At 41.6% G+C, this 144,179-nt stretch overlaps 1 protein-coding gene across 3 annotated transcripts; it reads right to left on the bottom strand.

Moving 5' to 3' along the window:
- Nucleotides 1–68,257: 68,257 nt before the first annotated feature.
- Nucleotides 68,258–138,116, bottom strand: LOC118776529 (mediator of RNA polymerase II transcription subunit 13-like). Of its 3 annotated transcripts, none has more exons than XM_036526890.1 (31): nt 137,431–138,116; nt 119,992–120,229; nt 97,795–97,879; nt 97,336–97,419; nt 89,345–89,490; nt 88,555–88,749; nt 87,507–87,671; nt 86,977–87,133; nt 86,772–86,876; nt 85,421–86,065; nt 84,939–85,152; nt 84,372–84,456; nt 84,148–84,272; nt 83,719–83,818; nt 83,413–83,633; nt 81,874–82,079; nt 80,829–81,766; nt 80,092–80,271; nt 79,292–79,515; nt 78,943–79,138; nt 78,366–78,651; nt 77,473–77,710; nt 76,551–76,739; nt 75,402–75,625; nt 74,786–74,928; nt 74,123–74,281; nt 73,040–73,204; nt 72,020–72,183; nt 71,281–71,442; nt 70,303–70,415; nt 68,258–69,988 (listed from the first exon to the last, which is right to left on the bottom strand). In XM_036526890.1, exons 1-31 carry the CDS (start codon nt 137,500–137,502, stop codon nt 69,856–69,858), a joined length of 6,357 nt encoding a protein of 2,118 aa, XP_036382783.1. In that variant the 5' UTR covers nt 137,503–138,116; the 3' UTR covers nt 68,258–69,855. The 3 variants fall into 3 exon arrangements, with proteins under 3 accessions (XP_036382783.1, XP_036382785.1, XP_036382784.1); XM_036526892.1 differs by having other exon boundaries at nt 81,874–82,043; XM_036526891.1 differs by having other exon boundaries at nt 83,413–83,630.
- Nucleotides 138,117–144,179: the final 6,063 nt, after the last annotated feature.

The raw sequence follows: 144,179 nt of genomic DNA, 5'->3' as shown, positions 1-144,179 counted from the left end.
GAGAAGAGTGACACCTGCTGTATGATACGTGTGAGTCCTGTAATACTGTGCCCCAGATATCTTTCTCTCTCTCCCTCGCTTTCTCTCTCTCACTGTCTTTCAATCTCACCCTTCCCTTCCAGTCCACCACACACACACACACAAATCCTCCACCATCATTTCCATTTCCATTCATTTCTCATTATATCTGATTTCCACCAGAGCTGTTAATGAGACTTTGGCAAAGACATCAATCTGATAAGAGGACTTAGCAGTGCTGCCTACCACCCACCCCACTCCCTGTGTCTCTCTATCCCTCTCTCTGTGCTTAATACCACAGAAATATATACATATAATGTGAACACATACAATAGGATTCAGTGAAAGTGGTGATTATGGACTGGGGAGTCTTGGAAAGCAGTGATCAAACCTGGAAAGGGCACAATTTTAAAGCACTTACCCCTACATCCTAGCCCTGTGAGATATAATCCGGATATATTTCCGGTGGATGATGAGGGCCAGCTAAATGGGTTTTCACAGGCCTGCCTGGTGAGGATGCACATCTTTACTTGTGTGGAGAACTTGGGCTACTACTTGGGCATCTACCAATCATTTACAACATTTCCAGAAACAATTCAGGGCTTCCACAAGATGCTGAAACTTTGAAGCACCATTGCTCAGAAAGTTCCAGATCAGGCAAACTTACTCTTCACTGAGGGTGATGGGTCAGTTTTAGAGGATTGTAAATATCCTATTAGTCTTTTTTTTCCATGAATGTCTGTCTTTGTAGGATATGAGGTATTAAATTTAATGGAGAATTACTGTGGAGCATAAACTATTGATATGCTTTATATTTAATTTTATTTTGGTTTATACTCCATACAAATAATACAAGATACAAGATAATACAAATAATAACTACAAATTATTGTTATTACCATTATTGCAGTATTAAAATACAGTAACAAGTTTACTTCAACATTCTTTTTAGCCAATCAGTTCTGTGTAAAACCACTTCTCCTTATAACAAGAACAATACAGTACAACTTATAATACAAGCACAGCCTTGAACAGTCCTATTTCAATGACAGTAAAAAATACATGAAGGCTATTGAAATATTATAAAACATTTTCACATTGTTCCATTTTTTATACGGGTTACATGTACAATTTTTCATTTCACCTTAACTTACCATAAAGCCTGCAATGCAAAAAACTCTTACTTGTTAATATTCTACAATTGCTATTGCTCCAGTGGCTCACTTGCAATAGACCTGAGTGATGAACAGCATATTGTTTTCAACGTTTGTGATAATATTTGAAATATTTTTGTGTAACAAGCTTCTAACCCAAAGGCTGCTTGTTCAGTTTCCTTATAAGGCACTGTAGCCATACCCCTGGCTAAGGTACCTAATATGAATTGCCTCAATGATGTACAGTGCTATTTACAGAAGAAGCACCCAATAACCAACTAATATTAAATATCCAGAAACAAATCATGTTGCATCATTCTCTATTGCCATGAGACAGAAACCTGAAACAACTTCAACACAATAGAAAAAGGGCAGCTCTGTAAGTGTGAATGTGACAATGTGTAAGAACAACACAGTTATTATCAAGGACTGCACCAGACAGCCAGACAGTCTATCAGCAATTATGAGTCATAATTAATCAATGTAACTGAAATTAGTAGGAAAAACTGATTCCATGAAAAATACTGTTGAAATACCAGTCAAACATAACGTAAAAAAATAATCATTTGAAAGAATACTGATAAATCCATATCAGAAAAAAGCAAAAAAAGTGGTACTTTCTTTAAGTCATTCCTTTTCTAGAATCAATTACCCTAAAATGAGACATTGCATTGACTCAACATACTTCAAAATCCCATACTAAGACCAAGCACTTCATCTTTGTGGTTTCACAAAATGAATTGAGTGAAGCAGCTCACAGGAGATACTGCTGATCTAGTTATTGATTGTGGACATGGGCAACCAATCCTAGACTCAATGAGGTATACCTATCTACCTGACAAGCTAAATTCTCTGAAAACTTCTTTTCAGGCCTTACTACTTCTGTCCCCCTTCTCCTCATCCTGCAGAGGGATGCTACTGCTATACTGAGGACCAGTCTCTTTGGATCCATGTTGTGATATTGCATGGCATATGGTGCATGTGATCCATAAAGTCACCATACTGTGCACTATACTGTGCAGTATTTCATACACAGGTTGGGAGAAAATGAGAGTGCTCCACTATTTTAGACAAGCAGGAAGAAGTCTAAATCAGTTCTGCTGGCACCACATCTATCTCTCCATGAGGGCAATCTCATCTAGCACAGTTTACAAACAGCCCCAAAAACACCTTGATGTGGTGAGGCTACATATCTGTTATTCAGGGCACTGTTATAGCATAATAACACAGAGACATGAGCAATGCTTCATTATGTTTCTGTGTTATTAACCTACAGTGCTCTCAAATTGGGGTTGAGGGTTTATGGTTATTGTGTGTAGTGTCTGTGTCTCTGAAACTGAAATCAACAATGTGGGTTGGTCCCGCTCACCAGTTTTACAGAGACCTGGCTTAGCAGGATTGGGGGGGGGGGGATTCTGTGACTGAGTAAGCAGAAGGCATAGAGCTGGATACTAAGAGCTCACCCCACTGCAAGGCTCATCTCTCGCTGCAGTCGAGACCCTGTCCCCTGTCTCACTGGCTGTTGGGATGCCGCTGTTGAGGGGCATTTCATGTGCCATTTAATCTGTGCCAGCGTGCTTCTCTGGAGCTCGGGTTGCATCGCCCAGGTAAATGTCCGCTCTTAAAGTCATTGTATCACTCTTACTCCGACTGCCGGCATGACATGGGGCGCGAGTTGGCATCCTTTAGCCGGGGGGGCATGCTGGGATCTTTGACCTTGGGCATCGTGACTGTGTAGAGCTGTCAGTTGACAGTGTCACAGAGTCTCTGCACATAGCACAGCTCTGCTTGGGCCTAAAGCATGTCATGGTACAGTGCACAGCACACATGGGCTGCACAGCAGGACAGCTCAGAGAGGAGTTCTCCAATGGGGAATGAGGTGAGGAAACTGCGACTGCTTTTGGGAGTGCAATATGCTGCCTTAGGTGCATTCCTTCATCAACAGCAGAGGGGACTGGGAAGCTGAGATGAGGGAGGAGGTTTTTTTTTCACAAATATGTCTCTCACAGTCTTTGTATGAGGTGCCTTAACCAGTTTTAAAGGGATAAGAAGTAATAGGCACTCACTACAGTCTTAGGCAATGATCTTAAATGACCTCTGTTCAGAAATAACATGATGAAACTGGAAATTGTACCACATAACCAAAAGAAAGCCAATAAATTACATTCTTAAAAAACTGTAAGGAGTCGGTTGACATGGAAGTTATCTTATAGTGAAACAAAAATTCTTGGAATTTTTCAAAAGCTGTTCTTTAAAATATGTTGTTGTGACACGCCCATATTAACCTGGGTGTCTCCCCGGGAGAGAAGGGATGTAAATCTGGCATGGCAGTTTGGTTGGGGTGAGGAAGGGAGGGGAGAGGAATTAATTCCCCTTGTTTCAATAAGTATCTGGGTTTTAGCACCCTTCCTTCCCACCCAGCCAGCCCCGAAGACAAGATTAATCGTAATCTATAGCGTCAAAGACACAGAATCCCTTCTCCAATATTGGATCTTGACACAGAATGAAAGCAACTTACTGTCACTATCCAGGTCAGTGTCAGCAGTGAGCCAGAGATTTAAGACTTAGAGGAGAGAAATCCATCGCTCGCTTTATGGCTGTCTTACACTAATGGTGTTTGATTGGGCTAGCACGTGATCCCCCCGCAAGCATCTGGATGTCCATCAAGAATCTTCATCAATCCTGACAGATACACTGAAGAAAATTAGAGGTAAATAATGAGACAAATTAGAAATACCATGTAAAGCAAGAACCATGAACAGATGCCTTTCCCCTGTCCAACTCCAAATAAATGGTATTCCTAAAATAAATTTTAATGTATTTGTAATTGATAGACCATACGTTTAAAATTATTAAATGATACATGACCGAAAGTGTTTTTTCAGCACTGGAGGAGGGACTCATAGTATTCTGTTCATAGGTATGAAATTGATACAAAGAATGTTGCAGTATGGTGGAAGTTCAGTGGGAAAATTGGCTTTGCTGTTTTTACCACTGAAATTTTGATCCTCTGTATCAAACCCTTGATAGCTGATTGTTCTTCACTTGCATCTTTAATTCTGTGTCTTCTATCCAACTATTGGTCTGCTCTGCATTTGTGTCTCATATAACTTGCATGATGCTTTTGTCTCTGTTTCTCCAATGACCTTAAATAAGGGTATCGTGAAGCATTGTGATGGAGAATGGAGAAAGGACGATAGGGGAATTACAAATGACAAATGCTACAGGAGAAACCTTGAACCCTGATGGTTCACCAAGCACACATTTTGTCCAGATGAATGAAGTTTACAAGTGCACTTATCTGTGCCAGCTACGTCCATGCTATATAAATACATTTCTATTCAGATGGAGAGGTGTAATCTAGCGATGTGTGTTGGTGGATTTGTAACCAGAGTGGGGCTAAGACATGGTCGGGGGGGATGGAGGAAGGGGGGTTATATGAACACAAACACCCCTTTCCTGTGGCCTTCCTGACCTCATCCTCCACCCACTCTTGCTCCCCTCCTGAGGGAACAGGTGCAGCTTGGGGCAACACAGATCAGTGTCAATGGAGGATTAAAAAAAGTGTGTGTTGACGGATTGTTAACGGAGCAATGAGGCTGCAAGATATCTCTGTGATTATAAATATGGATTAGGAGCAGGAATAAGATACAGACAGTGAAAAATCTGTTCAATAATCCCCTGGCGTTCCGTGCCGCAAATGTTCATGCTGTCAAACAGAACTGAGCGCAAAAACCAGGGGTATGAAGAAAAGAGAAGAGATACGAAAGCAAGAGCGCGGTTCCTTGTCGCCGACCAGATGTAGATTTAGGATCGATTGCATTAGCAGCTTTTTGGAGATAACAACACTGAGGCCTGCCACAGCGGACAGCTATGGAGGACTGTGGTGGTGAATGGATTTAAGTGAATCCGGTAGCCCTGCTGAGCGGTGGTTTGCATTACAGCCGTGTAGTGAAAGTCCATGGCCCGGCAATGCTAGTAAACTCTCTGCTGTAAGCAATACCCTGGGATTACATTTCCACGGCAGAGAGGATACGGATTAGAAAATGGGCCTCACTGGAACGAAAAGCTTGAGATCCTTATCAAAGTTTAAACCCCCTCAGTTTTCCCTCTCTCACCCTGTCTTTCTGTACATTTGAAAAGCCTGTCTCTCCTGGGAACCGACCATAAGTACTCCACCAAGCAAACTGCATTAGTGTAATTCCTCCCCAGGAAATTAGCAAAAGCCGAGCGGCGCCAATTAGCAGTCAATAGCTGGCTTCATTAATCGCGCTAGCCTTCACACTTGATTAGATTAAGCAGGGGTGGGCGGTGGTATGTGTGTGTGTGTGTGTGTGTGTGTGTGTGTGTGTGGTAAACTGGGGCTGGGGGTGGTGCTGATTCGCTGGTGCTTTCTTCTTGCAACTGTCGGCAATTCAGTCAGAGCTCACTAATATGTTGATATTAACCTCCTCAGTTGGGGATGTTTTCAGACTGTGAGGCAGATAAGAGGGTAGTGGGAAGATCAGGACAGGGTGGAGACACCTCTGCTGACAGCCAGCTCTGTCCCCAGTCCATGCAGTCTCTCTGTTCTGTATACATGCAGAGGTGGGAAAAATAATTATGGAGGCCTATGTGTGCCTGTGGACCTTGGTTGCCCAGCCATTTCCACAGTATCTTGATAATCTTGTTGAGTGAGACATTTTTCAGGAGAATGTCATGCTCATCCTGATTCCAAAATCTAGCTTGGCAGCATTTTAGAATCACATGTATTAGAATTATAATCATTTCTTGCATATTAACAAGGAACCATTTTTAAAATGAGCTTCCCACAAGTGTTTATTTTGTCATTGTGAGTTTATGTAGCAAAAAGTAAGCACTGTAGGCAAGATGAGCAGATACACTGGCGGTCAATGATAAGAGCCTGAGGACCGTGTCCACATGTCTCTCATGACATGCTGGAAAGCTTCTGTTCACCAAAGGTCCAAGTTTAAGGCTTTGAAAATCTGGTTTGAGCAGCCAAAATGGCACTGAGGTGGACTGCAGTGCTTTGAGTTGGCGCCCAAGTTGGCACCCTATCACAGGGCCAACGGCAAACTGACAAATGGAATGCAGCAGTCGCATGCAATGTCACACAGCACAAATCCTTAACTCTGGGTGTGATCAGGTCACCCCTGTTCCACACAGGCTGAGACTGCGCCAGTCAAGCAGGGACTGTGTCTGACACCAGGATATTTGGGAGACTTGATATCCGATGACAGCATCAGGCAGGTGTCAGCCACCAAGTAGTTTCAACCTTGCTATACAAGGGGAATCTGCTTTGAGGTTTTCTCTTCAGAGTGAACTTCTACATTTCACAGTACACCAACAGAGGATTGCACATGTTCAGCTAGCCAAATCCCTTCTGAAAGTCCTCAACAGAAGGGCAGAAGGGGGGTAAGGGCTGAAGAAAAGAAAAGAACAGGGGAATGAAACACAGGCAGGTGGAGGGTATTCTGAAGGGATATGCCTCTTTTGGCCTCCTAAACCCTACAATTACAACCACACCAATGAACCCCAAACTGTTTTTGGATGAGAAACCAGCGGAACACTGTTGATCATTGTCATAAATCTGTCCTACTGTTCACTTTCTCTCTCTGGCTTTCTTTCTGATATAATTCATAGTGCAGATAGATTTGTGATTTAGAGCATATGCCTTTCCATGCGCCAAAAATGCAGCCACTTGAAATCCTGTTTGCAGGTCCGCTGCAGCAAAAAATAGTGTTGGATGCACGCTGTTGTGGGTAACCGCAACAAGGTCACCCAGGCGCTGCCTGCCAGACAGACGCTGACTGTCCACTCAGCCAAAACAAATACCCCCTCAACAACAGCTTTCTTTGCACAATCCGACGAGCGCCGTGAGAGTGCCACGGCTGGCGTTACCGAGTGAAAAACTCTGCGGAAAATCTGTTAAAGAACACGGTGCAGCGTCTTTTTCAAGAACACACGGCCACCAGGGCCCGCAGCGCTCGCCCCAGACGGCACCAGCAGCCTTTATTGGAAGCCAGTGGCCCTGAAAGAACAGGTTCCCCCAGGGAGGCGTCTGGTGGCTGGCAGCTAAGCAGCTGTGACAGCTACATGGTTTAGCGGTGGCATTTCCCTTCCCCGGCGCACTGCGGATGTGACCGACTCTAGTGGGACAGAGGCCTAGGGTCGATCCGCCTGGTATTTCCGAGACGGCAGTGCACAGCGCACGCTGGTGGGCAAAGTTTGTCGGGTAGGATACATTTCAAAACCACCGGGCTTCTGTGGAGGGGTGCAGGAGCGTGCGTGATCTGTGTATGGAGATGCTGCTGAGCTGTACCTTAAAAGCAGTATAGCATCATATGGTACATGTTATATCCACTTCAAACACACAATAGTAAAAAGGGACTGTTTCATTAAAGCCGTTGTATGTATCTACAGTAAATACACAGCACAGAAAAGCGTCTGCTCAGCACGGTTTCTACATTCATCTGATTTTCTTTTCCCTGAATTTTATTTAAACAAAAGCAATACAACGATTCTTAGGAATGAAAAAGCAGCGGTAGTAAGTTACGGATGCCGCTGTATTTCTGACAAAGTGCACACAAAACCCACATGTATGCACACATACAGCTCTGTCTTTGTCTTCCCGGGACTGCCAGGATGAATTTGTTTGCTACAACAATACACTGCATCAGACACTCACCCCTGCTCCCCTCTGCCACCCTCGTCAATCAATACTTCCATTGCGTTGCTTGTACAAAATTACATTCTGCTTGGTGGTGACTTTGGCACGCTCTGAGATGAATTAAGCACTATGACCAGACAAGTCACACAGGCTTCATTAGAAAGTAATCAAGTCACACTCTGACAGCACTGGCCAAATAATCCAAGCTGACCTGCAAATTTTTAGAATGGGTCACCTCAACCTAATAAGCATCCAGATAAAAATAATATACAAATTTTTTTTCTGTGTCACTACAGACTTTATTTTAGTCAATGTTAGAAAGCTTAGTTAATGTTTTTCCCAACTCCTACATTTCCCAATTCCTACATTCCTACATTTAAACTTTGCAGTTGCAGCTTGTTGCAGTTGTTTAGGATTAGCAATGACCCTAGTGCCAATGTATGTATTTTGCCGAAATTCAAAGAGTTTGGCTCTCATGAACTACGAATATCTGAGTGTACTTTAGTACATATTGGCAAGTCAGAAAGAGTTAAGTAAAATAAGTGCAGAAACTTTTGCAGAAACTGAAAACATCTAAAATCTGCACACTAAGCTACTTGGAAACCTGTTTCGTGAATTTTACCATGCATCCTCTGTGTGTGCTCAAGAATTTTCAGTAAGATACAAATTAATATTTCACTGACACAAAACAGGAAGAAATAATGATGTACAAAATGAATATTGATTGATTGACTGTACGTACCAAATAGCAACTAGATCCCATTATATTTCCACTCCTGTACATGATATTACATTATTGTATTTAGCAGATGCTCTCATCCGGAGTGATTTACATTGTTTACATTTTTTACATTGGTTACATGTTATCCATTTATACAGCTTGAAATTTACTCAGGCAATTCTGGGTTAAGTGCCTTGCTCAAGGGTACAGCAGCAGTGCCTCTGCAGGGAATCAAACCAGGAACCTTTCAATTACAAGCCCTGCTCTTTACCACTATCCTACATTGCTGCCCCATGCCTCTTGCAGTAGCCAATCTGTTTCATCAATTCTAAATGAATGTCTAAATAGAGGTGAGCATGTCCATACATAAATATGGTAAACAGTGAGTAATGTTTAATAACAATTCCACTCAAAACAATATCCCTGCAAATATGTTCACTGATTATGTCAGTAGGGATAATGCATGTCTATGTCATGAGTATGTCATTCATGTAATTATAATAGAACAGAGAGCATCTTTATACATTAGAACATGTTTAAGGCAGTTGCATAAAAGGATCATCCTGGAAATATACATTGGATCAACATCTAAATTATAATAGCTAGAACATTAGCCACGCATTTGTTATCACAGACTTACAATTTATGAAAATAAAAATAATGAAGTATTCATTATTCATTCATGTAACTGAGTTCTAAGCAGCGATAAAAATCCAACCCTGTTGTTACCATTCATTTGAACAATATAAAGTTGACTTGATTAATGAAATAATAATTCTAGTATGCATATTTCTTACAATCATCCTTCATTGATAGGGAGGACTATGAAGGAATATGTCCTTTCTGTATTTACCTTGCAGATTAAGATACACAGCATCATCAACATGTACACATACATTTTAATAAATTCATGTTGGCATACATTATCTCAGGCATAACTACAGGTGAAATTGAACTTTGGTTCCAGTGTTAATGTCGTCTTGCTATTAAAGATATTAACAGATTCTGATTTTGTTAACAAAAGAAAATGCCTGAATGGCATAACACTATAAAGCATTCAGTATGGATTCAGTGTGAATGTAAATTTTCTTAACTTACTTATAAAAAATACTTATAAAACTTATAATTAAATAAAAAAGTAGTCCAACTCAGGACCTCAGTTTACCTCGAGTTAAAAAGTATGGCTTCTGCGTGTTGCTTGGAGCATTTGAACTCCGTCACTACTCCTAGTATATTGTAATACTTGAAGATTAAGATTTTATTATTAATCATTTTGATCACCTCACAGCTAAAACAGCTTTTGATAATTTCATGTGCACAACATTTAGGTCAATTATGCAATGATGATTGATTATTGCAATGGACAACTGGAAGTTGCTTGAACTCACATGTATATCTGGTGACATTAGCTGTAATGGGAAAGTAGGTATTGCCCAACAGAAGAAAGTAACTGTGTACAGCTGAAAGCTGTTTCAGCATGGTGAGAGCTATCACCCAGTGTTGAACCTTACAACCCCTCCTCATTGCAACAATAACCACCATTCAGATGTGGGAGTCATGCGAATATGAGATGAGCCCAAAGTTAAGATCAGGACACGGTCAACTTTTAACCTTGTTATGCCTTTCAGAAGTTTGTCGGGGGAGAATTGAAATAAATAAGCAAGTTACAGAATAAACAAGTCATTTATTGCTTTCAAGATTTTAAGTGGCATATTTTAAATACACTATATGGACAAAAGTATTCGGACGCCTGACCATTACATTATAATGACATTGTATTCAAATACATACTTTAATGTGGAGTTGGTCCCCCTTTTGCAGCTATAACAGCTTCCACTCTACTTGGAAGGCTTTCCACAAGATTTTGGAGTGTTTCTGTGGGAATTTGTGCTCATTCATTCTGTAGCGCATTTATGAGGTCAGGCACATAACGAGGCACAGGACGAGAAGGCCTGGCTTGCAATCTCCGTTCCAGTTCATCCCAAAGGTGCTCGATGGCATTGAGGTCAGGGCTCTGTGCGGGCCAGTCAAGTTCTTCCACACTGAACTCATCAAACCATGTCTTTATAGTCCTTGCTTTGTGCACTGGGGCACAGTCATGTTGGAATAGAAAAGGGCCTTCCCCAAACTGTTGCCACAAAGTTGGAAGCATAGCATTGTCCAAAATGTCTTGGTATGCTGAAGCATTAAGATTGCCCTTCACTGCAGATAAGGGGCCTGGCCCAAACCCTGAGAAACAGGTGTGGCCAAATACCTTTGTCCATATAGTGAACATTTTTAAAAATTATAATAAAAAAAAAAAAAAACTGACAATTGATCCTAAAATGAGCACTGGCAAAATGAGAATCTGTGGTTTCTGAATGCTTGAAAGAACAAATGACCAAACAAATGAGAGAATAACCGATTTACTACAGATCAAAACAGAATAGCAGAGAAGGCCTATCTCCTTGCAGATAAGGCTTGTCTTCAATGTTATGAAGATACGTTGTTGTTGCTCATTGTGTCTTGATTCTGTTTCATTGAAAATGTCCATTTGCTGGGAGGCCAGAAATCTCTTCCTTTTGGACATCTCTTTTGACAAGCTATACCCTGTAAATGCAAAAGAAAATAAGTAGATGATGGTTGGATATCATCCATTTAAGCACCATTGTGTATGCTGTTTTCTAAAGCTAATTCTACTCATCTGTCACCAGTAGTCAGACAGCTGTCTCTGAGCCTTTCCCAAGTATACATCCGGGCACATATTAGCTGCCCGATGATTTGAAGAATTACATGGGTCACTGGTTGGTTGATCTCAATTGAAGACGTTTTCAAAAAAGACACACAGACCAACAGTGTCTCTTTATTTCCAAGAAATAATTGGTAACAGCGGTGTGCATCTAGTTTGGATAGTGTCAACTCTGTCTTGTCAGGGCTAGGCTAAGTAACACTCTTTGAGCTGGTTGTGTTCACATTAAACTGTTGTGCTTTAACTGTGTGTTGCACTTCAGGGAATCAAGTAGTTCTGTATAGTGATCACGTGACTGTTTGTTAGCATTTTTGCATTAGTTTCAAGGGTTCATTTAAATGCTTATTAGTTGGTAGATTTGGCCTCAGCTGGCTGCTCAGACACTCGTCAGCTCGGCAGGTTATTTCCTGGGTGTGTCTTCGCTGAAGCAGAAGTGGTAGCCTCATCTCTCACACTGAGTCATGTGAAGACAAGGTAGTCTATCTGCAGGAGTCCATCAAAACAGGCCACCAGTAGAAGCCTTGTCACAAAATCACATGCATCTTCACCATCCCTGTTTGTTCATCTATCCATCACTTTCATTGTCTTTCCTGGCGATACAGACATCCTGCTAATCTCATCTACCCATGACAACCCCCAACCATGTAATTCACTATTGCAGGTGTCCTTTGAAACTGTCAATCAGCCATTAGAAAGGCAGATTTCATCTTGGCCCATGGCTTCTTCCTCTGTCTACGATTTGTGGCTGTCATGGAAACATGGATTACCCGTCAACAACACCACCTGCTCTTTCCTCTGTATACATCTTCACGCATACACCCTATCCTTCTGGATGGGGTGGTGGTATAGGTTTACTCATCTCTTCTGACTGGAACATTCCTGTTTTCTCTTCTCCCACCTCGCTATTTTCTCTTTTGAGTTTTGTGTTGTTTCCATCATCATCCTCCACCGCCTACCAAGTCCTTTGGGATGCTCCTTTGCTGACAATGAGATCCAGCTTCTTCCTCTGGGAGACTTACAACCTGAGAACTCCTCGACTTCTTCCCCCTCCCTGTTCCAGTCATGCTACCTTTACCTTCAGCCATCAACTGCCACTCACAAAGCAGGAAACCAGCTTGAACTTATTTCTCTCAGAAACTGCACCACCTCTAGTCAAATGATTACCCCACTTCATCTTTCTGATCACTATTTCCTGTCCTTTACAATTCTCCTTTCTGCAAAACCCCTGCACCCTGAGCCCTCCCGCTCAGTCACCCATTGCCATAACTTTAACAATCTATCTCTAACTGCTTTCTCATCTGTGGTTACCTTATCACCCCACATATAGAATCTTTCACAGTTATGTCACTTGACTCTGCTATATCCTCCCTCCTGTCCTCCCTCTCATCTGCTCTAGATACTGCCCTCTTGTTTCACACCTGTTTTTCCATCTCCTGCCAGTCACTGGTTGATGGAAACACTCCATGCTAATACAGTCAAACTATGAGCTGAAAAATAGAAGTTGAAAAAAATCTCACAATCCAGGTGATCTCTCTGCCTACCAGACTCTACTCTCTGCTGTCTCTTACACGCTGTCTTCAATCAACTCACAACCTAGACACTCTGCAACCAGCCCTCCATTACTTATCCTACCCTATACACATTCCTCCCGCTTACAAACATAGAGACCTCAGAACTCCCAATTTCTCATAGCCAAACAACCAAGTTCCTTAGATTGCTTCCCTCTCCTCTTCTCCAGAATATTGCACCTGACATTCTCCCATTCATTTTTGTCACTTTTGTCAACAACTCTCTTACCACTGGCTGTGTCCCCTCTGTGTCACATCTCAATTCAAGAAACCAACACTGCACTCTTCTGCTGCCCAAACATACCATCCTGTCTCCCTTCTCCCCTTCCTTTCCAAAATCCTTGAACATGTTTCCTTCAATAAAATTTCACACTTTCTCACACAGAATGACCTGCACAACTCCAATCAATCAACTCCAATTTCCTTTCACTCTGCAAGGGCAACCTCTCAATCTGCTGTCCTCTTTCTCCCAGACCTTTCTGTGGCCTTTGGCACAGTAAATCTCCACATCCTCCTGTCTTCCCTGGTGGTGATGGGCACCTTGGGCACCATTCTCAACTAGATCTCATCTTACCTCTCAGGGTGTGCCTATCAGGTTTCCTGAGGAAGGAGCCATATTAACCTCAGGACCCTCTTTACAGGGGTCCCTTGGACCTGTCCTCGGTCCCCTTCTCTTCTTGTACATAAGATCACTTGACTTTGTTACTTCCTCCCATGGCTTCTCGTATCACTGTTATGGCACTCAACTGTTCCTCTCTTTTTGGCCTCTGTGTGGTGGAACAAGCTTCCTGTTTCAGTCAGAATAGCTGAAACACTGGTCATCTTTTGTCACAGACTGAAAACCCCCTCCTCTTCAGGTTACACCTCAACCCCCCTATCCAAGCATGATCTTGTTTCTCATGTGTAATTATATATCTGCGTGGACGTATACTTATGTTTTATTTAATTGTTTATGTGGAGGTTTACCTGCATGTATGTTGCCTGTGTTAACATTACATTTTAAGCTGTATAGTCCTTAAGTTGTACATATTGCTTTGCATTGGCATGTTAATCCAGGCACGCATTTTTCATCTCATTGCTATGTTTGGCACTGATACTTGTTCATATGTCTTTAGTAGTGTCCTGTTTGAGTAACTATTCATGCCACTTTATTGGATTGCTTATTAGATTAGATTTATAGAAGCCAATCAAAATACTTTGCTCTTCATAGCATAGCAGCATCAAAATGGGTTCAAATCACTCACAATATATGATATCTCAGTCTGTTTTGAGGATCAGAAAGCTTTACTCTTTCAACATTTACAGAGCTGAAATACTGCCCCCAAACATGTCAAAGCAAACAGTAGAAATCATAGTCTCTTTCTTGTTTCTTCCAGTCCAAGCTTTCATTCTGTTTTAAACTTCCATCCTTGTAGACGTGCATTGCAGACAAATATTCAGTTGCAAGGTTGATTAGCTGTATTAACACCTACAGCAGGTGGTATCATTGCATTCTTCATCATAGAAAGCAATTATGAGTTCAACCTTGAGAGCAACTGTAGGACAGAGGACAGAGTAAAAGCTCTTTGCGGTTAACAGTGTGGAGCTCAGCCTATCTCTATCTGGCTGACTGTGGCTATGCCTCCTGGCCTTAACAGACTTCTAATAAATAGAGCCGTGGCTTACCATTCCCCATGCTAATTTGGAGATTGTTTTAGTCAACCAGTGAAATAGGCTCTCCATTGTTATGGGCTCACTGTGTGCCTATTTAGTCCAATAAAATGTGTTTCTTATAACGGGTTCTCATGAGAGCGGTTGATTGCGAAACACTCCTCTGTTATGTGTCTTCCCTTTCAACAGGGTGCAATCAAGTCCTTTGTTTAGATGCCCAGGGGGAGTTGGCGCACCATAGCTATCATAATTCAGATTGGGTTTGTCTTTCATTGGGAATGGCTCAAACTGCACATTGCTGCCATTGTTTGTTTTGCTTGAGAACATTTGCTCTTGCAATGTGCTGAAGAGATGTTCATGTCCAAAGCAATATGGTTGAGGAGGTCCAGGGAAGACACTATACTTCAGGGTAACTTAAAACAATAGGGCTGTGGTCTATACATAAGAGGGAGTAGCATAGTAGGGGCAGGAGAGCAGAATTTCCAAAATACAAGCCTCCCATGAGGATGGTTTAACTTTACATAAAATAGAGGACATCCCTGAACACCAAGATTCCTTTCCTGGATCTAAAGGAGGTTTCCAAACCCATCAAAACAATACATTAGATGAGATATGCTATATTGTCTCTGAAGGGATATTTGCTGAGGATTTTGCAGATCAACTGAAAGCTATCAATTGAACACATTGATCCGCATTGTAACTTCATAGTTTATTTTCTTGTATATCCCATAGTATTGTTTTATATTGTGTTAATGTGATTATTCAATTGTGATGCAGTCATGTTTTGTAGGACACCCTTAAAATAAAGGTAGGAATGGCTTAGGGGAATTAAGTAAAAATGAAATAAAATAGGATAGAGCTCTATTCTTGTGATTGAAAGGAATGATAAACAGTTGCTTCATTCACTGATGTACGTTCAATAAATGACAAAATTTTTATTAAATATTTTGCAAGTATTTCTATTGCACAAATATCTTTAAGAAAAAATTCTAACTATAGTAGGATCTCTGGATGCAAAAAAAAATGAGATTTATTGGCATTTATCTATCAGTTGTCTTGGATATAAGATATGACAAAAGCAATGACTAATTGCTTCAATGTTGAATGGGGAGAAGTTACAGCATAACTTGACATGCTTTCAATGGAGTCCTTCCCTTCACCTGTGCGTAAAATGAGTGAGTAACAGTGAGATTCACACCTCCACAGAATCAAATGGTCATGTATTGGGTGTACACTGAGGCACATGGTGTGGGTTATGCAATCCAACACCCAAGAGAACACGGCTAGAAGAAGAAGAATATCAGCTGGATATGCTCCAGAGATGGCAACAGTGTTTCAATTGATCAACAAGTCAGCTGGAGGTGGGGGATTTTTCAGACTCAGCTGAACTGAAAGGCATACACTGCTAGCCTCCCTCTTCGACCCCCCCCCCCCCCCCCCATCTCACTCACCCCTTCTGATGCTGCTTATCTTAGTCGTCATCCCTGTTTTAATTGTAGTTCTTTTTGGTGACTGAAAAGTTTAATGATAGCCCCAGGGCTGATGCATTTGTATCTGTCACTTGCAGACATTCCTCCAGAGTCTATGGGTCGCCTCTATTTCAGCTTTTGTGAGAGGGTTGAATTCACGGTCAGGCCCTGAACAAAGCTATCATTGTCAGAATTAGAGCCAGCGATGATTCTGTTATCAAGTTCTTTCTTCCCCCTTTCTGGGCACCCCATGTTCTGCCCCACATTTCCACTGCCACTAACTAAGCTAGTGGAAAAGAGTGTCATCTCAACACAAATATTTGCTCTCTTATATACATACTCTCATGCAAGCATGAACACACATGCATGCAGGCACACACATGTGTTAATACTTGAAAATTCAGATGAGCCTCTTCAGTAAAGCACTGCTTTACATCTTGTAACTCATCATACATCACGCTTGGGAAACCCGCCTTGCTTCAGCTGTGCTGTTTGTCCTTGACTGCATGCAGATGGGAGCAGTTCAGCTCCAGGGCTATGCTGAAAGTGTCAGTGTGGACCCTGCCTGTCCCACGCCTCTCTACCGCATGCATGATCTTAAACGTGTCTGCACGACTGCATACGGTCAACGCCCTCCACCCCGCCCAGACTCGCTGCATGCCCGGTCAAAGCCTTGGTGGAGACTCACATGGCAAACAAGAATCATATCCTCGGAGAGACATTGATGAAATGTCATGAGTCACTGGGGCATGGCTTTGCTTTGTCATATCTCACCCATTGCTGTCACTCACTTTTGCAGTTCCCTACACGCCACACTCAGTGTGAAGTGTGTTAAGAGCCGAAGAGCAGGCTGTCACCCCAACACATTGTGGCTTTCTTTTGCTGATATGAAAGGACATTTTTCTGCGTTTGGTTTTTGGAATCAGAGCTGAGCAGAAAGAAGGTAAGCAAGTGAGGCCAAACAGGGCAAGGGAGAGCAATAAAACACCCATCCCCAGCGCAATGAAGGATAAATATTGGCCATCGCGCTTTAGTGGTGGAGACAGTTTATTCAAAAGCCATCATAGGCAGACAATTTTACAAGCGCCCTCACACACAATGAATGACAACCAGCTTCCACGCACTCAAACACTGAGGAAGGCCAGGCAGAAGGTAAAGGTTGCCATTATCTGTTGATCTAAGTTGCCGGAAACCATTGCCTTCTCTTGCCCAGCAAATATCTCTTTATAGATCTAACCCGCTAAGTTAAGTGCCTTGCTAAAAGCTCATGTCCATAAAAATCCAAGTTCCGCAACAAGCCCAAGCTGCAGAGAGGTGATTATCTGGAGATGAATAAAAAAAAAAACAGATTGGCAGCTGTTGTCTGGGTCTGAGAAGAGCTTCAAAATCAAACTGTGCCCTCTAGAGTAAAGAAGGTTCAAAAGAAAATGGAATGATATTGTCACTACTGAACAATACTGTCATATTGAAAAAGCAATGCATGCTTAATTATTAACAAAAATTAGGAATATATATTGATACCATTTATAAAAACAGATCTGCAATAATTTCTATAAATGATGATGAACTGATGTGTGCATTGTGAAATATAAGTAATATAATATCATATTCAGTAATATAGAAGTAATGCTGAATTGATTACATAATATAAAACTGGAAGTGAAAACTGAATTCATACTCATATTTGAGCTTACATTGTTTTGCTGCATTACATGACAACTGTATTAAAACCCTGTTAGAAGTCTGCATAATGTTTACTCCTGAATACCAATAACATATTATCATCCTTCTCAAAAGTTCACCAGTGAGTGTTTGACTAAGCCAGATGAGGTCTTGCAGTTTATGAGATCCAGTACACGGATAGAGAGGAATTGTAGTAGTGGTGGGGTGTGCCCCCACCATATCAAAGCCCCTGTCGCCCTGGGCTAAACTTACCTTTGAGTAGAACCAGACTGTTCAAAAAAGAGGAGAAAAACAGGGGTCTATTTTCCAACGTTCATTATGTGAGTTTAGGAGTGGATGCTATGTATCAACAAATTTACATTGCTGAAATGAGTGAAGGCACCCATACACACATCTTGCGCTGTGAAGCACGGCTGGGAAAACAAGTGAAAAAAACAAGTACAGGAAAAACACTGGGCGGAGGAGAAAAACAGAAAAGGTAACCCGAACCAGTGTGAATGGAGTCATTGTTTCTGCGGCGTAATTAGGCGTGACAACCAGGGCGTGAACAGATTCCCATCATTACAGCCCTAAAAAGCCCATTAGAATCAATGCCACGCTCTGGTCAGACTCACCGTCTGCTAGGCCAGGGCGACCTGCCACTGGATACAGTTACAGCGCTTTGCTAAAACAAGGGAACTCAATAGCCACGCTAACACCCCGGGTAATGGAATTGACGCCACGTTGTAAAAGAAAAAGAGTGGGCGGAGTGGCAAGGGCAGAACAGTGTAAAGAGGTGGGCGGGGGCCTCGGCGAGGAGTGCAGCCAGGGACCCTGCGGCCGGTAAACTGCTGGAATTAATGATCGCTCCTGGAGCCTGAGTGCCTCCTCTGTCAATAAAGGGATGAGCCGCCCAATTGCCCCATTGATCTGTTGTCTCCCTGGGAGTGTGGTCGTCAGTCGCTCTGGGTGCGATTCCTCCTCCTCCTCCTCCTCCTCCTCCTTCTCCTCCTCGTCCTAATCCTACATTTCGGACTGAGTGTGTCAGGGAGGGGCAGCTGTGGGGCGCTAATGGGGATGCCTTGAATTGACTCGACTCTCTCTGTTTACCGCACGCTTGGAGCGCTGGCGCAGCAGCAGCCCGGGCGGGTGCTTAAGTGGCGGGCTTGCGGCCTGCTCAGCTCACTTGTGAACCAGACAGCCCTGCAAATGTCCCGGAGATGCTCTAGCGAGAATGCAAACGTTAAACCCCGCAGACATCAGCTCAAATGGTACAGGAATATGAACCGTACAGGATGTCATCCCCGGGCCATCTACGTGAGGCTTACAGGCAGCTGATTTGATCTCTGTACAGTAGGAACTACCCTAAAATCTAGATTTTCTTTCTTTCACCACTGCAGTGTTTTCCCCCGTGCAAATGGCCCTCCAGTTGTACAGTCAGTGTGAGTCATTGGGCTTTTTAGAGTCAGCCCTGATAATGTCAGTCCTGCTTTGGCGTGCACATAAATCACATGTTTAGGGCGGGATGCAGTGATTAGAACAATGTAACCCAAATGGAACTCAGCATGATGAGACTGAGTCCCAAATGGGCACTGCTATTACTAGTTATTTTTTGATAATGATCATTTTAATAATAATAACACATCAGTCGGAACCTGGTGCGCAATGAGATATCCTCCTTAAAAAACAGTACCAATATTAACACCTCAGATTGTTAATTTGCCCCTGTCTCCACTCTCTGAAGGCCCCAGTGCAGAACAGCCATCATGCTGAAGGTATCCTCTGAAGATGGAGGGATGGGTGGTTTGCTAATTCTAAGCTGTGGGGCACTTTGCATTAACAGGCAGCACTTTCTCCTTATCTGATGACCCAGGGCCACTGTCTTTGTTTTGCAGTGATGGTCTGTGACAGGGACGTCTGGTCTATGGAACGGGCATGTAAACCCCCCCCCCCACCACCACCCTCCACGGACCTATGCAGATAACAGGACATGCCATCAGACCCAAAGAGAGAGGGCAGAAAGGCTGGTTTGGCGCCAACGGTCGGGGACCAGGCCCCTGGATTAGCAGATAAAGGCCTGCTGAATATTTCATGGGCTTGACTGACAGCTCTTCAGGGGTCCCCGAGAGAGGCATGGCGCCCGCATTACGGCATGCAGGGACAGTGCTGAGATGCTCCCACACACGTCCCATGTGGAAGCGCTCTCCCACTGTCAATCTGCAAAGCGGGCCTCCATTTCTCCTGTTCGTGAGGCTGGGGTGAGCAACAGACTGATTCCTGGGTCCCATTCCTGCAGCCCCCAAGGTTAATGAGGTGTGGTATCACTGCATTCCAGATATATGCAGTAATGTTCTCTCATCACTGCAATAAAGTTGCCATAACGTCAATGCAGTGGCAAGAGAATGTTTTTAAAATCCAATGATTATTGTGAGTCATTGTCATTCCACTTGCTAATGTAAGTTTTTTGAGGTAATCATATATGTTATTTTCTCTTTTAAATATATTTTTTCTGTTGTAAATCTATTCATGTCTACAGATTAAAAGGATAAAATGGTCCAGTGGGAGAGGGCCCTCTGATTAATTTGTTCTTAATTACAGAGCAATAATGGAGGTAATGGAAGTATTTTTTAATCTATTTTGAGTTTAATCTAATTTTGAGGGGACCTCAGGAAAACCATTTATGTTGAACATGTAATTTGAGATTCTTGTTTGTTTACTGGGGTAGAGGGGTCACTTCTACATACGTGATTACTTTTGACATTATTTTTGTACTATCTCTTCTATCTTCTGTTCTAATCAGATTTATGGCATTTCCAAACTAGGCCAGGAGTTCAGTGCTTGTAATGTTCAACTCGTATGGACTTGTACTTGAGCTGAACTAGCATTAAGAAAAAAATACAAAAAATACAGTATACAGTAATCTCATCCAGCAATTATTATCTAATCTTGTTCTGATTCTAGAAATGCAATGGATTTTGGATATACCGATGTACCTATAAGAGAATTTGGTTATAGATTTGTTATAAACAATTCAATGTTAAATATCTGTGGATTTGAAGTTAAATAGAACTGAATTACAATGGAATTATAGAAATAAATAGAACTTAAGTGAAAAAGAAATATACAATGAAACTAGAGAAAGGACCCTGGGAAGTGCACGATCTAGCAAAACAAAGACAAATCAAAGAGTGGGATAAGCATTCTAAAACACTATGTGAAATAGTGCACCAAATGGTTTTGCCTATATATAATTTGGGGATTCATATGCATAGGGTCTCAGAGAAAGCAGTAAGGGAGCTATATTCTCAACAACAGTTCTCAGATGTCCCTAAAAGGTCTGTGTGTTCTGTGTGCATGCATACAGTACAAACAAAACACCTTCTGAAATTTCTATTTGAACTAGTTTCCCCCCTATCTCTTAAACTACATTAAAAAAAGATGTAATGGTTTGGCTGTAATAGTTTAATGTAATGGTTTAACATAATGGTTTGGTTGTAATGTTTTAACGCACTCCCTAGCTTTACCTGCTCGTTGGTACCTCGCCTGCCCAACCTTTGGAACTTTGTCATACAGTGCTTCTAATACTGTTGACTCTGTATAGTTTTTCGTTTGTGTTGTATTTTACCTCACTTGTCAGTCGCTTTGGATAAAAGCGTCTGCCAAATGAATAAATGTAAATGTAGTTTCCAGCACACAGAGGATGAGTCATTTGTGTAGCAAGCACTCATGAATTAAATTGTGTGTTGTGGTTGGGAAAGCTGACTTTTCAGCTCTAAACCTATTGCAATTTGCTGGTTCTTCCACACTAAATCCTGTCTAATTCAAGTTATCTCCCATCCCATGTTTTCAGTACAAGGGGACCAATGGTTATACAAAGGGTGGGAGGGACATCTGTCTGGAACAGGATGTCCTGCCCCAAACCAGTCGTCCTCACCTTCCAACAAAGGGTAGGCTGCGCTTCCTTCTTCCTATACAATGACATTCCTGCATTTACCTTAACCGTCACCACATAACATAACCTGGCAAAATCACCTCACCAAGATTTTTTCCTGTTTCTTGAATTGTGATGAGTGTTTGTGAATATGATATTATGTTATATATATATGTTGATATTATCTTGCTGTTAGATGATAGTTACATTGTTCAATAATTCAATAACTCACACATTGGCCAACAATTGCATTTCTTTGGTGTGGAGATGCCTTTGGCCTGTAAACCTTACTTTCCAAAAACTGTTCCCAGATACAAAGCTTGCAAAAGCCCCCGAGATGTCATTTCCTTTCCTCCTGTATCTGCTCCTAAATATTTATTAAAACTGCTCAGAAGAGGAATTGCCATTTCAGTGACTGTAATAGTAATCAGGAATCTGGCTGCAATATTCCATCTTGCCTCTCCTGGAACACATCAGCAAATAATACATTTGGAATGGATGCAGTTATGAACTCATTAGGAATGTGTCCTGTCAGACATTCACACCACCTACAGTACCAGCAGTTCAACATGGTGGAATGGTAAGCAGACACACAGGTAAAATATTTGCCATTTAGGTAGCCTGTTACCAGATCCCCATTTTACCTACCAACATTAGCTGTTAAGTGGCCACAAAATGCTGCATTGTCCAACACACACACCACTCTCATTTTTTCACTCACTTTTTCAGGCCATCCTCAAAAGACTTGTGAAAGATAGAGAAGAAAGAAGGTAGAATAGATTTCTAACACCCAAAATCAGGTGGTTTCCAAGAGCCCGCCTCCATGAAGACAAAGGTCCACAGAGTACCATCCAAAAAGGCTCTTTGGCATGGTCTCATAGGCCTGCCTCTTCTGGGCCCTGAGCAGTTCTTATAATTACCCGTGACACTTTCGTCATGGCTGTGTAAAAAGCCCAAACGCCCCAGAATGACATCTTGCTAGCTAAGAAGCTGAGCTCCCAATCAAGGGTGAATGGGGAGAAATTGCTTCCAGAGTTCCGCCGGAGAGATTCAGTCCACGTTGGCAATGTGTAGAGGTCAGAAAGAACTGTGATTGCAGGATTCACTCCGCAGTCTCCCCCTCTCCCCTCCCAGAAAGGAAGTTGAGGGTCTCGCCCAAACAAACCAAAGCACCAGAGACACGTGCAGCTTTGGAGGAGCCTCCCAACGGATGGCGGAGCGTGTGGCGGCTTCACATCAATTGCTCACATCGGGGCATTTAAAGTGGAACGGAGAGCGGGCCATATAACAGCTTGGAAGTGTTTCCAGAGAGAGAGGATCACCGGGGTTCACAGGGAAAACTGCTGGCAATCCAGCTTTCCTTTTGTTCAAAAAGCCCTCCAATGCAACCTTTAACCTTGTTGGTCACATCAGAATTGATAAACGTTTATGGAACTGTCAATCTACATTCCCCAAAGCAACATTAATGTGGTTTCCTCTCAGTCACTTATATTTCTTGGCAGGTAGTATTTAAGTTCAAAGACAAAGACGTGCCCACTGTTGCACTTTTTTTAAACTGCAGCACATTGTTGAAGTACAGCTCCATAATATACAATAATTTTAGTTATTTTACTTCAGTGAATAACTCTAACAAAGCGCCACATGTCATTTTTCTCATTTCTAATTGCAGACAGGTGAAGAATGGACTACATTTGCCTAAATCGTTAATCTAATATTACTATGTCATGTAACATTTGAAATTCTGACATCACAAGCAGACCTTTTTTTAAGAGCTGGACAGCCTGGTCCTGGATAAAAGTATAGTAACGATTAAATGCATGGACATACAGCAACATCCAAGGGCTACATTTTCTCATCTTTCTGATTTTATTTTATTAAACCGATTTGCTTTCAGTTTGTGAGGTTCTAAAATGGATAAACCTGGAACACACAAGCATGTAAAGTATGTACAGTAGCTGAAGCACAGGTACAGAATACAATATATACCAGGGATGGGCATTTTTTGGCTGTGAAGAACATAGTCTGGGGATTGGTAACACCCCATTTCTAAATGGTTAAATAAAAGGTCTGACTGGTATAGACATTCTTCTCAGAGAAAGGGGGAAATGGCAGTGCCATTGTTGGATTTTTCTGTGCATTTAAAATAGCACCTTGGCCTCTTTCTTTCCTCCTGCTGTCTGTCTCACTCTGTCTGCTGCAGGTCATGAAGCCTGAGAGTGATGTTTTGTTTGCTTTAGTTTGGGGTGAGAACAAATTTACCTCTGAAAGGTGACAGGACAGGGTGAGTTATGTGGAAGCAGGAGGCGAAACATGACACTGCAAAACATTTAAGTGATTCCCTTCCAGTCAATCTCTCAGACAAAGCCAGACTTGCCATGAACACACAGCGCTACAGGGGAAACACGAAACAGAAATGTCACTTTCAGTGGCTGCTGCTGACTTCTCACTGGCAGCTCCTTAAATCTCCCCCCAAAAAAGCTAAAAACATTGAGCAGGTCTGGTCTGTGGAGCAGGAAACGCCTGAGATGGGTCATTGTGCGTGCTGTAAACACCACTTTCATGCTGGCGTATGATAAGGTAATTCTATGCTTGTACATGTCTCTTTGCACAGATACCTCCCTGTTGCATTTGCTAAGCTCCCTGTCACTCAGGCAGAGGTCACTGATGTAACAGTCTGCTGGGGATCGTGTGACATCTTCAACCCCAATGAGCCCGCCCCACACACATACCGCCTGCCCCCATACTTCAAGGGTAGGGGTTCTAGCCCCTCTGGCCCCCTATCTCCTGCCCCATGGACTTTCCCCAGCACCAGCACTGCTGGCAGGAGTCAGGGGTGCTCTTAAGTTCAGTGCACAATGTGACTCTGGAGAGCAATAAGGCTGTTATTAAAGGGAGTGAGACAAAATGTGTGCATACATTTTTCAGTTCCACGACTGTTCCTGGGAAAACACCACAATGGAAAATGATATCCAAGCACAATGGAAGGTTGAAATGAACTGTGACCTTGTAATTAAGTGCAAAATACTAATTCTGGATTCAATGGCCTGGGAACACTTTCTTTGTTGCACTTTTAAGTTCAAAAGCCATTGCATCGTACTGTACTGCACTGGTGGCTTAGGTTACAATAGAAGCAAGATCCTGATTGCTTTTTTATGCTTCCCTCTTTTTGATCACTTGAAGGTCAGGAATGGTTCTCTAAAGGGTGCAAAACAGTGCAACCAAACCTTATCCGATGGTACAAAATGTGCAGTTGGAAAAAAACAGTGGTATTCACACTTCTCCTGATTTTTGGAAATGAGCAGGGAAATAAAATCCAAAATGTTGGTATTGTCCCCACATGGGGCTACCTGCCAGATGCTGACTACTGCCAAATATTTGGTTGTGGGTTATGGTAATAATAACTGTGAAACAACAGATAAACACATGATTCTCTTTTGCCATTTGAAAAATAACAATTTCTTTATAGACACATACAGTGCTATTCAAGAATGTGCACAACATGACATAGTTACACTCCTCCACGTACTTCAGTAATTATTAAGGGAGTCCCCCTATATATCCTGACAATACTGATTCAGGCTCAGTATGGTTCATGTGAATTGAACATACCAGCATTATGCGATGTGATTCAACAAAAGTGCAACGCAGTTTGAACTTGACTTGGAACTACCAAATAAAGGTAGTCCTAAATTTTATTACCAGAGGTGGAACATCTTTTCCAAAGTAAAATAAAAAAAATGTCATGCAAGACAGCAACCCTCTCTAAACAGTGCAAGTGATGAAGATACATTGGGTCGTTTCTGCCTTTTGTGTCTATCAGACCCAGTGTTGTACAACACATGCCATCTTCCCTAGCTTTCCTCTGGTCACCAGAGGGGAGTGGGTGTGTTGAATATGAGGGTCCATGCACGGTGGTACAACCCCATTACACTGCCTGCAGTTTGTCTCCTTCACCTCATCACCTCTCCTGTCTCAAGGGAACCATGCAGAGGCAGAGTGAGACCTAGTCTGGCATGTTTAGCAAAGTGAATTTGAGATTGAAGGAGAAGGGAGAAGCTATATAAATAAATAAATAAATAAATAAATAAATAAGTGAACAACCTCTAACTAACACGAGAGGGTTGTAACACACTTGTTTGAGAGCATCCGCTTGACACAGAGCAGGGGGCGATGGTGGATATGGAGGAACAGGCCTGGATTCTTTGAGCCCTGGGCCTTGTGTTGCTGTTACAGCCAAACCACTCCCCCAAAACACACACACACACACACACACACACACCCCAGGCATGGCCCTCATGTCAGGATGGACCAAATGGCATTCCGCTTTGATCTCCAGGCCCCCAGGATCACGCTCAGAGCCGTTTAGAAATACCGCTTCCACCCCCCCTCCCCCCTCCCCCCCTCCCCCCGTCTGTGCGCCGCTGTGCAGCGCGGTCTGCCGCAGAGCGTTTAGGGGTTTGGAGGGATCCCAATTTCCTCTTCTAATCATGACATCATTCTGGCTGAACAAGTTAAAGATGTTGCCAGACTAGCCTGTGCTTCCTCGCTGCTGCGGCTCCCAAATTAGGTGGAATTCAACGTTTCTTTCCTATTAACCCCAGCCTCACCCCCGGAGTTGATTGAGTTTTCTCATTTCCTCTCCTCTGGAATGGAACTTGTGCTAGCTTTTAACTGTACATAAAAAGAAAGAAATCACCAAAAATAGGGGATGCTACGCTCCCACATACGTGTGTCTGCTTATTTATGCGCACTGCTCTGTCTGAGTGCATCTCAGAGGCGATGTCGGAGTGCTCTGCCTGGCGGCTGTACAGTGAGAGGGAAGATGTGGACAGGCCTACCATCAGTCCAAGCTCAGAACACGAAGTAATTTTGCAAGACGGAGAATCTTTGATTGCTCACTGTTTCCTTCTCCATCATGATTAAAGACCCACCTCAGTTGGGAAAGATTAGTGGAGGCCCCTTGGCTTGTCAATAGCAGTTAGCCTCACTTTGACTGCTGCTCTCCTCATTTTCTACTCTCCTCCCTGTAAATATACCATCACTTGTGCTAGAAATATGAGAAGTAGTAGCCATGGCAGTTGATGCAATGCATTTTAGGCGATTCATGAACTGTTGGTGCCTTCGCTTCTTTGCTTCCTTGCTAATATTTTTCAGTTTCCCTACAGCGTTCACCTCTATAGTATTTCAATGTTTCCCCTCCTTGTAAGCCCACATCACTCTTTCTGTATTCATCGTCTCTGTGGTGAACTTACAGACAGTGAATCTGTCCACTGTCTCCAACTGATGAGCACTTTTGTTCTGGATAGCTTCTGTTCACAACTGAGTTATTGTACTTTTTGTCAGAGCAATTTCCACAGCGCACACTGTAAATATAAGATAAACTCAAGATTTAAATCATATGCACGCTGTCGGCAGTGGCTGAATATGTGGTCTGCCTTGGACCAACTACAAAAAAAGAAAATTGGCCCACCTTCACCCCTGAGAGCTGTGTTCTGAAAGGGTTGGATGGGTGACATGAGCCACTATTGTGATGCTTCAGTGTTCAGGGGCAGGGAATAAGCTTTCACTCTCCACAATCTGGGGGACTGAGGATGTGGGGGGGGGGGGGTGTTCCTGAATCTGCCCTCCGTGGATGGATGCTCCACTGGAGTGCATGAAGAAGTAGACCCCGAGACCAAAAAAAGGCAAATTCAAACACCACCACTTTATGCTGTTTCATCTACTGTTGCGTCCCTTGGTGTGAGACAGATTTACGCCCAGACGGGGCTGGGCTTATTTGACAGTCATGATACTCGGCACGAATGTGCATATGTTTTCCATAAAACAATCCTTTACTGGTTTTTTATACAGGGGTGCTGCTAAAAGACCTTCTCTGATATAGTCTCTGCATTTCATTCCCCAAAGCAACATTTATAATCCTGCAGGCCCATTTGAAATGCAGGCCAGTACAGACACACACCAGCCAAGTGCAGTGTGCTGTGAGGTGAATAGATGCCAAGGATGATCCCTAACCCAATCCCTTTCCTTGCTTGAAAGTCTCCTCCCCTCTCATGACAGCAGGAGAGAGGGCTTACAAATAGGCCAGGCCTCATTGTGAGAAAAGCAGTCAGTCATTAATGTATAGTGCCAGAAAGTGGGACATGTCATCCTCACAAATGTATCTCATGATGTTGCTAAAAGGTTGTGAGAATGCTTTGTGTGAATGAGAATGTGCATTGTGATTTCAGGGTGGCTCACTTTGTTATTGTACAATGTCATGTAAAATTGATCATTAAAGGCATCGGGTGAGGATTTTTACTCCAAAATTCAAAACCTCACATGTTAATAGTTGCTGCTATCCAGTTTAATCAGTTTTATTCAATAAGTCTTTTAAGTATTCCACAGACTGGACATCATCAGCTGATTGGTAGAGTGTCAGAATTATAAATTATATTCATAACAATCAAGATGTAATTATATACCCATTGATAACAATTGCAGTTGTTATCAAAATTTCATTATCAAGTCACAGTTATTGTAGATATACATTCATACTGCTTTGTGGATATGTGTGGATATGTTTCTGTATGTGTTCATGTTTGTGTGGGAGTCAGGAGTACTGTATGAGTGTGAAAGCTAGGGAAAGAGGAAGTGAAAAAAATAGTCCTGAGGAATTTAATTCTTTATAGCCTGCTGTTCACAGCCTCTATCCAGTAGACAGCTGGGCGCCCCGTACAGTTAAGATCAGAGGCCTTGATAACCTGGGCCTTGATTTATGGACAGCGTGGGCTTTTGCAAACACCTAATGAGGAAAACTAGAGTGTCAACATGTTTATTAAATACTCAAAACCATCTGTGACGCTCAGGTGGACAGCATTAATCTTAATATTTATATTTCCATTAAGGGCAAACTTAACCCCATAATGGCCCATTTCCTCAAATCAAAATTTCCCTGTCCTCATCCTTTCAATAACATCAAAAATTCAACGTCTGATTCATTATTATTAAATCAGTGAGCTATGATGAGGGGTTCTCCTACATTGAGGTCTCTTTACCTGTCTCTCTTCTTAACTAGAAAGTGTGTGGAGGGTGATTTATCCCTCAGGGATATAGGAGGTATTGCAGGTTTTCATGTGCACACCCAGTTTTGAGAGGAGTTGTTTACAATTGCTACAGCCTTATAAAATCAGGCTGCCTGTGGCAGAGGAATTCTGGTAATTGTGTGTGGAAGACAGAGGAAGCCTCACTCCCTTTGAGATTATAATACATTATTTTAATGTACTGTATATACCCCACACCTTCTGTGTGTTTCTTTCCTTAACATGTTTACTCTGTATTTGTACTCTGTTGTGTAGTGTTTGCAATATTATATAAATGCAAAGACTTTTAATACATCTGGCATTTTATTTACAGGATTTATCAGAAAGTAAACACAGAAATTGTTTAAAATGGAACATAAAGAAATTCTTTTTTATAACAAAAAAATAATAGACATTGTCTATAGACTACAGAGAGAGAGAGAGCGAGAGAGAGAGAGAGAGAATGAGAAAGTGTTTGTGTGTATGTGTATATTCCAAGATATAAGGCTTACGTCATGATGCGTGATGTGTAGGTGCTATGCTAATTGGCTAATTCCCAAAGTAACTGGCAAGGAATAGTTCACAAAAGAGCATTTACTTTAGTGTGCCAGAATACCATCTGACAATTCACAAGCCTATGTTTCAAGCTGTTTGTATAGTATTGCGTTGTAAAGTATATTGTGCATGCTTTATGCAGTTATCAGGTCAAGTCATTGTGGGCCTCAACGTCTTTACCAAAAATTGGTAATGTCGGCTTTCACATCAATGACTCTTTAGGAGAAATAACTCTAGGCCAGTAATAAAAAAAATCACTTAAAAAGGTATTAGTAGAGCTACAGCCCTGTTCGTGCCATATAATACTGGTTAGAACATTTTTTTCTAATGTACTTTATTTTATCCATCTCCCTGTACATTTTTAACCAACATGGTCAATCATAGAAAACATATGTTTTAAGGGAGCTAGTTAAGAAAATAGCTTTAGGTACTCATATCTTGTCAAGCACCAGATCACACAAATAAAGATCCCCAGGATAAAATAAAAAGAGCAGAAAAAAGAATGTCCATGTTTCCCTCCTTTTGACTTGCCTGGCATTATTTTACGACCATGAACAGCCCTGTTGTGTTGTTCCCCTGAACAAAATACTTTGCAGTTCCCATTACAGGAGGTCATGCAAAGTTTTCTCAGTAGGGGCTTGCCTACCCTGAGGCCTTTTCAGCTAGAGAAGCCAGGAACTCGCATGATCCTCACAGCCAGCCTTTGGATTCAGTTACTGGGACTTGAATGTTTAACTGCCCTGCAACCTCTGTGTATGTGTGTGTGTGTGAATGAGACAGAGAAACACATTGTGTGTGTGTGTGTGTGTGTGTGTGCGTGTGCGTGTGTGTGTGTGTGTGTGTGTGTGTGTGTGTATGTGTGTCTGTCTGTGTGCATGTGTTTGTGACAAGGCATTTGTAGAGACAATTGACAATTTTCTCAATTTTCAATTTGAAATGTTCATGTGAAAAAGGATTTTGATATTTTGCCAGGGGTCTGTTCATTCACCAGGCAAAGCACTCAAGATGATTTCTGTGGTCTTCCCACCTTAGTGCCTGGAATTCTTTGCTGGGACAGATTCTCCAAAATCCGCTAAGCTAATGTACAACAGGACTATTTTTTTCTGTTGGCCTTGTAAAACCCTGGCACACCAATTCCGCTATTTTTCCAGAGGCCATTGGAGCTCTGTAAATGTCAGTATCCTTACAGAAACAGAATGAAGTGGAATCACTGTGAGGAGTTACTAAGCATGTCTTTCAACAGGCAGGACATTTTTCCTCTCTGTTGCCAGGGCACTAAAGGCAAGATAGCAGACCATGTCATGCTTTTTTATTATTTTTTTCCCCAGCACCTAACTGTAAGTCAATAGACACAACAGGATATGCTTTGCCTTTCTGATCTGGAGGGTATTGTTCACCTGTCCATTTTTTGTGGATGTAGCCCATCGTGAGCCAAAAGCAGAGTCCTTCATAGACATGTTGGACATAAACACATACTGAATTTGTCTTAAATTATGAAAGTAAATAATGGTGGAGTCTTCATCCCATCACAGACAAGAAGTGACATCACGGTCATTATTTCTTCATTATAACAAAATGAATTTCATTCCACAATATGGCATGAAAACCTTTGCTCTATCAGATGAGAATTTATTGGCCAGAGGACACTGTTGGAGTCACAGGGCAAATCACCATCATTTATTTTGGTCTTTCCCAAACATACAGAGATTCTGCCAATGTGTAATAAAAGTTGTAGAAATGTTTTAGTTGTGCATTCCAGATGAGTTCAGCAAATATGGAATTAACAGAAAACAGACTGATACATGCAAAAGCATGCATGTTACAAGAATGACCAATAACCAATGACCTAATGAAATGGGCTCACTCCCCTCCGGAAGCAGAGAGAAGCTTAGCAGCACACAACTAGCATCCTCCCAGGGTGACAAAGCTAGCTAGGGGGTCGGTCGAAACCATTAGGCCCAAAGTCCCAAAGCACGAGCCTGGTGATCGCGGGCTGTCTTATTTCCCATCACATTCTCTCCTTATGGAGCAGCGATATTTATTTTAAATGAGCAGAGACACAATAAAGTTACAGAAAACGTTATTCGTTGTCTAATGTCGTTGTGTAAGTGTACAAACACCAAAATTACACCGTCTGTTCGAGTCTCTGGTACTGTAAAAATGCAGGTTCTCTCCTAACAGGCTGGTGTGGCCCAAGCAGGTCACTCACTTTTATACAATCGCCTTCCTCTCCCTTCCTGTGCATGGCTGGGTGCAAGCTTGGTCCGCCTGTCTCCCATTGTCCGCTAAATTTAGGTCCATTATTTGAACCCATGAAACAAGCGCAGGGCAGTGTCACTTTCACATCAAATATGTCCCACTGAAAGGAAGCCGACCCTTGCACGCAGGATCAAAGGTCTGTACCATTGTAATTCACTTCCTATTTCCCTTTTTAGCCTGAAAAATTGTTGTTTTTTCTCACCCCCCATTTGTTCATTTGTTTGTTCATGCCCTGCCATCTCCGTCACCATGCTGAATGGAACAGACAACCATGAGAAGCTAACCTTTTACCTCCAGGTGTCTGTGAGGAGATGAGTTATGGGAGGGCCAGAAACACTCAAGGGCTTCTGCACAACATCTGCACAGAATCTGACCAGTAGCATTATGTCTTTATACCGAAGACGTAAGCATGTGTATTGGATCCGCTATAAACCATATTTTTCTGTAAACACTGATAACGATGTTAAACATGCTATTAATGGTCATTGCTATCATGTAAATGTATGATTAACCACACTGGATGTCTTGCGCCTGCCAATGTGAACTGGGAACCTTGCCAATTTTGTTTACCTCAGAGCTCCACTTTCTTTTTACCCCCAAACACAACTCTCATCTTTTCACCTCCAAAACCCTACTCATATGTCATCCTTTTAATTTTTTTCCCTTTTCAATGTGACTTTCAAATCAAGAAATGTGTATTAAACTTTGAGGTGAGACCAATCCTCTGACACAGCCGATAACTATTTGCCTGAGCCATACGGGAGCCTCACTATAATTTTTTCCCCCAATTGAATCTCTTTTCCAGTTCCACGAAAAGTAAATTCTTTTGTCCTCTTAACCCCCCGTTCCCACCCACTCCTCCAGCCAAAGACCCCCCCCCCCCCCCCCCGCTCCAAAAAAGAAACCATCTTTGCCTCTCATCCCCTTAACCCTGTCCCCTTATTCCTAGGGTCTTCAGCATTCATATGAGCAAGGTGAATGTTGAGGTTTGCAGAATGCCTGACTGGACAGAAGAAGGTTACAGTCAAATTAAAAGGATTGCAGGGACCCTCAATTCATCCCATGGGTACATTTTACAACGTGTGCCACAATCAGACATTAGAAGGAGTACTGCTCCGTTGTTATACGATAAGAACATATTGGCCAGGGAGGAACTCAGTCATTGAAAAAGGAAGAACCACAGCCTCCCCGTGTGGAGCAGCACCTCTGCGAAGTCCGCTACTTGTTTCCACTTCAGGGGTCATGGTTTTCATCGTGAAACTCTTCTTGATTTTGTTCCCTCATTTCGGCATAGGACAATGGGCTCACTGCTCCACAAACCCTGAGTTTTCCTGGCGGTTTAATAAGGGTAAATTAGACCGTTATGCTTTAAATTTATTGGTCTAACAAGCAAGGAAGCTTAATAGCCGGACAAACATCATGATCTGTTTAGAGCAGCCCTTTCAAGTGGTTCATTTCTCTTTCATTTAGGCTTTTGTTCTCCAAGTGCAGCGCACAAACATGGGAACATAAAGCTGGTAATGAGCGATGTCACGAAACCCTTATGTGTGATGCAAGTTTACCGAGCAGATAAAAAAGAGCAACAACAACCTTTTTGTGAGTGTGTGTGTGTGTGTGTGTGTGTGTGCGTGCATGTGTGTTTTTTTCCTCCTTTCTTGTATGTCTGACTCAGAGGTAAACGAAACCCGGAATGCAAATGCAAGGGCGGACAGGGCCGGAAATGAAAACAGGACTGCAGCGTATCTCCGGGCTCAGATATAATAATGAAAAAAAGAAATTAAGGTGAGTGGGACACAGCCATCACTGGGTCCTAATTAAGGCCAGAGACAACACAGGGAGGCGGCATTACAGCCCCCATAGCTCCGTGTCATCTCCCTTCAGGTGGAGTCTCGGAGCTAATGCATAATGGCTCCCGTGAGCCATTCAGGCTGCTGGCACCACATAGGCCCCTGGCTGGGGGGGTCGGGGTGGAGGGTTGCATTGCTCATCATCAGGCTTCCAGGTCTACTACAGAGAGGACAGGGGTCCTCCTAGTGGGTGGACAACGGCTGTCCTTCGTGGGAATGATGACAACAGAATGACCTTCTCTGCACAAGGCAGATTCAAAGCCTGAAAAGAATAAAAAGCCACTGTCAAACAATGTCTTATACTCCACAACATTTAGACCTATTTGACACACGTTTATTTCATTCAGACTGGTGTAATATGATGTCATATCATACCGAGTTTTGAGAGAGGAACCATCCCATTCATAGGATTCAAGGTTACTTACACCTTAGCTAGAAAAAACAATAGCTGTAGCCCAGAGAAAAAAAAAACATTAAGAGATTCTCTGAGATTCTCATTCATCCTAGATTCTCATTCAGCTTGCTTCACAGAGGTGAATATTGCCATGCTTGAATTTTTTGGCATCTGAAACATCATGCATAAATTCTAAAGTCCTTACTGAAAACAGTATGGATTTAGACACAATACGGAATGAGGAGGTGGCATTCTATACAAAGTTCATTGTTGGCTCAATTAATTGACCAGGAAGCATAATCTTTCTGTGGCATGAATTCAGGACTCCCAATCACTTTAGATTAAACAGGCTTTGGAACAATACTACCTTCTTCCACTTCTCTTCTTGTAATCTTGTAAAAAGGATATTACAAATAGAGCAGTTTAATACCAGTTTGACTCTGGGTTATGTCACTACAGGTATTAAGTCACAAAGGTTAATATTAAGGTTCAACTGCATCCAAAAATACAAAGTATTGACAGTCATAATGGCTTGTAAAGTTTATTAACAATATAGCCTCTTTTTTGAAAAGAAAAAAAAAACAAAACATAATAATCACAACTTTGATTGCTGAAGTCATCTATAATTTCAAGCTCCCATAAAATTTTTACTTACTTTAAGTAAAATTCCTATCTTTATGCAAGGATAAAGTTCTCAGGTTGAGAACAATTCCTCATTTTGAATGAAGACAGCTTTGGCTAAATTTAAGAGAACAGAGAAAGATACAGTTTATTCTGTGAAGTGTTTTTCCCTGATTATTTTTTTTTTCTTTGCAAGTATATGTCATTGGATTAGGTATTTTAGGAAGCATCTTTTTGTATCAGATAGTTCTGTTCTGGGTGTATTTTCTGCTGCTTGCCCAGAGAGCAATGGCACACCAACACAATGTAGAATCGCATGGAGGAGACAGTGAAATCTGTCAACAGAGTGGGAGCCTTCAGCTAGCTGGGGTCTGTCCTTATTAAAGTAATAAACCGAAGTGCATGTGTGGTTTTAGGGTACAAAAAAGATTGACTTTATCCTTTTATAGTAAAGTTCAGAGGCCTGACATGGACTGAGGCTTAGTGTCCGTATGTGTGTTGCTGTTGCGGGATGGGGGGCTGGATCAGAGTCATCCTGCCCCCAAGCCCTGTAGTCAGAGGGGCCAGAGAGGGCATTGTGGGGAGCAGGGCAGGAGAGTTAATTGCTAGTTGGGAGCCTGATGGTGAGTGGGGGTGACAGGCTATGTGGTCGGAGCCAGTCCTCTCCTGCTACATATTCACCCCGTCCAAGTAGATAGCAGCAGATGTCAGCTCACAGAGGTATTACCCAGCACACAGGGGGTGAATTCAAGGTCTCTTTTGTGCATGGGGACTGTCCAATATCTGGGGAAGGAAATGGCAAATAGCCACAATAGATGGCTGGAGACTAGGTCAATTTGGGGGTTTCAGAGGAGTCATGTTTCAACTTGAAAAACCTTATGACACCAACGGCATGAGCTTCTTTGAACTGAATTCTGTTTCGAGAAATTACCTTTCATCTTTCACAGGATATTCACTGAATATCTTATTTCCATTATTTCTAGTGGTATATATCTAGCATGTATCTGACTGGTATCCCAATCCCAATAATGTGTAGAAACGTTCTTTCCAGTCTGCTAAAAAACATCAGTTACCACAGTAAAACAGCAACCAATGGCCAGCAGATCTTCCCAGTGTTCTGCTGCCTCAAGAGAGCGGCAGCAAGGGGTGTTGGACATGGGGAGGGCCGCAAGGACGTGACAGAGGGATGACTCAGTGCAACCCCCTTGCTAATTACATCCTTGGGTGATTAAAATATGCCAATCCAGGTCAGGCCTGGCCCAAGCAAGGTCACTGCAGCCCTCTTAAACCTGTTACTACCCAGTGCTTCATAAAAGCAACACTCCATAAATATCCCTCTCTAGGGGATACCTCAGGGAGCGCCAAGTCCACACACTGTGCTTTTTTGCCCCCGCTAACATCAGCCCTTCCAGCCCCTCAGTGGTGTCCAATGGAAAGCTTACAGTCCATGCAGGTCCAATTCATACAATACTAGAAGCCTGTAAAGGAGTGGTTTTCTATACAGCATCATGAGGTTAAAATATGTATGGGGGTCACAGTTTGCCTATTTATAATTTCTATGTATTTTTTTTTTCCTTGGTTTACCTCATTTTATGTCTAAAGTATTTATTGGATGTTTGCCTACAGTATGTTTCATGCCTGTCACACCACAGACTCTGTGTTTGATCTTTAATGAAAATTGATAACTGCAGAGGTCTACTTTCCATCATTATGAAAATATAAATATATCAGAAATGGTAAGGCCTACTATTTCAGTCTACAAATGTTGAGAGCTGACATACAAGACGATGTTGTCGCTAAACAGGATATGATGGGGAATGTATTTTAGAAACCTGTTGAGGCTATGTTGCTACATTAGTATTATTAATAAGATTTTTGTCTGAACCGCCATCTGTCTTCTGCCAAGGCCACATTCAATTGTCTACAATGAACAGTTGGATAACAATTGGTTGGATATGAGGAGAGACCAAAGTTGAGAATCCTAAACATTTTTATTATGCAATACATAAAATTAAGCTATGAAAAACTACAATTATGTTCAAGTTTAATACTGGCAAAAGACACAGAACAGAAAATTCATATTACTTCTGTATTAAACTATATACCTGTAAGGCTTTCCAGCACACTGATTTTATTCACGCTATGATATTTTAGCTACATTGGGTTACACAACATGTATTCATCACCACTGGGAAGATTGCTGAAGACTCAAACTTTATTTAAAACAGCAAAATATATTGTCCTCAGCGGAATAATGGAAATAACTAAAGCATTTGGTTACAGACATGAGCTGCTACATAAAATTCACCATTTATTTGTATGGGCATTCTCTGGTAAATAACTGCTTGAGTGGCGACATAGAAACATACTAAGCCCGTTATCCAGACCGAAGTTGACTACTAGTTGGCTTAATTTGGGTCTGGGAAACGGGCCTACTCATTTATTCTTTAAAACTTTACTAGCAGGGTCAACAACATTTTATCTAAGATGATGCCAAACTGCTGTATTCTATAGCAAACTCATCCTTAATAGGGACCATTAATGCTCTTGTGCTTCATTCATCATACCAACAATGGTGCCTTCATGCATGACAATTATTCCTATTTTATTATCATGCTCATCAAACCGTTCAGTAATCACTCTTGCCCTGTGGATTGGGGTGTCAGGGGGGAGAGATCATTCCCATCAGAACAGATATGCTTCACCATAGCATGAAGGTGATCACTCAAACTGAATTTGAATTCATTGGTGTTTAACAAACCCCTCTAAGGGGTTTGAGTGCACCTAAACTATGCCAAGCAATTGTGCCACACACCATGACAGAGGTCCCACAACATTTCACCATGAGAAACATGTACCAGGCCTGTAGGTTACTTTTGGTGTACCCCACATGCACATTCATCCCTTTGTTGAGAACTGGGTGAAGGATGACTCATGGCTTTTGTGCACTAATCAGTAAACCACCGCCTGTTACTCGCAGTCACAGACGTGCATTTTTAGGTTTATGCACTGCAACCCAACCATCCTCTCAATGGATTGTTCTTGAAAATACTAAAAAAAACCCTAAAAAACAGTATAATCAAAATCACTATTCTTGATTTGACTATTTTATTTTGTGATATTATGTATTTTGTATCTGGTTGTCTTTTTGATTTTGTTTTTTTTTTCTTTTTTTTATTGTTGTCCCTTTGAATTTAACTCCATAGCTGTGTAGCCCAATAGTCATACTCCTTTTTACTTCCATACATTTACAAACCAATATTTGTTTTGAGAAATGAAAACAATTGTACACCTGTTTTACATTTCTGAAAACCCAACAAAGTTTATTTAAGGAGGAATGCTTTGGAGTGGACTTGACATTTGTGTAATTTATGTAGAAAGACCATTATCTCTATGCCTTATGAATATTGTTAAGCCTCTTTGTACAGTATGTCCTAGTTAAAAAGTCATATAAAAAGCATTTATATAGAGTAGCTGTAGGACTGTATGTCCTTTCAAAATCTCACATACCATGTATGTAATGATTAAAAAAAGGTTACCTTAAGTATCAGTACTTAGAATTTTACATATGTATTTGTAACAAAGGCTTACCTGACATTTGATTCTATTGAGAGAGACCAACAGACATTCCATATTGCAAGTCTCATAAAATAGATACAATCGCTCTTGGTAAACAAGTGAAGAATTGTATTACATGTAATATGGTAACAAGGAAACCTGAGATGCCGTTTTAGAGCATTTTGGTTAGTGCTAAGGTCCATTTCAACTCAAATCTGACTTGTTAATTGTAAATATCATCTCATGTTACTGTAGATGTATTTCATATTGCCATAACTGCTACACAATGGCAGGGCCTTTGACGTTTGTATCATTCAAGAGGTTCAAACTACTGTATGTCCTCAGAAGAACGTTAATAGATGAGATGCTGATAGTCTTGCCAAAATGAAGCACAAGGATTGAAATCTCTATTCCAGTATGTTAACACAGACTCCATTCATTGCATGGTTTACATTTTCAAAACTCCTTTGCCCTCCTATATGTCAGTCTTGTATGCCTGAATAGGATATATCAGTCATTTTCAGTGATAAAAAATACTGAAGCAGAAGCAATCAGGGAGTGCTTTGTACAAAAATACAAAACAAGATTTTAAAAATCTAACTGTTCAGTGGAAAAGCATTTTGTACTTGGAAAATATGTTTTGTGTGTGCTGAAACCTTTTCTTTTCAAAAATGTTTTTTTCCACCCCTATTCAAAAATATTTCTAATATTGAAGTGTAAACTGAATATCATATTAACTCCAAGACAATGAAGACTGAAAACACTTTTTTTTTTTTGCAGCCTTACAAAAGATGAAATAGCCTTTCATTATTTTATCAGGTATGAAAAGAAAAAAAATAGATGCATTTTTAATCTTTTTCTGTACAGCTGTATGGAAGAAAGTATTCCTGATATCAGTGCCTGGAATAACACCACTGATTCACATCTTATACTGAGAGAGCAGACAGAAAAAAGGCTGGGAACAGGGGGTGTGCATTTTGGTAAATTTTGTTCTGCGCAAAATGATGACACACAAGTTCCACTTCACTGAAAAGAATGAACCTTAATAGACTTCTCTTGCAGGGACAGAGGAAGAGTCTGTTCCCCTCAATTTCAGAAGACGCAGTTTGACATAGAGAAACATGGGAAACTTAACAATGCTGTCATTGAAAGCATGTAAGATTTCAGCAAAATGCAAGCAAATAAACACTTTCTTTATTGTCCAATGGATGAAAAAAATGCTACTGATTTTGCTTTAGGGGTTTGAAGAAATAAGCACAGCACAAAAAATATGGGCATGATCATTTCTAATGACAAGGAACAACTGAGAGTGACTGAGATAGAAAGATATTAGGGGAAGGTGGGTGTTGGAAAGGAAGATGAGATGGACAGTAGAGAGAGAGAGAGAGGAGAACGGGGCAGAAGCGTAAATAAGAAGTGAAAATAAACAGCATTATCAGGATCTGCCATCAGGACCACTGACAATGTGACGCAGTGCGGAAGAAGCACTCTAGTAATTATCCTCTCCCCAGCTGTCTCCTGTCTCCCACACTCTCCACACAGAATAGGTTCACATATAGATTACAAAAATTACACTAAAAAGCATATTAGCCTACCCGGACATAGTCATCCATCACAAGACCACAGAAAATTTCATTTAGCAAGCAAAGAGGGACACACACATTAAGAAGCGGGCCATGCAGTGCAGTGCAGTAGTGTGTGTGTGCCTTGTCAGGGGGGAGGATGTCTATGTCTGGCAGGTATAAGGCAAGAGTGCTTACACAGCTGAAGCATCAAATATCAAGCAAGTGATAAATGTTTACCTAAAAGAGCTGAGCGGGATTTAGAGGGAAAGGAGGGAGAGAGAGCAGCAGTAAGTCAGAGTGAGGGTGGATGGGTCCCTTCATATCCCAGGCATGATAGTCAAATTCAGACTCATTCTGCAGTAAATGGTGTATATGACATACTCTCCGCTCTCCACAGTACAAATGGATACTACACATAATGAAATGTAAAAAAGACAGAGTGTCTGAATTTGTATGGACTTCATGGTTAAACCAGAGCCACTATATCCACCATGAAGAGACTTTACCAACCGTGCTCCACCACGCAGTTATTATGGTAGCCCCAACTTGACTTCAAATACAGGCATAGTATGTCACTGCACCACACCATTTGCGAGGACCTGTCTGTGCAATAATTCTGTTATTAATAATGACACATCTGTCATTACCATGAGTAATGAGGATCAGGGTGTTGGGGGGTGGGTGGTGGTGGGGGGGGCAGTTGTTAGCTAGGGGAGAGTGGAATCGGAACAGTTCATTTGTTTAGCAGATTGTATTTTTTCAGCTGCAGGAAGCTTATTATGAAAGACCTTTTTCTTCTCTCTCTCTCTTCCCCCCTTTTTTTTGCTTTTCGGTGCTTTGTGAGAACAATAGGTGTACAATTAACGTAGGTTCGGCCCAGGTTGGGCCAGGGGGGCTGCCGTGTTTGATGTGCCCCTGGAGTGGCTGCCATGCCGAGAAGTGGGTGGGTAGGTGCAGAGGCGGTTTGGGATTTTTTTTGGGGGGGGGGGGGGGGGGGGTGTAGGGGGGTAGGGCTCCATCTTTAGCGGTTTGTGTGGCATTATTAACTCTCCGCACAAAAAAGCCAGGCCATAAATAAGCTGCTGGCAGGCACAATGCAGCAAAAATAATGTTTATTTTTCCTCCAAAGTAAAGGCCCTCATTAGCTCCAGGAGGGTCATATCAGCGGGTGCCAATTCAACCACTTGCACTGTTGCCCCTCTTCCTTTGTTGATATCACCTTCCTCCTCTCAGGCATCTCATTCTGACATCATCATTACAATTTCTGAAAATTATTGTCATTACAATTGGCTGTATTGGTGGTATTAATTTTGTGTGAACACTCTGTGATCTGACTATGATCTGTATTACACCCTCCTCTGTGTTCCTGAGGTGGCCAAAGCGCAAAACTCTGAGAAGATCAGCATGATCCTGTTCGTACTTAATCAGGAGAAAAAATGGCTAGTGTCTCTCTCAGGCTAGTTTTATTCCCTTTTTCTGTTCAAAATTGCTTTTATTATGTGCAAAAGCAAAACCTGATTCATATATCAACAGCATGTAATGACAACTGAGAGATTATGATTATAGAGGGGGGAATGACAAATAGGAAGCTACATGCTGACCCGATGTCGTTCCACTGCTATTTGTTACCAAACCAAAGGGAATAAAGCAACATTTAAATCCCCAATATCTTCACAAAAGGTACTTGCGATACAGCATGCTTAGACAGGCAGAGAGAAGCCATTCAGCCAGGAGACAGTTTTTCAAATGGAAACACCACACATAGCTGCCTATTCATGTATGAAAGGGCACATGGCAAGGGGAAATCTAATTGCATGCATGCTTTCTGACAACACAATACCTTTCTGTAGTGCTTCAAGAGAGGCGGGAAGCCAACACCACTTTCTGTACGGTTTGTGAATTGCTCAAAAACAGACCCAATTTCCTTGAAAATGCACTGCCCGCCTCAGCCGCTCTGGCAGTAATATGGATTTCATTTACATTACAATGGAAGTTGAGATCATCTCATTTGTACCATGGCAGGAGACAAAGGTTGATCACTGTCAGCATCTTTTTTCGCTGTTTATATGTATGTGCCCCTGTGCTGACATCCTGCATCACAGGCACAACAATGTGTTCATGTGGCAACTGAAGCTGACAGTTTTATCATTCAATTTTTCATCACGGGAACCTCTTCATCATGCAATCGCTGTGTCCTTCAATACTTGGGCTTTCTTCTGTCATAAGTCTCTCAAGGATGCCTTGCTTGCCAACAAACATATATCCTGTTTGGTGTGTGTTATAACCTTGCTCAGGTGGTTTATCTTTATCGTTATCATTAATTAACATCAAGGTTAATCTGTATCTTGTTTTTGAGCTTGCATTTCAGCTAAATGCCTTGATCTGCTTGAGAACTAACTCAGCTTTTATATCTTTACATCTTTACATCCTAATCTTTTAGAAAACTGGGACTGCAAAGGGAGGCATGTAATGACTTCTTCTTCTACTATTTGAAAAAGAGACTCTCAATGGTCCATTGTTCTGTAATTGATTTAATTTAACTGCCTGATACTCATGTCCACCCCATCTCCCTCTGCTGTGGAAGTAGAGAGACATGGAGCTTCCTTGAAGCTGTAGGTCTTTCCCTGCTGAAACAAAAGCTAGCAGTAGAGACAGTTGGGTTTAGATTTTGCTGGGGGTGTGTGTTATAAATTTCCCTGTATCTCCATTTCCTCTTTGATCTCCAGAACTGACAAAGTGAGAGTGGGTGGGGGACCTTTTGATTCTGTAAAGCGCAGACTGGAAGATATAAATTATAACACATAAAAGATTATTTCTTTGCCAGCAAAGTGGTCAGATTTGGGGAAGGTGAAATGTTAGCACGGCGGGTAGGGCAACAGATCTCCCTCAATATGATTTGACCTTACTAATGAAAAACTCACAGATCTGCTGAGTTGCAAGAGCTGGGTTCCATGTCTTCTGGCCCAGCAGGGTCCAAAGCACAATGTCTAAACAAAGCATAATACAGCCTCAGCATAAAGTGATTGCATTTTGCTCCACTGGCAAGGGGCTTTCATGAAGGAGGGACACAAAGAATTGAAGGCCAGCTTTGGTGAGAGAGAAAAGAGAGATGACATTGAATGTTGTAAGCTGCAGTCAGGTTGGTTGAATTTCAGCCATTGTAGCTTTCTGTCTTTTGTCTCAATACTCTGATGTTCATTTTCACGCTCACTCATGAAACCATTCATACATTGGTTTTTTTAAGAAATTGTTGGTCGGCCTTTGAATTTGGAGTCTATGGTAGTCATCTCCTGCTCTGAACATTGGAAATTCCTCTGGCTGAGGAAAGTAAAGGACAGTGACAGGTTAAAAGTGTCAACTGACTCTTGGAGACAGGCTTATTGTTTCTGATAATCCAAAAGCATAGACACATCTGCATAATGCTGTCAGATGAAAATATACACATGCAAAGTACACTCCCATTCAGTATGCAGAAGGCCCAAGTTGTGAGTGAGAAAGGGAGCACTTGTTGTTTCGATGCTCCTTGTTAGCTTGACATTCTATGTTCCATTTCACAAGCCAGGGCTTTCTTAATAGCCCGGCTGGACAGCAAGGTGTTACCCTCACCCTAGTCATAAATCAGGGGCTGAAAGAGATGACGCAAAGCTCCCTGGGAAAATTGATTTGTAGCCCCAAACAAAATATGAAATGGAAAAACTATGATGTACTTTGCATAATAGAGATGTGTTATAATGAAACAACAGCTATTTGTATTATTGATGCCAGCTGTGAGGCTATGCGCCACTTATAAATCAGTGGGGAGATGCCAATACGCCCTCAGCGAGATCTCTCAGCCTGATGAAGTGGGAGAATAATCATATTAAAAAACAAGTCTTTTTGAGGTTCAAGTTCAAGCCCCTGTACTGAGTGGTAAAAGTACAATTTATAGATAGATCTCTGATTATTATGTTTGGTCTGAGGGTAGAAGTTGTGACCGATCAATGGATTTCAGCATCTCAAAAAAAAACAAACAAAAGGCAAAAGTCAGTGAAGTCACTAGTGGTCAAAAGCCTGAAACAACATGGTGATGAGTCAGAAAGTTTGTGGGGTTTGGAGGGGTAGTATTAATGGTTTTAGCACCAAGTTTCAAAATGATCCCCTACTTGCACTTTAGCTTGCAAGGACTGAAAGCACTGTATTGGTCACTTTGCAGTAAGGATTTGCCAATTTTTCTGTCACTAATTTTGCATATTTGGACAGTACATCAATATCAGGGTTCTGAGATAACCAGTACTGCATGCCTTCTATAACTGGGCAAGCAAAGGGAGGAAGATAAGAAATGTTGTTACAGAGTTAAACTGCACAATAATGTACATAGTATTCATGTGCATGAGTTAATTGCCTTTGTGCACAGTGAAGATTTGTTGTTGTGCAAAGTGAGGACACTTTGCATGACCCAAGGGGCACCAGGGGGAGGCTTACAGACATTAAGTGGAATTACAAATGCACTGCTGCTCCCCTGCCGGCCAGGAATGAATTGATCCTGTGAGTGTCTCATCCCTCCCTCTTTTCCTCTCCCCTCGCCATTGTCGCCCGGCAGGGTCCTCTTCTCCAGCTATCTTTCCACCTGTGAGTGACAGCATCTCATAGCGACAGTGCTGAGTGTCTGCTTCGCTATCACTGCCCCCGAGGCCACCAGGATCAATAACCTAGAAAGCTTTGAGAATTGCCAACAGCTGCAGCTCTGATAGGGAGAATTGTCCTTAAGTCTGTCTTGCTGCACCACCACGTGTCCTGCATCGCCTCTGGAAAGTCTCCTCAAATGCCTTTCTCTCAATGACGCTGGATAGCAATGGCTTCTGTACGCAATCACTGCAGCGCTGTAGGTGTGGTCTTAAGATACAGTATGCATATCAGAGAGATCAGTGCTGTAGCTTCTAAGGTGGAACATTGCAGGTTTACTCTGACCTGTACTTCTTCTAGGTTGTCCCAGTGCAATCATCAAACCATAAATGTGTCTTGTAATGTGGACTCTGCAAACTGCATTGCAAAAATCTGTAAAAAGCTCACTGTATAGAGCAAAACCTGCAGACAGCTTTTAAAATGTAACTTAGTATTAGCATGTAATAATAATAGGATAAATAAAGTCATAAATAGAATGGGGCCCCATTAAAGCACATTTTAACTACTGCTATCTGCAATGACAATGAGGACATGCCAAAAAAGAATAGCAGTGTTACAACAGAAAAGTACAAAATTGTCCTTGCAAAATGCTCACATTGATAATGAATGCACTCTTCAGACATGAGAATTTCAATGGCTGTTGAAATCACAAAGCATCTCTATCAGCCATTTTATGTCTTTGTTCAGTATGGATAGAGTAATGAAAGTGCTATATGTCTACTGAGCAGCTACTGAAATATTAGCAGTCAACTGCACTTCCCAGGTAATGATCATTAGCACACTGTACAGTACTAATGACAGGATTCACTACCTGCTTCTAGCTGAACTGACACCTGCAGCTGTTGCCTCTGCTAACTGTGCAAAGTGGAATTTACAATCCCACAACCCTATGTAAAAGCTGCGTGAACAAGGCCAGAGATAATCATATGTTATTGAGTTAAACACGGAGCCGGGCTCTATGCTGATGGTAGATAGCAAGAAGATCAAGTGGTTATGATGCAGCAGGAGTAAAAGTAGCTGTTACGAAGTGCATAGGAACAGTGAACCCTGAACTGTCTGGCCTGGCTTTGGGAAGACAGAGAGCACTGAGATAAGGTTATAAAGTGCTGACCTAGCCCTTTGAGGGCCTTCAACTGCTAGTCCTAGCAGAGAGTCGACAGTGTATCTGTGGAGTGCTTTGTAAAGAGAGCCTCTATTGATCCCTCTGGCTAGTTAGGAGGCTTGGGGAGGGGGGGGGGGGTGTATGTTCAGACTCCAGGCTCCAGACCACTGTAACTTGAGCAACAGCGGTGATGTTTATCATTAATAAACCTTTTGGAAAGATGACTTTACACACTATTAATTTCACCCCCTCAATCACTACAGTGCTGGCCGCTTCAGTATTCAGTGTGTGGGATCTCTCTCTCCCTCTCTCACTGTGTGTGTGTGTGTGTGCGTGTGTGTGTGTGTGTGTGTGACAGAGTGAGGGAAACAGAGAATTAGGGAGTGAAAGAGAGAGAGGATAAAGGAGGAGTGTCCTCTGAAATACTAAAACCACTGGATGTAGCGATGGAGTGTGTTTGCAATCATAGCTGGAGAGAGGGACATCTCTCGTCACTGTCTTCAGTTATAGCAATGAAAGGTCCCCTCATAGACAGTCCTTCTGTAAACAAAGTATTCATAAATTTCCTGGACAAAAATAACAAAACCAAACAGCCAGCGAAACTTTAAAGATTAAACAGCATCAAACAGATCAATATGGCAGCAATATAGGAGAATTTACGAATGAGAACCACATCGGGGTAATTTATTCCAATAACGGCTTAAAGGCTGTTCTATTCAAAAGGGGGATTTCCTGTTTTTATGTGTTTAGCTAATTCTCAAAATATAAATTCGTTACCCTCAGCTGCCTGCGACGGAGCAACACTAGGGATAAGATTATGATGAGATTCGATGTACAGTAAGCATGGTTGCTCTAATGTTTGTTCATCGTTTCCTGTCACGCCGAGCTCCGATATACTCGTACAAAGCTTCAAGATAGTGCTGGTGGACCCGAGCCACTAATTTTCTTATTTCACGGCACAATATGGTGCCTTGAACTCCGGGGACTGCTTTTTTTTGTGAGCGAGCACAGAGCATTATCGACGACAATGAGTTAAGAGATACAGAAGGACCGCAAATTTTGTATTGTAAATTAAATGTTTTCTTCAGTGTACCATGCAGAACAAAAATGATTTCACGTGAAGATTTAGCCATTCAATAATTAATTTAAGAACGGCTCAGAGAGAAGACAGGTTATTGTGGTTATTATATTTAACTTAATTGTAAATGTTAATATTTTTGTGAAATGTGTTAGATTTTATTTTAGCCATGCAAGTGAAAACTTATACAGATGTAAATAATGTCTTCTATTTGTCTTCTTGTGATCCTGTCTTATAAAAGGTCATTTTGTAGTATATCTGTTTACAGAAAATGTTAATGAAATGCTAAATCAATTTGTAGTGAGAAATACATTTCGTGCTGTATAACAATTTAAGTAGATCAAAATCTTTAAACGTAAACTAAGTGAGAACATATTATGGACATAGTACGGACAGATTCCTGACACAAGAATGTCCTAAACAAAAGGAAACTGTTTTTTTGAGCATTGCTAAATATGACAGGTACAGAAAACAATACATTTAAATTAATCCGGAAAAAGAAAGATCATTCCTCTTGAGTGCGATACTTGGAAATATTGATCAAAAGTATAAGGGAATCATTTAACAATGATACTTTTTCCTGATCTCCGAGTGGAAAACAATACTGTACAACCGAATCGACAAATTTGCTTAGATGTTTGAGCCATGATGGGGGATACGATTCAGTGCCGGTTGCTGTTAGAGTTGGAAGGCTACAGTAAGATTCCGGTTTGATTTAATACGTTCAATCTTTATGTTTTAATGTTTCTTATGTTAACTTTACTTCTATACTGTAATATATTATTATATACTGAATAATAGATCCGCAGGGTCGATTTGCAGGGTTAAGCTCTTCAAATATTCCATTAGCGATTCGCTTTCCACGTCATATGTATTCAAACAATTAAATAATCGAAAATAATTAACTAAGTCATGTATTCTAACTAAGTCATGTATTCTGTTACTTGCGCGATAGCAAACTTGCAAAGGTACATTATATAAAAGTCTTACATTTAACAGCATACATAGAAATATATTCATGTTATAACAATCATAACAACAATAGCGCACTAATAGTAATGGTGATAACAGACTGATAATAGGTAATAGATTGATTTATTGTGAATGAGGCATTTCTTATTTTATACTCCTAATCCTAAACATGCTGCAGTGCGTTAGCGCCATGCAGTGGTTTACAAGGCAACATTTTTTTTCATCGGCAGCATAAACTGGCACTAATTATCACTCAAAATATGGAAGCAGTAGTAGTAAGTAATCACATTAGAAGTGGTGAGGGCATTGGTGACAACAACAACAATAACAATTATAATATTAATACTAATAATACTAATACAATTAAAATACTAATAAAGAAGAAGAAGAAGAAGAAGAAGAAGAAGAAGGAGAGAATTACTGTCCGGATCCAATCAAACTGTTTTTTCGCATATGTCAAAAATGTCAAATATTTAGACGCCTTTTCGCGGTGGACAGTGTTTTTTTTTTTTTTTTTTTTTTGCTTTTTATACAGCCAAACGATTAATTGTGATGAATGCATTGGTGCTGTGCCCACCTTTAAAAAATACATATATACATTACATTTTCTGGGGTGGTAAGTCGGACCATTGTATTTATGTCAACATGGCTAAACCTTAAAAGAGATCAGAAGACGCTACTTAGCCAAGTGTGTAAACTGTAACATCGTTATCATTGCGTATTTGGATTTAAATAAACATAAATTAATTGGTATGTTAGATGAGAAAGACCACGTTTTAGAGAGAATGAATGGTGAAATTATCTTAAGCTTAAGCTTTTAGAAATATGCAACCTGGGATGGAAAATTGCTACAATAACTTCCGTTCACCTCGCCGATTGCTAAGAAAACTCAGAGACCCCCGACTCCTTGAGTGTGACCCTGGCCGTTTTCAATCACCCCGACCCGCGGCATAAGCAATTTGCTGGAGAAGAGAGGAAATGTTAAACGGGACCATTTGTGGGGAGAAAGTTTGACTCTCAAATGGCTTCAACAAGTTCCGAGACTTCACTTATGTTTGAAAATCTGTCTTCGTCAATTAAAGACTCCAGACGTCTAAGCAAGCAGACAGGAGGTTTAAGATTTCCTCTTAATTTCTATTTTAAAAGGGAAGGTTTAGATAATCCGCTTTACGATTGTTTCTGTTATCTTTTTATCTGTTACATGTTTAACAACTGAAGGAGATCGTTTTTTATGGAGCTGCAAGAATACTATCATCCATATAATTGATGTCAAAATGGCATCGTTTATCGTCTCTTTCCTATGTAATAAGTGAAATACTTAGCTGCGTTTATGTTTTTGTTTTTTGTTTTTTTTTTCAATTAGTTTACAATAAATCCAGCAAATATGCCCGTTATACATGTTCATTATCTTTAAGATCTAACTTTAATTTTAAAGTGAAAAAAAATCACTTCCAACAGCACAACATAAATAAGACATAAGTAAATAAGTCTTCATAATGAAAAAAGAAAACAATTTGTAATATTTAACAATAACTTCTTGAACGCAACAACTCCTAAAAACATTCAAAATAATAATGTGCGATACGATTATTTAGATTTTGAAAAAGCAGACATGAATTTATTGTTTCCTGTGTTAATTGTCCTCCAACGTAAACTGATTTGCAAGGTCTTTAAAAACGTTCACGTTCACAGTATAATATCAGCGCTTGCGAATGTCAAGAAAGAATGTACTAAAAAGTGCTGCCGTGGTTGCTTCCGAGTAGATCAGCATCGAGAAAACTGATGTTTCAAAGAACTATTTTGCAGTCAGGAGGGCTGCGCTGAGCCCAGTGCGCAGCAGAGGTTGAAAACTCCCTTACCTCCCTTTGCTGTGTCTCCTTGCTTGAATGCTATGGTTCTCACAAGTCTGACAATCGATACCCAAGCTGCACCGGCCTTCTCAACTGACCGGGAGCAGATTTGGTCGCTATACACACGTAACAGACTGTTCCTAGAAACGGTTCTTGTAGAACACGACATTCTTTTGCAGGTAGTGTGAATATCCGAGATATTTCCTATTAAAGTGCATCACACGGAAAACCATGTTCATTAGCACAGGGGAGACTACATGTCAAAGAAATTGTTTATTATAACCGTTCTACGCATGTTATACTGTGCATTGGAGAGACACAGAAGAAGAAACGTGCAACTGTGAAATACAAAACCGACCCACATTACAGATGCAATATCCCGACTGTAACTGGAAACTACTTAAGATACAAAGGTAAAAATTAGGGATTTTTTTTTTCAAGAAAAGCCCTTTAAAAGGATGGCTGATAAATAAGTTTTACCAGCATTTAGCTACTTTATTGTTTTGTTTTATTTACTGTTATAAATCCAGAACTCTAAACCAAATCAATCAAAGACCTAAACAGTAGTATGCAGTTATGATTCTGAATAAACCTTGTTTTTTAATGGATGGACATTCTTTTTGTATACATACATACATTAACACACACACACACACTATTTATAAAAACGCACAGTTTGCATTATGTGTTTGAACGGTATATTGAAGATTGGTGGAATGCATTACACAATATATGGATACAGTATGCTATCTATATCATTTAAGTTTTACCCTTTTCAGACACCAATCTCTTCTTTGGTCATCAGATTCCTGTATCTATATTTCATATATGCAGGGAACAATTCAGTCTTTTATACTGTATTTCTCCTTTCAAAATTCTAGCATTCAGTGAAATTATTTAACTTACTACTGTCCCTATGTTTGGTATCACTGGCTGCCATTCTGAGCAAATTAATCTGTAAATTTTGTTTCTTTCTGAGTCTCGAAAGCTTCAGGGTGCAGTTTTGCATTAATGCCCTTAGGATGATCAGGCACCGAGCTCAGGGATAATGCATGTCTTGCACATGCAGGTTGTATTTCTCCACTGATTGCTGAGTTCTGAGAAGCCAGGTGAAGGGCGGGAGCTGAGCATGTGCAACTGTTTAAGGCATGGGGCTCTCCATCTTCCTTTGTCAGGGGTCCTACTGACAGAGGGAAACATCTGTTGCATAAAACTAGTGCCTGATGACAAAATTATAGGCGGTCTGAGGAGTTGCCGGCTTTGAAAATGAATGTAATGTGAAGGTAAAAGGTTCAGTGTTTTGCTACACTTTCTGACATGCCCATGGATCTAGGTCTCCCGGTCTCAGAGATCAGTCTGTCATGTGTCAGTGCGCTCGCCTGGCATGCGCTGCAGCAAGAGGAGGAGTCAGCTCTTTTCCTGCCTCAGCTTTGACTGCGGAGATTGTGGTCAGCCAGCAGTTTGGTTTTTTTTTTCTTTGTTGTAAAGAAAGGCATGCTTCAGGCCCATTTTCAGGCGAGTTTACAAAGGCAACAAAGTACTTCAGCCACTTTCTCCAGAAAAAATTTGGCATCTTGAAGTCTGTAAACACCAAAAGCACTAAAAAAGAAAAAAAAAATTCTAAACAATGTATTGTAAACTCATGTTTTAATGATAATAACATTTTCTGCACATAACTTGTCACCATTTTAGCTTGCTAATCTGGTTTATGAACTACTTCACCTTTGAACTAAGATGGTTGTCATGTATCATCTCTGATGGGTGTTCTGACTAAGACAGCAGACATTCTACAGTGCCCTGCAGGAATTTAACAATGACTGCGTCAGGATCTAGCCCACACGGCAGATCCTTTCAGCCATCTCGACTAGTGGTTGCACATTGGCAGGAATGCTTTCCTGAGCATCTTTACAAAATCTAAAAGAGCACAAGCTACAAAAAGTAAGTGCACTACTTGATCATTGCTCTCTCCAAACAAGTTGGAATATTCAACATTGATGACAACTGTTTTACAAAACCTGCTAGCTATATTGGTAAAATATTAGACAATGCTAAGTTATGAGTCTAAAAACTCCAGTAAAGATAGTACTTAATAATAGGATCAGTTTTCTTTTTATTTTGTTTAAATGATTGTGAGGCTCTTACTGTGGTGAAAAGTGAGTCCGTGATAAGTTCCGTGAAAAGGCCATTCTGTTGAGCTGTTCAGTTTTTAATTCTTACCTTGTAAATGATTCTGTCAAAATGTTTCATGTACAAAATACAGGTTTTTGTAGCAATGCAACCTGTACACCTTTATAACGCAATGACTTTAATGGTCTAAATCCTTTCATTGGTAAGATACAGTATTGATATTTAGTCATCAATACAAAGCCCCAGCCCACACTACTGTGAAATACCACCATGCTGAGGTGCATTACAGTTCTTGAGAAATAATTGATGCAGCTTTTGGGTCAAAGAACATAACTGGAGGAAAAATGAAATGAAATGAATCTCAGCTAAGTAGCTAAACATGCAGCTAGTGCAAGTGTGTTACTCACAAAAAAATTACTTTTTTTTTTTTTTAGAAAATACACAACCCTTCCTGCTTAAAATTCATTTGTGTTTAAAAATATATCTTCAGAAAATTATTGAAAATAAACATCAAATGAATATTGTGCATGTAGCTAATCTCACTGTAGCGTTTTTCACTAAGTTCGAACCAATGATTGTATTCATGGATTATGGTCTTATCACTCTGAGGCCAATATGAATTTGTGTGTCTCAATTTAACTGTAAGCAGCATTTTCCAGCTCACTTTATGACTGCCACTCACTCACTGTTAGGATAGACTAGAAAATATGAACCAGACTAGTGACTTCCTATTGACCTACAACAGCTGTGGAAAAGAAAACAGGTCATTGTTAAAGCTCATTACTGAAGGTACTATTGTTTCTGTTATAGATGAGCTTGTGGCTGATATTAAATTAAATTTTACCGTGTGCCTCATTTTTAGCATAATGAGGACACAGTGTACCCACACAATAGTAGACTGCAACACAAACAAACATGGGAAATGATACACAGGTGCATGACATAACAACAGAAATTGGGAAATGCATTACTAGCACATAAAACGGTTCATGTGTATCTTTATGGAACATGGTTAATTTAGGGGTCATTCAACATAACCATTGTGCAATCTTGTCTCTCAGCTTTAGTAGCAAATGCAAGCATTACATTTGCATTCTTAAATAATTATATAAAAGTGCAATACTTGCTTCAGCTGAAAGTCAATTTCCACAGTCAAAGTAACCTCAAGTTTTGAGAAATAAAACTGTACAATATTACTATGAAGGGCACAATGCTTTTACAATTTGCCTAGATAAAAAAAAACAGGACATTATAATGAGGGTTTACCTTAACCAAAAGACAAACATCTGAATTCTCTCCATATGAGATAATGTTGTGTATGTATTAGATAAAACTGCTTAATAGGGTATTACAGTATTTTCCTGGTTCACCTGTCCTCTTAATGACTTGCGGGGACATTCAGTTTGATTTATGGCAGAGAATTCTACTTGAACAGACTAGCAGAGAAAGACCAAATTTTCATGCAATAACAGAACTGTTGCCTGCAGTCAGACACTTTGTTTATTCTTGTGCAGTCGCTAACAGATGTTCCTTCTATACCTGTGTGTGTGTGTGTGTGTATGTGTATATTAGAGATAGAGAGATTTAAGACATGCCTTGGCAGTGCTTCCATTCTTGCAAATTACTCTTCTATATATAACCAATTTATGATAATAGTATGAATCATCAACACCGATTCTGGGAAGCAAAGACCAGATTTATTGCAAGCGTTTAGAATTATTAGCACAACTACGAAACTCTAACACTCTTACTCATCTTGCCAAGGGTAGGTAATTGTTCTGAATAAGCAAAACAAATCTCAGTACAGACTTCAAAATAAGAACATATACTGTAGGGTATTTATTTTCTGCTCTTTAATGTGTTGATTCCATGTAATGGTTGCACTCTCTGACATCTTGAACAACAGCTCCCCCTGTAGGGAAGGTGAAGTCCTGTATAACAAAATTTGTTGTACAGGCTAATGTGCATTCTAAATATATACACTTTTTATTGCAGTGCAACACATCTGTGGGAACTACAGATTCCTGTGAAGAATAAATCCTTTGCTCATTGCTAACCAGGCCAAGTCCTGTTTTGTATGACTATAAAACAGTGGACATAAAGCCAAGCAAAATAGTTTGTTTCTTTCTCATGCCTTTGTCTCTCCTACTCCTTCAAATAGGAAAATATGTCTCGGAAAATGGAAATTGAGATAAACAGATATAAACCTTCCTGCCACTTCTCAAGTTATTAGATTCTGGAAACTGTCAATACTTTTCTCATTTTGAGAAAGGAGGAAAAAGAGAAATTTACAGGAATCCTATAATGTCCCAGGAGGGATGTAATGATATCTTAATGAGGCTGCCATTTCCTTTTATTGCAGATGATTTTCCATGCAAAGCAAGGCAGCTTTACTTGGCAAAGCAGTGCATGGAACAGCTATACAACCAACAGCCATATGAAGGCTATGAGTCTTTCAGGCCTGCTGTGCTGTAAGTAAAGTGCAAGCTAAGAGCCTTTTTCATGACTATCTTCTCATACTTTTGAATAAGGGGGACTTAAGGGGTTACAGTGTCCTTAGTCAGATAGTGTCAAAGAACTAAGAACAGCTACACTGTGACTCCATGGGTTCCCTTGCTTAGGGCTTCAAGACTGTTCACCAGGACAGCAAAGCTAAAAAGTGTTTATTATCTCAGATATATACAGCATAAACATTTTCATTAACAAGGAGAACAAGAATGAGCAACGGTTGATAGGGATGTGGTCTTGTAACCAGATATCCACTGGTTTCATTCAGGGGGCCTGGAGCTGTTTGCCACAGCAAGATGGCATAGACCTTAACCTGAATCACTATGGTAGAATCTCCATAACTGTGAGCAATGTAAGTGGCTGTGATAAAGGATCACAACAAATAGATCCAATGTGGTTATTTTCTACATTTATGCGAAGAAGAAGGCCATTTTGGTTTTGTTTCTTCCTTGATTTTTAATCAACGTTGACCTCAATGTTGCTTTCAGCCATCCAGTATGCCTGTTGATATTTACCATGAATTTAGCCACATATTTCACATCTCAGTGATGGATCCCAGGAGGAATATTATTCAACTGATTTACAACTTCATATTTAGATTTTTTAAAATTTAAATTTCCAAAAAGCTCACTAGAACATAAATTTTAATGCACAGTTAATGGCAGGAGAACAGGAGGCATAGCGTGCACTGAAGCGTATTGAAGAGTTGAAGTTAGATGATATCACCAAGGTGAAAATATTCAGCAAATCTTAATTTCCTCTGAGCATCCAAGGTGAGGTGCGGCACCAAGCGAAACGTGAGGCAGAGTTCTACTCTGCTTGGGCACAATAGCTCCTGGGTAAAGCAAGTGTGGGGGTAGTGTAGGTAGAAGGTAGGACCATTACAGGAGAGGAGACAGAGGGACATCCAGGAATGTAGAGAACCCCCCCCCCCACCCCCGCCCCAGATGCTCCCCATTCCAAAGTTTCTGCCATGCAATTCCTGTCAGCAGCCATTGTGGTGTGATTGTTCAAGTAAAATGCCCCAAAAATCTGAACATTCTTTCAAAAGACTTCTGATGCACAGTACAGATGTTGTGGTTTTAGGGGTATTTATGTTTTGTTTTCAATTTGTCACAATAGTCTTACCACATTCTTTGCAATTACAATTCCATTTCAGTGGCTCCAGCGATGTCACAAACAATATGATAAATTCCAATTTGACCTTTTTTCTCATTAAAAAGGAATGACAGATATTGTTTCCAAGGTTATAATTGTTTTGTGTTGTTGCTTATGCCCATGGTGATCTCTTTGATGTCAGTAAAGCTATAATCTAGCATTATTTTCTTTGGCTGAAGTGTGATGTGGAGTTCATGCGTGACCTGAGGGATGTTTCTTCCATTCTCAGAAGAAAGAGATTGATGGTAGGAAAGCGTATGACTCCACCCTCTTCTCGCCACTCACAAAAAAAATTCTTGGTTCATAAGCAAACTGTCCTGTAGTGTATTGTTTTCACATATCCTCTTGGATGTTCCCTGGGAATAAACACTGTTTCAAAAACTATTCTTTTCTGATGTTTGTTAAAGAAGCTACAAAAAGGACATAGTATGGAAAGAAACATTATGGACACTATCTACTGTCCACTGAGTAACCATCTTATGTTCCAAATAATGTTTATTTCATGTATGTGCCAATTTGTTCAAGTCATGAATGTCTGGTAACAAATAATATTTTGTCAGGCTCCTAAAATGTAAGCCGCATAAAGCATTTGTTCAGGGCCTGCAACCACAATTGTCTAGCTCTTATTTTTGCGGTTTTATTGTTTAGTTGTAAAACAAAGAAACTGTTGTGACTTTGGGGGAGTTGTGAGTGAATGTCAACGAAACACTGAATGTCAATGTCAAAATGAGTGTCAATTGTTACGCTGCTTAGTGATAGCCTGAATTGTTTGTTATCCTACTAAGGGCATCATGTTCCAGTTACATGTTCAGAAGAAGTGACAGAGTAGCTCTTTCTCCCTGTGCTCAGGAGGGGGCCCAGAGAGATGAAAGCCCATACCATCTGACCCTGTATGTCTACCCAGTGGCCCCTCCCCCTCCACCCCCTCAAAGCTCCGACTGCAGGAATTACAGCGCGGTGTGAGCTTTGTGATATATAGGCCTGTACATGTCACCTAATAAACCCTGTGACCCACTCATGTTGGGGGTCCATGCTAATTCAGATGCCTTTTGCTGGCTCCATGTTGAAAAACCAGCCCTGTGCCATAATCACCCACTCCTCCTGACCCCTCCTCAACCCTTAGGTGTCAGATGATTCAAGCAGACCCACCACGTCGCCCAGACTTCAAAGTGTGGCCATGACAGACACCTTGCAGACACACAGTGGTCAAAGTCACTGGAGCAGGAGGAGGAGGCTTGACCCCACAGGCATGTCCCCAGAGCAGCACAACCCTCAGGGGCCCACAATGAGAACCCCCCCCCCCTTAAACCCACAGCCCTCTTCATCTGAGCCAATGGCTGGACAGTGTCTGCAGTGCCCCGATCCATTTCAATGGAATGAACAGGAGCTCAGGGGCAGTGGGAATTTATATACATGTTTAATGAGTTTCTCACATCTTAAAATTGCTAATAATTTCAAGAGAAAAGTATGGGGGGGGGGGGGGTAAAAGTGAAATGAAAAAGAGCAGAGATACAAATCCCAGCTGCTGCTACTTCACAGCACTGCAGATTTCAAAACAGTGCTCTGTTTTCCCAAAACAATCAAGACCCCTGCTAATTTGGTTCCAAATACAGGCTGGACCAGAAAAACAACACAGTCTCCAGCATTTACATTTCTTTCCCTCTCTCTTTCCCCGTATTGGTACCAGGCATTAAAATTGCCCTTCACATTCAGCTTTATTTAGCACACACATCTAGAATACACCTCTGGTGGTGAGAGGGTTGAAATTTTATTGATTGACTTGCTGTAGTTCATTTATCCTGAACAATGATGCGCCATGCTCATGAATTATCTAGCATGATACACAATGCTGATAGAATGGTAAGAAGATGACAATGATTCAACAAAACAATGAGAGAATCCATTCTAACAGATCATACAAAAATGAGCATAATTCTTTTCCTCTAGATCATATTATTTCCCCTAACAGCTATTATTTCTCTCCAGTGCCATAATACAGAAGGTGGAAGAAGAGACAAATCTGGACAAATCAACATTATGGTCCACCCAGAAGAGATAAACCGAAAAAACGTCCTCTCAGTTAGAGGAGTAAAAATTTCAATTTACTAGTTGTGAATCTCCATCTCAATGAGGATTACATTTTTTGTGGTCATAGCAGTACTTTTCTTTGACTTGGGGTCCATCTAAGGGATCGCACCCGGCCGAGGTTGTTGACTTCTTGTGTGGACATCATTATCAGAGAAAAGAAAAAGGAAGACATAGTGTAAAGTTGGCATAGTGAGGAGGGGGTAAATGGCACTTTCATTGTCATGAAAGATATTGGTTTGTCTAGAGTTGCTTAACTGTGTAGGTGCTGTCTGGAAATACTCTTCTCAAATTGTCATTTGGAATCTCAGTTTTAATTGAGTACTGGTCATATACCTGTTTCTCTGTTCAAATTGCTGTGCGAAACATTTTTGCTTGTGTTGTTTTTACCTGAACAATTACTTCTGCAAACATTATATTGGACCATATGCTAGACATGGCAAAATTATTTATACAATAAAAAAAAATCTGCATTGGTTTCTGTCCCACAGCCATGAAAGCAGTATTGCAAGTGTTTTCTGTCCACCAATGCATTAGTTTTAATTAAAATAGCATAAATAGGAACATCCATAGTGTGCGACATAAACTAAATAACTGTGTAACATAATGTTCAACAGGCTGACAAGTATAAAAAACACACAGCACCCATCAAACGCTAGCAGCTTCTTAAACAAGAGGATAACCAGTGACATATTTTTAATTCTTTTTGGGAGAAGGACAATTTTAATTTTTGGAGAGATGATGAGAAATGGAATTGATGAGGTGTGGACAGACAATGGAGAAATTAAAGTCAACCACAATGAGGTACCAACGTGAAAAGAAGGTACATGAAAAAGTTAAAACTGATGGTATGTCAACTGAAAAGGAGCTGTTTGTCATAAAAGCTAGTGAGGACAAAACAGAACAGAAATTAAGGTCATGACTAGATTTATCAACAGGGAAAAATTAGTCCATGAAAATGATCACCATCAGCTCGTGTGATTGCAAAAGTAAAATTACAATTTATGGCAATTATGGTAATACATTAAAGGGAATCAAAACTAAAGTCTGTCTGAAATCTATAGTCTCTACAAAGGTTCATTACAACACTTCAGCTGTTGCAGGAAACATTGAAAGGACAGGGGAGAACATACTTGCTAATAGTCTAAAACACTTGAGAGAGACTCCTTTCGTACATATTATATGCAATGAAAGCACTGACTGAAGCAAAAAGAGACATTTCTAAAGATTTGTTGACACCAAAGCTAAGGAAATCATAACAGTTTTTCTGACTTCATAGGAAAAAAATTCTGACAGCTAGCCAAATATCCAACAGAAATTTTAATTGGTTTTACTCACAGTAGTGAATCCATTTTGCTTGGACACAATCAGCAAGGAGAGGCAAATAATGCAACACATTTAAAGCATCGGTTTGCTGGGTTGCTAATTCAACATCGTATGACACACTGACTGATTCTGATTGCAAGAGGTGCATAGAGGGAGATACCAGATTTTGTTGAGGACACAATTAAAAAAGCATTTTCTAATTTTATTGGATCTGCTATAAAGATGGAATGTTTATGCATCAGAGATGTAAATTTTGAAGCATACAGCCACCTTTTCAATTAAGAAAAAGAGGCGTCTTAGTCCTTGCAGCATGTATAGACCAGTTTGTAGAACTGAGAGTCAGCCTTACATACTACTTCAACACTATTACCAATGGCACTGATGGTTTGGATCACTATCCTGAAAACTGCAGTGCCTTGGCTGACATGTTGTAGAATCCACAATTAAATGTATACTTGTTGTTTTTGAACTGTATTTATGCTTGCACAAATGAACAAGCTTCCAGTAATATATTGAATAAATTCATGACTCATTTGGCAGAATAAAGATGATGGCACTTTGTTTGTTTACTCATGCCATTCGAAAGCACAGACCCAGGGCCAGAACGGGTTCATTGAGGAATCAAAAAATGAACACAATCTCACTGAATCTGAAATTCTGAACATTAGCAACATCTTCATCAACTATTCAAAGAGACTGCTATTCTCGTTCCAGGCAAGATTTTCCAAACATGCTTTCATGATTCACTAAACCCAGAGCCAATGGAGACTGAGACCTTCAAAATCAGACAGTGATTTTGGTGTCCCTGAGCTGCAATCTCAGTACCTCATCTTCTACAAGGATGATGCTGTGAGGACATTAATTATGTCTGATGGGAGTAGCAATTACATTGTCAAGTTTTCCTGCAATCTCTCTGGAAACTATGAGCAGTGCAATGACCTGAGCAAACTTGAAATTCTCCAATTAACCTTAAGTCAGGATATCTGAAGCTGTGGAAGGTATAACAGCTTCAATGACCATAACTGACTTCTACCATGCCACACGGATGCCTCTGCTAGCATAGCCACCTCCCCAATCTCAGCAGCAGAGTTTTCTGTTTTCATTATAGAGTGACAGCCAGAGTGTTCAGCAAGGGAGACTAAAAAAACTTTTGTTGTTGCTAATTTGTTGGCTAGCATTTTGAAAGAGACATTGATCTCTTAGACATTTGGGAGGTCTCTATAGTGCAATATTATGTCTGGTTACCAAGGTTACCATTTCAGTTTTTGTATGTCTGTGGGGAAAATCACACTTGTAAACAACCATGATAATGACCCCTGCATTAGACTGTTGAAAATGACTCAAAATTTTCATTATAATGGATTTCTTGGTTAACAGATATTTTTCATGTAAACTGTTCCATGTGTATCTATTGATTGATTTGATATTCCAAACAATTTTATTTTGTGTTAACCTCGTTGTCACCTAAAAATGAGAATTATCCAGATGGAGGCTTCAAGCCAAAACACTTTGTTTTAGCAATAAAAATATTTTTCTTTTCACTCCCACTGTCCTTCAAGTGTTGCTGAACATTTTTTATTCCCACTTCTGAGAGATAACAGCACATAGTTCTCATGAAAGAAATGATAAAGGAAGCTGGCACTACAGTTTTACTCAGCAATTAGATATCCATGTGAGCAGGAGTCAGTGTGAGGAGACTGTGGTGTAAGACTCACAAATTGCTCTCAGCACGGGGTGGGATGGTTGTATTATGCTGCTCTAGGTTATGCTCGATTGTCTGAATCACTGCTATTGCTCTGTTGAGATAGAACTGGGCCAGCAAGAGTTGGGAGCCAAAACCGGCCAAACCAGTACAGACCAAGTGAATCTGTTTCTCTGTAGCACATCAGAGTGTACCTAGAAGGTTTTAAGGTGAGTAGTAGCGGGGAGTACCCTACCTGTGTAGCAGTATATGCATTCCCACTATAGATCCTATGATGAAGGGCCAAGGAGGAGTCAGGGAAAGGATGTTAGAGAAATGCCTGCCAACTGTGTGTCACTAGAAAGCTATCTGACAGGTACTGTGTATCAGTACCGACAGGCACACTGATACTACTATTGCTTGCAATGTTAAACAGCCCTTTGTGTTATAAGCTTTAAACATACTTTTCGGCTCTACTTGTAATAAAGGTACCTGCAGCTCACCTAAAGCCAATCTGCTGGTATGGCAGCTTTGTGAAAACATGGCAAATGTGGGAGGGCAGAGTTTAGGTTACCTCACATTTAGCTGTAAAAGTTGTGCATAACATTTCAGATGTGATAAAAATTGAGATGGAGCACAAAACATGTATGCTGGTTAATGAACTAGACGCCCCACCCCCAAAGGAGACAGCAGTAGTGGTTGCATTTAGTGTACACACAATGTAGTGTAGTGGTGTCTAAATGTTTCCAGTTTTAACTTGGTTTCTAAGCTAAAGTGACAGATCATAAAGAATCCAGGCCAGTGGTGGAAAACTCCAGCTACTGTACAGAATCAAAACTGTTCTGCATTGACAGTATGCAGGAAGATATTTGGTGTATAAATGGAAATGCCCGGTGCTATACAGGCCACAATATACAAAAACACATTGTTTATAACAAGTTCAATACTACGCAAACGGTCTTCTGTTTGATCAGCATGGGTGAAATGTCACTTTCAAGCCAACATTTTCAATGTTATCAAGAGTTCAAAGCATGTGTGGCGCAGTAGAATGCGGGCCTGCAATAACAGCATTGTACTAGCACAGCTCTTCACAAAGGAAATATGTATGATACCAGCATGGAACTGCCTCTTGGAGATTGTAGAATGATAAGTATAAATCCACATAGATGGGTATACAGGTACTATGTCAGCATTGTACTGACACAACTGTTCTGTGTGAAAGGAGCTTTAGAGTAACCACTCAGGGCTCAGGACAGCCCTGACAAAGGGTCACCCCTGTCTCAGCTTCTCTTTTCTGGTCACCAGGGCAACCAGTTGTGCCTCTTCACCTGGCTGAGAAGCGTAGAAGTATAAGGGGAGAACTGGCAAGGCTCATCTCTCCCAGATCCAGATGTTGCTTCTGTGATTGTTTCATTACATTTGCAGCTCTTTGGCCTGATTGTCTGGAGAAGTGGGAATATGTAATTCTAAATTTGATAGTAAACAATAAATGTGTTGTGGGTGTGTTATTAAAGTTCAAAGTGAAAAATGGACGTACATTACTAAAGTCAACAGTGAACAGTGCATATATCTTACTGATGTGTGGAGTGGAGTGTGGAGTGAATATACCATGTGACTGAAGTAAGCAGAGAACAATGAATACAACTGTCTGTGCATCCTACATGCTTTGAAGCTGCTGAAGCTGTAATCTTTAAGAGTCAAAAATGTGACATTAATCATCACATCTTTTCCATGTAAGGTTGACATTTGTAAATAAATCAGACCTGCTAAAAAAAGAGGAGCTTCCACATCCCCATACTATAGGAACACATGATATCTCACAGCACACAATGCATTAACTTATGTTATTGAAACTCTGCCAAAAACACACCGATTACCATTTTTCAGAACTGCATGTCATTTCATCTTGTTTATGGGCCTTGATACAAAAACTTTCTTTTTAAAGTTTTTGGTTTATTAACACATATTATTTTTTTCATTAATTCAGTTTATTTAGGTAAGGCTTAAGAGTACTAAGTATTATAAACATACAGTATTTCAATCTAAAGCAATTTTTTACCACAAAAATACAACTACTACGACTACCTTTGCTACTTCTACTAATAATAACAACATAAAATATGGTGAAAGGCAATCGTAAAAGGCATCAGTTTACAGCAATTAAATCAACAAAATAGTACATACTGCAGTTTCACTGACAGAAATCATAGGTAATATATATATATGTAAAGGCACACCCTGAGCAATTTAATTTATGGTGTTAATAGACATGAATTTTTTCAGCTTTATACCAGAGGAGCAGTATTTTAATTCCATACAGCTGTGTTTAATGTTATGTCCCTTGTGTGGTGTCATTTACATTACTTTCACTCTCTCTCTCTCTCACACCCATTTGTATTATATTGAAAATAGGATCACTAAATGTCACCCTTAAACATGAAAATATTTATTGGACTAATTTTTGTGACATAAACATCCTAGGGACACAGGTAAGCAGAGGTGAAAAAAATGTAACACCACCTTCCTGAGATAGTCTGCTGATGTTATAATTTTAATTTAAAAAAGCATAAAGTGTGATAGTTTTAATGCTATGATACTATTCCATTGTGTTTCACATCTCAGTTTAAGGTAAAGAACTACAACTAAAACACTTGTCAATTTAACACAGTAATGTTTTCTCAGAAATGATATTACCGGAAATGGACTTTGGATATAAACCCTACTTACAGCAGTGTACAACTGATTATGCTAAAAAAAAAAAAGTCTGTGTGCATTGGTTTATACCCTTCAAATGCATTGCTTCTGCCACAGGCACGCTCAGTCATAGTGGAAGGTGGAATGTTCGTTCAGAGGACACTGCAGCACCCCCTGGTGTTACTCATAATCAAGCCACTGCAGTGTCACACAGCCTTTAAAATTGGGTTTTTAATGAAGTATTCTGACCAGAGGCTGCTGATCAGACTTTCCAAATGAAGGCAGAACACAACTTTCTTGCTTGCTGTAATTGCTTGTGCTGGGATTAATGACATATATCCCTGTTATGAAGACAATTTGCTGATAGAAGTATAGTAAAAAAAAAAAAAAAAAAAATCCTGTCTCTCATGTTCCCTCAACTAGAAGTCTCTATCTGAAATGCATTTCATAGTGATGGCCAGGTTTGCTTGCTTTTTCCATAATAATCTGATAAACCTAAACCTTAACCCCATTGAACCTTAAACGCATTTATGGTTTATTTTCCATTCATTGCCATCATACTCTGATTTATTTTATAACTTCATATTACATTTACTATTAGAATTTAAATACAAATTGTAATTTGCAATGAATACCCTTTTGCATTGATACTTTGTGCTAATAATTAAATAAATATACTTAGTATTTTGTAAGAAATATATTTACTGTGTGTTTTTCCCATTCATGGACATAAATATATTCTCATCTTCAACAGAACAAATTTATTATGTCACATTAGCATACGATGCCCAGTCCTGTGTGCCATGGGAGGTGTGCCCTGTAGATATTCCTAGCTTCCCAGGATATGTGGTACAGTGTCACTTAATGTTTGAAAGCACTGACTCTGAAGTGGACACAGATGTTCTTTGGGTCTGTGTTTGGGGTCACTGTCTACTCAGTGCAGTTCTGTGCCCTGATCTCAAAATACAATTAACACTGAACATAAATTTGAGGATTTCATCAACACAAATATTCAGACTCTGCTGACAATCCACTGTCTGACCTGCAAGGCATTTGTATAGCTACATGCTTATTTTTTGAGGATGTGCTACATGAAAGACATTACCTGAATTTCTTGAGGTTGCATCAGATTTTAGTTTTTAGTACCTAAGTTTTTATAGGGGAAAGGCTAAAGAGGCAAACTTGCAATATTAACTCCAAACATGTTTGCACCTCACATGGCAGAAAGGATTATTGTAAAGATATCAATATTTTATGTCTAGCTTGATAAATGCACTTTAACGTGGGTATGCAAAAGTTTGTGGTAAGAATAGTTTACGAAATGCCAAATATTTTTGGAAGAAAGTAAAAAAAAAATCATACTTTGCTAGTAAGATTAGGCCTAGGTATTTTTTTAATTAAAGAGTGTCCTGCTGATTCTTCACACATTCACCGGATTCACTTTTCTGAAAATATGAAACATTTCCACGTATATTTTGAGCAAACTAATTTCCTCCAAAATTGCCACTGAGCACAATGCTACTGCTCATGCCATTGCTTGCATACACAGAAAGCGTAAAAGCAAAAATTTTCAAATCTGAGAAATATTAAGAGCTTGTGGTGCCACAGCAAATGCAATAACTTCATTGCTAGTGCAGTCTCTCAGGCCCATTGTCCGAGCTATTGGCTCTTTGGCCACTAAAAAGCAGCAGTCAGGAGGATGACAGGTGAATGCTAGTGCCCTAATAGACCATCTGTGCCTGCCAAGTGACTCAATTAGATTTGAGATCCCCTTATCTCAGCGTCCATTAGGCGGTGAACATCAGTGGTCCTTGCAGCTTTTGGATTGACACTTCAGACAGCCTCAATTCAGTGACCCTAGGGACAGCCAGCGAAAACCTTGACTTTTTGTTTTGTGCCGTCGTTTTAAGGCCATTTGATTTCCATTTCTATTTCTTTCTTTAGAGTGGCCTCTTATTGTCTAACTCGACCCTGATCTTCAAATGGACTTTGCCCCAATGGTCCGCTGCCTGGCTTGGTAAGTGTCATTAGGCCCTGCACATAAGCTGAGCGTCACCAGCCTTTTACCTGCACCTGAGGTGCACTTGACGTCCTCTGTGCAAGGCCGATACCAACATTTTAAACATTTTAGATACAAACTAAAAGAGCAAATCCCTGAAACAAAGTCTGGCTATTATTCATCTCATACATGTAGCTTAGTGCTTCATTTTCCATACGGTGCCCTATAAAACGAATTCATGAGGGCTGCACATTCAGTTACTTGATTGTGTTTGGCAGCCTTATTTTTAACAGCACACAATATGTTTTATCAAATCACTGTGTAGGTACAATGCCTGCAGCATATCCTTGAATTGGAATGATGGATGGCCAGATGGCCAGACTGTGGTTGAACCTGGGCATTGTTGAAGGGGCCATCATGATTTGCATGAGGTGTGGCACACTTCTTTTTATCTATGACCTCACTTTGCATGAATTTTTATGGTACATGTGTGTCTCTTAGCTTATCATCCATCCTGAGCTCCAACAGGATCCTGTTTAAAGATAACTGCCATTTAGGTGAAATTTTACCATTTTCATGGATTTAAATTGCACCATAAATATATCTTCCAATACATGTATGCAGATTGCAAATATTTATTATTAAGGTAAATATTTATTCTCATCTTAAATATTATGATGCAAAATAAATATTTATAACTAGATACTTTGGAATATATGCTAATTACAACAACAAATACTCACACGTGGGTAGGTAAGTAATACTAGTGTCAATGACTACGAGGCTGTACAGCCAGCCTCCAGCTGAACCCATAACTTAGGCAAACTTAATCTATTTCTAAGATTGACCGCTTATGACTCTGCTCATCACAATTAGATGAGAAACACAATCCTCATCTGATCACACATAATCACATATATGGCACATTACAAAACATGTGTGAACAGCTGGCCAGAAATATCGGATCTCAAAAAGCAGAGAGAGAGAAATTTTCTGGCCAATTTAACAACAAAGTACCACAAAGACCGTTACAGGAACTTGGAACACCAGATATGTGTGAGTGCAAAATCTCTAAGCCCTGGTGCATCTCCACTGCCAGCAACCTCAGCCCCTGACCATCACATCACTTGCTGTAACAAGAATTTAAATCATAAATAACAAACATGACATTGCTGGAATGAGCACCTAGCATCAGCACAAAACCCAGAGGCTGAACAATGCTTTAACAGAATGTTTATGACTTGACTTGTGTTCACCTAGTGGATATGCACTGTATCTGTCTATAATGCTTATTGTGGTACAGTCTATGCTACATGTGCCAATTCTACTCTGAGCACAAGAAAATACTAATAGATTTTTCAGTATCCAAACTAATCCACCTCCGAATGTAATCTGGGTCAAATTTTTCTAACATCAGATTTGAGTGTAACTGTTCATGTCTTATATTTTGAAATCAGTATGGCCAACCCTACAATCAAATTTTGTATTTCCACCTGGACAACTACATTATCTACCTGGTCATACTATATTCTAAAAAATAAAGAATTAAATAAAACAATATTTAAGCGTTTTCTCTGTCAAACCTGGAATCATTGCATACAACATAGATGGGCTTCGACAAAAATCTGACATATTGTCACAATATGCCTTACATAAAAGTCTATTGTTACTAGCTCACACTGGAAAATCTGTCTGTTCCATGCCAGCCTACCCTTAATTGAAGATCACACATCATCAGCTGCTTGCTTACTTAATTGCATTCAATATTGTAGCATTATAGTACCTTGTTATGACTAAAACACTTTCATTATAAGATATTGGGCTTCATTAACATAAAATAAAAATGTTGATTATAAATTGACTCATGGGTTGGTCTTAATTTAACATTTTTTGTCATTCAAATGATTTCTCCAAGCATAGAAATCACATTAGATGCAATCAAATAAAACTGAACCAGCTGCTAATGGGTGACCCTTAATTAAACTGGCTTGCTTGCTAACCATGCAAAACAATCAAGAATCAGGCTGGTGATAATTATTAAATACAGTTCTCTGCTTCCCCTATTTACAGCTCACATGTTGCTACAGGTCAAATCAATTGTGATTGTTCTGTTTGTGATATTTTTCAATATATTTTTTTTTCATTATGTTTTTCAATGGGATATTTTTCTTTTGGGGCCACACCATTGCTTGAAAAACTAAGTCAGCCTCAAACTTGTGGCAGTGACAACCATTTTTACAATTCATCTGAGAAAATTCTCCATCACCTTATGTGTACTCCATTTGTCTCCTAGCCTGTGCCACTGATGAACATGGCAAGGCACATCTGTTTGAAAAGTGTAATGCACTTTACATTTGACTTTCCTCACTCCATGCCCATATTTTACAGAAGGTGTCTGATTGATCCTGTCATTCACGTATTCCTCTGGGCAAGCGTGGGGAAAGGCAGAAAAGGGCTTTTTTTAAACAAATGCACATTTTGCTACTCCATCGTGGGTAAGCAAAGCTTTAAGGCTGAACCATGAATAGCTCAATTTGAACAGAGAGACCCATTCCAGAATGAAAATTAAGTATATAACCTCACAACTGGCTGCTGAGCAGGCTAACTACTTGTTACATTAATTGAAATTTTGTACCCAGTGGCTGAGTTTACAAAGCAACTTTCTTTCACACTTGACTGTAGGACAGATGCAGATCCAAAATTAATAATGGTTCAATATTCACTAAGGATTTGTCCACAACACAAATGACTTCCCGTACATACTGCGTGAAACCTGCTATGGAAATGTGGGGGCAAAGAGAAACACACTCAAAATCAGGCATCAAGTTTTCCATAATTTAATAATTTACTAAAAAAAGAGTGTAAAAGATACAGATTTCTCTTCCCTAAGGTAGATCTGGCTGATATTTAAAATGATAACAGCTGTATCAAATTTGCAAATATGCCTTCTTGTTTTTTGTTAGTGTACTCTTCTTGGCAATACAACAATCTCAAGAAATTTTCCCACCCACAAATCCCCTCCCCCTGTAGTTGAATTATATATAAATATTATATATAATTATAATTTTATTATATATAATATTTATTTATTTAAAAAGCCCACAGCAAAAATGCTTCATAGGAATCACATAAAAGAAAAAAAATAAACCAGCATGAAATGTACAGCTTTCAGAATTTCCAAAAACTCAGTTGAAATATGTATATATACAGGCATGCTAGGAATTGTACAAATAGCAGGGCTATTTCGGGAGAGGAGATGAAGATATAGGTAAAGTGATGGTTTGCTTAACATTTTTAAAACCACCACTAAAATAATGAATTTCTGTTAAATATACAATACTTTTTGATGCTCAAATACATACTTTTAAATCTATTGCCATCTATTTCAAGTTTAATGTGTAGCTAAAGAGAAAAAAAGATTTATAAATATATTTTGTTTGCATTATTTAGTTCCTTAACTTAAGTCTTTAAATAAAAAATAGGCCAAATACTCAAAAACAATAAGAATAAAAAAGAAAATAACAAGCTCAAAACATATTTTCAAAAATGTCTCTTTCATTGTTTTTGTTTTGTGTTTTAAAGAGAAATGTCAAACATTAAAGAGAAGTGTAACATCCATCTGTGGCTGTTTCCACGACATGTGGGTATATTATAAATATGGCAACTTAACGTTGTCGCCTTTTTAAAACAAAACTTTCCATTTCTACTGGCAAGGCTTTTGTACTCAAATTTGGAAAAGACCTTGAAACTTTTTTTATTCTCAATTTTTTGTGTTTAATTAAGAAAAATAGTCACACTTCTTTGTAAATGTCAGTTTACACTATACACAAGTTAATTTTTAATTTTATCGCTTACATTTGTCTCCATCATGTTTCTATCTACAACAATAAAAAAGTCACTTCAGAAAGAAAGTAAAAAGTGCCTTTATGGGAGGTTCTTCACCCTTTGACAGGTGTCAGCATGAATTGCATTCTCTTGTTAGCAAATGACTTCATGGCAGCTCTGCAGTTAAATAGGAATATGACAAAATGTCAAAAAAGAGCAGTGCATCTCCTTGGAATATGGAGTTTCCTCACTGAAGGAACTACAGACTGTGCACCTCCAGCTCCAGGCTTTGTTCCTCTTGGCTGGTGCGGATGTGTGCTTCTGCTTCCCTTGTAATGTCGCCCTCTGCGTTAAGTATGGTCTCCGTAAAACCCCATACTTGTACGAGGGGTGCCACTACCCAGCTGTGTTGTCCCCTTGTCAAACAGACCTAGGGACTGTGTTCAGTACGCTATGCTATGGCTAGGCTTCTTGGCAAAGACCGTGCATGAAGCTTTCCTTTCCCTATACAAATCTGCCCTTTAAACAATCACAAGAGAAAGAGGATACTGTAACACTAGCGGTGACATTAGATGTGTTTTCCCGATCACAAATGGGAAAAACCATTGACAAAGGTCAAATTGTGATGTTGAACATCTCTTATGTACACCCCGATATGTGTGCTGAATACATGGCTGTTTCAGCAATCTTTTTTGCCCATAAATTTTGCTTTCAACAAAAAAACATGAATGCATGACACAATCTGTAAACATTTAGTCATCATGTGACATCAGAACATTAGGGAAAACATTGCGGAGAAAGGGTTCTTGCATCTAAGGCCTTCCTTGAAGGTCTGTATTGGGATATTGGCACAAATGAATGTCAACACACTGAAATGCTTCCTGTTAATGTGAAATTGCAGGGGCCCAAATAATACCAAAGCAATCTGAGGCAGCAGAGAGCCAGCTCAGGTGTACCAGCATCATACTAACATGGCTGAAGAGCAACAATACAGAATTCTTTACCCTGACATCCATCTTCCTGGACAAGGGCAAACTGGTGCTGGACCACTACAATAAGAGTTACCTCCTTTCCCATTCCCCTTTTTTCAGACCATCAGGAAGTTCTCTGAACCGAAGGTATTGTGATGCCAGTATTTGCATCAGGATTCAAGCGAAAACCCATTGCTTCTGTTCAGCAAAGGGATATAACATATGAGTAGGGACAGCACAAACCACATCCCTTTTTTATGGCTGGGAAGGTGGGGTCTGTGGTGGAGGGAAAGATGGAGGGTCTGTCAGGCTTGTCCCTGCTAGTGCACTGTGAAGTTCAGGGGCAGGGTTTGGAAGAGGGGGAGTTCACCAGCCCCCCTTTTCAGTCTCTACAGCATATTAAGGATGGCATTGTACATCTGTGTGAGGATGGCAAGGTGCACAGGCAGGCAGGAGCGGCGGTCTTGCGTGGCAGGGCTGCAGGTCAGCCAGGAGAGGGCGTTATACTGCTCCAAGACAAACCTGGGAGGAAACACGCAAAAGTGCGTTCACACATCCTACCAAATTCTCACAGAGAAGCAAAGACCATCTCCAGACCAGAACATGCAGATTGCTAAAGGCAGGTTATCACACAAAAATTACAGTGACACTAGTGGACACTCGAGAATGGGTCACAACACATGGAGTTCACAAATAACAGACAAAAGCCTACTCAATTATTGTGTGCGCATGTCATCTTTTCAAAATGACTAGCTAAAAAAATGTATTATCAATAAATGGGAAAACCTAAAATTATACATAATTTTACCCATGATTTTTATTAATGGGTGTCTCACCTGAGCACATCTGAGGTGGTCTTGGAGTCTAGTGGATGGGGGCTCCTTTGTGAAGTCTTGTTGGAGAGGAGCTCATCTGTCTGTGCGATGGAGATGTGGTGATGGAGGGAAGCCTAAGGCACGAAACACACATAGAACAGAGAGCCAGATTATGTGCAAAATTCTATCTGATATGCTCCATATAATAGGGTGCCATGAATGGATGCATACAATATATACAGACATGTGATTGGTACCTGACACTTTAGAATCATAGTTGTGTATATTGTAGATGAAATACTACAAATGTTGGATACATAACTGCAACTGAAACTGAACAAAGATCTATCCAATATGGCTGCCTAGCTCTTGCATAAGTTTGACAGTTGCTTTTCATGACCCATAACCCTGTCTTGTACAAAATCACCATTTGCACATTGGTGATTTTTGGATCCGAGCATTCAAGTCAGGCAGAATTCCCTACTTCCAGCAAATTATTATATGAATATGCATGTTAATTCTATTTTGTTGTATTATTACAAAATGTAAAGTGTGAATCACATATTTATTGCAGTATTGCATTGCCCATTTATGCTCAAAATACTGTGTTTGCTCTTCTTCCATGTTTATACAAAGACATATAATATCAGCATGGTGCAGTATTGGCAGAGCTGCTGAAGTATATACATTGTATATCCATAAGGGCTGTGGACAACAATGCTTCCTGCCCAGAATGTGTCTGCAACATAATTTTTGTTTGCAACATGAGAATTGTTTGCAAATCCACCTCTTTAGCAGACAGCTAGCACTTTAATGCCTCCATTTCCTTCAGACGTCACCTTAGTTCCAGTATTTGCATTTGCGCAAATAGATCACCATCCAAATATTGGTATAAGTACATTACATTATTATTACAAGTAAATGGGCTCTGACAGCAGTAAACTGTCCGAAGCACGACTGGTGTGGATGAAGGCGGTAGGAGCTGGGTAGGCTCAGCACCTTCAGGAAGAGCGGACACTGGTTCTGTGCCTGTGGACAGGAAGCCCAGAACCACTGTGGCAGGTCGTCTGCCCGGGCAGTGGACACGTAGTAGCCCAGAGCTAAGGGCTGCTGCTTCAACTCCTCCGGGGCCTCTCTGGACAGCAATCTCTCTCCCTGACTCTGAGGACACATACACACACACACACACACACACACACACACACACACACACACACAGTGTCAAAATCAGGAAAAAAAATGGGCTGCACAGTATAATGTGCAGGGCAGCAGTGTGGACCAATAAAATGTGCACTAGACTTATAACCAGCATTGATGGTGGGATGGAAATTAGTGAACATACTGAATTTGAACTGCTACAGTTGACCAATTCTATTACTCTGTAAAAAGGTGTGTGGTTTGCAACACTCAATTTTGAGTACATCTATTCGCTTGTATTGATTATTCTCAAATACCTACCACCATGACATGTAAACAGCTGATAAAGAAAAATCTGGGATGGTTTCAAAATATTCTGATCACAGGGCATTGACTAACAGAAGAAACCATGTCACTCTGTCTTACCAGCTATCATACATGGATTCATTTGGGTTCATCTGAATTCACTTTACATTACATTTAATTATTGAGAGAGCAGCCCAGATGAAAATCAACATCCCCTCCTCCACACACACCATGACCACACACACTATCATGTACAAACACATGCAAACTCTCCACAGGTATGAGCTTCGCTTACCCGGGTGTGCTGGAAGTGGGACCCCCCACCCATGCCAGATGGGGACCCCGGGGACGGTACAGGGGATGTGTTTGGGAAAGGGGGAAGATTCCCTGTGATTAGCATCATGTCGTTCCCAATGTCATTCTCCAACTCATCAGGGAAGGGGAGGTCAAACATGTCGTCTGCAGCAGAGAGAGAGAGAAAGAGAGGGATTGGAACAAGAGAGGGTGAGTCACACCAATGGGCCAAGAATCCCACTCTCTGCAGTAGTCTCAGATGCCAAAGCACTCCTCCACACACTGCTGTGAGGATACACAATGTGCACACTCTGAGCCAATTGCACACTCTGTTGGTCATGGCACGTATTGCAATAAAGATTATTTCTACTGTCCTCACCAGTTAGAGACTTTTGAAAATGCACAGAACACAAGGAACAGGAACAAAAAAAATTACAGGTTCTGTTTTCTTCTCAACAAAATGTATTTCTGCTCCTTGGTCCAGGAGTTGGACTGTGAAGCTACTGGTGATTTGTTAGCTTGATACAATAGAAATTACCCAGCAACAGGCCAGAAATGTACCAAGTCAGATGATTACAAAGGAGGGAAAAATGTTCATGGTGACAGCAGGGTGGTACAGACATCAATGACTGTAATGACAGGACACCACATTTTTGTAAACACACCAAAGACTGCCTATTGGCATAGAAGGCATGATAGCCAGTGTGAAAGGGTTTAAGAGAACATGATGGTATATGATGTGTAAAGTACATTTGTTATACCCTAATGTTTCACCCAATTGTAGTCTGTGAACACTAAGCATTAGTAGTATATAGAGAAAAGAAATTCAACAACAGAAAGAGCAAGACTTTGGGAAGTATGAAAGCATGTGTGTCAAAGACTGAATTTATAATTGTTCAAAAATCTAGGAACAGACAGCAAAAAAGAGGGAAAGTGTTAGAGAGTGAAGAGGCATATGTGAAAGTGTAAGAGAGAGCCTGGGAGTGTGTGTGAGGTGGGAAGGTGGGGGGGGGGGAGCTACCTGGGTTATCCTCTGTGGGGTAAGTGCCAGGAGCCACCTGTGTGGTGGCAGAGGTGGGGAAGACCAAGATGTGGGTGCAGGAAGCATCCTGGGGGGTGTTGACTTGAGAGGTCTGCAGGTTGTGCACTGTGCTGCGGCCAAACACAGAGCCCATTGTCACGGCGTCTGCAAAGACACACACACACACACACACACTTATAACACATACAGTCTTTATTCACCGCAGCTGAAGTCCAAGGCAAGCGTGAGCTATGAGTCAAGCCAGTTTCATCAGGGAGGTTACAGAGGTAATGAGTTCTGTGAAATGAGGACAATTCCAAATGCAGGCATAAAATGTGAGCAGGAGAAAATAAAAACAGACATACTTTTTCTTTAATTAAAATTGGACAGTAAAAATTGCAAAAAACACTTGCTCGCTGTATGCAAGTTAAAAAATGTAACAGGTGCATTGGAAACAGCATATGGTTCATTTGTTGCATTCATTAGGTTAATAAGCAAAGTAGACACCACCTGTGAAAAATTATGATTGCGAAGACAACAGGTTTCTGACATTTGTCAGTATAGATGACAAGGTTTGCTGATTGTATGGTGTAGTACAGCTTACTGCAACAACAAGAATGTAACTGGTTAGCAGGCTAGTTATCACACAATCTGAGTGGCAAGCACAGCCTGACTAAAGAAATCTCATTATGCTCTATTCTCTTTGATTTCAAACAATGGACCAGAGCCGCCATTTCAAATGGTCTTGGTTAATTTGGGTTTGGTTCAGTTCTGTTCATTTCCTAGTCAAACTTTGACATTTAAATATCTCACCAAACACACCAGTGTTTTTTGAGAGGAAAGCTCTCAACTTTTTCATATTTCCATATTTCCACAACTTTGTTCTGCAGTGACAGTGTCTTACTGCTGATCAATCTGTTTTCTGGATATAGCAGCAGTAACAGTGTGGCATTAATGGTCAATTTGTGGTCTGGATGTAGCAGCAGGCACAGTGTAATATCAGAGTCAGTGCCATCTGCAAATCTCTGGGGTGAGGTAGTGAGGTGGACTGCAGCATGGTTTCGCTGGGTGTGGTGGAGTTACCTGGCATCACCACAAAGGAGCCCTGAGGCTCCATGGCAACCAGGCAGGCACTGAGGATGGAGGGCGAATCGCTGGCAGATATCCCACACATGAGACACACCTCTCGCAGCTGACGACTGATGGAGTGGAGAGAATGCTCACCCAGAAGGACACTCCAGTCTAGAGAGGGAGAGGGAGAGAGGGGAGTGGGTGGAGGGAAGGGGGAAAGGACAGGAAGGCAAGACGGGAGAGAAAAATTCAGGTGTTTTTAGTATAATAAGCAGCATCAACATAAATCTCAGCAAATGCCTTCTCAATAGTACATTCCGGGTATACACTTTGACCAGATGACATTCAATGACACTTAAGAACGAGTGAGGCTAACCATAACATCAGTCTCTTGTTCCAGAAAATTTCAGCAGACTAGATCTCTGACATTGGTGAGGAAACAATTTTTCCCTGTGTTTGTGAAGTACAGTGTGAGACTCAAAACTGTTCAACTCAAATGTTACATTACCATTATCTGACTGGCTAATAATAAGGGAAAGTCTAAAAAATATCCATGACTGGGACTCTGCAGGAACAAGCCTGGATATTTTACTCATTAGACTTATTAACTGAAAACAACTTGGAAAACTCAGCTTTCTTGGTCAACAATGTGAGCAAGCAAGACAGTAGCAATACCTTTCAGTTCCCCATGACCTAGTCGCCCCAGTCGTCCAATTACAATTCTCCATGGTAGTGAGGTCATCTGGATGATACCAATGCACCACTCCCACACTTTCTGCAGGCCCATCTTCCTAGGTGAGACCTTAGGTCTCCTTGCCCTGAGAAAGAAAGCAAGAGAGACACAGTGGATTAGTGAAGAGGGCTGTCCCCTTCTGTATTGCAACTGTATGTTTGGTATTTCTTGTGCAAGGGAGTAATTACTACACAGTTGGACATAAGCACTCTTTGAGAAATAATACAGGTTGCTTTGCCAGCCCAAGCATGTGCATGTGGTTAAGTAGCTACATATTCAAAAGCAGGGTCTTGATGAAAGCCTTTGAAAAAGCTTACCCTTACAGGTATGCATGCAACACAAGCATGTTGATTACTGCCCCATGTGAATGACCTGGTGGTTTGTACAGCTAGGTTCTTGTCTCTCCAATAAGGGGGTGCAGCACACAGCTGGAATAACTTCTTGCTCACTTGGAAAACTCCAGTACAATCATCACAGCCACCAATGACCCAGCCGTGGTGCTCCAGACTTGTGTTACACATAGATGCCCTCTAAGACTGTGCCCTGAGAGTATCATACCGGTTTGGAACGTCAATGTTAATGACACAGGTCTCCAAGAGCTCCCCCTGCTGGTCAGTACAGGACACCAGGATCCAACGCTGGTCATGGGACAGGCAGTAGCCCACAAAGAGCACACTGAAGCGTGTCACCCCCTCGCCCCAGGCCTCGCCCACCTCCAGCTGCTTGCTGCGGGTAGGGCCAAGGATGAAGGGCGGAGAGTACAGTTGCAGGGAGCTGGGGTACTGTGTGAGGAGGACACACAGAGAAATAGAGAGAAATAAAGTATTAAAGATGGAGGGAGGGGTAGAGAGACAGAAGAGGAAAAAAGAGTTTACAATTTCTCATTCAGTTTATTCATCACAATAACCTGATTCATTTATTTACACATGTGAAGATGAGCCTTCACCTGCCCTCAGAAACTGAATTAAATGTTTGTTGTATTTTATAAAAGTCTTAATACTTTGGTAAATATATGGAGGATCTTCATGTAATCTTGTAAACTTAATTTCAGGTCAGATTAATTGTGATTGTCATTGTATAGATGTATGTGAAATTGTATATGTGAACCAGCCACTGGTTAACAAGCCCCACCTGCCTGATTAAAGGCCAGTTAAACATAGGTGTGTGACTGAGCTGAGAAGCTTTTTTCAACAGTTTGCTGTGTCTTGGCTCAGACTGGTTTTGGTTTGTTGTGTTTTTTAAACAAAATTTAAAAGCCATCACTGTCACATTATTGGTATTATGTGAAACTAAAATACATGGTATTTTAGTTTCACATAAACCAAATAAAAATTGTTTATAATCACTCAAACTAGGAGTTAGCCCATGAGTGATGTCACATTTCACTCATACTGCTTTGACTTCGGCTTCTTTGTCAATCTTGTGATTGTAGTTGGGCCCATATTATTATTGTACTAATTCATTTTATGGCTGCATTACACCTACCGGCTGATTGTGTACAAATTGTTATTGCTTGCATTTATACCTGACGAATTATTACTGTAATCACTGGATGAACGGCTTAATAATAGCAATGTGAGTGATGCTGAGAATAAATGGACAAGGGGAATGTCAGAGGTAGGTGACATTACTTCCCTTCCCATCTAAAAAAGCACTGAGGTGTAGGTTTGTATCAGACGGCCGCATGCAGGTGCAGGTTGGGCCTACCTCTGAGGCCTTAAGGATAGAGTCCACATTAGAGGCGGGACCAAAGCCTGTCAAGGACTTGATGTGTGTCTGGGTGGGCAACAGCCGGTGGCACTGGGAGTAACAGGAGAAGGCCAGGGAGCGCAAGTGCTGCAGGCACAGGGAGTTCTCCCCACAGGCTGGCTGGAGCAGGTACTGGCAAGGCACCACCTGGTGATGAAACACTTGTCTCAGGGACCCAGGTATGAACACATTAGGCCCAAACACAATGCACTGCCCCGCTGAAAAAGGTGCAGTCAGGAGGCAAACTAGCAGCTGAAGAATCAATTTACATGTGTATCTGGTGACTGCATAAACAGTTTTTATGCAGGAAGCTTGTTTAATGTGTCACTTTTGACCATAATTGCATTTCTTGTCTGAAAATGAAATCTGTTATCATTTAGTCGCTCCACAAAGAAGCAGAGTAGAACAGGGGAATTCAAACAGTTCTGAGTCTTTCACTTCTCTAACTGAATAACATTTGCTTCATTTGCAACATTTGTTCACTATTACGTATGATTGAGTATGACTGAGCGCCAGATATGTCTCTAATGGCAGAGTGACTTATCCATTTGGTGTAAACACAGCTACGGTATTAAAGCTGAAGAGGACTTCAAAGCTTCTGTTTGAGATGTAAAGAACATCTCCAACCCACTATGGCCACTTGCCAAACATTCTATCACTGGTTTCACTTGGCATGTTTTGTCAGGGAATTCCTTTTATGGGTACAACAACAACAGTTTTTTATAATTCAGTAGGTTTTCCAACCCTCCACCAGAGAGGATGTTCCCACAGTACGAACCCACATACAGCCAGTGTTACATGTCTAGTGTCCGCATACCTAGAGGGTGCTGACAATGACAGAGCTGATAAACCAGCAAAGAGGGCAGCGGGGCAGGGTCACCTGCAGGATGATGGCTGGCCGCAGGGCATCAGGGAGGGCTTGCTGCAGCTCGGTGTAGCAGCGCAGCAGTCCCAGTAGCCATGTGCTGTCTGGCCCAGCCTCCTCCTCCTCCCCCTGGCCGCCGCCACTCGAGCACATGAAGGGGTCCACCATGTACAGCACAATCACCGGGGGATGGGCGTGACTGTCCGCCGCCTCTGCTTCTGTGGGGATGCCAATGCGCTCCCTCTCGGCCAAACTAGGAGAGACAGGGGGACGGGTGGTCAGTACTCACAAAGTCACACTTCTGTGTGACTTTTTTGAAAAGAACAGTTTTCTGAAGCTGCTTCCTTCTTTGCAGGACTAATATGGCACCTCTCACAGTAGCTCAGGGCAGGAGATAAGGATATACGCACAGTAGAGTTCCACAGAAACAAAATATGAGTGTTTCTGTTAACTGATCAATCCAACAGGTTACAAAGTGCCTGATAAGTAAATACAATCATACGCAAAATGGGTCCTTTGTCTTTATTCCCCAAAACAAAGCCATAAAATGAAGACTTTGTAGTGCATATGAGAGACGACTGAGAGAAACGATCAGCCTCCAAGCTCAAGGATTTCTAAAGAATGAAACTTCCTCTACTGTAACCAGTCAAATATATGTGCTAGTTAGGGAGGCAAAACTGAGAACTGGGATCTCTTTGGAAGGAGTGCTTTGGGATCACAAATGATCATGGCCATCAGAACCTCAGCTTGATATCATTCACTGACAGACAATACAACCATGCTGACTAATTCTGCTTAATCTGCATTGACACGGTAACCTCAGAATGATGTTTTCACCATATAATAACTGCGAAAATGAAGATGTTACGATGATTGAGCCCAAGCTCCACTATTCATTTCTTCTTCACCTCTCTTGGTTCTCAGCAGTTGGAGCGGGGGGTGGCATTGTGCTTGGAGTGCTCTCGTGCTCTGTGCTGCCCCCCTGTGGCGTCTCTGCTCCGCCTTGGTGGCCTGGTGTGGCCCCTGCAGATGTTGGGGTGGCTCCAGGGCCTTGTGCCGTTGAAGGACCATCAGGGACCCCTCCTGCGCCCGGCGGCTGGCCGTTGGAAGCTGGCTGTGATGTGGACGCAGGAGGCTGCGGTTTGGAGGGCAGGAGCAGGCTGCTGTCCAGGGACAGAGCAGCCAACTGCGGAGCTGCAGAACAAATCAGTGATTAGCGTAAAATTCCAGGTGGGCCATCCTTGTGGCAGGCTGACAATATGGCAGATAAAGACAGACAGGCAGGTGTGCAGACAGGCTGGCATTAGGTCAGCTACACAGAAAACAGTCAAGCAGTCAGGCAAACAGCCAGTGGGACAAATAGGCAGACAAAGTCAATTAAAAAGATAAACAGAGGAGCCCTCAATTAGACAGGCTGACAGACAAATGGCTTGGCAATAAGCCAGGTGGTCGGACAGGCAGTCAGACAGACAGATGGACTCTCACCCAGATTATGTTGGCACACGTGTGCATAGCGCTTCAGCTTGGTGAGATTGTCTTCCTGGTGTGTCCCAGCCCATGGCTCTGAGAACCACTGGTCGACCAGCTCCTCTGTCTGCTCCTGGGGCTCCAGGGCACCCACTAGCACCATCCCATCTCGGGAAACCTTGGCCAGGGGTCGGTGTTTTCCCAACCGGCACGTCTGAAGTGGGAAAGAGAGACACCCGGCGAGGTCGGGAGGAATTAAACTTAAAAACTTAACTTAACTAAGAAAAAAAATAACCAAGATATAAACAGGGACATTGCTTTGTACTGTTATGGAACAAGACAGATATCAGGTTGGGCCAGACCCTACCTCATAAACGGCACTGAGGTCCCGGAAGAAGACCCGAGCCCCAGTCAGGAGGGCCTCATTGTCAGGACAGATGACCAGGAAGGCCACGTCCCGCTGGCCTCCATATGGCTCCAGGAGCAATTTCTCCCAGAAGGGCAGGGCCAGCGGAGAGAGTGCCAGGAAGTCCCGGTCGTAGCCCACCAACAAGGTGGGTATAGGCAAGGGCTCTGGAGACTCTTCTGAGCCTGCAGGGGGCAGAGTGGAGGCATAAGTGTCACAGATGGATGACAAAAAGGAAAGAAATAGAGGATGAAAGATGACTGCAGTTGAAATAGTATTTTCACAGTTCTTATCCTTAAGTTTAGGATAGTTTTCAAGCACCTGCAGTTGCTATATGAGGTAAGAGATCAATAAATAAGCTTTTAAAAGGATACCTTAGTGTGTGTTTGGTAAACCGATCCACTTTGGGACTGAATTTCTCAAAAAAATTATTTCAGAAAGGTGTTGATATACAAAGGACAAGTGATATTGGCAAGATATGGCCCCAAGTATTTCATGAAAAGTGAGATGATATATTAAACCTTGGAGGAAAATGAAGCAATACATGTTCTTTTCACTCTCATATTATTTAGAATAAGTCTAAAAATGCCAGGACATTCACACAATAGTGCTTTTTCAGGTTTGAAATGGATACCACTCTCAACATTAAAACAGCGTTCTGTGTAAAACCAGTGAAGCAACACACAAACTGAAAAATGACTGAGGTAAATGGAAAAGGGGCACGGCTGGCTGAGCAAATGTGGCGGCTCCGTGGGTCTCACCGTAGGAGCCCCGCCCAGCCATCTTATGGAACTGCTGCCAGGTGAGTGGGCCCTGAACGTGCTGGATGTTTTCCCAGGTCCGACCCGTCCGCTTCTTCTGGATGGCATCCTGCAGGAAGGGCTGCAAGGAGAGCAGCATGCGCACAACATCCTGGGAGGACAGCACGCTGATGCCCAGCACTGCACACACACACACACAGAGCGACAGACGACAGACATCAGACAACTGACTCCTTTTCTGAGCTGGTATAGAGCAGTATCATTTTAAAGGAAAGATATTCTTCACTTTGTAAAGGCTTCAATGTCTCTCATTGAATTCAGTGATACTGTGTCTCCATATATAGAATAACATACTTTACTTAATTTAATAATATATATAAAAAAAGTACTTCATCGACGTAAACAACTCAAAGCTTAAGACAATGACATGCATATAAATGCACTCAGTACACACTGAACTATACCCAGGCCACATTGTATTGTCATCATCTAACATTCAGGGATTTAAAATGGTTAAATTCAATACTTTTGATTATTTTTTATTGGTTTACAACAGGATTTGGGAGATATGTCTCAGCATAAGGTTACTGAGATCAAGTCCTGCAGTTTAGCTGGTTTTCTACCTGTAGCTATACAAGCCTGTAGACACTGCTGTCCATCAGACACAGGTGGGTTAGCCATGACCTTGGAGACACCCCTTGAGGAATATGGTCAGAGAGAACCCTCCCCTTCTTTACCATTGGTGTGTGGCCAGGAATGCAGTGCGCTGCTCCTCACGATGGCCGGGTCCACCTTCCCCCCTGCTGGGTTGTCCACGTATTGCTGGCCCTGCACCAGGGCATTGTAGCACTCAGTGCACGCATCGCTGCTATCCGCCCAGAGCTTGTCAGCCATCCAATTCTGTAGCAGCGCCCCCTGGCGGCCGTGGCAGGAGCAGGCGGGTGGCCGGTGGAGGGAGGCAAGGGAGGAGATGGGTCGGGAGCACTGATCCTGAAGAAGCACCAGCATGCTGGCCGCGGGGTCTGTGATGGGAGCCGTCCGGTGGCAGAGAGCCAGCCGCCGCTCGGCTGCCTGGCCCACCTCTGAGCCCCGGCCAAAGATATCCAGCTCATCCTCCAGGAAGAGGCCTGTGCCATGGGCCAGCCGGCGGTTGACGATGGCGCTGAAGCCGCACATGCAGCGATACTGGTCCTCGCGGCTGGAGTCGGGGATGTAGAGACCGACGTCGGCCCCCTTCACGTTCATGTTGCATGCACAGATGCAGCAGCTGTCAAAGTTGCGGTCCTTGAAGACGTCCATCACAGAGTCGGAGAGCAGCAGTACCGTGTACAGGCTGTGGGCCTCCGGGAGGGCGGGAGAGGCCACGGGCTCCACAGAGCTCAGGCCCAAACGGCTGGTGGTGGGAGTGGAAGATGCCGGTGAGCTGAGCTCCGTTCCCTCCTGCTTGACGGACCCCTGGCCACTCCCAGCCGCGCCCGTTCCCCTGGGGGTGCGGGGGGTGCGAGGAGTGGGCACGGAGAATCGGGGGGTGGCGGGAGAAGGGGAGGGGAGCACGCCACCCCCGCCAGTGTTGCACGTTGATGCGGTGCTGTGGACAGCAGCCGGCGTGCCCATCTGGGGAGTGCTCATCTGGGCATAGTCCTGGTCGAGCAGGCTGTTGACACTGGGAACATTGCTGGGAGAGAAGAGGATTTAAATGTACACATTCCTCTGTGCCCACACAATGACAAACATTCCAACACGTTCTCGTCCTTCAGACAGCCAGAATGTCCGGACACTTACATATAACCATCCCGGGTGTAGGGTAACTGCGGAGGGAGGTGCAGGTGCTCCATCTTGGGCGGCAGGGCCCAGGACGGCCGGTAATAACAGTTTTCTGGTATCCTCAGGGGCGGCATGCACTGGCTGGGGAGGGTCCGGAGAGGGGCGAACATGGAGCAGCCCATCTGTGGCTGAACAGCAGGAACACGATACACAAACGAGAAGTCCTAGGGTTGGGGGGGAAATCAACTTAAAATTGGGATGCAGTCAGAAGAAATATGTTCCACATCACTGATCATCATTCACATTACCTACTGCATGCGTGTCACTATAATATCATTTTTGACAGGTCATACAGTAAGTATATTAGCTCAGTGGTATTCATGTGAATCACCATGTTTATATGTTGGACATTAAAGGCCCAGAGGTCTCTTTCTTGCAACATCTGAATCCAAACCATTGCTAAAAGGTCTACAATGTAAGTTTGTGCATACACGTAACTGTCTGTTTGTTCTCATGTTTTAACACACAACATAGTAGATTCATACACCAACCTCACACTGTCTGGCCCTAACACCAATCTACACACTACCAAATAACCAAACAATTAACAGCCAAAGGTGTAAATATTTACATCCAAAGCATATAAGATCAAATTTTCCTCATTTATCTAATTAAGGTTTATCTGTCAACAGCATGATTCACATAAGAGAACGTGAACAGGAATCATCAACCTAGTTCTTTAATTTTGGCTCCAATTAAGATGTTGCTGAATCTGTTGCTATTTGCCAAGGACAGTGACACACTATCCAAAACACTTCCCTACTGTCTCCAACACTGTTTCTGAATTATGTATCTGCCTTACAGTTATTCAAGTAAGTTATTAGCTTTGCAGTGATAGTGGCTGAATAATGTGGGTGGGATGCAGATTAAATCTATTCAATTTCAGGCATGCACTGTAGGCAGCTTCATAATTAGCCAGCAACGTTGCGTTAGCAACAAGAATTTCTTTTTTACTGTGAGCTTAATACTGTTAATGTTGTTTATATGTATTTTATCTTGGTGGTACTTTAGGAATTTAGCAGAAAATGTTTCCTTAAAGAAGATATAGTGACAAACAGGATGCTGAGTGCAGGATTACAATAAAAGATTTAGAAAAATTGCATGCATGAAAGCACTGTTCAACATGCAGTATTAAAACATCACTCATCTAGATCAGCTTTAACGAGATGCTGTATGAAAACATCAGACTCAGTTAATACCCCAATCGGCTTATTATTCCCTAACTGGGCTGCAATGCAGTGGGAATATTAAGTGTTTTACACGGTAATTCACATTAAGAGAAAGCACAAAACATTTCATCACATCATTCTAGATGCAAAAGCATTTTCAATCACAGTTCAGTAAATTGTGTGTGGCCCTGGATTATGGTTATTATAATCTATGCTTTTACTGCATAAAACCTGCTGGAAAGGTGAACAGCTCTCATATCCATCATGGCAAAGTTTCTACAATGATACAAATGTGCAGGGAGACATACAGCCCTCTCAATCCGCTCACCTTGAAGTTCTCAGCTTTGGGACTGGCCATGCCCTCCTCCACCTCCATCCGGAACTCAGAGAGCTGGGCGGTCGTCAGAGGCACAAGGGAGTGGTCCGAGTTGGTCGCGGGGGCAGGCGTCTCTTGACTAAGCGTGTCTCGATAGGTCATGACCGGAGAGAAGGCGGGGTGCTGCTCAAGGGAGGGAGGAGTGGGGAACATACGCTGGAGGTCTGCAACTGCTGAGAGAGGAGAGGCAGGGAAGCTCCATCATGAATAGCTCTGAATTCCCGCAAAGCACACCGGCATGTTTAAAAGTGGACTTACTTGGAGGGTATGGCACTGCAGTTCTTCCATCCTTCCCTAGAGGGCGATCCTCAGCTCCAGTGGGGGGGACCTTGGCTGCTTGCTGATTGAGGGCCATAGCCTGAATCATTGAATGTCAAAATAATCAGATAAAACTATAAAAACAGCATCATCTGAAAGTGGTCATTGGAAGTTACGCATAATGCATATTATCCCTATATATTACTAAGTTCAAATAGGCTGCATTTGCTTCCACATCTGCTTTACCAAAACTGTAATCAACATGTACCTGGTTTTTCTATATGTATGCCAGTTCTTATGGCAATTATTGTTCATGTATCCCAACATTAAAATAATGTACAATAAACATAATCATTCACACGTCAGAGAAACGACATTGGCTGGCTGTCTTTTATAGCTTTGACTCCGATGCTGGTCGCACTCACTAACCGTTAGCTCATCCTCATCTGAGTTGTCAAAGATGTTCTCTAGGTCAGAGATGAGGACCACCAGATCCGTCTCCCGAGTCAAGGGTGGGTTTGGTTTGGCTGCCGCGCCATCCTGTTGGGCTTCGTCTGGAGAATGTGAACGAGATGAACAAGATATTCATAATGAGGACAGAGAGGACATTTGAGGAAGCTCAAAGTCGCTCTTCCCATGTTAAAATGTCTCACCGGATTTTGGTGCTGTGCTGAAAATCGACATGGCATCTTTCCCATCAGGCACTGCTGCAGAGTTTCCTGTGCTTATGCTGTCTCCCTAAGGGGTGCATGAAAGCATTTGATTATATGGTGATATGGAAATGGATAGAGGTGGGAGTTGAACTAAAACAGTTTTCAAACTTGACCATTACATTTGATTATATGGTGATATGGAAATGGATAGAGGTGGGAGTTGAACTAAAACAGTTTTCAAACTTGACCAACTTCTGCCTAGCGGCACTTAAAATGCCGCTAGGCAGAAGAAAGGATACTCTCATTTATGGGAATGTTGGTGGTGTGTGTGGTCAACAAAAATTAAACTGAGGGTCTGTGGTGAAGATGATTCTTCTGTAAGTCTTTTGCTAAATTATAGACTGGTCAGCACTGGAGATGACCAGAGTAAACCACTTATATTGTGTCAGATCCTTAGTATTCTCTTTTATAGCCCTTAAATGCCTAAATAGTAAATGCTGAATGTGTCCAACATTGCACTTGTTACATTTTAAAGGTAGCCTAGAATAGAGTGTGCAGTGGCCATACCTTCACCTTCCTTCCAGGTTCTCGCTCCTGTCCCTTTAGTCTCTTGGAAGTGGGAAAGCTGTACTCAAACTCTCCCTCCTTGAAGGCATAGGGGTCATCACTGGAGTCAGTCAGTCCCTCCACTCCAGGCTGCTGCAGGAGGCCCAGGGTGTGAATGTGCTCCTTCACACGTTCCTCTGAGATCTTGAAGCATTTGTGGGTCTGCGTGAACAGCCTGGTGAAGAGAAGAATTGCAGACACATTGGGCAGCAGGGTGGTGTGGTGGTAGGAAGCAAGGCTCGTAACTTAAAGTTTACCACTTTGATTGCCTACTGGGGCACAGATGTCATAACCTTGGAAAAGGCTACTTAACCCAGAACTGCCTTAGCGCATACACATGTAAGTTGTTTAGGATAAGGGCATCTGCTAAGCAACTAAATGTAAACATCCTTTGAGTTAACCAGGTTGAGCATATGTTTTTGTGAATCTGGATGCCCCCTCACCTCTTCAGTGCAGCTCCCTCATTAGCTGTTTCTGGCTTGCTCTCTATTCGGTCACTCTGCAGCTCTGGTGGACGGAATTCAGGATTATCTGTGCTGGGAGCTTTATAGCCCTTCCACCAGCCTCCACCCGCTTCCACTGGAGTGAGGGAGGCCATGTACAGTGCCGTCTCACTGGGTTCCACTAGCCTGGAACCCAGAGGCACCTCTGAGCAAGGAGGAAGACCCACTGGGGGCTCCAGTATCTCAGGTTCCTGTACCCGCGGGTGGGGGCTAAGAGTAGGAGGCAAAGGGGACACAGGGGACTGGGCCGGTGAATCTGGTGGTTTTCCAACTGCAGGGAGAGTCTTGGGGTACTTGCATGGAGATAGCACATCCAGAGGGGCCTCCAGAGCTGCCAGCCCAAGTTTCTGGCCCCCAGTAGGGTCTGGCTCAATGCAGGCCTCCTGACCCATAGACAGTCTGTGATGGAAGGGGATCAGAGCTGGCCTTTTTGGCTGCTTGTCTGGCTTTTCAGCTGCTTTGTGCTTAGGCGGAGCAGGTGGGGGTAAGGACGGAGCTGCTGTGGTTGTAGGGTTGGCACCTGGCTGGGGGTTTGCAGAGGGGCGGGCCACCAGGTTCGCCTGCCGTTGCTTTTGCTGTTTTAACCTGGCGGGAGGAAAAAGCCAAAGAAGCATTTGTTGTTTAAATACCAGACAGGGCTGTCTGACAGTAACTATTTAACAGGAAATGACAAACTGAGCCCAGAGATGTTTTACCTTGACTATTTTTGATTAAAAATTAAGGTTCTCATAAAACCTTTCCAAAACAGATTGCACCTCAAATCCTGGTGACTCAAATAATTAACCAAAAAGAAGCATGTCATTCACCAGATCATCAAACCATGGATTCATACTTTCAAACCATGGATTCATACTGACCATGTATCGGCCAACAAAACACCTCATTTGGTTAAATGGAAAGTGAAGCAAGTAAAGATCTTAATGGAAAATTAGTTTGTTGCTAAACATGTTTTCATGTTGGTATGGCACTTATGAGGAAAATACAAGGGTCCCTTGAGTCCTGGTAAAATTCCCAACCTAGTAAAGCAAACATTCCTCATTGCTCAATGGGCTATGCAATTCCTTTCCTCAACGTTATGCAGTTATGCATAGCTATGCAATTCTGCCCCAAAGTGGAAGCTGGACATCATCCCCTAGGTAGTTATGGTTGTTCAGCAATAACATCATTAATAAAAATATTTAAGCTGATGTCCTCAACATGTACTTTTTCAAACTGTTAGAAAAGGTTACTTTTACACTCTGTGACAATACATTCCTTTAGAGAATAAATCTGCAGTCCTGCCTTTCCATACCTAGAGCAGCTACAGGGTACCCTCTCTGTCGGGTCAATGAATTCCCACGCTGGTACCCCGTTAGGCACCTCTTCTTCTGGGGTCACTGTACCAGATAGACTGTTCCTGGAGACAGACAGGAAGTAGGGGTTACTGAGAACTTGCATCAACAACAGCTCCACAGGTCCTGTTAGGAGGTAAAAATAGTGAATCCCAAATGGCTTACTTGTGCTGTGTGTGGTTCAGATAGCACTCCTTCCAGGCCTGGTGCACTGCCTGGTTGGTCAGCTTTTTCCCAGAGTGCTTTGGGCTAGAGTTAGTGGCCACCATGCCACCTTCCTGTCCAGTGACACTGGAGACTAAGGTCTGGAAGCCACTATCACCTGACAATAAACAGGAGTTTGAACAGCAGATGGTCCACCACAAATCTGTAGCATACACTGATGGGCACAACATCCTATGGCGAGCTGAGCTTCTACAGTCTGGACCAAGTGTGTGCAACTTTGCCTGTTTTGAAAGAGGGAGTGTTTTGTGGTGTTTGCCCAATGCAACAGTCAAAAGGAGCAGAGTAAATTGTTATTTTCATGTATTCCTGCCTTGTTCATCAACTGTTAAACATCTACACAGCATTACACACTTCAGTGATGCATATAGAACATGTAGTCTTGACTATATGTGTAATCTAATCCAGGAAATATGAATATCCTGTCTTTCCCAAATTAAAGTATTCAGCCATTTGCAACATTTGAGGGTTACCTGTGCAGGGCTGCTCAGGAGAGGTGGGAGGGGTGAGGGGAATGCTGCAGTTGGTGGGATCCCTGCTGGTCCCCTGTGCCCCCTGGGCTGATGGGACCTGCTCCACTGGCAGGTCAGCCTGAGCGATGAGTACAAAGGCTGAAGGGTAGATCGTCCTTACACCACCTGGAAGGGGATATTGGTCTTTCACACAATGATAAACATATACACATGCATATAGACTACAGGATGGCCTTCTAACTCTACACGCATACGGTTGCTGACTTTGCTCGAAAATGCAGCAAGAACCCCCTCTCTCTCTGTCTCCGACTCGTACTCATGTGGGGTACTACTATCTCAGTAACTCACCCCTCATGTCAGAGGCCCTGACTTGAATTAGTCTAAATCAATAGAGCCAATGGGGTTATTAAAAGATGCCCCATGTCAAGTCCTCCTGGGTTTAGAGAGATTCCATTCTCTTTTATGGCCCCCACAATCCACTTGAATTATTTACTTGACCGAGTAACACCCTGATTTGCAGCCTGCCTCACACTTCTTGTATTTAACAGTTACAACAGTGGAAGAATGCCAAACAACTATATTTCTATATCTATATTTTTGTCTGTGGCATGAAACTGTAGCAGATATCAACAGCCATGTTCAAGTGGGTGTACCAAATCTCACCCAAACTGCTCACAACTATTGATGATGTCAACAGTCTGAAATGATCAGCCTGCACCCCAAGATGATAAACAGGAAAAACAGCTGTGCGTCAAATTCACCAGAGAAGTTTCACACTCAACAACATGGTTGATTCGAGACACTGTTTCTCAACATTTGTAAATTGACTCTGTAAGCAAAAAAGACAACCACAGTTTAGTCTCGGTTCTGAAACTTCCTCTCATGCACCTCTCAGTGGATTATCAGACAGACGGTACGTAGCATACAAAATGCTAGTGCTCATCTCTGAGGCCTAGCAGAGCACCTTGAGCCTACCACTGCGGTACATACAGTATTTTCTCTGATAAGAGTTCAGAGTTCCGGAGAGAATGTCTGGTTCTGTCCATACCTATGATGACCTCGACGGCCACGTGACTGTGGGGGTCGTAGGCGGGGTTGCCGTCCTCGCCCTCCGCCTCCTGACGCCGCAGCACCGTGGGGTAGAAATAGCTCCACTCCTCCATCAGCTTGCGCACTGCTGGCTCACTCATCTTATAGGCCTGGCCCGTCAGTGTCCCCGCCAGCCCGTAGGGGCTCAGGATCACTGGGGGATGTGGAGAGATGGGCAAACACATTAGAACAGAGAGGAGCAGACTCGGAGAGGAGCAGACTCAGGGCCCACATTGGATTTGTGCATAAACAAAAAGAGCTGAGGAGGTTTTGAATTCTGCACACTTTTTCACCATTGCCCACGTTCTGATTTCACCCGCATAACAAGCAGTATTAGAGATCCATGCACAACCATTACACAATTTTGTTGCAAAAAATACACATTACTGATAAAAAAAAAAACAAGTTTACAGGAAATTTTGCAATGAAAGCTACAGTGTCTCCAACATTCACAATCAGAAGCCTCATCATTTTTCATTTGGTCATTGGAGAGAGAACATTTTTTTATTCAACACACACCACTGTGGATGACAACATCTTATGCAGGTGACAACCTCGGCTCTTAAATTAAAAGTGTGACAGTCCTACTCATCTGAACGCCCTTACATACACCTGGTCATCTCTGAGTGTGAAACAGAACCACTGTTTACACTGATGGGCCTGAATGGCAACTCAGGCTGCCTCCAGCACCAGCTCAGACAGACGGACTCAAGTGTGACACTGCAGTCCCCCAGTTGAGAGTCTCTCACCTTGCACAGGAGTGGAGGAGGTCTGGGCCAGAGTGATGTGCTCCTCCGTGATGCGGTAGGCCGGCTGGTGCTGGGCAACCTCCACGCTGGTGCAAACATTGCTCTCGCCGTGCAGGAAGAATGTGAAGGAGCAGGACAAGTGCTCACTGCAGGTGGGCACACAAACATACAAACACACACAATGGTACAAACTTCTACTTATGCTCTGCACACACCTGTCAGCACAGCCTCCTTATCACCATTCTACAGTTACCAAAAATATAAGCTAATCCTGAGTTTAATTATCATTTCACCTCAAGATAACCCTCATAAACCACAATAGTTATTTTGTCATGGGAGGACAACAAGAGAATTGTTTGAATGTGCCACTGACCCACCATATTCAGGGTTCTGCTCAAAATCCATTCAAAAAATTTGTTCAGAAATGATCATATCATGATCACAAGACAAACAAACCCCCAAATATTGCTTTATGACTGAGGAGATTGTAATGGTGCAATAATGAGATGAGGTAACCCCAAATAATATTTTATTTTGACCTTAATAAGCCACTGTAGGTCCTTGACAGAATGTGTGAATAGATTTTTTCCCCAGGTGAGGAGAGAAAACAGAAACACTTCATTTAGTGACTGCCATGCCCTGTAGAGGGCGCAATATATGTGTCAACGAAGAGTGTCATGGTCTAGTTGTGTACACTTTACTTGTGCTCTCTCTCTCTCTCTCTCTCTCTCTCTCTCTCTCTCACACACACACACAGACACACACACATACACACACACACACACAGACACATATACAAACACACACATTGAAACACACATAGGCAAACACACAAAGTTACACACAAACAGTGTCCAAAAAGCAGGCAAACTTGAAATGAAATAAAAGCACACACACAAAGGTACTCTGACATATGCAGCCATACATGCGTCACACAAGCCCACTGCATTAGGACTGACAAGAGCAGGAAATTCACACTAGTCCCATTCTACTTTGCGTTTAAATAATTCAGATGCCTGACAGCCAGGAGTTGGAGAAAATATTTTTCAGCACATGCGCACACAGGTCCTGAATGATACATACACACACACTCTCACACACATACAGAAACACACACACACATACACACACAAACACACATACCCTCGCTGGATAAACTACCTCATAAACCCATCATTATTAATAGTGTGGAGGGGGACATGTAGGGAGCTGGTTAACGATACAGCAGTGTAACTAAGACCCCCCCCCCCCCCCTCCCAAGCCCAAAGTACATTCAACATTTTCATTTCTAATTTCATTATTTTCAGTTTTACCACTTTAATATTTTACAGTTTTCCACTCCAGAAAGGGAAATGGCACATGGCCTTCCTGTCTCTCAGTACTTAACCCTCTCTATTGCCTTTTTATAGAAAGTCAATTTCCAGCTGAAATATTTATTTGACAGGGATTATATCATAGATAACCAAGTCCATATGTTCAGGTGAGAATGAAAAAGCCAGTGGTTGCTGTGGTCAAAAATGATATATAAAGGAGGTAGATGCTTAAATGTTTGAATGGATAGTATCAACATCTCAAGGAAGGATTTGCACTCGGGGCACTGGTGGGCCTGCTCCTAACCATAGGTATTACAGGACTGCAAAGAGCTGAGTAGAGAGGTGGCAACTGGGAGTAAGGGGGGGGGGGGGTGTATGAATGCATGATAGAAATTAATTAGAGTTGGGTAAGTGTTAGGATATTGTGTGAAAATTACACATCCAAATCTTCAAAGAGCATGTACTGTAGACATAAAACCAAATACATACTTTCTAACAACCTATCAAATGAATTGCATCATTAATTGTGGCAAATGTATTTTGGAGTACACAGACCTTACGTGACATGTTCACAACCCCTATTAAGAGCTGTCTGACCGACACTGTAAAATCACAGCTGCAATGTCATTACAAATAGCCTGAGAAATTGCATTCTGATCTAAATAGTAACATTGCAGGATCCAGCACTGCGTTGAGCTGATATTAGTAGTATCTTGAACGCTTTGTCAAATCTAGTATAACATTGTACAACATTGTTTTTGTCACCTGCTCATCACTCGATCAGTGCGGTGCTTCAGTTAAAAGGTTAGGGCATTAGGTACTATTCAGTCAACCACTTTGCTAAAGTATTTAATCACAAAAGAATCATCAGCCAATGACAACCAAGACAATAAGCACCTCTTTGTATTGTTTAGCATAGATGACAACAACTCTGTTGGTTATCTCTGAGAGAGACTTGACAGGCTCTCAAATGAAAAGGTTAAAATTGAAACAACCCATTGAATCAAAATCACTCTAATGGCATGGGGCAAATTACAACAGTGTACCGTGGTAAGAGAAAATATTACAGAGGAAAAAAAACGCTGACGCACATCATGGGATCCAAATTCAGTGGAACATTACAAAAAAAAGACAAATACATAGTGGATGAACAGATTACTTCTCCCACACTGTAGTGTTTGCGCGTGGTGGCAAGTTACAGCATATGAATTGGGTATTAATAAAAGAACAGGGGGAGGTGGCAGGGTCCTGCCAAGGAGCTGACAGTACTGGAGCTGGAGAGGAGGAGGAGGAGGAGGAGGAGAGAGAGAGAAAGCGCCAGTGAATTATTCAGCACCGGGTGCTTGCGGATTCCTGAACACCCGGCAGCGGGATTGCACCGCGGCTTAATGGGGCTGACGCCGGACGCAATTAATGTTTTTATGCAAATATCAAATGGAGAGGCACTGGAGTCGGGAGCTCACACATGCCGCCTCTCCGTCTGCATCCCATCATGGGGAGAAGCCGAGTCTGCACATCAGCACTGCACCAAGGCCGTTCCAGAAGCCGACACGTACATCTGATGTCTGAACAGTAACCTGTTCCCAGGTAAAGCAGCACCCCACCTGTGTTTGTACATTGATCATACATTATTACATTACTGACATTTAGCCAATGCTCTTATGTAGAGTGACTTGCACAGGTTACAATTTTTTACATGTTACTCATTTCTACAGCTAGATATTTACTGAGGCAATTCTGGGTTAAGCACCTTGTCCAAGGGTCAACAGAAATACCCCAGCAGGGAATAGAACCGGCAATCTTTCGGTTATGTGTTCTGCTCCTTACCATTACAGACACTGTTGTCCCATTACTGTGTCTGTACGCTGAACATACATCACTGTACATTACTCTTGTGTGCAAGTGTACTTGAGTTACTTGTGCATTTGTGCACCAGCATTTCTTGGTGTTAATCTGACACATGGGCTGCATTTAGAACAACACATGCCACACCCTGCTGGGAGCGCTCCTCTGCTGGCAGATATCCTGCCCTCATCCCCATCTGTGCACTCCAGTAGGATCCTTATCCTGTGATTGGATGAGGGAGGAAAAGGCGACTGTCTTCCCCAATCTCCAGTGGATTAGGGAACGTCTGCAAGAGCAGCCAGGAAAGATGGGGGGGACTGTTTTCGGTCAGAGGGTTGGGATCAGCACAGCGATTAGGGTCGATCCTATTACATTAATTAATACAAGCACTGCACTGACCATATGATAGCGTCGCCAAACAAGAATCGTCCTGAATCGTAATTCCTCCTCTCCTCCTTTTAGACATCTCTGTTATCTCTATATTACAGAATTCAGAAGGATCATATGATCCAATCCATCAGTCAGAAACACATGGAGCCAATTTCAGCTAGACCCAATTTCAGTTCACTAGTGCAAAATGGTACAAGAAATGAGTCATGTTAACAGCGCAAAAAGATTGGACTGACTGTTCAGAATAAGAACACAATTACTTTTGCTTCTTCATTCACATCCCACAAATGGCTGACCCACAGAAACCACTTACACACCCCTAAAGCAGCTCCATTCATAATAACAGTAAGAGCATACTGCGATTAGCACCCACATTTAAAGACCGTATTAGAGCACTATGAGTACAAAAAACCAGAGTAAAGTGGCTGGATGTACTGTGCATTAATAGCCTTGTAATGCCTATTGATTTGGTGAATGCTTGATATAGCCAAGATTCCCTGAGGTTAAAATTCAAATTCCTATTGGCTTTTTTGAGAAAAGTTCATAATTAATTCCAAGCACCAGCTGGACTTAGATCTTACACTTCCTCTGATAACTTTCCGAAGAACTGCCCAAGGTAACCTCTAAATAAAATAAGCTCATTCTTATTTATCAGATTTCCGTCAAAACATTCTAAATTCACACAGAGGCAAAAAGCATGTGGTGATAAACCACTGATTTCTTTAAAAGGCTAGCCCCACCTTGCAGTGGTCATTCATTGGTATATTACTTATGACTGGTAAAATATCTGTAACCTATGTCCAGATAATAGAGAACAGGTGGGTTTTTACCTGAGCAACCCATCAGAGGACTAACAGAGCTGTTCTAACTGGGTTTTGAACCTTCAAAACCAGTCATGTGTCCAATGCCTAACCACAACTCAATGATCCCTGACCTGTGAGTCCATGGTCTTGGGCATGGCTACTACTCAGAGACATATAAACATCAGGTAAACAGCCATGGGGAAGTAATAACGACATTAAAATGCAAAGTGAGACCAGGCAATACAATTAATCTCAAGGGGATCATTTACAGCATGCAATGTGAAACAATTAGCATGCTGATCCAACAGGCTAAACATCACTCCCTTCCTGCCTTTGAAAAAACAAACATTTCCAGAGGAGGTTGCGCATTACAGCGCATCATCCATTGACGACACAGAAAACCCACAGCGGCAGAGATGATTAATAATGCCATTCAGCTCACTACTGGTGGTTCGGTCATCACACACCTCCAACACACATTTATTTATATTTATTTAAGGGCCTATTCCAGCCTTTAGAAAACATTCAATAAATGCGTCATGACTCATTAATTCTGCATGACTTAATCATTTTGAAACCTTTAATAAATAGATAGGTAGTAGATTTCCATTTAAAACCGTTTAAAATCAGCATGTAACAGAAATGCTTATCAAAACAAACATTTTTGAAGCGGATGTTTATTAGCTAGTTACAGCTTCAGCATCAGTCATTTAATTACAACTGCATCTAATATCTGGCAGTCACATCTTAGAGTCGCTCTTCAGCAATCCCACTATGAATGGTATTAAAAAATATTCAAAATTTGATAGATTCATTTATAGAGCATGCTCACTCTTGTCTTCCTCTCTGTCTTTTACTGATGCAATCTCATCCCAACACATGGTCTCCTCAAAACAAAAAAAGCTAAAAGAGCAAGTATCCAATACAAGAATGTTATCACTGATAACATTCTATAATTGAACCTCTCCCCCCTCCTCTCTCCTGATCTGGAGGACACATGTACGCACCCCTTGCGACCCTTTCCAAAGAGTGGCACAAAGGATTTCACCTGTAGCCTCATGACAGAAACTCTGGCAAGGGCTGAAAAAGGATGCCAGTGCTCTCTCTTGAGCCAGTGATCTATTTATTTTAACAATCCCTGGCTTGGTCTTATGTAAGCACAGGACAGAGAGGCTGGGCTGACCAATGACAGCGTTACAGCACACATCATGTCTTCAATGCCACACTGCCAACTGCAGGACTAACATGACTATCAATTTGATCCTCTACCCCCTTCCCCTGGCCTTAGAGTGCATGTGAGCTTGATGCTGAGCATGTACTGTATGTGCATGTATGTGTGTGTGTGTGTGTGTATGCTGGACGAACAGTGCAGCGTGTATAAGATGGCTGGCCCTCCCTCCCTCGGGCAGCCTGTTCAATAATTCACTCACTGCCTCTCTGGCTCTCACAGCTGTGGGGGGGGGGGGCATCACTGACAGTGCAGGCAGACAAAGCTGTCAAACTGGGGAAGAATCAAGTGGGCTTATCAGGGGTTGTCTCTACTCTCTCCCAACAACAGTTCCTATGGTAGCCCTTGCTCACCCCCTCCCCTTCAAATGGAGTAATGGGGGCTTGCTAAATAACAGCTCTCAGGGAAATTCCCACAAACCAACCCCCTCGCCCACACATACTGTCATCATGGGGGTAAAGATTCAGTCTTCCATTGTTCTCAGGAATGTATGTGTATTCAGGGTGCCAGAATGCAAGTTACACAACTCCCATACCCTCTGATGAGAGTCTTGTGTCAGCACGCGTTCCAGAATTAACCCCTCTGCATCCACACATATGCACACACTCAAATTATTCACTTTATCTGCCCCCCCCCCCCCCCCCCCACACACACACACACACCATATCTGGTCCCTACACTCCTGTGGCCACGGTTTCTCCATCTGTACTGAGCAGCATGTTCGTCAGCCCCGCCTCCAGCCTCCTCTCCTCCGCTTGTGCTCTACCTCTCCTCTGAGACCTGCAAGCTGCATCAGCTCTCCCTGCGTCAGATGTCACTCACACCTCCCCACTCACCTCCATCTGCCCCAAGAGTGGAGTGTCAGGGCTCTCCCTCCCTCCCTCCTCCTCCTCCTCCTCCTCCTCCCCTCAGCTTAGGAACTCATGCTGGGCAGGCTGATACATCTCTCCCTCATCTCTCTCTTCTCTCTCTCTCGGGTGAAGTTCAAAGTCTGCTTCCCTAAACCAGTGCAAAGAGAGACTTCTGACCTTTACCAAGGTCTCACTCACTCTTAGTCTCTCTCTCACTTTCTCTCTTTCACTCTATCTATTTGCAAATAAAAATATAGGTCTACCCTCCTGTCACAGCTTAGTTTAGTCAAGACATGAAAGATGCAGAGTCTTAACTTAAATGCAAATAATAAATCAGAAATACTTGGTGAGAGAATGGTATCTACATAAATAAATACAGCCATATCTTTGAGTACTAAATGATAAAGCCTACTTAAATGGGCGTAGGGGATCCCATAGATGTGACATGATATTTTTTAACTTTTTACATTATTTTCTGTTCTTTGTGTTGAAGTCATACAGAATCTCCTGTAGACTAAAAACACTCACTTCCCACCGTACTAACTGCAGTACAAATAGTTTGATAACCCACCACCCTACTGAGATATAAAGGATATGTATGTGCCAAAAATGGTAGCTGAACTCAGGAAGGAGACTATGTAATGAAAACACACCAATATGGCATAAAAAATAAACATGCCCAATGTGTTTGAAAGGATATCACCCACTGCACTGTATTTGTTATCAAAGTAACTTCATTGCCTGGTGATGAAGAGACACTATTTTGCCAAACAACACCAACAGTGTTTAAAGCAGCAGCGTTCTCTGGATGTAGGCTTAGTCTGTCTCAGTTTTCAGTGACCTACAAAGATCCCAGACTTCAGAGATAATGGATTCCCTCAGAGTGATCAGTAAGACAAACTGAACTAAGGTCTCACCTCAGAGGTGATGTTATGCATGAGATGTGGTTTCTCGTCTCAGTGATTTACTGAACAGGTCCGAGTTCAGAATCCTGCTGGACTCCCTCCACTCCCTACTCTCCATCTCAATGCCACACCAGACAGGGAAGCCTGCCAGGCTTCACCTGCACTGCAAAAACTGATCTGACACTCTGACATGAACCCCAGGACACACCATTCATCACCTGCCACTCGAGGCCATGTTACCACACACCAGGCCCGAACACAGCTATAACCCTTCCCAGTGATATTAATCCCCTCTCCAAATTTGTCATCACTGTGTGATATTTGCAGCTGTGGGGCACCAGCTCATGCTATAGCAAGGCCACAAGGGGAGTGGAAGGTCTCAGACTGTTCACTTTTGACAAACTGCTCACTTCAATTGATGTGCTGATGTTGTGCTTCGGGGAAACAAAAGTGTTCAGGAGTGTTTCTCACCCTGCATCCCCTGACCTGACGCAAAGCACCTACAGGCTGGGGGTCCTGGGTGTAGCAGGGCAGGCTGCCACTGAGCTGAGACAGTGAGGTGACCGGTGATGCTTGGGCTCGCTGTCGCTCTCCGAGCCACATGCGGTTCCCTTCTCCTGCACACAGGTAGTGCGTAAGATGCAACTTTTCCTCACCTGGTGCTGAGGTTCTTCTCCTCCAGTTCATAGGGCTTGACGAACCACTTCCCAATCCGCACAAAGTCCTTTTCCATCAGACACCTGCAGGGATAAGTGAGGCCTCAGAGACAGCCTGACTGGGTAGGGTAGTGTTTACTGTTAAGTGTGCTAAAGTGCCATTGAATTGATCTGAAGCCAGAACACTGGTATTCTACTTATGAGTATGCTCTTTAAGATTATGATCTCCAGTAAAACTGATATATAAACAGCTAAATATGTAAAAGAATATAAGCAAAGGTCTGATGGACTAAGTTAGCTATCAGACAGCTAATGTAATGCTGAGATTATGTTTAACAGAGGAGAAAACCTCAGAAAACAGGCCAGACTGGACTGTGAACTGTGCACTGTGACTGACCTTTCACCCTTTGGTGTTGGCTGATGGGATTTCTAGTAAGAGTTAACTGAGGGACACTGTACCTCTCCAGCAGGTTGTGGATGGCCTTGAAGAGAAGCGTCCTGCGCTCATATGTCAGTCCACTCTCCCACACCCCTTCTTCAGGCTCTGAAAACACATACAGGGGAACAGCTTAAATAAGCCATCACATTAGCAATGTCACGATACTTGCTGGGAGCTCCCTCACTGGCACAATCCGGTGACCCAAACATCCAAGAATTACTTCAATTACCATTTCCTGAAAACAACCTGTGCACATCAGATTTACAACCCATGACTTGTACGGTTTTGACAGACTCATTTAAAACGAAGCAACAGCTGTAAATAAGACTTTGTAAATGAACATCTACCCTGAGCAGGAATACTAAATATAACATGAATTACTGCAACAGATCCTGTGAATTATTAGTTATTATCACTGCCACCTAAAGCATTACAGTCTACACAGTTTTTAGAGCAGTTTATATACAGATACATAGATAAAAGATTTTCAATCATAGCTATGCATGAATGGATTTGCTTGATTTATGCATATTTATTAAAAATACCTTTCCCCCTCTGGCATAACTCTTCATCTGTAACGACTGGCGAGAAATATCTGCCTTGTGGTTAATGTAGCAACTCTATTGTACTATTAAACATTGGTGAGCATTAGAGAGTTCTCCAAAAATGTGTGTGCATTTTTGGTGTTTGTTATCTGTTAACATTACAGTCTGGGTGTAATTAGAAATGGCTACACAAGCCAAAGACACTTAGACACACACCTGCACACTCATACCAGTTACATTTTGAGAAATAAAATGTCACAGGACTTAGTAGATGATTATGGAGTTCACAGCTCAAGAAGGGCTCCGGTTAAAATTAGCATTAGCATTAGAATAGCATTAAAATTAACATTAGTCCATGACAGGCTTCAGACTTTTAGTGAAGGCCCTCCACACTGCACAAAGACACACAAACACACATTTAAATATTTATATAAATAAACCCACACACATGTACATGCTCTATATATTCATTTGTTTACTTCAAACACTCTCCTCTGCTAATGCACAGCCATAACACATCGGTCCTCTGTCCATCTGCACAGCTGACATTAACTGTACCATTGTCCCTTCAACCAGCACACAAGTCTGCTGCTTTGCTCCCCTGTCAACTGTGCAGCTGTCAGGTGCTGCCGGCACTATCTCCTGCAGCGTGTGAAGACACGGTAACCCCCGTGCATGAGCACAGCACTACTGTTCCAATGGCATCCTGTGCCTCTGCGTCCTTTGTTCTCCCCCGTACCTTGAGGGCATCAAAAAGTAATAAAGTGCATGACTGTATATGGAAGCGGAGGCAGCTACAACACAAGGCATTTTAAAAGCGAGCGGGAGTGAAGGGGGCGGGGTGGGGCGGGGGCGCTCCACGGAGGTAGGTCTCGGTTGTGGCTTGTTTTGTTGCTGCTTTTTTCCCCCTCTCTCCCTTTTGCTTCGCAGTGAAGTGAATGAAATGTACTTACTCGCCAGAATTCCCCTGTAACCATGGCAACACTGGCTGTAAGAACACAGTTCCCAACATCCAACCCCCCCCCCCCCCATCCACCACCACCCCCTGCCTCCTCCCCTAGTCCTCCTCCCCTAGTCCTCCTCCTTCCTCCCCTCCCTTCTCCCTCTCTCAGGCTCAGACAGGAAACTCCAGCCAGATACTATACCAGGGAGATGCCTGTGTTAGCAGCCTGCCAAGTCTATCTGCTGAATTTGTCTGTTTAAGCACACCCTGTTTCAGCCAGGTACCCATTTACCAGTCCCCCTTACATCTTCAGCCCCCTCTTGACCACCTCCATGGGCAACAAATCCTGCCCCCCCCCCACCCTCCACCTACCACCACCCACACTTCCCCTGTCAGAGGATGAGTCACAGATCCCAGGAAAGCTTGGTCTCTCTCTCTCCTCACGCCTCGCCCTCCTTGCATTCCTGGCCACAGCACAATGAGCAACTCTTCCCACTTGGGCAATCTGTCTGGCCCCCACAGGCCACAAGAAAGCCCCACCTCATCTGTACACAACTTTTTGGTCCACCAACTACCCTGAAAAACTCCATAGGTTTCATAGAAATGCCTTATTTATGGTGCAGTACTCACAGTACATTGTTGTGCAATATTTGTGATAATTAGGTTTTATATACACAGAACAGACACAGAACTATAAGGCAGCATGGTATGGAAGAGGATATATTTTTATTGCACACTCCCTAAACACCTCTGATCCATAACCACTGTAATTAATATAGATAGCAGTACTTTTTCCTCAACTGAACTCTTTCCTCAGCCTTCCTTTACACACTCACAATCCACTATTAATTGTATAACACTGTCTGTCAATGGCATAACCAATCAGAACAGCACAACTTTTAAATCACTTTTCATGGGTAACAGTGCAAATCAAGTTTCTTAAATATTTTGCTGATTTAAGTTGCGCAGGAATTTCCAGAATGTAACGTTAGCATAACAGCAACTGAGCAGCATGTCCCACTTGTAAGTGATTACACGGCTGTTTCTATTCGCTATTCGAGTTGCAGAGTACTGGAGTGAGGCAGATACTTAACTAAAGCATGAGACTTGGTAGTGTTCCAAGGCGCTTCACTAACATAGTTTCCGTTAAGGGTTTTTTTCTCTCTTTTTGTTCCTTTTTTTGTAGAGAGGAAATTCAGTGCAGTTTCCCTTCTCTGTTTAACCCACAGTTTGGAGGCCCTGGGTGCACTGCTGGACATGCTTGTGTATGAAAGCTATGTATGTGACTTTGGTGTGCCCAGTTTGAAATTCTGTTCTAATGAAAGTAAATGAAACTGTGCACACTTCATAAACTATGTATGTCTGACAAGCAGACAGTTATATAAAGAATAGAGTCTTGTCTGTGTGTATGTGCGTGTGTGTGTGTGTGTGTGTGTGTGTGTGTGTGTGTGTGTGTGTGTGTGCGTGTTTGAATGAACGTTAGTCTCTTGTTCTCATGCTCCAGTGACAGGTACTGGTGGAGTGCATACGTTGTAGTGTTCCTGTCTACAGTATGTTACACGTCAACATCTGCCAGCCCACCGCTGCTGTGAGCACATGTTTATTTCATACATCCCGCCCTCTGCACAGCACGGCCACTTGGCTTTCCTTACGACTTCAACGCAAACAAGCAGTGATGGAACTGGGTCGCCGCGCCCACCTTTGGCCCAGCGCAGCCCTCCGGCACATATGCCGTCCCGCCACTAGGGGGACATGAGCCCCAGCAGCTCACAAAAGCTAAAGACACAACGGCTGGAGAAAGCCATATGCCGATGTTGGTTCTGAGTGTGTGCAGGAGGTGGGAGAGAATTTTTGTTGCCATCTTTTTCTTGACCACCAGGGCCTGATGTTTCACAACTGTGGAAGCCACTGCATGCACAGCCCTGCCTGGTTGCTATGGTCATGGATTCATAAAGGTTTATAAAATAATACCATGGTAATGACCTGTGTCCAGCTGATGCAGTTAATGTACCCTGCATCCCAGACATCAACAAGTAGCATTACTGAACAGACTTATACATGCAATGATCACTGTAACACACGCAGATAGTTATGGGAATAGCCCCACACTCACCTAAATGCAGCCTGCCACACATTCAGTTTATTACAACTAATCAAGAGAAAACCAATTGGTAGGTAGAGAAAACACAAAATACTACTGGACATGGGTCTAAAAGGCAGCACAGACAAGGCCATCCTAAGTCTTATAACACTCTCATGTTGTGCATAAAATTGCCACCATGCACAACCACTGGAATTCAGAGAATAGAGAATGTAAAAGTAGCTCTAGTGGGTTCTTCTGTTTTGGTCTCCTTCAGAACACTGCGGCCCACGATTAATCACCCTGTGGGTTTCCCTCATGCTGCATATAGATTAACATTGACCAAGGCCACTGCACACACTGCTCTGAGACCTGTGAACAACAGCATCAAACACACCGAACGAACACTCACATAGGCCCAAACTCTTAACATCAACCAAGAGTTTGCACCAGCAGCCACATGCAAACAAGGCTTACATTACCTGTTACATTAAAATGCAGTGGTATGGACCCAAGTGGCTAAGTTGGAAAAGTGTTCACTTATGCCCTGTAGCCCGGGTTTGAAACAGGGCATGTCATTTGTTAAAGATGACCAACTGGCTTCGTTCCAGCAGAAATACGTATGGGCAGGTCAGTCAGGACTGCTTTGTCTCACCGCTGTTCTTCAGGTGCCTGCCAGTTGCCTAACCTCCAACAATCTGCTGTAGTGCACTGTGTCACTTGTAGTGCAAACAATGTCTGTGTGAGTATGTCTGGGGATTGCACTCATCTCACTTCAGCCCTCCTGTGCAAAAGTACAGGTTGTCACAAGTAGAGGCACAAGCCTCGCATGGAATTGGTGATTCCAAAACCACGCTTGTGTAAAGGGAAAAAAGCAACAAAAAATGCTAAATAAAAAGGAACATTCTATCTATATTAAAATGAAATGTTATGAAACATGCTATTGTATATGATAATATGTGATAATGAACCACATAAAATATTGCCAGTTTCATTTACCATGCATACTTGTTTGCTAATATTTGAGCACTGTGTATAATTATATGTATAGCTTCGTAAAATAAACTGCGCATTATAAAGTGGCAATAATTAACACATTTGATATTTTCACATATATTTGAGGCATTCCATTCATTACATTTCATATTACAGATTTCAACATGTATTGAAGTGAGACAGATTAGTTTTTGATCAGTGAGCGCAGGTAGGTGGCACTGCTCTTGAACAGCACTCTGGCGGTCAGCATTACCGTGCTGGCGCTCTGTACATGCAACAGTGCGTTTTGAAGCCCAGCTGTTAAACACAGCCAGTGAGAGCAAGAGAACGCAAACCTGCAGCGACCAACAGGGCAAACAGCCTGGGTCCCCTGAGAAACAAAGAGCACAGTGGCCGCTGGCACGCGCCCAACATGCCCTCAGAATCCGTCACTTTTCTCTGTCATTTCCGACAGGAATTAACAAGGGATTTTGCCTTGCTTTCCCCTGCGCCCTCTACTGGCCCACTATTGTGTGGCTTCAGCTGGAGCTCCTAAAGCCCCCTCCCCCCCAATGATCTCTAAAACACACCCCCAACAGGGGATCCCTGACGCAATACATGTACTCTTGCACCCGAGACGTGCGCCCACTGACATACACATTGCCATTCTGTGCATCCAGTCTGACGCACGGACGCACGCGCGCGTATACAAATCTCCTCACATGTATGCACATGATCACACATGATCACCCTCACACTCATAGCATACATACCCTTTGGTATACACCCTTATACTGCAGGCAAACACGTCCCACATCCGCACGCATGTCCAGAGCTGGAAGCTGCATTTAAATTATGGGTTCTCCCCGCACAGAGTTTGTGTTGTCACACATGCTGGTTTGCAGAGTGTCCTGACAGACTCATTTGACGAGACCTGTGGGGTTAAAGGTCACCAGGCAGAGTAAACTCTGCCAGCCCCTTTCCTAACCCTTCACCCCCCATCCCCCCCCCCCCCCCCCCCCCGCCCCAGCTCCTGTAATCCAAGAAGTCCAGTCAACACGTAGTGTCCACGCCATCCCCCCTCAGCCCCCCCCCCCCCCCCACCCCCACCCCACCCAGCACATGTTGTGCTCTCTCCCTCTGCAGAATCAGCCCACTAGCATCTGTTCTTTTTGGCTTGCCCCCTCTCCCTCCTACCCCCCCCCCTTAAAAAAAAACCTGCTGTCGCCACTGCCTTTCTCAGAGGCGTTGTGCAATAAGCACTTCTCCCCGAGCCGAGAGAACAAGGCCCCTCGCTCTGCCACCCACTGCCCCACTTCCCTTTGTGTCTCCATTTGTATCACGCCTAAATGTATTACGCTCCCTGCTCTCTGCCAGTCGCATTCTGGCTGGCTGAGGCCAGTGACAATTAGGGGTGTCGTGGCATCCCATTACCATACAGAGAGGGCTTCGACGGCTCAGAAATAAACCTCACAGGGTCATTTGCAATGCAAAACTGTGATGCGTGTACAGGGGGACATAGACACCACCGGTATGGCCGTGGCTCATGCTAAAAATAAGGGCCACCCTAACGTAGCACTGACACAGGGCATGGACACCGGGAGTGGGCACCAGGCGCGGACATGCCAGACACACAGTGGTAGTGGCCACGCCCCCCTGGCGCCAGTGCCTTTGAGTCCACTAATGGCGAGATGGGAGCATGATGGGAGCGTGATAGGAGCGTGCGCACCACACAGCACACAGACCCGGGGGGAGAAACCTGGACTCAATTAAAGCGAGCAAGCCAGTTACATAGTTTGCTGGGTGAGTCAGACAGGGTTGCTCCCCGAATTCCTCACTCCTGCCAGTGCGAGCGGTCCGCTGTGGAACCAGAGGGGTCAAATTACATCGCCTGCTCTGGGGGCTGGACGTTCTTGCAACATTATGGTGACGTTATTCACCAGCCCCAAACCGCAACAGGCTTCGTTTTCAGCCTTGAACCGAGGGTCAAGAAGATGGAAGATGAGGGAGTGCGCGCGTGTGTGTGTGTGTGTATATATATGTCTGCGTATGTGTGGGGAGGGGGGACATCCTGCAAGTCAATATTGCTCTACAAAGAACAGAATCTTGTCTGTGTGTGTGTATGTGTGTGTGCAGCCTCCAGGATGTGCTGCCTTCTTTTTTAGGGTTCTTGCTGCCTGAAACAAACTTATTGAGCTGTCGCGACACCGGACTCCAGGAGCACTCTGGGACCCCCCCCACCCCGGCTGCCTGCCTTGCACTCCAAGCCAGCACGCGCGCCTCACAAGAACTTGTGTTGCTCTGTTTACATTACGATGCACACTGGCATAATCGCTTTTGTGCAGCACAACAGACTGCAGGGCTGAAGATAAAAAGCCTGTGGCAAATTTTGCCACATGTGTTGGGAATGCTAATGTGCTTGGCGGGAAACCAGGGAGGGAGCTGCGGAGTGCAGTTTCAGATTGCCACAGGCCAGTGCCTCTCCTTATTTGCCTTTCCATTTCACCTTCCCATGCTGTGTTTGTGGCGGTTGCATTTATATCAAATGTATGTCATTTTTGCCAGTGTCAGGCCATGTGACCAAATGGTCATTTGAAAATGAATGGCACCGATCTGGCAGAGGCAGCGATGTGGCAACAAGTTTGCATATTCCTTGCTGACAAATGACCTGCTAAACTTTGAACACAGGAGGTCTGTAAAAGATAAGCTGTGTTCTGTTCTCAAAGAAGCATTTTTTATTCATCTGTGAGAACGGGATGTTTTCTGTTTATTTATTTTGCCTACCTCATGCAATATTTATGAACATATAAACATGATATATATGCAATAAATGTAACCATATCTATATAATAAGTATATTTCAATATATGTCAAAATGCAATAATAATAATAATAATAATAATAACTAATGCATATAGTAAGTTTTCAGCTCAAACAGACTATCAACAAGTGCTGAATTGGGCCAATTAATGGTTTTTTTTCCTATAGGCTACAAAGACCATTAGCACACACCTTTGGCATATCAAGCTATGAATGAATATGTTAAACAAACACCAACTAGACAGAAGGAACACAATTAAACTCAAGTGTAAACAATAAATGAAACCAGCAGAGGGTCAGACTTTCTCCTGAGAGAGAGAGAGAGAGAGAGAGAGAAAGAATGCAAGTAAGCAAACAAAGAGGGAGAGTTAGAGAGAGGGCGGGAGAAAGAGTCTCTGGGCCTTGGAGCCCCGCCAGCCCCGTCTATAAGGAAGAGTGGAGCAGAGCAGAAGAAAACCAACACTGTTACATAATTTGACAATTTCAGTTACCTCCTCAATGCAAGACACACATACACATTAATGCACGCGCATGCACGCATGCACGCACACACACATTTTTTCATCACTGTGGGTTGATGGGTTGTCAATAAGATCAGCGGCAGACAGCAAAACCCGCAACTCACATATGTCAGGGCTTTTGAGTCACATGGCGCCTTACAGCACAATTCACATCTCCAGCACCTTAACACTGCTCACAGGTCAAAACTGTGCATTTCACAACTCAGCATTAAGAAAGAGAGAGAGAGGAGAGGGGATGGAGAAAGAGAGAGCCGGATCGCATTATCCACAGCCACTGCACACTGACAACTTGCTGAGACACAGTAATGTTCTGTTAAGCTTTACAAAGACACATTGACATCCTAATGGAACATGTAAGATGCCACAGAGAGGCATTGACAATAACACACTGACATCCAAACAGAATGTGCTAAAAACCCACCTAGAAACACACTGAAACTAAGCACTGACATCCTACTGGAACACGCTGAAACACCACACAGAGACACAATGAGCCAAACATACCAACATCCAAATCGACCAGACTATGACAACACACAGGGACTATACGCTGATATACCTAATGGCATACACCACATAGACACCATATAGAGACACGGTGAGACAAACACACTAACACCCTCATGGAGCATGTAAAGCTGCTACACAAAGGCAGTCAGACTACGCATGGAGACATTGCAGAGATGAACCCACACGCACAGGGACAAGCCATCAGAATGAACGTGGCACTTAGGTCCCTAGGAGGGTTCCCCGTAAACGGTACCACCAAACACAGTCGCTCGGGACCCGGCGGGGCATAACGAAAAGTCTCCCAATTAGAAAGGAAAGGGCAGGTTCAGACAGTCTTTTAGCGAGCCTTGCTGGCCAGTGTGTGTTTGAGGGACACTCCATGTCTTCATTAAAAAGGCAGAAGTGGCCAGGCTGGCCCTGTTAATAAGCCTTCGGCGCACTGACACTGTAATCCCATCCCCTTTCATCCTGGAGGCTCAGGAGCACCCAGACGGCAGAGAGGGAAGAAGGGACAGAATGCTAATGCCCCGCTCATGTGTCGGGAGTACCAACCAGCAGCAAGAGAGAAGAGGAAAATGTGGGAGAGAGAAAAGGACAGCAAGAGAAAAAGGAAGAGGGAGAAAGATAGAGGAGAGGGAGTGAGCGGACATGGGAAGAAAAAGAGAGGCACCCGGTTCCACATGAGAGCCGAGCTCTTCTCTCATACCAATGGTCTTGCTTTTTGGGTTACAGGGGAAACCCTTCCTAGCTCTCCAGGAATGAGTGCATCAAGAACACAAAGGAAGGCGACATGTCTCAAGCTCTCTGAGGGACCTTTTTAAGCACCCCCCGTTCCTATCACCACGTCCTCACAACACAGAATAGCAGCACACAGAACAGGCGGGAGGCTCTTAACTCAAATCCTGTGGACAGGACCTGTGACTTGAACTGCCCCAGTGAACGACCAGCTGTACTAATGGGGCATTATTTGACTGGACACTGGACCTGCAGTCATGGGTTAAAATTCAATCTTATGAGGAATGCTGTTACTGTACAGGGTATGTGCACTCAATTGAGAAAAAAGAAAAAAAAACAAATGGGTGCTTCTTCAGTGGAAAGAAACTCACCCTCAATAAGAAAGCTGAATTAAAAAAAAATAAATAAAAAGAAATAAAAAAGAAATTAAAATAGAAATGAATATGATGACAAATTGTCCAAGGTGAAGTTAAGCATTTGAATAAAAAGCACTGCACAGACATGTGTACATCATGTGCATACATGTGCAACGCAGTAGGCGGACAGTAAGAAATGAAAGTAAAACAGCTGTGAGAACAGAGCACTGTTGAGACTCCCTTGCCCTCTTGGTGACCTTGTCTTGGTCACCACACAACAGATGCCTGCCTTCCCTGTGACCTCCCTGGTTTGGTTTCTTGCTTTGAGTTCAAAGCTGCCCCTCAGCTCAATGTACCGTTGTGGTGATATAACATGTGCACAAGAGCCTTCACCAAAACAAGCAAGTCCTTCCTTAACATCTGTACCTTATCTGGATCTTGTCACTGGACCCATCCCCTCATCACTGTTTTTAACCATAGTGAATTTTACCGAAATACACAACCAGATTCAAACCCATTACCCTCACAAGCCAATTACATTACTGATTTCCCCACTGTCCCAACACAAAAAGTTTTCTCTGTGATGTTGCTTTTTTTCAACACGGAATCAAAGCTCCATCAAAGCATTATATACATTTACATTTATTCATTTGGCAGACGCTTTTATCCAAAGCGACTTACATAGGTTACAGTTCTTTACAATGTTATCCATTTATACAGCTGGATATTTACTGAGGCAACTATGGGTTAAGTACCTTGCCCAAGGGTACAGCAGCAGTGTCCCAGCGGGGATCGAACCGGCAACCTTTCGGTTACGAGTCCTGCTCCTTAACCACTATGCTACACTGCCTGTTACACATGCTGTTCATTGTTGAGGATACTTTTAGTTTAATTTAATATTTTAATTTTAAGAGCCTTATTCGACAGTGTACCAGCAAATTTCTGATGACAAGTCCAGCTCTCTAACCTTTACACCACACTGCTCCTGTCCAATGACTTGGCTTAGTTTGACTGCTGCAGCATACAATGTAATATCTCTGGCTCACCATCCACATAGCTAAACACAAAAGGCCATTAATGAGCACTCCTGTAGCACTGCTGTGATATTGTAAGAACATTCTGCATGTGAAATGTAAGGCAATGCTCTTTATGCCTTGGTGCAAGCAGTGATTTGACCCACGGGCACTGATAGGAACACCGTCAGCTTACCTCAGTCAACCTCGAGTTCTGCTAACGGAAACAGTTGGAGAAAGGCCTGATGAGCCTTTAAATATTACATTTCCCTTCGGCTTTGAACAGATTGTGCTCGTGGAGGCTCACCTGCTTTCCTCTCTGCAGCTTCAGGCATTTTCTGAGCTTGAGAAGGAGGACAATGGTAGTGCGGGTGTCTGAGCAAAATGACCAACAGTTTACATTACAATTATTATTTGCTGTGTATTTCTAAATTCAGCTGTCAATCAAGTTTTATGAACACCTGGAAGGGTTGCATTGGATGTTTTATAAATGTTATGTACATCCAACCAAACATATCCTCTATTTTGTTTAATTAAAGAACCACAGTACAAATCAGTACACCAGGAGATGAGATGGTGAATGAGAGCTGCTTCCAGTGAGCTTGAAACATACACATCAAAGGATTCATTATTTTTAGGACAATCATGATGGGATTTGGTTTATATCATTCAGACCAAAACTGATGCCCTTTCACTTGTAGGTCAGGTCTAGTCAGAGCCATGTCCTAAAAACGTAGTAGGATTCTGACTGTGAGTGGAAATGTCCCTCAGAGGCACACCTGTGGAGCTGACAAGGTGAGCTGGAACATATACCGGCAGGGCTGTCCACCCTCTACATGTGAAGGAAGAAGGAATCTAGACAGGAATTCAAGTCAAAAGGAACTTGGTGACCTGTTCTATCACTGGGGTACCTGTTCTACAGGGTGTACAACTGGCTCCAGTGCTGCCACAGATTCACTGCAATCAACAGAAAACAGGATGTGACACTAAACTCCTCCAACATCCTCCAGACAGATTCTGCTGTTGATCCGGCTGCCAGCAACAGACACGAGAAAGCGGTTTCAGAACCTCGATGTCAGGCCCGCAGGCTTCCTCCAAACCCAAGCATTGCGCTAGAGTGCGACACAGAGGCTGAACTGTAAACTGTAAACTTCTCATTTTCATCTCATCAAGAAAACTCCCTGACTGGAAGATCATTTATCATAATGTAAGTGACGCCGTGATTCCAGCAGTTAGGTCTCAAGCATTTTGCATCACCTTCGCTTAGAAAAATCCCCTCACTCACTGCGCTTCTGTGAAACCCATCCTCTGAAGTCCCCAAATGCACTTTCACTGTAAGTTCAAATGATACTACACAGAGCTTTCTTGAAAATTAAAGCCTACAGTACAAGAGACAAACACATATTCAAAAATATTCATGTTGTGACACTCTGCCATAATGTTTAGACATTTTTAATGGTGGTATTCCTTTCTAAAAAAATCCTTCACATTTTATAAGCATAATTTATGTTGTTATTCTGCATTTAATACATTTTTAATCTACAGTTGATTAATGTTTTAAAACATATAGATTAAACAGGGACATATGACTAAGAGTGGAAAATTTTGAACAAAATAATGATAGTGTAATGCCATGACATTACAATATTAATAATTATAGTAATAGTATTTCTGGATTGGATAACCAGCCTAAATCCATTGCCACATGCCAACAGCAATTTAATCTGTTTTCTGCTGCATAGTGTTGGCTTCTGGGATCATTGTAATTGCTGTTCCACAAGGGGTGCTTTCACATACACTTTAGCTCGCTGATTCTCAATCCTGCTCCTGGGGGCCCCCTGCTCCGCACCTTTTCCATCTTTCCCTGCTCTACCTACCTGACTGAACTCATCAGTGGCACTTTTGATTAGCTGAGCACACCTGATTTAATCAAGAGCATGTTAATCACACTAATCAGGTGTGTTAGGAGCAAGGATAGATAGAAGATATACAGGACAATGGGCCTCCAGGAGTAGCTTTATCTCAACCTGCAGTGCTACCTGCACATTTCCCATGAAACAACATGCATGTGTGTGTTCATAATGACTGCATTTGAGAGTCCTCTAGTTTGAGAATGCTGCTAGAGACCTGACACAGTTTCCTTTAAAACACTTACTAATTAGCTAGGGGTGCCAGTCTGACTCCTAACATTACGCCTTTGGGCTTAATTCATGTGTAGCCCCAGATCTCATTTCAATGTTTGGTTGTCAATACATTTTTGCCCATATTTTAATACAAATATACAGAATTTTTATTCATTAAAGTTATTTGCTTCCAGTTCTCACTACTAACAACTGTAATGTAAATTCTACAGCATCAATACAGCAGAGATGTTAACGAGTCCACCTGAACCTAAGGAGCAACTTCAACCACAGCGGGTTTTCAGGTTTGAAATGGAGACATGTTGATCTCTCTTAGAAGCTCAACTCTTAGTTTGAGCACATTCATACAGAATGAGAAAAAAAAACACTTAAATGGCATGGGAAACTTTTATAATCATCGTCACTGAGAAAAAGGTCAAAATTGCCAGCTGTTGGCTACTGGGTGTTGAAATCTTTTTCTTTTATTTGTCAAAGACTGGGACATTATTTGATAATGCACTTTGTTAGCATAGTCACACTTTTAATAGGTTAATTCTTTTTATTAAAAGTGTTTATTCCACTTATTTTGACAAAAAGCCATTTGTTTGCAGCTTAAAACCCTGTTTCCATTTACTGTGATAAATTGCTTTATATTTACACCTTTTGGATCATTTAAGAAATTCTCCTGCCACCTTGGCTCTTGGTGAAAAATGTTTGCAAAAATGTTTCTGTTAATTTGCCAATTTATCTTTATATAATAGACTAATCTATATTTCATTCTAACATTCTGCAGCCATGTAGCAAAATGTATCCATTATAAATTTATGTGCATTTTTATGGAGCAGTTTTGTTTATTTCTAATAAAATTATAAATTACCAAATTATCTCTGTATTTTAAAATATATTTAGATTTATGACAAACACTGTAATATCCCTTTAAAATTTGTTTTTCAATATTTATTACTGTAATATCCTTTCAGGTCGGGTGTAATTATTTGGACCTGTCAACATCTCTGCAACACAGGGCCCTCAGTCAACTTGAAAAGAGCTACTTCCTGTGAAAAGGCAATCCAAATCAGGAATACTCCCAAGTACTACTACTGAATCTGTGCCAAACACGTATGATTCCATGAACCCTTTCCATGCACATCTGATTTAGAAAAACAACAACTTGTGACAAGTTCAGAGAAGGATATGGTAAAGATGCCGATGTCATCCAATGTCAGTATACATTCATGGTACACATTTCACGAAACTACCTTGAGTGACAGTAAAATAAAAATAAATGTCTTCCTGGGGTTTTGAATATGTGGTTTCCTTTCACAGCTAACAAAGAAAAATGTTGTCCCGACTGTGATTTCACCACTCCTGGTGAAAAGTTCCACACAAGTGTATGAATTTTTACTAAAACTACCCAAAGAATGCATTTCTGTGTGCAAGTAACTCCAGTGTACTGGAAGCAATGCACAACAGAGGGTTTTAAAAGAGCAAACTGCAAAGGGGTAATTTATAGATTAATTATGTAATGTAATTATACTCATCACTTGTTAATTTTTCCCAGAGGGCAGCAAATCCAGCTTTCAAATGGACACGTGTCCAAGGAAGACACAACATTTAAGTAGACCATTGATCATTTAATTAAATCCAATATGCCCTTTAAATCATCAATGAACAATGCAGCATTTGGCTGCTTTCATGCATTCATTAAACAGCACCAGAGTTCATCACTGCCTGTGCCTGCCTCTATGCACACTCATCTATTGTTATCAGGAGAGTCTGAATTTTGCCTCTGAGCCTGGGTGTGCATAGGATGCAGAGTGAGGCAGAAATGTTAGGTCAGCTTGGTGATTATTCATCTACAGCTAATATACTCATAAGACAGATAAGGGAGAAACTTGAGGTCATGTTAGTAATCTTGTAGTCCTGTTTGCACTCTCTGTTCTACAAGCTATTTCCTTCTGAATTGTGCATGCTGATGGTCAGTTAAGAATTCAGTTGTTTTTTTTTTTTTCTTATCAGTGTTTCACTTTAAAAAGTGAGAAAAACAGCTTTTCTGTGTAAGAGCACACAGGGGAAAAACCTTTCCCATCATTTTACTCAAAAACAGCAACGTGCAACGCCAACACATAATCACAGTTACACACACCCACACAGACACACACACACTGACACCAATATAAACATACACCCAAAAAACTCCCTCTCCATTTTGGGTTTCTTCTCACAACAGTTTGTTGTACATGGAGTGATGCAGGGGTAAAAAGCCTCTGCAAGATTAGCCATTGCTGCAGTACAGGGCAAGGTGAAAACACACCAAAAAAGTACAGAGAGTTCTGTAAACATGGGCAAACCACACACACATGCGCACAGACACTGGCAGGCCCACAACTGAATCTCTACAATGCATACTCTCTCTCTCTCTCTCTCACACACACACACACACACGCACACACACATACACACACACACACACATGCACACACACAAAGCCCTCATTCTTTCAATCCGCATTTTTTTAAACGGAAAGCTCATAGAGGGGAAGTTTGCGAGCCCACACACTCCCCTCCATGCAGCTGGAAAACATCTCCCCTCCACCTCGTCACCGCCACACGCATTCTCACATCGCCCAGGGTCACAGGGTCATGGACCACGCCCGTTCTGACTGAGGACGCAGGCACGGAGGGGGGTTCTCCTCACAAAACAACTCACAAACAAAACATCTCTGAGGCAGTTTTTCCTTTTTCTCTCTTCATGTTTTTTTTTCATGGAAGCTACTTCTTTTCCATATGCGACTCATTTTTTCACAAACATGGGCCAAACTGTCGAGACTCTCCAGCTCTTTAACCAGGACCATTCTTTCGCTGGGCTTTCACAGACTTCCTGTCTGTTTTCATCTGGGCTGAGCTGATTACTTTTATGCTTCGTTTTCTGGTTGACTGCTCTCTCAGAGCATGGTTTAGACTTACAACTTCATGCAGATTTAAGTTCATAAAAACACAGCACACTAGCTAAAGCCTAAATACTGTATTAACTGTGATAAAGCCTTACTACATAGAGTGCCACATAGGAAATAACTGTCAGGTGTCCAGGCTCAATCAAGATGTCTAATTTGAAGTTTCTATAGGAGTCAAAGAGAGAGACATGACATGCTGTTTATGAGAGTGAGGAAATGAGGCTGAAAAATAGAAATCTGCATGTGTCAAAACCTCATTCAAAAAGAAAAAAAGGCAACGCTTAATCATGGAGGCTGTGTAAAAATCTGATCAAAGGCAGTTCTTTTCTTATGTTCTGAGTATTTGAGGCAGTTGGGGGATATCAGCAAGCGGGAATTCACTGGTGGCTGAAATGATTTACTTGGTTAGCTTCCTGTGTTACTAGCTGTTCCCTACTGTCTGCACACATAAGCAGTCTGCTCACTCAGCTGGCACCCTTTGTGACACTGGAACCTGTTGGTGACACCTCTTTCAAGTTCGTCACTCACAGACCCCATCCATAAGGCCTTGCCCACACAAACCACACCCTTTTGTTGACCTCTTATTCTTTTGACAACCTGCAGTGTGGACTATATTTCTGTCTTTACATGCTGTGTCTTCACATACTGTAGTTATTGATGATTAATATTACAGAGCTATATCAGAGCATGACTTATACCAGGCTTTTAAACACAGTTCACTGTTACATGCATTCCCTCAGCACTGCTGCATGAGTGCAGAGAATGTTACAGTGAGGCAAGCCGAAAATGTACAACTGCCAATTCCAGAGTCAGGGTGAAAAACATATAAAAATTGCATGTGTTCTTTCATAGCTGTTCACAGCCAATACTGAGACTATGGGTTTGTTCTTATACACCTATCTGTATTAAGCTTCAAAGATTGTAGATAACAGCTCTTTGGGATTGTGGTATGTTGCCATGCATATGTATGTCAGGAACAACAACATTCCCAATGTGTTCAATGAAAGAAATTCACACATTTCAGACAGTTGAGAGAGTTGTAGTACCACGAGGTAATGGATGTGCTAACTAAAGAGTTGAGTCTAAGAAATATGAACTACAGGGAATGTAATGGTTACAGGTATTTTTATTTATTTTTTTTAAACCAAGCAACACCATATTGCTGTTTGTCAGCTGTATTGCTAAAGCCATAATAACCATATCACCACTTAAATTACACCTGTCGTTCTTCAATGGCAATCTAGATTGTTGTATGACATCATTACCATGGCTGTCTAGTGCACACCCAGCGGTCATGCATATTTGCAAACTAAGAACTATTCTACCTACATCTAACTGGCCTGAAAACTACAGTTGTTGTTCCCATACGTAACCACACACTGTGTGATGTGACTGCATTAATTGCAGTAAGGTGAACTCACAACCACAGTGGAACACTGTGTGAACTCACTTGGGACTACAAGGACATGTACACAAGCCTGCCTGCCCCGCTGTAACCCCACACTGTAGCTAATCAGCCACATTTCTGCTTCAGAGAGGAAAAGAGAAACCCAAACATACATACTCTTTGCTTTAAAGTGAAATTACCATGGTGAATAGAAGTTTAGTTGCATTAAGCCATTGGATCCTGCAGTCTAGCATTCCCACACCCCCCATACTTGTGTTGATTTTTTTTTTTTTCCTTTTACCTCAGGCCCCCTGTGGTTATATACCATTTTTGTCCAATATTGCTCATAATTTAGACAAATGTTTGCAATATTTCATAACAATCAGACTTGCAGTGATTTTCAATGGCTACAAAAAAAAAAACAATATTTCATTTTATAGGAAGCATCAGTTCTGAAACTGTAGTCGTGATTGCAAAGGAAGAGCAATACAATGTTCAGTTTATTTGCCATTACGTTTCATAGAGGTTTTGTTCCAAATATTTGATGTTATGGGAGTTGAAGCCAATTTTGCAGATATTTGCAAGTGTTTCTGCTCATTTGGAAAATAAATAGCTTTGCACATTTGCAAAGGGCCACATGTAGCTACCCTGAGCCCCTGCCTCACAGACATGTAGCCCCAGGAAATGCATGTACTCACAACCACATTAGCAATGCTATTCCTACAGCGTCAATATTTTCTTGTTTTTCAGATGCATTACATGAACGTGACCCCTGGTGAACAAGGTTGAGACCTGTATAATTATAATTTTGACATACCACAATGCCTTTCTATTGCACACTATGCTCAGTACTGCCTGTTGCACAATACCCTCTTAGAGGTGTTGCAGTTTTATAGTGGTGCTTACTGTGAAACTATAACAAAAAACACTGCCTGTTCCTTCTTGGTTGTATCACCCTACTGACTCGTGGGTCACACATATGTTGCGAGTTAATCATTTCATTCATCAGCAAATTGTGGGGAAAAAATAGTACAAAAAATGAATAAAGAGAGCCTGGTGTTTTTCCTCCTACAGATTTTTTTCCAATCATTGATTATCTCAGGGTTTAAATTTAGGCCATGACGTAATGTAGTGAGATCACTGAAACAATGGCTGTCCAAGACAGCACCCCTGAGAAAGACAGAAAGTGAGGCAGAGAGGGAAAAGAGCTGTGCCCCTAACACACTCAGCTTACACAGTCAGACCATTCCACACTTGACAATCTTCCTCAGTCTCATCCTGAAAAAAGAAAGCATTGACTACACGGAAACACTAAACTGCATTTGCCAGATGTTGCTACACATTTAAAATTCATTCCTCTACAATGCTTTTCAATTAAACTGATTGGCCACCATAAAGGCAAGTCTCACAGCATCACAGAGTGCTACATTCCAGTGAAAAAAATTACAAAGCCGGGGTCAGAGGAGGTCAGGGGTTGCCTAAGCCATGCGGTACAGGAAAAGCCTGACCTCTCACCAAGCAGTGCCTGCCACTAACTTCACGAGATGCCGCCCTTCCCCTTGTCTTTGAGAGACATTGAGAATAATGCTGATCCAAAACTCCCCTCCCCCCCTCGACAAGAAGACAGCTGTGGGGAAACACTAGCACACTGCAGCCCCCACTGAACGCGCAGAGAATGTGCAGGCTGCAGTCGAGGGAGCGACCAGTAGGAAAAGCTACTCTGCGACAACACAGGCCCTGCGTCAGCAGTTCCACGGAAACACCCTTGGGAATTGGTAGCGTAGTACTCCGCATTTGAAACAACAACCATACACTTCCAAAGGTACATGAGTACTATATCTTATATATAGGTCAAAATATATGCATTCACATGCATTTTCCTGCAATTTTGAAAAAATAACATGAAAAATATTTTTTATCTATATTTTTAATAATGTATGCAAAGAATATTCGAGAGTGCTGGTAACTATTATATGTATGACATTTGGTTATATATATATATATATATACATATATATATATATATATATATATATATATATATATATATATATATATATCAAAATATGTACATACATCTGTACATATGTTCAAGAAATGTTTCTTATACTATAGATTTGAAATTTAACATGTATTAACTATCAGTTTTCACAAAAGAACTCCTTGACTGACTTTTCAGATCATTCTTGAAAAAAGGATGCACCTGTCTAATTCCCCACTCTTCTAGTCAAGTGCTTCAGGTGTAATGACTCACTGAAGGTGACCCTATCATAAATATCCCAGACACCTTTGTAACAGCAACCCAACCATTCCCTTCCCCATTTACTTTAACACCACAGAGTCCCACCACCTAAGACACACAGACCCACTGATGTCTAAATAAATGGAGAAACTCATACCACAATACACTGTTTTACGCTCCCATGATTACTTGCATCTCTGCAATTCCACAACATCTCACTCTAAAAGGGCTCCTCCTTCTGGTCACAGAACAGACACAAGGCCACAGAGGGGTCAAAAGGGAAGTTAGGACATTCTCTGTGGATGCAACTGGCCTGACTGTCAACCTCTGCCACAACATTCCTCATGAGTTGCCTCATGGTTCAGCCCTGTTCTTGAGTTGTCTTCCTAGGCATCTATAATTAGCACAATGCTGCAGTGAACAGGCAATACTATGCCAAGCAGTAACTAACCACACTGGGTATGGTGTTTACAGCATATCCACACCGAGTAGCTTCTGTAAGACGTCCTAATCTAAGACATCCTAATCTCTGGAAGATTTGATTTGATTTGGTTTGGTTTGATTTTATTATTATTATTGCTACTACAACTACTGCTATAATTGTGGCAATGGCTGTGCACACCATCACCAATGCAAGTCACAACTTTTCCTGAGTAGCTACATTGCATTATTAACAAAGTCTGCTCAAGAACAGTCCTATGTTCTACATTCAAAATATTTGATATGAGCACATACATGAGGTTTTTGTACGTTTCCCAAGGGGGTCTAGGTACAGTGTAAATTTTGAAGGATAGGCCTACAAAATCTGTGCCCCCTGTTGCCTCCTAGAAGAATCCTAAAGTGTTGACCCATCATCCTATTAGTACACAGCCAGACCGTAGCTCCTTCTCTTTGGGCCCCTTTTGATCTTTGCTTTCTGGTGCCAGCAAACAAACATGGAGGGTTGCGAGGCATGGAATGTGACCAGAGGACCTAGAAAGATTGTGGGGGGAGGGTTGGTGACTGAGGGACTGTGGGTGTCTGGGAACCCCCCTCCCTTGTTTTTGAGGGGGACTTTTCTGGGAGAAGTCCCTGCTGCATGGGAGATAAAAGCCCCTGTCATCAGAGACCAGGGGGTTAACCTTTCCCAGGCTGTGTGAGAGCCTCATCGTAATCTGCCCTCTTTCCCCACTCCCCTCTCCCCCCACGCCTCCACTTTATTCAGTGGGGGAACCCTTCCTCACAGCCACTTGGATAGTGAGGGACTGACAACAGCCCTCGCTTATCCTGAGGCTAAGGTAAAGGCACACATCCAGGTCAGATCGCTTGACAATAATAAACGTCACTTCAGTCTTACGGAAGAAATGTGAACAAATGATGCAGATGAGAAATTAAAGGGGTATGCGTTTAATTTCTTCTTCAATGCGTATTTGTTTAGCAGTTCACTTCTGCTCCTGCAAAGACTCCAGCCATCCTATCAGTCAGAGATCCACAGCAGCAAGAGGCCTTGCTTTAACCTTCCACAGTGAAAGTGCTCAGGAGATCTCTGTATCCTCTAACCTTTCAAACTGCTAGAACTCACCCCTCATTTAAACTCATTAGTCACAGCATCAGAGGTGTATTGCTTGTCTGTAATCTTAGACACCAGAAGCCAACCTGCTGCCCGACACCTCCTGGGACTTTATCACCAGCCAGCTTGCTCTTGTCTGCATCCCACAGAGCAGAAGTTGGTGGGGATTAAGCCATTGCATTATGGGGACTTGACAGCGACTTAAACTGCACTTACCAAATAGTCATGGCACTTTGTGTGTGTGTGTGTGTGTGTGTGTGTGTGTGTGTGTGTGTGTGTGTGTGTGTGTGTGTGTCTGTGTGTCTGTCTGTCTGTCTGTCTGTATTTTTATGTGCATGCATAGAATAGCATGGCATGTATCTTGTCCAAAACAGGGCAGAGGGGAAGAACACAGTAGTGGGCAGAGAAATGTGTCTCCCAATTTATACTCTAATCCACCATTCCCCACTCCCCAGTCCCCCCAGCCACACAGAGAGAGGGGAGTCTAAGACAGGGTAAGGGGGAACAGGAAAGTCACCCCCAATTCTACCTACAAAAAGCATGGAGACTCTGAGAACACATACGCATCATCACTAAAAACATAGTAAAGAGGTACCTGCAGGTAAGACAAAGTGAGACAGTGAGGCCCAACAGGAAAATGAAAAATCAGCCATATAATTTAAGTTCGTTTATATAGTGGTGGCAGACAAGAACAAGTAGAAAGAGCAGGAATAAAGAAAGGGGTCTAGTCCTCTCCTCCAGAGAGCCCTTCAAGCCTGAATTCCTAATTCCATGTTCTCATCTACACTCACTTTATCCCTACAGCATATACAATGTCACTCTGTGCTCTCTCCAAACCTCTCTGATGGGCCACAGAGGCAGCTCTCAACCACAGCCAGTGTCCAACATCCAGCACTGACAGCACAAGAATCCCCCTGAGGACCACCTCTCCCTAACCACTTGGGCAACATGCCAAACATCCCAAACGTCTCACACATCTGCAGCCAGATAATGCAAATGTTTCTATAAACAGAGCCATTTCTGCTGAGCCTAGCACTCCTTCAGGTGAGATATCTCTCTGTGATGTATGCACAAAGGAGTTGTTGACTGCCAAGAGAAAATCTACTTCACAGCATGCAGCCAATAAACCAACATACAAGACCAAGAAGGCTGTGACAAAACACCAGAAGCACTAACATTCAAAAAGACTACCATCACCTAAGAAATGATAAAGACTGTACAAATAGAAGATTACCATTTCAAAGTACAGGTTCCCCTAATGCTACTCCTTAGGAAGTGAGGTGGGAAAAAGGCAGTGTCTCTCATTCTATCTGAACGTCTCACATCTCTGTTTTCAGTCCTCTTCCTTTCTCAAACCTAGCGGCGGACATCCTCCATTTCGATTTTCATACAACTGTGCAAAGCTGCAGCTGTCTAGTCGAGGGACAGAAAGTCAGTGGAAGAGCAACGCGGAGGTGCCGCCACTCACCCTCCAGCTCATGGTGGATGATGTCAGCCAGGTTAGGCTCCTCGCCCCACCAGAATATCCACAGCTCCTTGCCGTCGGGCTTGGCGTCGCGCCGCCAAACGCACAGCAGGTTGGCCTGAACGCACCGGGTGAAGCTGCGCAGAATGGGGTCGTCCTGAGCAGGTGCTGAAATCACCGGCCCGCACTCGCCCCCCCCACGGAATCTGTACCGTCGCCATTTGATGCCAGTCAGCTCCGCCTAGGGGACAGAGAGAGAGTGTGAGAGAGAGAGAGACAACTGTCTGATTGTGGCATTTTATGGAAATGAACAGAGAGGCCATTTTTATTCATTTTGGGTTAAGACCAAGATGGAGAAGCAAGGATGAAATAAGAGGTAAGAGAAGAGGTAAGCAGATGATAGGGGGATGGGGGGGGGGGGGTGAGGAAATGGAGGGAGATGATGAAAAGTGAATCACTGATTAACTTGAGAGCACCACACACTTTATTCATGTGGTATCAATGTTGGAGCTTATTCACTGCTGTAGAACATGCAAGCACTTTATTACTGCAATTGTCAGTAACTGTGTCAGACAAAAGAACGCTATCGTAAGTCGCTTTGGATAAAGGCGTCTGCCAAATGAATAAATGTCATTGTAGAACTCGTTTAGTTTTTAATTGTGCTTTTCTATGATAGTTACATTTCATGGTTAATAAATGTATTACCTTTATGTTAGATATTTTACAAAAGGAATTTTCTGTAATTTGGTATATCTGTTTATATTGACCTGTAAACTTATAGAGCACTTGAAGTAACTAATCTCTTGATACAATGGGGATGATGTCACTGGGTTTTATCACAACTAGTGTTTCCCCTAAGCACTTTACTTGTGTGGCACCACACCAAGCCCAAATCTGAAAGCAATTTTAATTAAACCGGGGTAATTAATAGAAGAGTCATATTTGCCATAATCTTTGCAAACATGCAGCACATACAAGGAAAGTGTATATTCCCCACTTCTGTGATATTAACAGTGCTGCCACAGTTAATATACAAATGGGGCTCTCTGGTTGGTTGTTGCATTTGTGGAGTAAATGCCAAGCCTTGATTGAGCCATGATTCTGGAACACAATTGGCAGTGCATAAGAAAGAAGAAAGGAAAAAAATAACTATTCAATATTTGCCTGAAGCTTTACAAGCACATGTTGAAGTTTCACACTGCAATATTTTCATTTCATGAAGTGATGCATTGTTACTGAGGAGGTGTTCCTTGCATAAGTAGACATGCTCTTGTGTCTGTGTCTTCTTGATTTTTAGTTTTGAACATTATGACAGGGATGTAATTAAAATAATACAAAATTATAAAGCGGTTAATTCTGATCTATTGTTACTATTGGTCAGTTTGCATTCCAGCCATAACAAAACTCCCTGATATGCCACAGGTAAATGTAATTTTCATGCCTCTTTTTGAAAGTACCAATCATTGCATCCTTATATCAACAATTCAAAGACCCGGGTTGCAAGCCAAGGAAATAATGCCAGGAAGGCCACAAGGCAGAGTGCTTGTCACAAATTACTGGCAGCCATCACTTGAGAGCACGACACGGTGAAGTAACATCTTGCTTGGCCAAAACGAATGTGTGCCCTTCCAAAACAAAAATGGACCTACTTCCAGGACATGGACTCTCATCTCAGTAACTGTACTGTGAATGTAAATGTAGTGACAAGTCAATGCATACAACAAAGAGAAGCAAGGAGTTCTTGTAGTAAACTAGCAACTGAACTTTAGTCTGTAACCTTAACATGAAATGAACAAAGGTGTCTCCAGCTTGCTAGCTAGATAGCTCGTTAGCTGGAATCCAGCAACACTTTTAGATAATGATAGGAACACTACTATAGCAATGGTTTTGTAACAGGCTAAGTAACTACTCTCATTGGCAGAATCATGCTTCATGCAATTAATATAAGTTAAATTCTCTTTTCTTACCATATACAGAAATGAAATATATTGTAATCTATTGAGAAATATGTTGTGATGCCCAAGAATATATATTGTATTAGTATATATATTTAAAATATATTAAAGCAAAGCAGAAATATATTACAATCTACCAAAATGGTAATAATGTACATATTTTAAATATATTTATAAAAAAAAAAAACATTCTCAACCTTCTCAGCTAACCTTCAGTAAAGTTCAGCCAACTGTTATAAAAGTAGTATGATATCTAATGGGTACCATATTGCTTTAATAATTAAAAATGTAATATCTTTCTTATTATTTAGGACAATATTTGTGGATTTCACTTAATCTTTTTTTTTTTTACAGTAGCGTGTCGTATGTAATATGTTACCTAAATTAAGTTTCGCTCCCAACACTACTACACCCACTGATCAAAGCTAATAAGACCGGAATTTCTGGGTCTAACTCAATATCTTCAGCCTGATCATTCTTGTGCCTGTCAACCCTGGAAGCTGGTATCTGAGGACAAGAGCAGCCTACACAACTTGGCCTTGACTGGTGGTAAACCTCTATTAACCCAGAGCGTGACCATATTTAGACCAGGGGCAATGAGCACCTTGTGTACTCTACAGAACCCAGGATTTGATTGCTACCATGGGTGGGCAAGTGTGCCAGGATGACGTCAGGGTCACGACCTCTGCCAACATGTGACCACAGGCTCTGGGAGTAAAAGGACGCCACTTCTTGCAGCTGCTGCCTGAGTGAAAATGTGCCTTGTAATTGCAAGAGCACTCTGCACACTGCCATTATAACAGAGCGAGCGTAATCTGAGATATAAACACTCGCACACCACTAATCTGGGCTAAAAATAGCCAGAGAGGCAGAGAATGCACTTTTACTGTGGGCTCCATGAGGTCTGCAACCAGAAGACCCTGGCCCAGGGTCAGTCTCCACTGCACCACATGCTAACTACCAAATTCCCAGAATCCTATATGTATCAACCAGGCCAGGATATACACTCCTCTCCACCAGCCTGGAATTACACAGTGTTCCAAGGAAGACAAGGGGTGGAGGTGGTCAAACTCTCAGCGCCAAGATTGCATGTTATCAATGAGGAGTGGAAATCAAAATCAGCCTGTCCTGCTCCACTCTAGTTTAAGTGAACACATGAAAACCTATCATGACAGCAGCTAGATACCAGACAGATCACAGACTCAACTGATTTCAAAATAAATAAATAAATATATGTGTGTGTGTGTGTATACACATATGAAACAATTTCTTCTGTGTTCTTAGCCCGCTATTTATATGTATATTGTATTAATTTTAAGTCTGACTTTTTACAATTTGGTTGAGCAAGTCACAAGTGTTCTTTGCTCCAACTTCTATTTTTGTCAATGGAAGCCAGTTTGAATCAGCTCATTTGTATTTGTGACACACATCCACCAGATTCCTCCCTAATTATCTAAGCAGACATGTAGTACCAGGACACAAATACTGGGTTATTGTTTATGCAACTCTGGTACATCAACTCATGAAACACACAGGAACTTTCATTTGCAAATGTTTTCTGTTATTTACATGTGATTGTTATGTGACCGTTGCATGTTGTGTGGTAAGTGTGAGTTCATGTGAATTGCATATCAGTTCTTCTCCCTCTTTCTTTTTAACTGTCCTGTCAACTACATCAAAATTCTGCCTGTGAAATGGTCAGAAGGGGGTGCAACACACATAGAAGTAGGAAAATGGGGTCACCTAGGGAACCAGAGCTCATTTCACAAAGGAAATCTGTGACCAAATTTCAGTCTCACAAGTTTTACCAAAAATATTTCATGACAGATGCAAGCTAGAAAATGAGCTATGATTTTGTGAATGTAGAATTACTGCAGACATGCCTTTGCTTGCAAATATGGCATTCATTTGGTTGCTTAGAGGAGGAGAAATGGAAGACAGCACAGGTGCGGATCATACAGGACAGTCTCAATCTGCAAGATGTATATTGAGGGAGGGCATTAATGGCAAAAGTTTGATATTAGTATATTACTAAATGAAGTATATGTGGGCAGATGAACTAAACACATATGCACACCACCTAAATGCATTTGTAAATGTTCCAGAGGCACATAATATTTAGTGTCACAATTAGGGCAAGAATAATCTGCTTTATGCAAAAAAGAACAATTATATTATGTGGGTAATACTATTAAGCAGAGAATGTGGCCAATACACACTGAAGCTTGCATACAGCAGAACAGGCAAAAACAAATAAATTACTGCTAACTGCCTAGCTAGAACAACTTCGCAGTAAAGTTTATTCGATTCTATCAATAAATAACAATATGTATTCTTCCAACCACAGTGACACTACCAATAGCAACATTTGCAACCAAATATTTGTATAGTCCTGTTTTTGTACATCTTTTGCATTTTGATAATCAGCTTTAGGCAGTGCATCCAATTTTTTAAATAAAATAGTGATGTCAACTCTTTAGGGGATATTCACTGGATGTTCACTGTTGAAACAGCCAGTGTCAGGAGGATTCAAATGATGAGTGAAATATTTTAACTGGCTGTAAGTATCTCCACCTAACAGTCCACTCCTCACCTCTGAGCACACATGGGTGTGCCCACACACAGCAAATACCAATTTGCAAATAAAAATAAATTTACTTGTATACAATCAATGTCAATTATTTATGCTGAATTTGACATCTGACTATTTATTATTCAGTATTTCAATTTCATATCTACTCAGCAAGATGGGTCTATGTGCAGTTCATGTACAGCTTGTTTGTTGGGATAAAACAGCTTGTTTGTTTCATGCCTCTTGTGCAAATATGTTATATTTTACATGCTTTTCTTTTCCCACAAATTTACAAATACAGGAAAAACGTGTGTGATTTGTTTGGTGTAAGATGGCTTCTTCTCTTAATCATTATTGACCCAAAAAGTCTGGTGCTACTACGAATAAAACATCACAAAAACATCAGACTACATGCAACGATTAGTGGAATAGCAGCTGTCTAGAGCTGGTAAATTGGTAAAACTGTGCTGTCCATCACAGGAAGTTTTCAAATATTGAAAGGCAGAGGATACACTTCAGCATCCTTGACCAATTACTCCAGGGAAATGTCCCTCGTGTCCTGTCACTCCAGAGGAAGGTGGCAGCTGTGTGTGTGCGTGTGTGTGTGTGTGTGTGTGTGTGTGTGTGTGTGTGTTTAATGCCCTATAATAATTTGTATGGCAGCATGCTATACTTATTCTGTATGTACTATGTAACTACTCCATCTTCTTTTAAATTTGTAATGTTTCTATAGACCCAGTGAGAGTTTTTATTAGATGTGCGTGTTGCCTGGAGAGCAGTAACAGAAACACTGTACAGGATCAACTGGTCACAACAGCATTACTGTATATGGGCATATAATTTGTGCATCCCCATTTGATGAGCAGATTCAGAAGAATACCCAACTCTGGAAGTCCCTGCCTGACTGCCATACTTATGTTTTATTTATTTATCTTTTATTGAACCCAGAAGGTCCCATTGAGATACAATATCTCTTCTGCCAGGGAGTCCTGGTCAAGATGGGCAGCAAAATGAGATAAAAAAAGGTTTCATGTAAAGGTACAAACAAGGACAGATAACACCACAAAAACATATCAAAAATACAACAAACAGACACAAAACATACATGGATCAGGGGCTAAGAAGAATCATGGAAAATAATGGCATATGTTAAAAGCAATGACATTGTTCTGTAAAAACTGATTTTAAAATATTTTAAGTATACCGAGAGAGGGTAAAGATTCCAAGTTAAGTATGCCTTGCAGCTCATTCCAAGCTTGCGGCTCATGAAAGAAAAAGGCAGATTTACCCAGCTCTGTTCGGGTGGTTGGGACCATGAGGAGAATTTTCTCTGATGATCTAGTGTTATAGCTACTGGGGCAATATATCAGCAAACTAGATATGTACTGCGATAATTTACCCAGTAAAGCTTTTGCAATAAAATTTAACATATGGGTTTTTCTGTACTTTTGTTTTCACTCAACAAAACCACATTCTGTGTCATCTCACAACCAGTAGCGCTTCCAATGTATGATACAGACCCTAGATTCATATGTGCCATATGGACTTAAAAACATTTCTAGGAATACAGAGAGGGCAGGAGATCAGAGAGGGCAGGCAACAAGCCTTGGAAATGTAACACATCTGACACTGGCCACACCATTAAGAGCATCTATGAAGCTGTACACAAGTGACACAAGCATCAAGACCTAGCAAAAAAAAAAAAAAAAAAACATCAGCAACATTGAACTTTCATCACAGCGTAAACCGCCTGGGAAAAATTCAAGGGCAGCTGCCCAACAGCATTAACGAACAGTCTGTCTTCTTAAGTCTCCTTCCTGTTGCAAACCCCTGCCAAGCACGTGCCGGAGACAAGGAGATAGAGACCAAAGAACACACAAGGTCAAGCACCAGTGCATATATTAGCATCTACCAAGCAGTAACCCTCAAAGCTGTGTACCCCTTCATGTAACAGTAATATCTGTCAATGCATACTAAAATATGAAATCTAATGCAGTGATATATTTCAATGTCATAGACATATCAGTAACACTTTACACACATCTAATGCATATATTTTAGAGCATATTATTCAAGAAGTCATTTGAGTTACATGCCTCGAAGTCTCCACAAAACTACATAAAGGATACAGAAATAATTGACTTACTTGTGAAACGGTATGCTAAAATATATTATACTCCTCCTCATACAACATTGACAATGCAACCAAGGGCTGCATTCTTCCACACTTTGTTACATAGAATAACACAGGCATATATTCACAGAGCATTACCAACATACACAGCTTACTAGTACCACTGAATAAAATGCTTTACTACAGACCTTATCAGACTCACAGGACTTTTGAAATGTCACTTTACTCATGGTGTGGTACATCATAAGTTTTTGTACCACCTGGAGGATGTAATTTGACATTTGAGAGTTTCTGTGAGCTCAGAGAGCTTAAGCCAGTTTAATGTTGTTTCCTCCTTTCTGGTGGATAAGTTTGGGTCACCCAGTCATGTTTGGTGATTTGAACAGAGACACTGGACACCACCCCTTATCTAAAAGCATCTAACCCATACACCCACCTGCAAACCACCGCACCTATACACACTAGTTCTCTATTTAGTCATGGTTAAAAAGTGCAATTTTCAGCAATCCCTGATTCTTAGAGAAATAGCTCATGTCTAGACTAGGAAGACTACATGGGTTTAATGAAGCACCAGTACCAGTCTCATGAGTCAGCACAAAGGAGTTTAGTGCCAAACATGTGAGCAAACATGTGCCCCTATTTCAGGGAAACAAGACCTTTCACTGCATCACCCAACATGAACGCTTACCAGACATGACAACTTCAATTTCTTTTTTTACATTTGACCCATTTAAACAGACCAAGAAGCAATTTAGCATAGGTGAAGGACACAGCTGCAGAGTTCCACCTGAGTTTTAAAACTCCAGCATCCTCTGGTGGCTCGCCCTAAGTCCTGATCATGATCACTTCATACTGCCGCTGTGGGCAGGCGGATCCCAGCACTGGCTGTTCACAGGAACAGCACACCATGTACAGTGGTTCCAGCCAGGCCCTGATCCCAGCAGATTAAAAGGATGGCCCAGAATAAATTGCTCACTAACCGCAGATAGCAATGCTTATTCAAGGGGGAAGAGAGAAGGCGAAGTGACCGCACTGTGCTTGCCAAAAAACATAGGACAGGCTCCTAAAGGTTGCAAAACGTAACTCCCAACCATAGGCTAATCCATACCATCTCCGAGGAGTACTGCATCTTCCCTTTATGAAATAGTTGTGTTACAAAATAAAATCAAAAATATCCATAAAAGGGAACACATTTTTATCATAGGTGAAATACAACATAAATTGGAAAATAGGTCAAGCATTGGCACAGATTGTAAAATGGAAAATGGCATGTTGTAAATAATGATACAAGACATTAAAAAAAGAGAAAAAACATGATGTACATTTGTAAAAAAAAAAATCCTGTATAGTTTTTAATTCAAATGTTACATCATATTACACCACTAGGCTGCATAGAACTTATTCTGTAATGATAAATTATTGGTCAGATGCAATCGCATCTACAGATATGAATTAATTAAGCTAACTTTTGCTGTAGATACATGTGCATGGATGCCATACGAATACAACTTCAGTGTTGCCATAGGTACCATAGAGAACATATCATACATGCCACATAACCACAAACTATTTGAATGCTGCTTCTGTCTTGTGCCTGTTTGTTTGTTCTGTTTTTTTTCCCCTATTCTGTTTTCAATTTCAATAACCCCCATGAGACAGCACATGCAAATGTTAACAAAATGTTATATATATAGTCCTTAACTCTTGGACTCTTGTATTTTAAAGTACCACATAAATGAATCAACAGCAGACAACCATGCCACAGATGCATGCAGCTGTGAAAAAGGATCTCCCCAGCTCTTGATTCTGTCCACTGCAAAGGCATTCCCAAGTCCTGATAATGGAGGACTGTTCAAAGGCCATATTATGTTCTGTTGCTGCCCCAGACTATGGGGGTTAAGAGTTGCCTTAGAGGCAATGACCATCCCCATGGAGCAGAGGGACAGGTGCACCTGCCAGTCAGCTAGCTCACACAGCGGAAAATGTCCATTATCCTCAGACTCCCCTAAACTGACAGGTTTTTGCTCAATTCAAGCAGAGAGGATGCGTTGAGGAAATCTGTCTCGCAAAGACAGACAGAAATCTGTTCTAAAGCCTCACATGTTCTTCTGGCTAGCGGGTACGTTAGATAAGACTCCTGTGCTTGGTCTTTAATGGCTGCACTAGACAACCTAAAATAAATGATTAATTTGTGATAAATAAACAAGTCTTCCAATGTCTTCTTTTGCCAGCTTGTTTCCAGTGTAACTTAATCAACTCAGACAGAATAGAAAGAAAGAAAAGGGAAAAGGGTGAGGGGAAAAATACACAGTTGCTAAGCAACAGAAAACATCTGTAAGACTTCTGGAAATTATTTAATTTTCAAGATTCTGTCTCCAGGGTTACAGAGGGAAGATAACATTTCAAGCAGTTGTGGGCCTTTTCTGCTGACTGTAAATAAAACTAGCATGCTTGCCTCACTTCCCTCCCCTGACAATTACAGCTCCATTGTGTAGCGCCCCTCACCAGTCTGACCTGTGGCACTGATATGGAAAGCAATATTGGGTGAGCCTTGTTGATACAGTCACCAAGCACTGAAAGCACACCTGCCTGGAACCACCAGTGACACCAGACATGTCTGATATTTTCAAATAAGTCATGATCCAGCTCCTACTGGACAGCTGTACTCATACCATGTGTGCTGGTCAGTCACCTGACCAAATGGGTACACCCCCCCCCCCCTCCTCACCTGACCACATGGCTAGACTGTCTGCTCATCTGACCAAATGGGTACACCATCTCTCACCTGACCACACAGGTACACTGACTGAACTGACCTAATTGGCATACTGTCCACTCATCTGACTGTAACCATGTGGGTGGACTGTCCACATACCGAACCAAATGGGTACACTGTTCACAGACATCCATCATTATTTCACCCTTTCCTTTCTTGCCACTAGAGCAGTTCTCTAGCAAAAAAAAAAAAAAAAAAAACATACTAATAAAGGAGCTGTTGGAACCTGCACATTTGGCACTTCTTAATCTGGTGAACTTTATGGGAAAAGTGGGAATAGACAAGTGTATTACTTTTTCATAAGGGAATGCCTGTCAGTGACCAGGATCTGAACACACAACCCTCTGTTCACAACCCAAAGGTCATTTTTGCTACCCTACACAAGACCTAATTTGGAGAAGGAGCAGCTTGGGAGAAAACATAAGCACAGACCTACTATACTATGACTCTACCACAGTGAAGTGGTTCAGACCTTACATGTTTCAACCTGCAACCCACTTCCCCAATACTGCACGTCTTCTGCGGCTGGTTTTTTGGTTACAAGGTGGGTGGAGCAGTGAATCTCACTCAGAAAAAAAGGACTAAGCTTTGGCACATTGTTGTATTACATTTGGAGTGTACTTACTTTTCCCTCAGTGCAACAGCTTCCTTTGTTTACAAGACAGCACTTTCTTACATTACCTGATAGACTGCAGGCAACATTACTGCTGTAAATCCCCTAATACTTAGTAAAGCACTTGGCCGTATGGTACACTAAGCAGCACAAACATGTTGTGGTGTTTGTATTTAGGTGTTCTGTGCCCAGCCATACACTGATCCCAACATTTTTGAAGAAATAAGCACTGCCACTGTGAGCTACATCACAATAATTTCTCTGCTCAGAAAAATTTCATAAGCACTCATATACACTGAATATACACTTAATATGGAATCCAAAGCATGGGGGTTCTGGTAAAGATAGACCTCAAATTGCTAAATCTTCCACCATACTTTTGCAACGTGTTGTGATATTGTGACTGATGAAGCTGTTTCCAAGTGTGCAAGGCACTATGGGAATAGGAAAGAAGAAAGGAGCACCCACGTGTATTTAAGAATTGATTCTTATAACAAATTTCCTTATGAAATGGTGTTAAAACAATAGATAGATAGATAGAGAGAGAGAGAGAGAGAGAGAGAGAGAGAGAGAAAGACAGATAGATAGATAGATCTCAACTGCTTCTGCTTGGAGAAATGCCAATCACTGCTTCCCAAAACAACAAAAATCTGCAGTCTCTTAACACCGTCTTGCTTGTTTGCTACGAGTTACCAAGGCAGACACCTACATCAGAGAGACAAAATGTAACGGTAGCAAATGGAAAGGGCTTATTTTGAAACCCTAATCACTCAGACAATACTAAGATAACGGATTTTTTTATGAAACAGGGAAGGTAGGAACCTCATAGATTATAATTACATTAAGTCAGTCAATATTGGCTTAGTAGATAAATAACTACCAGTCCTTAACCATTTGTCTTTATAGAGCTGATATGAACTAAGAGGTTTATCTGGTTTATTCTGTGATGCAAGTAAATAACAACAACAACAACAATAATAGTGATAATAAGAATAAAAGACACACTGAATAAAAAGTATCCAGGAAAACAGGTGTCTTATTTTGTGATAGATTTTCTTGTAATGTGCCACCATTGCTGGTATAGGAAAAGTAAATGTAAGCTAAAGTGATATAGTGTAAGATTACCTTAAAATAGATCATTAACAGAATATGTGACATATCCAGGACTGTAAAACTTCTCAGCCAATTGACCTCATTGTACCATTTCATAATTCTGATATATATAAATATTGCTATCTGTTAAATAGCTGCCACCTGTTTCCATAATTGTTTCCAAAACAGTGCATTCATGCAATAGGAGATGAAACGGAAACAACTTTTGAAATTACATTCAAAAAAAGACACCAATGGATCATGTAAGTTCTAAGTATGCTATTAACACTGTGTAGTATTTTATTGCTTTCTCTTTCGTCTTTTGTTTCTTTTCTTTTTTAATGGTATTAATGTACACTTAATGGCCCACCAGACGTGACCGGGAGATTTTCACTTGTTTCATTTTAAACTTGCTGTTCATTGGCCATGCAGTCAAATCAGCGGTAAATGACAACCTTAAATATGGATCATATACACACACATAAACTGCTTAAGAAAAAGAGCAGACTTGTGGCTTACTAAGTGACCAAACAGACACACATGACACAGGAATTGACACAGGAATTTCATGGGCCATCGACACTCTTGGCCTCATTACAGCTTTGTAGCAGAGGCCTTGCTTATTCCTGATGATTATTTTTACAGTTTCCCTCACTTTGTCCTGCATCGTGAGAGCACACTAAGAATAGCTCACAGCTGGCCTCTTACAGCTCACATATTTCACACTCACACCGTCAGCTTCCAAAATATCTCCTGCCACCGAGAGCCCCGGGACTGCCACCCCCCTCTCCAGCCGTACCTTTCTTCACTGGCAGGCCCCAGGACAGGCCCCGTTAGGGCAAGATCTATCACTGGACGGGAAGGATTTATTTTTAGGATTCATGGCAGACCTCTTCCTGTACCCTCTCCCCCTTCAATCACCCTCTATTCGGCAAGCAGAGGCCGTTTGGGCTGGTTAATAGGTCAATCGCAGTTGGAGTGACTCGGGTGAGACCTATACATCACATGAAGGAGAGGGCTGGCATTCCCCCAGCAGAGCTATGACAGGCCAGACTGTACAAGATCCTGCTGCCCATCTGTAAAATGGATGTAGTGATTAGCATGCTCCCCTGACCTCGCAGTGAAGCCAGGAGACAAAGAGATCTGATCCTGGGGGAGTAGGCTTCGAAGATGAGGAAGAACAGGGGGCTAACTATTGAGAAAAAAAAAAAACTTTGCTTAAAAAAATCCATGAACAACTGGAAGTCTGCTTTTTGAGAATCAACTGCTAATAAGAATCGGATTGTTTGTGACAGATGTGATTATTATGGGCGCACTTTAGTTCTTGAAGGAAGTTATGTAAGAGGGAAGTTATAGTGAAGTTATTGTTATTCTTATTAGGGAGCCAAGAGAGTTGCTGTAGACCTATTGCTCTTGTTAAGATTTTTCCAGGGTCCAACCACCTGGGACACCCCACTGTAAATGTTCAGAATTTTATGTTGCCATAAAAGTCCCAAATCTTGCTATACATGAATTTCCTCGTGTTGAACGCAAACAAACTTCTGCCATGTTGAATTGTCCAGATAATGTAACATTAAGACAACATCAAATTCTCAACCATTTCATGAATCAACACAGAGCTTTCACTTATTTGTTCTTTTGAATGTTATTCCTCTTTGAAAGGTTTTACAATGTTTTAAAAGGTATTACAAATACATAACTGAGAAACAATCAGCATGAATTTTGGTACCACACCTAGGAACAAGTCTCTAAATTTCATGGTGATATATTTGGAGGTACCACTGCCAACAACCCTATTTGCAGTGTGGCAGGTAATAGTTTAATATATATTCCTGAAGTGGTTGCAATGGCCTGAAATTTGGTAAGCAAGAATCTTGTACCAGTCTTTCCTAATATATTTAAAGCAAACTAACTACATCAAACAATATGTCTGCCATGAGGCAACCAAACTGCTGTTATACTTTTACATCTGAAAAAAATACAGAATTGTTCAAATTTGATCTGTGTTTGCAGAAATTAACAGACCCATAAGAAGTGTCACAAAATCTGGTGTGACTTGGTTGTGTGGTATGACTGACATACTGGATGTTATTTCCTGAAAACATTTTTGAAATTTAGGCTTAGTTTAGTCTAACATATAGTATTTTCTGGCATCTTGGATTTCTAGAAAAATCCTTACATGATATCTCTTCATAAACCATTTGGACATGGAATTTTTAGTAATCAGTTCTTTGAAGACTCTTCTTTAAAAATCATTCATGGATTGCTTCTTCTTTAAACTAAATGGTTGCCAAAAGCCAAAATATATCCTTCTGAAATAAATTCAATTATGTTCAAAACTATAGGAAATTGATCAACCATGGTAGCCATAAGGTTACATAAGGTTACAAGCAACTTCCTTTTGGTGCTTTACCCAAATAATCACTGACTGCAGTTGTACAGTATGCTATATCGTAATCATTATATGCAGCATATTAAACTGGCTAGTTTTTCACATTAATATTTACATACTACCTTTGTACTCACAGCACCTGATTGTTCATTGCTGCCACACAGTGTAGATTTTGTAACTCTCCTTCAGCTGAGTAACTAACTTTTCTCTCTTTTACAAAGGGTAGTACAGCTATACAAACTTCCCCACCTTTGAAGCAAAGTGCTTTGAGAGATTATGGAAAATGACAGGGATAGTTTGCTACCCCAAAGTCAGTATTCAGGGTATTCATATTTTACTAAGTGGCCAACAATTTGAAATGTTTAAAATCACAAGAAAAACTAAAGAAAACATTTCCCAAAGTAGTAGTCAGGGTTTAAAAAGCAGGTCATGTGTAGAAAGCTGGGCACAGGAGCTTCCTAGGGTCTGACATGTAGAGAAGTCTCAGCTTCACTGTCATGGATGTTGACAACTCTGAAATATGCAAAATATTTAGACAGTTTACAGTCATTTGAATGGTCTTCATAAAAACTGGTCAAATGTTGTCAATTAAGTCATCCAGCAATAGTTACTTTAATAGGACCTTTTCTCTGTGATGTGTCCTTGAGAAATCAGATTTAAAAAAAATCTATTGAATGATTTTTTTTCTAATATGGACAATGCCAGCATTGCTAGCTATTTAAACATAAGCTGCCATTTCACTTGTACAAAGTGTACTATGGTCATCAAACACAAATGACACCTTTTTGTACTTATTTCAGGCTTCAATGAGGTTTCAATTTAGAAGTGCAGCATCGAGATTTTGATCATGGAAATGGCTTCTTTGAATTTAGTGACTTGTAAGCACTTAAAAAAAATTAATTATAAATTATATCTGAGTTCATCCTCTGTTTCAGTTTCATAGTTACTAGGCACGCCTTGTTCACATGGAGGAGACGATTTCTGTGCAATAAATTTTAATTAAAGTTCACTGAATGACATTGAAACATCTGAATGCATTCAACAAAAACTTTGCAAAGAGAGCATGTATCTTATTTTATATTTGTCCTGCAGGCATGTGGGCTGCAATCAAAGCTGTGCTATTCGGACAAGTGACTTGGAGCTCTGGAAAAATAAGAAATGCAATTAATTTGTCTGAAGGACATGAGCTTCAAAAAGCTTACTGTGGAAGCCTGGTGTATCACACTGTACTTTCATTTCAAAAGCCAGCCTTAACTAGCAGGGTTCCATCATGAACATTCCCATTTTTATGCCTGAGGAGAGCAAAGGCAAGATAGCATGTGTGTGTGTGTATGTGTGCGTGTCCGTGCACTTGGCCGCTGGTAGTGCTGCTCCCTGCGTCATGGACTGTGTTTTCCCTGCGCTACATATTTCAGCTGTGACGACAGCATGAGTCAGTGCAAAGAACCTGCCCCTCGCTCTCCACTCTCCAGCAGACTGAGGCTCAGGAAATGCATATTACACACAATACTTCTCTAAAATGAAAACAGATTTTCTTCTCTCACCCCTTCACTCCCCTATTCTTTTTTCCAGTGGCACAGAAGCTCAGTTAAACACCAGTGCCAAATCACAGGACTGCCCTGCTTTGAGCTTATCCCTCCAAAAAAAGACATGCTGGAGAGTTTTATTGGACATACGGTGATCATGAAGACTGCCATACATTCCACACCTTCAAACACACTCCACTTCTGTTTTTAAACCAGTGAAAATTATACCAGTGTTTTTTGGAGTTTATTTGTTCATTTATACCTGGAAGAAAGACATACTTATAAAGTTCTCACAGATTGTTTACTTTTTTAGGGCAGAACAAATTTCTTAAGAACAACTTGAGTATATTTCTGGTTTTCCCTTCCAACAGGCATTCAATGCCAAACAGGATGAACAAAATCATTCAGAGCGAACTGATGAGATGAAAAGTAATTATAATGAAAATTGATAATGACTGGATATGCTCTTAAGACTCATGCCACTTAAGTCTGAATTCTAAACTGTAATGGAGCACAAATTTTCCACACAAGTGACATCTCAAATCAAAAGCCATTCTGCACTGGCATTGTTTTGGTGAGCCTTTTTTTTCTCCACCTCAACATGCTCTTGTACAATAAGGGATCTAGCCAGCCCAGCCTACTCTACTAAACCAAGGGCCTGTAATTTACATTGCCCTGCCTCTTTCTCAGACAGCACTTAAAAGTTTGCAACTGCTTTGCTGCTAAGTGTGACTCCGCTTATAAATATTCAGAGCCAGAGTGAGCCTTTCACCCCGAAGAGATGAAGTCGCTCTGTAAAAGAAGCATGGAAATTTGCCAGCCAACCCTGCTCTACCTTTTGTGAATGAGAGTATCTGAGGGAAGGAGTTGCACTTTGGGCAGTTCACAAAAACATCAAGGACCCGCGCAATAGGTAAATTATTTCCTGTTGCATGCCTTGAGGCACCTCAGAAAAAAGGTGGGATGAGAGAATAGCACTTGTACAGACTAAAACAAAAACAATCTGAAGTTATCAAATGTAAGTGTCAACAGTTCAGCAATCAACAGTGTTACACAGTCTACTCTTTTCAAGGGGGGTTTGGGCTGTATTTAGACATCTAACCTGTGCCCAAACTCAGGGGTATGACCATACCACTGACCGCGTGAAATGACCCAGACATCAGCCGTCCTTGCTTCCTGTTGTTATGCAGTATTGAATCCTTTGAATATCACTACTAAAGTGCCATCCACAGCATAGTCCTTTCTGAGGACACCCCTGAAAAAGCTGGCAGCATGTAGGTCAGGCCACTCCCTGTAAAACTCCTCATCTCTGCTCACAACGATTAATAATAATCCCCATGAGAAGCAGAACCCGCTCCACAATCTCTCGCCGCTGTGCACAACATGAGGGCGACAGCTGATCTCTCTGATTTAAGTTCCACCATGTACTTCTCTATTCGACTGAAGTCTGCCACTGGAGAGGATTCATTCGCTTCCTCCATCCGAATCACTTTATTTTCACTCCGTGATTACCTCCCTGGTGGAAAGTGCAGAGGAAATTGCTTTTTGATACTTCTCAATTATTTTCATATTACACCAGATCCTAATAGCATCTCACAAGCCCCTCGGTATCATTACAGCCTCTGAGCGTGCCATGTGTCCCATTATGGCTCAAGCTAAGTATTGCAAAAGTCGCAAAAGGACACATTTGTGCTAATAAAAATGAAATAAAGACTAGTTCTTCATTGGCAGGTGCCAGTTGTGTACAGTGACCTCACCAATAAGCAGTGACAAAATTATCATCAGAAGGTCCACTTTCTGTTTAACTATGTTTACTGTTTTACAGCCATCCTGATTCTACTTAAAAAGTCCTGAAATACTTTGAAAGACAATTACCACTGACAGCATTATCGTTGCTTTCTTCCCTGTTTTAAGTCACTTTGAACAACCTGTCTCCCCGCCACATCATTAGTCTGTTTAAACCCGTTAATTTTGTACACAAATATGAATTTTTGCACATGGATGCACCAACATAGCTATTAAAAATCACTAATGGTTAGTAGTATATGAATGACAAGACACACTTTTTTGGAAGTTAAGAGAGGTGTCTTTCCAACTTTAAATGAGATACCGTGAAAACTGCTTTCTAATGTTTGTAAACGCGGGTGGCTCCACTTGGTTCATATGGCCTATCAAAACAATTTCTACGAGCTGGTAAACTCCGTTCCGTGCGCCGTGTTAATGATTAGCTAATCATGGTACCGACAATTAGTTCACCTTTGTACTACGAACACAGAACTCTCCTAAGCGTGCCCCAGTCGGTTTTCTAGTCGAGAGGCTCCCCATGAGTGTTTTTAATTTGCATAGTTCATTCCCTTTAAGCGCTAATTTGCTTTACTGTACCAGAGAGAAGAGGTTGGAGTGGCAGTCTTCAAGGCTCGCCCCGTTAGCCACCCAATTCGCTGCTGCAGTCATAATCGTCCGGGGTCGTCAGTGCTGGGCATGTCGAAATCCTGGGTCGGTACCAAGACCGAGCCGTGGCAAATAGGTTCCTTCTCAAGAAAGCCACGCTATACGCTGACAACACACAAATTATTGACAGCCGGATGAGGGGCCAGATTTGAAATGTAATCCCCCCCAACCAACCTCCCCCAGGGAAAATGTATCAATAATGAATTTATTCAGCAAAACGATTAAATATTTTCCCAAGACACGCCGAATCCAAACTGGAATTAAAATAGACATATAACCTTTATCTTTAACGTTTCCGATATGAACTCCAAAGAAAACTGTGAGGTTATTTTGTAAATCCAAACGTATTAGCAGATGTGAACAATCATGGAATCCAGGTCATGGGGGTCCGAATCAAATCATTACCAAACACGCATAAAAAGAAAAAAGATCCTCGTTTTAATCCATGCAGGAAAAATGTCACACTGTATCCACGCCAGTCCTCTCAGTTATTGTATCGATTAAATATCAGTTTAATCCTTACAACGTGTCCTTATCTTTTCATGCGAAAATCCATTTTAATGAAAAAATTATTGATAATGAACGTGGAATCCCAGTGTTCTCAGAACTTCACGAAAACGCAGTTGCCATCTGACAATGTGTAAATGGTTATTATCATTCTAGTCAACATTAAAAAAAAAAAAAAAACACCGCGACAAGTGACAAATGGTTGGAGTCAGTCAGAGGTGAACGATGATATTCTGTAGATCTGGTAGAAACAGTGATTAAATATATAAACATCCATATAAAAACAGGTATAGCTAAGTCCTGGTGATTCTTCTAGCATGGAGAACGTCTCCTGAATGCAGGAAAGAGTTTAAAAATCGAAACCGTTAGCACCACAACCTTATGCACCAGTTGTGATAGTTTGCGCGAATTGTAATGGTTATTTATAGTATTTCTTTCTTACCGCCGTGCCCTGACAGTGTGTAGTACACTAGAGGCAATAGAGAACAGGAATGTTTCCATCCTTGTTTCACTTTGAAAATAACAGACTGCATACTAACATAACCAAATATCGAAGGTTGTTTCTTCCGCAAAAAGCAGCGATAAATCTCGTATACAAAATAGTATCACAATTTTCAGTTTCGATTTAAAATATCCACACATCTCATTTCTTGCACAACCGAAAAAGTATCCAGTCCATCATCAGGAAAACGGCAGTATACCAGACGAGGGTTAAAAAAACCCTTCCTTCCTTTCTGTTTTATATCATGACGAAACGTCCTCTTCCAGCAATATGAACCCAACGCTTTCTTTGGTAATTACGATAGCTAACAATCATAATCATGGTGTTCTCGAAAAAACACAATGACAACTCAACAATGACGCTAGCAATCGCTTAATTATGATTAATAAATAAATGCATCATAATCGCCGTTCCAAATAACAGTGGAACACGATTCATGAATTGCGTCTATACCCCCTTCAAAAATCAACAAGAATATGAAAAGAGTGGCAAAATATGTCCTCTGCCAAGTCAGGGTTATTAAAAGGTAAGAAAATGCTGACTATTGGCAGTTAATGTAACCAGCTGGCATCTGTAGCAAGCTGTGTCTCCCTTTTCAGGCATTGTTTATATCTCAGTGTCTTTACTGTTACATTCGTGAGTGAATGTGTGCGCGTGTGTGTATGAATATGTGTGATTCTCACTGAGAGTGACTGCCCGTGCCCACAGCCGTTCGCAGCCGCTCACTCTTCCAGCCTAACACGCATAGCGATGTAATGGCGGCGGGCTTCCGAGAGACTCGCCTTCCCATTTGGCACAGAGGGCTCACGTGATCAAAGCAAAGGATTACATACTCGGTGTTTTAGTACATCTGACACAAAGCCGTGCAGACGCTAGAGGCGCTCACACTCACCGTCAGTCACTGTCCATCATCTCCGCAAGATATTATTGTTCTCGGCCGCGTGTGTAGTCATTAATAGCTGCGCTGTCACAGCATTGCAATGCTTTCATTGTCAAAGACGTTCTAAAGGGCGCTCTCCTTTTCCAGCCCATTTATTAACTGCACAAACATTCAACATTAATTTAAAAAATAATTAACTCGTTTATGTGATATAGCAGGTAAAGTAATCTCTGAAAGGATTTACCACGTGCAGTCTCAAAAAAGATCATTTTAAATTATGATGACAGTACCACTTTCAATGGCTGCATAGCCTTAAAGGCCTTACAACTCATGGTGTGAACCCTGGACTAAGATCTGGGAGATACCACAAGTGTGCATGGGAAGTGGCTGAATTATAAATGCAAATATATAGTCATCTTTAGGATGATTGTAATATATACAGCACCATCTACAATTATTAAATGTTATCATGTTATCATTCTAAAAACTCATTATGAAATTCTATGAGTGGTAGGCCTACAGCCATAGCCACAGCAGAGCAGGTCAGTATAAGAGAACTTCCAAGGGCTTGTAAAATACATCTGTGTCATGCTGTCTTCATGGTGACATGTTATTTAATATTAGGCTAATGAAACAATGAATTGCTTACCTACGAATATGACGATGCAAAACATTTCATAATGATGGATATTTTCAGCATGTCTGTCATTGTGGCAGATAAAATGTATCCTACCAGAAATTTTGAAAAAGTGCATAATCCCAAATTGCATGCACTTTGAACGAGCATGTAAAAAAAATCCATCAGCCAATAAACTATGACAGAATTATCTTCCATGGACATACAGTACTTCAACTTAAAAAAAGTAATTAAAAGAACTGTTCAAAATATATGACAGTATATCTATGGTCACAGATGAATCAACAAATGGGAAAGACCACTAATTTTTACATATTGTATTTGTTCTGCAAGAAAAATATCATTCACAATTAAAAAAATCATCCTTGCTGACCTTGCATACCTTGCCACCATGAACTACTTTGGTTTCAGATGACACCAAGAAATGCTTACAAGATTTCAAGGTCAGTTTTAAAAATGTGACTGCATTTGTGTCTAACAATATGGCCCTTTTGTTAAAGGTATATAATGACATACTCTGAGGTTTATTGCCAACACACCTGTGCACATTTCACACACGTCTGTACTGTCTGTGGTTGTGAACAGTTAAACTGAATTCGAAATGTGGCAGTGCCAGGTATTTAATCCAAAGTTGCTTCAGTCATTTTTGCTTAATTAATGGTAATTAATTCATCAACTTAGACGACCTGGGAGATGTAACAACTGTTTAACAAGTGACTTGAAAAAAAAAATCGACCTCTCGGTGTCTGAGGACTTAAACACGTGCTTGAAAACTAGCTGAGAAAAACTACTATAGACTAAGGCTTGAGCCTGACTGTGGATTAACAGTTCACTTACAGGAGTATTTGCCCTTGAATGATAGCTAATGACACTGAAAACATCTTAAATTTACACATTTTCCAGCAGAGGTGTTGATGAGAGTGGTCCTAATCCAACATGGAAGACAGAGGCACTTACTGCTTGGATCTGCACAGAGGATGACCATAGACCATAGAAAAAGTGTGTGTAGATTCTGAAGACAGAATTGAGAAAGGACTTTTTCAATTGTCCCTGGAGGCTGTTAGAAGGGGAGAACCAGAAAATTGGATCTACACATTCTGGGACCCTATGCCCTACAAGTGTCCACACTCCACCTGCTACATATATGGCAGCCCAGATGGCACTTTTTAATGACCACCCATTTGCCACAGTGGTAAGACCTCTGGGTCCATTGCCCTCCTCTGTCTAAAATGTGCATCCAGATTAGTTAATCAAGAAAGACAGACTTTAATCTACTTAATTCTGCTGTCAAAGGAATGCAAGTGGTCTCTGAGTTAGGCTACGTAAGGGTTATGTTCTGCAAGGTGTTACATAACTTGGATTTTACTCTTGAGCCACACATTTATATACATATTTCCTAGCACCTTTTACTTGTGTGGAGAGCATTCATACCACACTGCATACTGTTTTTTTCTCACTGCATATCTTATAAATACAGTAATACAGTAGTAAATACAAATGTTTTCTGTACATTCTATGCATGTTAGACTTTTTATATTTGAGTATTAACATTTAAGGGTGGTTGCATAATGTCAAATTTACATATGTTGAGTGATATGTAACCCATGCTCTACCTATATCAGGAATGTCTACAAAAGATGCACAAGCACTAAGGCCAGCGGTAGACCTTTTGGAGGATTTCCCAATGATTGAGGTGTATGTGATGTCTTCAGATAGAGGATCTCAGGTGACAATGATTTAGAAAGGTTTTAAAAACCATTTTGGATAGGAGGGGCACCAGCTGAAAGATCCATAATCCTGCATCAGATTGTCAAGCAGCAAATGGTCAAGATATTCCCCGTGTAAACTTGTGGAGATGAGGCCTTAAGTAACCATGTAAAATTCTCTAACATGATGATTATGGGGCTGTAGAGAGGAGGAATAGTCAGATTACTGAGCAAATGGCTCATGCAGGTATGTAAAGTCTGGACTGAAGGGAGGAAGAAATCAATGTTCTTGACTGCACAACAATCCGAATTATGAATTTGATGCAAGAATCAATTGGAGGCCTCTCAAAAGAGAGGTGAGACATTTCAGGAGATGTAAGAGCAGCAGAGCAGTAGCGTTCTGAATATGCTTAAGTGGTCTGATGGCACACATGTTGTAATCAAACATTTTGAATATTTTCAAACCAATGGTAGAAGGATTTGATCCAAAGATAGTAAAAAATGGTTTCACTGTAGAACCAGGGATCACAAAGCTCACTGTAGAACCAGGGATCGCAAAGCATCAGAACATTAACATAGCAGTGATATTATTTAAATTGACCCAACAAGGAACAATGTTGTTCTGACCAGTGTTTAAAATGCTGTTCAGTGTGTTACATTTAAACTTACACATAGTGGGTATAAATGAAGCCCTAGAGAGTAATGCCCAATTGCTAATAATAAAACCCCTCATTTATTATTGACATTAATGTTACATGTGCATTTTATCAGATGTCATAAATAGTTACTAGGAGCAGGACTTGTAACCAAAAGGTTGTCGGTTCGATTGGGCAAGATATTTACCTTTGGGCAAAATATTTAATCCAAAGTTGCCTCAGTAAATATACAGTTGTATAAACGGGTAACGTGTAAAAAAAAAAAAAAAAAAAAAAAAAACTGTAACCTATGTAAGTCGCTCTGGATAACAGTGTGTGCTAAATGCCAATAATGAAATGTAATAATGTATTCTGAGTGTCCCTTTTTGAGGGACATACTGAATTTAGAGTGCAGTTTTAATTTTTTGAATGGTGAGAAGCTAGAGACCAAGAGAGTAAAACATGATAAAGACTGGTGATTACACTTTTAACATATCTCTGTCTGTCTCCTGTTGAGCTTGTCATGTAGCTGAAAATGCATTGGAATCAGCCTTGACAGTGATTGTGCGAGTGAATGACTGAAATGTTGACTGAAATTGTGTACTGCACCTGTCACATGCCAGTCATTAATCACAGTTACTCCCCACTCAAGTATACAGTAACCAAACATACAAGTGACGTTTGAAATAGACAAAGGGTGAATGAATCATGATCAAAGAATAAGCTTCAGTTCCATCCCTTTCCCTGGTGTCGCCAGCAGCATTGCTGGCCAGGACTTCTGGGCATTTTTCCACAGTCTGTACTTATGTGAAGTTCTCACACTTAACGTTTCAAAAATACATTTAAGAGCTGGTGTACAAAGTTAATAAATCATCAAAGCAATTCTTCTCATGTGTGAGCTTTATCATGTGAATATAATTATGCTTACATGACATGCCGCATAACATGAGTAAACTGCCATGAAATTAGCCATACAATGGAAGATTAATGAATAATTATGAGCACTATGCTGGTTACAGGGGTAGCTGATCACATACAATTAATTACAACGCATTAACTACAAACAGCTCTGTGATATTCATTCGAAGATGGAAGCTTCATTACACATCTTCAATAATCAATATATAATCAACTTCAATAATTTATCAATCATGTCAATTCATCCAGCACATCATTAGAAGTTGAACAGGCACACTGAAAGATAACAGACAATAGGCATTAATAAGAGCGTATAGTCACTTTAAGTCTGTCCTCCCAGATCTAACCACTGCTTTACAGGTAAGCACAAACATTAAAGCGTATATTTACCATCACAGGTTGTTTTTGATTAGTTACACACTAAAATTCACTCAACATCCACTGCAACAGCAGTGTAGTTGGACAAGTAGTAGGACTTGTAACCCAGAGGTTGCTGGTTCAATTGCTAGGTGGAGCTTTAATGCTGTGCCTAACCTGGGCAAGGTTCTTAACCTGAATTGCTTAAATAAATGACAAGCTGTATAAATGGGTGGAATGTAAACTATGTTAACCATATTAACTCTGTGAACAAACAATTAGAAACATAGACACCACAGGGCAAGACTACCACTATTTGTCCATCACACTACATAATAACAGTGTACTCACTCTATACATTTGCAGCGTACTCTTATTCTACTAACATTCTTCTCATTACAACCGTGAAACACTGAAGTCTCTTAGCCAGGGGTTCTCTAGCGTCACATACAGGATTTTATTGTTCAAATAGTTATAAATTGTGAAGAAATTTGATCATTGTAACATACACTTATGTTGTAAAAATATGTTGTTGCTA

This window comes from Megalops cyprinoides, chromosome 4 (assembly GCF_013368585.1).
Source record: "Megalops cyprinoides isolate fMegCyp1 chromosome 4, fMegCyp1.pri, whole genome shotgun sequence".
NCBI lineage: Eukaryota > Metazoa > Chordata > Actinopteri > Elopiformes > Megalopidae > Megalops > Megalops cyprinoides.
Note: the sequence above shows the minus strand (reverse complement) of the source record. Positions and strands in the feature narration are given on the sequence as shown.

Coding starts and splice junctions, on each gene's coding strand:
- LOC118776529 (XM_036526890.1), bottom strand. CDS start 137,502: ATGACTGCAGCAGCGAATTGGGTGGCTAACGGGGCGAGCCTTGAAGAC. Junction 86,066..86,771: donor GTACCCTGTAGCTGCTCTAG/GTATGGAAAGGC, acceptor TCCTCCCGCCAG/GTTAAAACAGCAAAAGCAAC. Junction 69,989..70,302: donor ACCACCTCAGATGTGCTCAG/GTGAGACACCCA, acceptor GTTTCCTCCCAG/GTTTGTCTTGGAGCAGTATA.